The 105,200-nt window shown below is 33.4% G+C and overlaps 3 protein-coding genes across 5 annotated transcripts; all 3 read right to left on the bottom strand.

The window, feature by feature from the left end:
• Nucleotides 1–18,215: 18,215 nt before the first annotated feature.
• Nucleotides 18,216–36,105, bottom strand: LOC134238900 (SH2B adapter protein 1-like). Its single transcript, XM_062721019.1, has 7 exons — nucleotides 35,217–36,105; nucleotides 28,750–28,854; nucleotides 24,599–24,759; nucleotides 22,933–22,982; nucleotides 22,489–22,665; nucleotides 20,129–20,325; nucleotides 18,216–19,536 (listed from the first exon to the last, which is right to left on the bottom strand). Exons 1-7 carry the CDS (start codon nucleotides 36,015–36,017, stop codon nucleotides 19,126–19,128), a joined length of 1,902 nt encoding a protein of 633 aa, XP_062577003.1. The 5' UTR covers nucleotides 36,018–36,105; the 3' UTR covers nucleotides 18,216–19,125.
• Nucleotides 36,106–37,718: 1,613 nt separating this feature from the next.
• Nucleotides 37,719–59,103, bottom strand: LOC134238899 (rab GTPase-binding effector protein 1-like). Of its 3 annotated transcripts, XM_062721015.1 has the most exons (22): nucleotides 58,909–59,103; nucleotides 58,287–58,391; nucleotides 57,865–58,068; nucleotides 57,135–57,261; nucleotides 56,189–56,303; nucleotides 55,750–55,950; nucleotides 55,270–55,405; nucleotides 54,908–55,066; nucleotides 54,417–54,521; nucleotides 53,774–53,815; nucleotides 52,927–52,958; nucleotides 52,412–52,682; nucleotides 52,010–52,134; nucleotides 51,125–51,346; nucleotides 50,732–50,830; nucleotides 50,570–50,608; nucleotides 50,292–50,393; nucleotides 49,609–49,798; nucleotides 45,776–45,942; nucleotides 44,131–44,247; nucleotides 43,034–43,144; nucleotides 37,719–41,677 (listed from the first exon to the last, which is right to left on the bottom strand). In XM_062721015.1, exons 1-22 carry the CDS (start codon nucleotides 58,961–58,963, stop codon nucleotides 41,510–41,512), a joined length of 2,892 nt encoding a protein of 963 aa, XP_062576999.1. In that variant the 5' UTR covers nucleotides 58,964–59,103; the 3' UTR covers nucleotides 37,719–41,509. The 3 variants fall into 3 exon arrangements, with proteins under 3 accessions (XP_062576999.1, XP_062577000.1, XP_062577001.1); XM_062721016.1 differs by lacking the exon at nucleotides 53,774–53,815; XM_062721017.1 differs by lacking the exons at nucleotides 53,774–53,815; nucleotides 54,417–54,521.
• An 8,997-nt stretch (nucleotides 59,104–68,100) lies between these two features.
• LOC134238898 (tRNA (uracil-5-)-methyltransferase homolog A-like) lies at nucleotides 68,101–93,964 on the bottom strand. The gene is made up of 19 exons (XM_062721014.1): nucleotides 93,503–93,964; nucleotides 93,274–93,362; nucleotides 93,061–93,136; nucleotides 92,921–92,978; nucleotides 91,864–91,936; nucleotides 90,845–90,899; nucleotides 90,660–90,754; nucleotides 90,518–90,566; nucleotides 90,339–90,402; nucleotides 90,119–90,225; nucleotides 89,816–89,959; nucleotides 89,201–89,304; nucleotides 86,228–86,276; nucleotides 85,956–86,016; nucleotides 85,732–85,853; nucleotides 85,561–85,636; nucleotides 84,957–85,073; nucleotides 68,756–68,852; nucleotides 68,101–68,254 (listed from the first exon to the last, which is right to left on the bottom strand). The coding sequence occupies exons 1-19, from the start codon at nucleotides 93,902–93,904 to the stop codon at nucleotides 68,122–68,124; spliced, it is 1,971 nt and encodes a 656-aa protein (XP_062576998.1). The 5' UTR covers nucleotides 93,905–93,964; the 3' UTR covers nucleotides 68,101–68,121.
• Nucleotides 93,965–105,200: the final 11,236 nt, after the last annotated feature.

Below are 105,200 nucleotides of genomic sequence, written 5' to 3'. Positions count from 1 at the left end.
ATCGCCACATGCAATAGAGAAAATAACTGATAAACGTATCTGTTGGTGAATTTATTTGTATGTGAAGAATATACTTTACTTTTACCTTAAAATATTCAAATAAAGAAATGTACACAAACCTGTCGCCATCTTCTTTATCCGCCAAAGATGTCAAATGTGACTTCCGGTTCAAGGGAGGTAACTCGAATTCGTTCTTTTCAAGGGCGGATCTATTTTCTCCGAGTAAATTATACAGAAGAGCAAAGAAAGCCACGTATATTATAACTTCTACTGTATATGTTCTTGTTCATATGTTATTTATACAATATACAATAAGATGTAGGTCTTACAAAGTAGAAAATCCAGGAAATTATAAGCTCAACTTACTATATATATAGTAAATCAAAGATCCAAAATTTTTACTGTAGTACGTCAAAGTTCCAAAGTTTTCATTATAGTATATCAAAGTTCTAATCTTTTCTCTGCAGGAAATCAAAGTTCCAAAGTTTTTACAATAGCAAGTCAAAGTTCACAAGTTTTCATTATAGTCAATTAAAGTTCCAAAGTTTTCAACATATAGTTAATCAAAGTTCCGAAGTTCAAGCTTAATGCCCCCGTAAACGAAATTTCGGGAGTATATAGTTTTTGTCGTGTCCGTCTGTCTGTCCGTCTGTCTCTCTGTCTGTCTGTTTGTCCGCAAAAACTTTAATCTTGCCCATAACTTTTGATATAGTCGAGCTATGACTTTCATATTTTCACACATGTACATTCCTTGTGACAAAACCTTTCTTTGGGTACCACCAAATTTGACCTTTTGACCTTGACCTTGGAGTTTGACCCACTTTTACACAAAAATTACAAGCTATTACTTTGGCCATATCTTTTGAACGGTAGATACCACGACTTTAATACAGTGTACTTCATATATATGTATTCTTTGTGACAAGACCTTTCATTGAGTACCAACAATTTTGACCTTTTGACCCTGGAGATTTACTTATGAAAAAACTTTAACCTTGGCAATAACTTTTGAACGGTAAGAGCTAGGGTTTTCATACTTCACATATGTAGTCCTTGAGAGAAGACACCGCTTCATTGTATATCAAGAACTTTTACCCATTGACCTTGATCTTGAAGTTTGACCTACTTTTCAAATACAACCTTGAACATAATTTTTGAAGGGTTAGAACTAGGGTTTTCATACTTCACATATTTAATCCTTGTGACAAGACCTTTCATTTGATATCAAGAACCTTGACCCTTTGACCTTGACCTTGGAGTTTGATCCATTTTTACACAAAAAATCCAAACTTTTACTTTGGTTCTAATTTCTAAATGGTAGATACTAGGAATTTTATATTTCAAATCTCAGTCCTTTGTGGCAAGACCTTCCCTTTGAAACCAACAATTTTGACCTTTTGACCTTGACCTTGGACATTTCCGTACTTACGAAAAAATTTCACTGTGGCCATCACTTTTGAACGGTAAGGCCTAGGGCTTTCATACTTCATTTATGTAATCTTTGTGAGAAGACCTTTCATTGAATACTTAGTATCAACAACTTTAACCCTTTGACCTTGGATTTTGACCTACTTTTTACAAACTTTAACCTTGACCATAACTTTTAAACAATATGGGCTAGAACTTTCTTACTTCACATATGTAATCCTTGTGACAAGACCTTTCTTTGGATATCAACAACTTTGGCCCTTTGACCTTGGAGTTAGACCTACGTTTTACAAACTTTAACCTTGGCCATAAATTTTGAATGGTAAGGGGCAGCCCTTTCATACTTCCATATGTAATCTTTGAGACAAGGCATTCTTTAAGAACCAACAACCTTGACCCTTGACCTTGACCCCGGAGTTTGTCCTATCTTTAAAAAACGTTAACCTCGGTCATAAACTTTGAACAGGTGGTGCTAGGGTTTTATATTTCTCATTTGTATTTCGGTGAAAAGGCCTTACTTCAGGTACCAACGCATTTGATCTGCATTTGAGAAAGTGTGACCTTTGTTATGTTGCCATACTTAGGCATCAGTGTTTCACAAACACATCTTGTTAAGGTATGTCACTCGTCAGCTTTTTAGAAAAGTTCACGCAGATCCTCTTTGTCCAAAACTATTTATTAAAATTGATTTTTTATAACATATTTAAATTCAACAATGTTAATGATTTAACACTCAACGAAAAAAAACTGCCCGAAAAGCTACAAAGAAACAAGATTTATGAGGGACTATTTCTTGTGGTGGAAGGGTATTTAGCAGAAATTCTGAAATCTGCACATTTATTAATTAGGTGTTTTCCCTGTACATACCAAAATTTACCAGCTTGCTTTTAAATATTATTCCAGATTGGAAAAATTGACAAAAACAAATAATAATTGCAATTTCTTACTCAAGAATGCTTACTTGGAAGATACTCGATTGGCCAGTGAAAATAAAAAATGTTGGCAAAGTTGTGTAAAATCAATACAGAAGATGTTGGGTTTTAACTTTGACACAGATTTTAAAACTTTTAGTCCTAAACTTAAAAATTTCTTTGAAAATAAATTTTTTTCTGAACTCCAATCCATTAACAATACTCAATGCGGTAAGCTGTCATTTTATAGTACATTATTCAACTATGATGCTAAGAAACTGGAAATCCAACCATACTTGTGTTTTCCACTTCATTAGAATTTAATTTCTTATCTTTCCAAGTTAAGAATAAGTGCACATAAGTTGTATGTAGAAACAGGTAGATATTGTAATTCTGTCATTCATAGAGAAAATAGATTTTGTTTCCAATGTAAAACTATTGTTGAAGATGAAAAACACTTTTTACTTGATTGTCCCGTGTATAAAAATGTCAGAAAAAAGTATTCAAGGTTACTAGATTTTAATAACTTATCTTGTTTGCTTAATCCACATAACTTTGTAGATCTACGAAACAAATCTGTCTATATATCAGAGACTGTTTTGATATTAGAAACAAGCTTACAATAGTATAATATTTTGTAATACATGTATATGGCTAACAACACATTCCTGTATATAAATATGTGCTTTAGTGCCAATAAAGAATTGAATTGAATTGAAATTGAATATCTTGTAACTTTATCCTCACATACTTTTACTCGGAGAATATTTTCCGTTATGAAATTGCTAGGAATACTTAATGTAGGTCTTAATTCATATTTTTAGAACAAGTTTTACACCTCCCTTCCACAGACACCTGACGTTACTTATTTTTCTTTTAATAAAAAAATATAACGACAAACTAAAAATAAAAATTAGGTAGGGGGTATTTTTTTTTATTAAAAGAAAAATAAGGAACGTCAGGTGCCTGTGCTCCCTTCAACAAACTTTGCCAAAAAATAAAGATATGTCAAATAAGTCTAGATAAAATTTATACCATTTTTCGCCTGAAAATCACATATTTTGTCCAATATTTCAAAATTAACATCACTGACACCAACTTTTTCTTTCATTATTTTAAAGCACTCGATACTTGTGACTGAACAGCACTGAAGTCGTAAAAAGCTTGATTTAATAAAATGCTTTATTGCTTATTTAGTTTTTTAATACCCCAAATATGTTAATTTTAGTGCAGAAAGGTCACACAATAATTTACGCGCATTAATTTGCAAAGATTTCTTCAGTGATAAATATTATTCAAATTATTTTATGTTAGATAAAATTATATTTATTGCCATGATTACATCTGATAAAATATGATAAAGGTTAAAGTAATTTACATAAGAGTTAAAGTTTAAGTGCAAAAAGGTCAACTTAATTGTACCGTAGATCAGTAAGATGCACACTGACCCCTTATCTTCTCTGCTATTATGAGTCACACTATATGAGTACTTATCCAAAATATACTTCTCAAAAAATCCTTGATTTAATAACTTTCACGAGTGACATACCTTAATATAGTAAAGTTTTCACTATAGCAAATCAAAATTCAAAAGTCTTCACTGTAGTAAATCAAAATTCTTAAGTTTTTACTAGTTAATTTTTTGCTATGTGAATCAAAGTTCCAAAGTTTTGTACTTTTATCAAAGTTTCAAACATTTTTTTTCACAAGTTGATCAACTTTTTTATTTTTATAACAATTTTGATATATTTAGCCGTTTTTAGGGGGTGGATACGGGGTTGGTTGAAGCTAGTTTTTGTTGTATCTGAATTTAAATATACAAAATAGTGAATGCAATATTTACATGGCATATATATTTTTTTAAATGTTGAATAAAGTTGATGCATGAAGCACAGGTGTTTGGGGACAGGACCCCCCCCCCCCCCCCGATATAGACCCCCGGGCCTTTTAGACATTTTTCACATAAATTGTATATGGATGACACAGTTGTGATATTATCTTTCCTATCAGAAAATTTGCTTAAACTAACATTTTATAAAACATTCTACCCAACTCTATACATATAAATTTTATATACAGTGAAAACTGTCTAATCCGACACCTGAATAATCCGACATACTGTGATTATCATTAGAATGTAGAGTAGGTTCAATAGACCGTTAGTTTTGGGTAATCTTTCTAATTGTTGGAATAGATCTTATCACAAATATGTTATTGAAAGATAATTTATGAGAAAAAACGGTCGAAAAAGCCCAGGGGTCTATATTAAAGGGGAGGGGGTTCCTATCCTCAAGCACCTGTGGCATGAAGCAGATATTTTGATTATACATGACGCAAATTTTATTTTATAGTGCATATTTTTTTCTCCCTAACATAAGACTTTCGCTAAGTCTGCATATAAGAGATTTAAATAAATATTGCTAATTTATCGGCACACGAGACAACCTTTACATTTAAAATCATTTCTTGGACATTATTCTTTTAGGGGAGGGGACGGGTTTATAAAAAGTTCTATGAAGCATTCGTGAATCTCATTAAATGTAAAGAATGGGAATGATCAATCGGGAATCAAAATCATTATTCCGTGGGTTTAATCGTACATAATCAAAGTTTCAACGTTTTTATTATAGTAAATCAAAGTTCCAAAGTGTTTACTTTGGTACTACAGCTAACTATAAAAAATTATAGTTAGCTATACAGTTAAATATAGTTGACAGTTACTATAATATTCTTTTTTTAGGGACTGGTCTACTTTTCCAAATTGATTTTTCTCCAATATTTATACCGGTATAAACGACGGGAACCATAAAGTTTCACTCTGGGATAAATTTCATAGACTTTGAATTGTTTGACCAAGGTTGAGTTAGACAAAATGTGATGGTAAAAAGGATTTAGAGAAAGGGCACAATAAAACTTAAAATTGCAGCTTGTGGTGGTCCTGGCTCAAAATAACCTTTCGTTTTTCATTAATTGTAATGAATGAATAAACTAGAACATTAAATCAATTGAAAATTGAGACTTATGCAAATGCCTTCAGTTAACAGCAAAAGTTTCGCGTTATAACGCAAAAGTTAACACGTTTATTCGATCAAGAAAGCTTCGCGTTATAACGCGAAATTTGACGCGTTTATTCGAGAAAACTTCGTGTTATAACGCAAAAGTTTCTCGTTTATTCGCGCAAGATTCGCGTTACAAAATAACGCAAAAAAATTAACCCACAAAAAATGAGCTCAGTGGGCTTTCGAACGTATTTCAACGATGTATTGGGAGGGAAGAGGGGGTAGACATATTCTGGAAGCCTAGAACGACCTGCAAAGAATTTTTATCAATCACGCAATCACTGTTGAGAAAGTTATTTCTGCTTTACCAGAAATCACTTCCCAGAAGTCCTGTTCTTTTTTATGACCCGGGAAACGAAGTTTCGGGGGTATATAGTTTTTGTTGTGTCCGTCCGTCTGTCTTTCTGTCTAGTTAGCTGTCTGTTTGTTTATCTGTTTGTCCGCAAAAACTTTAACCTTGCCCATAACTTTTGATTTAGTGGAGCTATCACTTACATATTTCACACATGTATTTCTTTGATAAGACCTTTCTTTGGGTACCACCAAATTTGACCTTTTGACCTTGACCTTGGAGTTTGATTTGATTTGAACAATTTTATTGTAATATAATTAAAAAGGGATTGAGCACAAGTTCTGAAAACTTACAACGCCCTTTCCCTATACATTTAAATTACACATTTATATTGTCACAGTTAAACATGGCGCTATATAAAGCATTCAGTATTTGCAAAAGTAAACATTGCATATAAAAAGTTGAACAAATTCATATATTAACCCAGCAGGCACGCAACGTTGTTTCAACGTTGAAAGGAGGTGGAATATAGGTTGCAACGTTGATCAACTATATTTCAACGTTGTTTCAACGTTGAGGTTTCAACGTTGAATCTTCAACCTTTTTTCAACGTTGAAACAACGTTGAAGCTGCAACATATTTTCAACGTTGAATGTTCCAACGTTGAAACAACGTTGAAGCTGCAACATATTCTCAACGTTTGATGTTCTTTGATATTTCAACGTAGAAAAACGTTGAAGCTTATTTTCAACTCTTATTCAACGTTGAAACAACGTTGAAGATTCAACATGTTTTCAACGTTGAGTATTTTTTGATTATGTAGAGTTAAAACAAGTTTAAGAATGCAAAGTTGACTTTCTCTTGATTTCAACGTTGAAACAACGTGGAAGATGCAACATATTTTCAACTTTAGGAAAGTTAGGAAAAATTAACGTTGATACAACGGGTATAACGAGAATTGAGCACTTTAGTTTTTAAGTTCAAAATATAAAGGTATCTAACCGTGTCTTTAACTTCTAATCCATGCGATATTTCGCAATATACACACAGGTGTTTGCATTGTTAGAAAATATTATATACATAATAATATATATGAAACGCATACATTATAAATTGATTCACTCAAAAGAGTTGTGCCAATAGCTAGTACCATTATAAAATTTTGAATATGAGTTTATATGAAGCATGGCATCTACATTTAACACTTCATTATAATTATGTTTCAAAAAAGGTTATTATTTTTTTTAATGAATTGTGAATGCTATTTTTTGGACATATTTATAAGATATGTTAAATATAAGCTTTTAATAAATAATAACATCTTTATCCAACATCTCACGGTAATTCCATGTTACTATAGAATTAATAAAAATAATTATTCCGAATTAATGTCTTAAAATTAGACTCAAAGACCCGTTACTCTTGCGAGATTATACGTATACAGAGCGAATCTAAGAAGTCTTATTTTATTAGATTGTGCTTTTGTTGTGTGTATTAATTCTATAATCTTTCTTTCCACAAAATATAAAAAATTCAAATAAACTCATAAGAATTTTCACACTGACAATTAACCCCGGTCATAACTTATCCACTCCCCAAAAACGTTCGAGATATCAGATAAGGAGTGCCTCTCGCTTACTTGGTCAGTTTCAGTGTCAGGATAACCTTGTTATGCAATTTTCTTGCTGGGCAAGTATAGCTGTTTGCAGCTTATCTAGGTCAAAATTTGAATTCAACTGATGGACAAGAAGTGCGCGTCTCCTTGCTGTTCATATTTAATGTGTTTTCAAGATATATACACAGGGATTAAGGCTGGAATATCAACTTCTGCTCAGTAAGTGTTATTTCCTTTTCATGAATTTAAGAAATTAAGTTTTTTTTAGTATCTGTTCATCATTTAATTATTGTTTTATAAGTACATGTATATTTGAAATCTGCGTGAAATGCACAACCTTGGTTCTTTTATTATGTGTTTTGTTGATCATGTTGATATTCATTTGGTTATGAAATATAAGATAGTATACTAATATATTATACAATTTAACTATTAAATTGTAGTCCGTCGTAAGATTAAATCAACCAGTGGTGCAGGGAATTGATTGTTTAGTCAGCCTTGATTGCATTGTGAAAATTATACAAAGGAATGCAACATTTTGTAAGTACACTATGTATATGTATGTCTATAACATTTTTCTTTGAATAATTATTTATAAGCATACTCATACGAATTTTAACATGAAGTCAACTATAATTCTTTTAATCATGTTAATTAAATCCAAGTACCGGAATTAATATATTCCTTTGTCTGATTTTTTTTAATCATTCATGTATATTTATTTTTATCGTTTGAAATAACGTGTTACGTACATTTTATTGAACAAATGGCTTTAACATCTTTATTTCTTTTATCAATAGGTTTTTGCTTTAGAGGGTGGATTCTCCTGTTCATTTCTTTCATTCGTGGGACTTAACTATATACGTGATTAAATTCATTTATATGGAATGAGCAAGGTGTTGTCAATGCTAAATGGCTAAGTGCTATTGTAAATCAGAATTTAAAAGACCAGTTCATTCAAAAATGGTCAAATGACATAAATAGTTCTTCCAAAGGCCAGATTTACAGAATTTTTAAAACCAATTTCGGATTTGAAAGCTATATTAAAAATTTACGCCCAAAACAAAGAAAGTGATTGATGAAAATGCGTACCTCAAATCATCATCTACCTTCTGAAACAGGGAGGTGGTGTGGCACCCCATTAAATGATAGAGTATGTTTAGTTTGTAACAATGGAAAGATAGGCGATGAATACCACTACATTTTAGAGTGTACAGCTTTTTCAGAGATAAGAAAAAAATTTTTACACAAAAGTTACTGCACCAGACCAAATGTTGTCAAGTTTTATGAACTCATGGCCAATTCAAATATACAATCTTTACAAAAACTATGTACATTTATTTCAAAAATATTTGAGACTGTCTGTCCTTCTTAGCTGTCCTCCTGGTATTTTCTTTTTGCATATACTTTATTATTACATGTACTATATGTACATCCTCTCTACATGCAGTTGTAAAACATTTATTTACGTATATATATTTATATTAATTATTTATATGTGTGTATATTTATACTAATGTACCTCTGACGACATTATAGACATTGTATATACTTTATGTTCCTCATGTACCATGCTGTATGGTTTGAGCGAATAAACTGATTCTGATTCTGATTCTGATTAAAATCAATGGATCCGCCACTTTGTGGAACTTAGTAGTGTAAGTCAGACACGTACTTTGAAGGACCTGGATGTGATTACTGTGACCCACTTTTCACTAGGAATATGAATTTTGTCAAGCAGTGATTTTTGAGACTCAGTGATTGAATTTGTGTTTGTATTAAAAATACATGTAAAATAAAATTCTCTCACAATCATAATACTGGATTACAACTGATCTAAATATTACGCAACTTGAATAAATTTTTTATTAGAATTTGAAATGTATTTGTTTTTAAAACAATATGTTTAATGAATTCAACGTGATTTCAACCAAATATCAACGTTTGTACAACCGAAAAATTTCAACCAAATCTCAACCTAATTTCAACCAATGTTCACTTTTGTTCAATGTTGATATTTGAAAAGTTGAAGCTTCAACGTTGCCTCAACTTTCATTTGCAACCAAAAATCAACCATATATCAACCAAAAATTCAACCCATTTTCAACGTTTATTCAACGTTGAAACAACGTTATATCTCAACGTTGACTCAACTTTCATATGCAACCAAAATTCAACGTTGATTCAACGTTGAAGTGCAACGTTGATTCAACGTTGAATCAACGTTGAAATGCCTGCTGGGAATATTGGTACAGTATTTAACAAGGAAATCTACCAGAATGCTTAATAAATGTTTGAACAAAAGAAAAGAGACGTTCATTCTCTGCAGCATTCAGTGAATCAACCCCCCATAATAAGACATGTGTATCTAGTATATGGATTTTATCAAACTGTAAAAAATTATGTAAAAATTCATTTCTGGCGTTCGCATAATTTGGACATACGAAAAAATAATGATATGTGTCCTCAACTTTACCTTACGTGCACATGGGACTTGATATTAAATTGCATCTATAAAGGTCGTTATTTAATACACAATTATGTCGTAGTCTGGTTTGAAGAACATTTAGTCATCTGTTACCGTAATCAAAGTAAGAAGGTGGCGCAGATCTAGATTCTTTATTACTAATTTTAGATTTGAATTTGGACATTGACTGTAAATTTCGAGTTTCGAGTGGAATGGAGTTCCATTCGTTAACTAAAGTAGGAATAAACGTAGACTTATAAGTTTGTAATCGACACTTTGGAATATCATAATTTTGAGAATTTCTTGTCGAGTGGACAGATGTGTTACAGCGCATATTTGGAGGCATACTCTAAAACCTGGCCTGGCCCCTTTGGCCTGGCCTGGCCTCTAAGTTGGCCTGGCCTATATTTTGGCCTCTTATTTGGCTTCAAACCAAATTTTGGCCTGGCCTCAAAAGTTGGCCTGGCCTCAAATTTGGCCTCTGTAAAAATGTTTGGCCTCAATTTTGGCCTCACTCAAAAATAATTTCTTTTTCAGAATTTGATTGATTTGATTGATTTTTTTTATTGGTTTCATTTTTTCAAAGATTAAGCAGGTAAATAATATATTTCTGTTGATATGTAAATGTGAACATTAAAATAATAAAATAATAATAAAATAAAAAAAAATAGATAAGATACTTGTTAATTAAAGTTAAACAGGCAGATTTTATAGCTGAAATATCCATTTATCATTATGTGAAATGACATCAGGATCGAACGTCTATTTTCAAAATGGCGCTCGACCATTGGACAGAAAAACGTGATGTTTATGTTTTAGATTTTCATGTTTATTCAATAAATATCAAAGCGTAGGTAAAAATATACATTTTTAAATGTTGTTTTATTCGAAAATCACGAAAATCACGGTCGTTGATCGCGTTAGACAGGTGGTCGTTTAGTACAGGTAGAAGATATAGGGAAAAGCGTTGGGGGGAATTTTTACGGTCACATGTGACAGTGTAGCTGCAATAATGTAGCCCTCTCCGATCTTTTTTTTATCTGATATTTTCTGGAGAGGGCTACAATTCCATCGCATCTCCGTAATGGTGCAATTATATTTTGTTGATACGGGTGATTGGAGGCAAAATAAATTATTTTTACATTAAACTTACTTCTTATAAGACGGAATTTTTATTCACTGTCAACAACATAGCCTGTTAAACTCGAAAACCATGTAAAATAAATCTGTCTTTCCCAGCTGCAATATTCAGCAGCCATGACAGTTCACGCGTGACGTAGTGAGACTTTCGCTTGAAATTTGGAACAACCAAATAAAGCAAATGTCGATGTTTATAAACGATTGTGCTATAATATATTACAAGAACATCGATAAATAAAACCATTTCAAGTGTTACTTTTGCGCAAACAGCGATACGTATGCTTAAAATAAGGGAATTCCTAGTAGATCCGCTCCTATAGAACCTAAATTCTCATTGGCTGTACCAAAATACAATCCATCAAGGTCAGTAAACATGGCGGATAAATTCAAGTTTAGCTGTTGACACACACGAAAAATAACCGATATATGGATCGTTGTGAATATTTTTGGATCGATTTATGTTTTGCATAATTACATATTTGGATTTCAGGTAAGAGATGATAATAAAATAGCCGTTTACTAATAATTTGAGCCGAAATCCGTGCGGGAGTGATCCACTGCCGCATCTGCGCCATTATAGAGATCCTAAGGAGTTGTAGCCCTCTCCCAAAAAAAAAAAAAAAAAAAAAAAAAAAAATCGGAGAGGGCTACATTATTGCAGCTAGTGACAGTGAGTCGCTTAATACAGTGGGTCGCTATGGAAGTTTTGACTGTATTTGGGGTATTAAAAAATTAAATCGGCAATTACACATTTTCTTATATCAAGCTTTTTACGACTTTTTGCTGATCAGTCACAAGTATTAAGTACTTTAAAATAATGAAAGAAAAAGTTGGTCAAAATATGCGAGTTTCAGGCGAAAAATGGTATAAATTTTATCTTGACTTATTTGACATATCTTTATTTTTTGGCAAAGTTTGTTGAAGGAGAGTGTAAAAATTGTTCTAAAAACATAAATTAAGACCTATATAAAATATTCCTAGCAATATCATAACGGAAAATAATCTCCGAGTAAAAGTATGTTAGGCTTAAGTTCCAAGATATTAAATTTAATGAATGTGCGGATTTGCAGAATTATCTGCTAAATATCCTTCCACCACAAGAAATAGTCCCTCATAAATCTTGTTTCTTTGTAGCTTTTTATGCAGGATTTCATTGAATGTTAAAATTAACATTGTTAAATTTGAATATGTTATAAAACTGAATTTTAATAAATAGTTTAGAAGCAAGAGGATCTGTGTGAACTTTTCTAAAATACTGACGGGTGACATACCTTAAGAAAAGTTTAATCTTTGCTTTGTTGCCATACAGGGGCATCAGTGTTTCACAAACACATCTTGTAGTGACGTAGAATTGTTTTTGACAGTGTGGAGGGGCAAACCAGAGAAATAAAAATTAAACTTTCCTGAAAAAAAAACTGACAAACCAAAAAAAAGGGGGGGGGGGGAGGAGGGGCGGGTATGCAAATTCCAATACCTAATTCTTACCTCTATTCGACTAAACTGCAAACAAGTGTGTTTGTGTGTGATGGGGCATCAGCCTTTCATTTCAATGTACATTTTCAAAAGTAACAAGATGTGTTAATGAAACACTGATGCCCCCGTATGGCAGCGTATGGCAAGCGTTGAGTTCTTTCACATTTGTATGCATGTCAAACTTCAAAGGTCAAGGTCAAAAGTGTTGGTACCCAAAAGAAGGTCTTATTACAAAGAATACACCTATGAAATATGAAAACCCTGGTTCTAACTGTTCAAAACTTTAAGTTATGACCAAGGTTAAAGTTTTTATTTTTCTTTTTAAAAAAATGGGACAAACTCTTAGGTCAAGGTCAAAAATATTTACACTAGCTGAAATTCTTGTCACAATAAAAGTACACATGTGAAGTATGAAAGCCCTTGCTCCAACTGTTCAAAAGTTAAGGCCAAGGTTGAAGCGTGGTCTTTTTTTGTTTTTTTTTGTAAAAGTAGGTCAAACTCCAAGGTCAAGTTCAAGAGGTTAAATTTGGTGATATCCAAAGAAAGGCTTTTTCACATGGAATACATCTGTAAACTATGAAATCCATAGTCCCTTCCACTCAATGGTTATGAACTAGGTTAAAGTTGACAACAGACAGACAGAAAAACAGACATACAGGACAAAAACAATATACCCACATACTACACTAACTAGACAGCCATTCCTTATATTTCCATTTCATTGTGAAATAAAATTGTAGATTTAGACTTTAAAAACGTAGACATAGATTTAAATTACACGAGGACAATAGTCCTCGCCCACTGACGTCAAACACAACTTGGCAGCCACACGAGATTTACATGCATATTTAGCCACCTTAGAGTCAGACATAGAGACAGATGTGCACGAGATTTGCATGCATATTAGGCCTCCTTAGCTCCTGACCTATCGACCTGCCTAATTTACATTCCAGTAGAATTATCAAGAAATCAACTCTGCTACTTTCAGAGTCATCACAGAGAAAACAAGAAATCAACTCCGCTAACTTTCAGAGTTATCACAGAGAAAAAAAAATTAGAAATGGAAATATACTAGTATACACTTCGGATAAAGGCACAGTTAGGACGCATCAAAATATATAGGTGAATGAAATGTCAACTGTCGAATTTGATACAAAATGAAAATTTAACCAATTAAATGTTATAATAGATTTATTGATGTCATTTCTCTGTTTGTCTGCAAAAACTTAAATCTAATGGCTTTCATATTCCACGTGTTTGACCCACTTTCACCAAAATATCCAAAGTTTAACCTTGGCCTAACTATTCAACAAGTGGTGATAGGGCTTTCATACTTCACATGTGTATTCATTGTGACAAAACCTTTCAATCAGTATATTTTTGACCTTTTGACCATGAACATCAGTCAGAATTGGTTTAAATGAATTTAATTCATTATAACAAATTAAAGAATTCATTAAAACAAGTTTAATTTGTTTTAACATTTTTTTTAATTTGTTATAACTTATAACAAATTCACAAACTTTGTTATAAACGATAAAATTTGTTAGAACAAATTCAATGAATTGACATATCAAATCAATTTGTTATATCAAATTCAACAATTTACTATTAAAGTATCAAAATCTAAATTATTTTTTGATTGGTCTTAAATGGGCTTCTATTATTTTACAAATATATTTATTTTAAAAATACCAACTTAAAACTTTCTATCATCTCTTAACTGATAAAAATTAGCTCCCCACTGGGTTGAAAATGTCTCCCCAGAGGTTTTTCAGTGACAATTATCCTCCCTTGAAAGAGGATGTAGCCCTTAAAAAAATGACCCCCCTTCTGCCATGGAAGCTCTCTGCCTAGTTTGGTTGAAATTGGCCTGGTAGTTTCTGAGAAGAAATTACCCAGTAAAAGGGAAACGTTTACAGACATAATGACACTGGTCAAAGTAAACTTGAGCTTTCAGCTCATGTGAGCTAAAAAACACTAATTTGAAACTGTTTGCATTAATTTGTTTTCATTTATTGGTACAATAGAAAGTATATCATATTACATATAGAATAGAAATGATGAAGACCAAAACATTGATTAAAACATACAAGCTCTCAAAATTACTTGAATTTTGTTTTTCTCTACGAAAATTTTATATTTTGTTTAACTGTTTACAAGCACCCCTTGATCTTTATGCCATAATTCCATATTGCAATTAAACCTCCTCTCATGCATATAGTACTTGTTTTAAACAACAGAAGTATTTTTTCCTGCCAATAACAGAATGATGTTAAAAATTTTAACAACAATAGCACTCACAATCCAAATGGTCTTCAGAATCAAGAAAAAACAATCAACAGACCATGAAACCTCAAACTCTGCCAATCTGACCTCTCTCTTAAATTGCAGAACACATATAATACTGGCATTCACAGAAATCACCTAACAGTTAACTCCTAGATACAAAATATCTCACTCAAATACTCACAGTATGTAACACAGGTAACTCATACACTGTTTCCTGCACAAAACACACAAATGTAAATTACACAATTAACTCTTATCTTGCATATAAACTCCATGTAACAAATTAAACTCATACAAAGTTTTGTATCTCACATTAAAACACAAATATCCACAAGTACTTGTGAACAGCACCCCCTCCTTTTCCCCATAATTCCACCCTTGGGGTTGTTGGAAATTTATTTCTTCACAAATTATATTTATTACCTCATTTATCTTGTATTTATCTTGTTCACCTGATGAACTTTATTAATAAGTGTAAGAGATATAATTTGCAGAAAAAAAGGGTAAATGGGGGGGGGGGGGGGCTGTTCACAATTATCTATGACAAAAAACATACGACGTGAGAATAAATTTTCATTTCTGTGACTGTAAAATCAATTATTGTTTTTATTTTGCCAAATTAGGTCACCTGTCCAAATTCACAGAAAATTAAAAAAAACAAAACAAAACAAAATATTTCAGTTCTTCATCCAAGTACACATGTCTTAATATAGTTCAAACATAAAAATCAAAAATACTTAGTTTGAATTCTATCTTTAAAACAAAAAGGTATAAAAGGTTTTTTTTTTTTAAAACAAGAGGCCCATGGGCCACATCGCTCACCTGAGCACTAAGGGTAGGAAAAAGTACAAAATGGCTTTTTATTGTAAAGTTTAAATCCAAAAGTGGTCCCATGACCAATCATAGATTTGTTATTTTTTAGAAAATGATTGTTAAAAAATTTGTATATGTCTTTAAAAACTTTGGTCGGCCATTTTGGCCCTGCCCTACCCCTGGGGGTCATGATTTGAAAAAAAATTGAATCTACACTACTTGAGCATGCTTCCATATAAATATGATGAATTATGGCTTTGTCATTCTTAAGAAGATTATTTTTAAAGAATTTTCCTATATATTTCTATGTTAAACTTTGGTCGGCCATTTTTGCCCCGCCCTACCCCCGGGGCTCATGATTTGAACAAACTTGAATCTACACTACCTGAGCATGCTTCCATATAAATATGATGAATTATGGCTTTGTCAAGAAGAAGATTTTTAAAGAACTTTCCTATATATTTCTATGTTAAACTTTGGTCGGCCATTTTGGCCCCGCCCTACCCCCCGGGGTTATGATTTGAACAAACTTGAATCTACACTACCTGAGCATGCTTCCATATAAATATGATGAATTATGGCTTTGTCATTCTTGAGAAGAAGATTTTAAAAAAATTTCCCTTTATTTTTCAATGTTAAACTTTGATCGGCCATTTTGGCCCCGCCCTACCCCCGGGGGTCATGATTTGAACAAACTTGAATCTACACTACCTGAGCATGCTTCCATATAAATATGATGAATTATGGCTTTGTCATTCTTGAGAAGAAGATTTTTAAAGAATTTTCCTATATATTTCTATGTAAAACTTTGGTTGGCAATTTTGGCCCCGCCCTACCCCCGGGGGTCATGATTTGAACAAACTTGAATCTACACTACCTGAGGATGTTTCCCCATAAGTTTCATCTTTCCTGGCACAGTGGTTCTTGAGAAGAAGATTTTTTAAATATGCCACCAAATTTTCTTTAATTCCCAATTATCTCCCCTTGAATGAGGGCATGGCCCTTCATTTGAACAAACCTGAATCCCCTTCACCCAAGGATACTTTGTGGCAAGTTTGGTTGAAATTGGCCCAGCGGTTCTTGAGAAGAAGTCGAAAATGTGAAAAGTTTACAGACAGACGGACAGCTAGACAGACAGACGGACGCCGGACAAAATGTGATCAGAAAAGCTCACTTGAGCTTTCAGCTCAGGTGAGCTAAAAAGGAAAAAAATTATCTTTAAGTAAAACTAACAATATTTTGTTGATAAAAATCATAACTGCAGGTTTCTTGTTTTGAAATATACTATGCTGTTTATGTACATAGATTCCCAAGTTAAACATCAAATATTTTGTTCACTACTTCAAATATTTAGTCACTCTCAGATGAAATGAATCATGAACTGCTTACATAAGCAGGTGATAGAAAATTCTGACAAAACACATTGTTACTGAAACTTATGTTATGAACTTGCACTTTGGAACACATCTAAATCTTTCTTTAAATGCTGCGTATTAATTTTTCAGAAATAGAAAAATTCTCATGTAACTGAACATCTATGTTTCTAGATAGGCTACATCTAAAGACTGATGCTGAGGCAGTAAAATTTCTGTTCACAATTGCAGAAGATTTTGTTTTTATATGGTATTAATGTAATTGTTCCATATACTGTAGATCACTAAATTTTCGCGACACCTAATTTTCACGAGATTGTCATTGACTCTTTGTAAGCGAGACATAATTTTCACGAATAGAGTTTATTCCTCTATAAAAATCGTAACGAAAACTTTTATATGCGAGAATCAAATTTTTCGCGAACGCATTGTCTCGCGTAATCATGCGAAAATAAAGTTCTCGCGAATAAAAAATGATTTACAGTAAATTCTTTTATGGAATTTTTGAATCAAAAGTGTGAAGACCTCATTATAAATTACCCGGTAATCAAGAAATCTTAAAAAAACAAAACAAAAAAAAAACAAACAATAAAACAAAACCAAAAAAAAAACTCTCAAAGAGCTTTCTTCTGGTCATTATCATAACATTACAGATAGAAATAAAAAAATTCAGAAGTCTCTGATAAGACTGTAGCTCTGCTAGTACAAACTGTAATACAGGAATAGAGAATAGCATTTTGAAAGTAATTTAGTACAGATTTTTTTTTTTTAGTAGCCAAAGCAACACCATTCAACAAATATCTTTAAAAAAAAGAGAGATACCACGGTAGGATTAAGGATCTTGATGTAGTCTACTCATGTACCAAGTACCAAAAGTGTAAGACAAGTAACATTTCGGAAGAATTTCACAAATTATCCTACGTTTGAAATGACAAAAACTCTTTTTAAAAAAGTACTTCAATGTTAACAAACACATGTATTACAATATCATGTCATTCCTTTGATTTAATTTTCTAATATTTACATTTCCAATGTCTTTGTCCGAGATAAAATTACCAATTGTAAATGTAATTTATTTCCTCATGAATGTCTTGGCGCGGTTCCAAAAAAAAACCACGTGCAGGGCGGGACAACACCTAGAGAGAAGCAGGCTTGGAGCCCGTGGATTGGCGGAATCAAAGCATGTAAATATAAGGAATAACTGTCAGATTTTTCGAATTCATGAAGATGATCAATGGATTGGCTTGTGTGATAATTTTATGCATAAACGCCTTCGGCGTTTATGCAAATTATCACACAAGCCAATCCATTGATCACTTCATGAATTCGAAAAATAAGACAGTTATTCCTTAAATAACATATAAGAAACGTGAAGTTCAAACTTACAATTCACTTATTACATTCAATATTCTCTACATTATATATGATGATGGTAATAAACAAAGTTGATGAAATTCCCTAAATAAATGAGAAAATTTAGTGACATTTTATGCAACCACATTAGACAATGGGTATTATGCTCTTGTGTGAGTACAATAAGAATGCATGCTTTTCTTTAAGTTCAATGTTTAACATATTTTATACCATCCCTTTTCCAAAAGATGACAAAAATGTCAAATGATTTTTTTAGATAAAAAAAATGTACAAAGCATCCAACCTAGTTCAAAACAACAATAAAAAGATAACCTGTTCTATAATTTCAAATATGAAATAAACTAACAATAAAATACAAAACAAAATGTTTAGAACACTGTTCTCACAATTTTTTTTTATCATAGTCAAATTGTAAATTTTCTAAAATTGTCTCCCCTCTATAAAATCATTTTAAATATAAAATTCAAACTATTTTAATGTACAGTGATAAAAAAATTATTAAAATTTAGAGTGATTTCTAATCCCTTAAAAAAAAATAACAACAAAATAAGTCATAATCCTTTGAGAAGAAAACAAACTAACACATGCATTCTGGAATAGTGAACATTCAGCGAGAATGTACACAACTAAATCAACATTTAACAAAAGTAAGAAAACAAGATATTTTCTAAAGTGATCCTCAACATTATCACATATATTCACTGTAAAAATAGACCTCTGTCAAACAGATGTTAGAACACATCTAACTTGCCCCCACCCCCAATCAGTTGGTGAGGGGACTTCCACAATCAGTGATATTGACTCTGGGCATGACTGATTATTCCTGTGAACATGTAATCATGATTCTCCCTAACTTTGGTTTTTATTGTCGGTCAGTGACTCACTATTTCATACAAAAGAGTACTGGTTTTCCACTGCTCTGTTATGTGACCCCTGACTCTGGGTCTGTTCTCTCATCACGTTTTCTAACGATTCCGTGGTAGCCCTCACTGATCCACTAATCACCACCACCTCGCGCCCGCTTGGATCCACTTGGTTTGACACATTGCCCGGGCTCCTTCCTATGCTGGGATTGGAGCCAAGATGCCCGCCTCTTGCCCGGGGGGACCCTCGTAACATCTGAGGTGTCCTAGGACGCTCCATGGCCACCACGTAATCTGTGAGTGTTACATCAGAGGAGCCACCTGACTCGAGGGGTATAGGGTGGGTGCGGAAATGTTCTAACATGTCAAATATGGACTGGAACCACAAATGCTGAACTCTACACTGGCCGTCATTGTTAATTGTCATCCGTAAATGCTGAGAACAGAAAGGATATTTAATATATAAAATTACAATTTTTCCCTATTAATTTTTACTTTAATTTTACACCAAAGTTTTCCAATTAAAGGCATAGTTCCGAACTATAACCCCATCCTACCTCTAAAACAAAATTTGAAGTTAGAATTCTATTTTCCTGTCAGCTAATCAAAAATTTTTTTTCTGCTGTCATATTTCTCTGATAATGCCCCTCCCTTTCAATACCTATCTCAAAAAGAGCTTGACATTATTTCTTTTTTCCCGTGGTACTAAAATAAATTTTTAAAGAATTAAAATCAAAAGTACGGTGATACAATTAGTAATGTTTATTTAACCCTGCCTCTATCTCTGTGTTTGGCTAGGACTTCAGCAAATGTAAACAAGTAAGATGGCATCATACAATAAAACAATTATTGCCTTTTTCAGTCAATGTGATGATTTAGCCACCCTCGAAGTACAATTTTCACCCTGCCTAACAGATTCGGTGAATATTGTACACCTAAGGTGGCTAAATCATCGTATTGACCTAAAAAACACCAACATTGTATAATATTAACTTTAACATCCTTCCAGAAACAATAGAAAAGTGTACCTTTGCACGTCCCTGGAAGTTGAACGTTAGGACATACTCTCCCTTCCTGGTCTCACTCTGTCTCACGAGGAACACCCCGTGTCCGATATGACCCTGCTGAAGAACGAGATGTGCTGCCTCCAGACGTGACAGAGTCCCATGAAACCAGGGGTACTCCCGTAACATTTGCTCCACATGAGTCTCATCTCTACCTGAGTCTGCAAAAAATGTGAAGCATATTTGATTTCTTTTTCTCTTTTGACATACAATTATGAACAAATGAAATTTTACAATAATAATGCCTTTACAATATTCAATAACATAGCTACAGTAAAACTCATTTAGTACGAACACTGATATTGCGAATTCACGTATATAGCGAAGTCATTTTGGATTCCCAACTAAATGATTTAAATGAATTTCTTATACAGATGTATAACGAATTATGGTTATAGCGAAGTGATTTCATAGGTCCCAGTGACTTCGTTATAACAGAGTTTTACTGTAGTAACAAGTATAATTATTATACCTCTACTGATTTTTCCCTATATAAAAGTAAAGCTGTAAAATGTTAATAATTCCCTAAAAATCTTAGTAAATGGACCAATTCCCCATGCGTTAGTTAAATGAGCTAATCCCTGCTTCAGAAGCTAATTCCCCGGTTATTCCTAATCCTCTAGATTTTACTTTTGTATCGGTCTAATATGTTAATGGACTAATTCCCCTGTGCGTTAGTTCTGAAGCTAATTCCCAGCCATTCGTAATCTTTTTTTGTATCAGTATAATAACAGTTAAAAAAACGCGCCTCCGGAAATAGTCCTGGTCTTGGGGAACTGGAATCTTGCTAACTCCCTCAATGATATACTTTTACTGTATAATAACATAGACAGACCAGAGCCATAGAATAAAATGCAAACTTAAAGTGTTGTTTAAAGATTTTCTCTCTTTCACACAACATTGCAGTTAAAACTGGGCAGAAATTATACATGAAGATCTGAAGCAGTTAAAAATTATAGAATAGAATATATTTTGTCCATTCGAAACTAACACAGGAAAAAAATGTAGTTTCCAAAACATGCAGTATCTCTTACCACAAATACATGTATTTTTTTTAAGCTTGAATGATTCCAACTTAAATGTACATGTATTTGTATATAAATTTGATTTTAGCTAATGTAACTTATACCCTATTTTTCTCAGGTAACTGATATCAACTTTCCTTCTAGGCAGGTCTGTCTGGCAAACAGTTACCTCTATAATATCACAATATACCCTCTATAATCACTTCAACCAACTACCTCTATATTATTATCATAATGGAGTATAACATTACATAGAGAATAATACATACCCTTTTCCATATCACATCCTGTATCAGCCCGAGACACCAATATCAGCCAGAGGGCCGAAGGCCCGAGGGCTGATATTGGTCGAGGGCTGATACAGGATGTGATGTGGAAAAGGGTATGTTTTATTATATTTATTACATACTTAGTAATAAAATACAGAACACATTTAGTTGAGAAGAAAATAAGTAAATAATCATGCATGGACTTCTTACATACATGTACATAGTCTAATGTCTCATACGATTTGGGTTTGTCTCTACTTCTATTTCTATGCACTTGATCCGTAATTTGAAAATATTCTATAGTATTACATGTATTTGTAAATTAAGATTATAACCTTATTTTCAAAAAGTTAAAATTAAGAGAATATGAACCCACCAAAAATTGTGTATGATCACAAGTACTGTTATTGTGGTTTAATTTATTAAGGGTGTGATATTGACGTCACAATAGCCGTATCAGCCCTGCAGGGTTGATATGGATTTGCGGGGCAGCCCTGCATCCATATCAGCCCTACAGGGTTGATACGGCTATTGTGACGTCAGCCATATCACATATGCAAAAAACCTGTATTTATTACTAAGTGTGTAATAAAAAATAGTAAACCCGAGCTGACATGAAACATTTACATCCTATTTCATAATGCAAGTAAAAATATATCAATATTATTGTAACATTCACATATGTTTCAGTTGTGTATATTTCGAGATAGCTTTGTAGAAATGGCTGCTCTGGATCTCTATGGTCATTGCAGAGGAAACTACCTGACTTCACATTCCTCCCTCCATGTTTGTCTTTGCTTAAGAGACCCTAGTCTGTCATTTCCAGTGCATCACATGGTACCAAATGTTAATCGAACAGAAAAAATGCAAGGATCCAGAAAGGGATTTAAAACTTTGGACTTAATAACTCCAGAGTTCCTTTACCAATCAGTAAATAAATCGGTCAGACTCACTTTCAAAATGTTCCAAAAAATCCACTTTTTCTATAGAATATTGACCAAGATGTGATCCACTTCCTGTGTCCACTTACCCAGTTCACTGTGCATTCTGCCTGGGGAGGAGGACATATTGAGAGCCTCAGCAGAGGAAATTCTGGTCTGGATGATGTCACTGTGGGTGCTGATGGGGCGGGGCCGGGGCGGGACGTCAGGGGGTGGGTTACTGCCCAAACTACCCTGAGAGGAGCTACGATGCAAGGCAGCCATTTCTGTAACACAAAGTCAAAAGTGAAATATGGGTGTTTCTTACCATATTAAGGTAATGAAAAAGGGGTAGAAATTTCTGTACAGTTCAACCATATTTGCATTTTTTAACAAACCTATTGTAATTATGCAAGTTTTGGCAACATCTCTAAAGCTAACATGGACAAAAATTTCAACATTCTGTTCTCTACTAACCATAATCTGTTTAACATAGATTCAGTAGTTTCAGGAGATTAAGACAGACCTGCAAGATCATCAGTCTGGTGACTTACCTTTGCGATCAGATACAGTTCCACTGGGTGCAGTCGGAAGTCGTGGTCGCCTGGAAACACAAGAAATTTCACTTATATACCAGCATTACATAAAAACTTTACATGTTATGATCAAAACAAGACAAAACATAAAATGTTCAGAAACTTCTAATTTGCAGAGTAATAGGTTTTTTTTTATCATGAAGATAGTTAGAGACAAAGGTAGAGCTTCTTTTTTTATTCTGCAGTCACATCCTTATAAAGTCAGCACTGGGAATAATTATCAGAATTTTACAAAATAGGATTAATCCAGATATATAAAAATCCCAAACCTCAGGAAATGGTGAACCTTTATGAATATGCTGGAGTAGCTCGCCCTGTGATGTGGGTGAGTATTAATTACTTATGACATTTGTGGAGCCAGCATCAAAGAGAGTTGTAGATTTATTTTCAGAGATATGAATTACAAGATCAATGTCTGGATTCCAGGATTATGTAACAGTGTAATATTCATTAACGATCGCATCATTAGACGCAGCTATACTAGTGACAGGTGTGTAGAGCTTGTACAGATAGGTGTAATATAAAGTAATATGGAAAAACAACTACAAGGGAGTGTAGATTCAGATCTTTGTATGACTGTCATGCTAACAGTTCAAACTTCAGTCCACCTAAAACTGATTGAGAATAACTTTACCAGAAAACTTAAGAAAGGTTACAAAGGAATAGAATTACCCCCTCATAGCCCCTGAATACTAAGACCAAATTGGTTTGTACATCTATATATGCATCCCTCCCCCATATATTTTAAAGTATCTTTGAGACTTCAAAAGTCTAGAAAATGGATGACAAATTTAATTTTGAAACAGATATCAATTTCAAAATTTACAATTAAAATAATTTGCAACATATTTCAAACAAGAAACCAGTCCTTCTCTCCAATTAGAGGCAGCATCACAATGGAGTTTATTATGCAAATCTGTTGGCGAAATTATTGAGTGTAACCAGCTGTACTTGTGCACAGGTTATTTTGGTATTCTCTTTATAATATTTAATGTCATATTTTAACTTTGAAAAGTCTTTTGAAAAAAATAAATTCAAAGAACCACTAAAATAATTTCTAACTTTACTTTACGTGAAGATAATCTACCCAAATTATGTTTAATTGATTCATTTTCCTCTGAGGAATTGGATAATAGACAAGTTTCATTTTCACTTTCTTAAAATTTTGGAAGACTTTTGACACGATTCTAGATGATTTTAATCACTTTACAGGGGGCCTTTATTTCCTGAAAATTGAAAAAGACCTAGGGGGCGCTTATAGGGGTAGTGGCGGTTAATAGGGATTATATGGTAATCATTTGACCTTGACATGCAAGTCTCCTAGACCCAATAAACCATTCTTAAAATTATTTTTTCATCTTTAGTTCACTGTCTTTTAAATTTTTAAACAGCAGTGCATAAACTCCAACAATTTTACAATATTCAGACATCTTAATTCTTTTTTTGACAGCTTGACCATGACCTTTGATCATGTATTCCTTAAATGATTATTTTCCCTGACATATCTTAACTATAATCAATATCAAAGATGAAAAATGAAACGTCTTAATTAAAATGTGGTACAACAAGGTTCACAGAGCATTTCATTGTAGCATGCTGTAGCATTGTAGCATGCTGTTCTTACATTGGTCCCAGGGATTCGTTTAGATCCTCTGTGCGGTGGGGCGGTGATACAGGCTCAGCTGGAGTACTTGGTTGGCTGATACATCCGCCAATCATGGAAAGCCACGCCTTCATGTCCTCATGATTCTGAGCCTCAATCACATACTCACTGGTGCCCTGTCCCTGTCAATAAAGAAAGACTGTGCTAATTAAAAGGAAACTCAGGGATGCATCTCTCAAATAATGAATTGATCAGAAAAATCTACCGGGTACTATAACTAAGGATATTTACATTTACAGATATATTTTCAAAACTGAGAAGAAACCTTATTAATATCAGTGGATGTGTCTTTTTCAAAATGGCAGGATATTAAATGAAGAAAAAAATAAGCAAAAGCAATGGAATGTAAGGGGATAAATAAATGAAATTTTCCTAAAAATGACAATACATTAAGTAGGATCTTCAAACTCACATTCAACTTTCATTGCTAACATTTTAAATAAAACCCTCAATTTTCTGGTAAAGATTTTACTGGCATAAAAAGAAATGATGTTTATTTGTGTTGGCAATGTTAATTGAATTAATTTAATAGAAAAACCCTCCTAAGGTTTCTGGAAGTAGCATCCAGTCCTTTATTTTCTTACAAACTCTAACAATTTTTTTTTATCTCAACTGACATACACCTTTCAAACCAAGATTTTTTTTCTAAAAAAAATGTTTTTGACTGGAGTAACATTGCCATTTAGCATGAACCTTTGAATTAAAATAAAAATTCTTATCTTGTACAAGAACAAATATGCAACCGAAGATCACCTAGCTGATCAAACAAAGATAAAATGTAAAACTTTTTTTTTTTTTTAAAGTGCATGCAAAACTAAAGGGTCTTGTATCATCCCCTCTGCACTTTGATCCTTCTATAGTACAAAAATATTATCAATACAACAGTACCATTTACAACTATGTGCATATTAAAAGTTCATGTAAATACAAGACTGCTATTTTTATTCTAGGTTTTTTTTTTATTTGTACTCTGAATTACCTTTACATCAAGAGACAAGATTTAATTCAGTTTTTGCTATGTGCATTATTCTTAATGATGTATCAAATGACTGTCATATATATGTTAGCTGACTTATTACATGTATTCCTATCTGGATGAGGACACTAGCTCTATACACAGATACAGTTAAACTTGTCTAGTACGAACACTGATATTGCGAATTCACGGGTATAGCAAAGTTATCATGGATCCCTAGCTATATAAATTTCACAAATTCCTTATACAGATATAACAAATTACATATATAGGGAAGTAATTTCATTGGTCCCCATGACTTTGTTATAACTGAGTTTTACTGTAGTTACAAGACTCCCTATAAATTGTTTTATCCACCATGCCAACAGATCTCTGTGATGTACTCTCTCTCCCTCCGCTATCAATGTGAGATATTTAGAAATAATCCGTCAAAAACTCAATGACAGAAAATCCATGATCTCCCCCTCTGTGACCCTTTTACCCTATTTATCTCCCCTCTCTAACCGTTTTACTGAGTATTTCTATCTGATTTCTGGTACATGGTACTTCCCACACAGTTGCCAGAAGGGGTTTTCTGAGCTGGAAATTAATTTTCATAGTCTTACTATATCCGTAAAGCTTAATATCTGGCTGGTTACTGTTAGAACCATACCAATACAGTACAAAAGTTAAAAAATTTCTTGACAAAAAAATCAAAGTAAATCAATTTGTATTGAATGGGATCCTTCAGTACTTAAATCACTATAGAAATAGTATATTGGTACATGCACTAACAATTAAGTATGCATTGATTTTTTTAAAAATAAGAGACTAAAATAAATACCGTATATACTCGCCTATAAGTCGGATTTTTTGGAGTTAATCTCTGGTCCAAAACTACATGTCCAACTTATAGGCGAGCTAGAAAATGAATGGTATTATATGAGATCAGTCCCTCTAATATATTAGTTATTAAATAAAACCGAGTATATACGGTATTTCAGTTTTTTTTTATTTTTATGTAATTAAGGGAGGGTAAGACGGGGGGGGGGGGGGGGGGGGCTCGATCTACTTCCTTAAAAGGTTTCACATTATTTAAATACTAAGAGTCTTGTTTATATTAACAGAATGAAATTCTGTTCTCTTTCTCAGCTAATGAATGAACTGAAATGCATCATCACTTTACATCCAAAAATTAATATTGTAATGATTCATATGGTAGACCTGCTAAATGTATTTTTATATCTATGTAATCAGGTAGTCTTAATATCTAATTCTTGAATGCCTTATCATTACACAACCTTATGCTTCAAAAAATTTAAATGCTGAACAAAGGTGCAGGATATCATTCTCACGCATGTATATGTTGTTTGAATATCAAAAAACTGTTTATGTTCACATGTTTAACAATATTTAAGAAGTTTATCTCTATGAAAAGTCATATCATTTTGTCCTCATTTCAAAGTCCATGTTCTCAGTCCTGATTTTCTAAAACTAGAAATAGGAAGTTTCCCTATAGCAAGATAAAAATCTAAAAACTGTTCTATGAAATTAAATTTTACAGCATCCTATTCAGTGTGTCCATAAGTTCCTGACATGCACTGGGTTACTTCCCTTAATCAGATACTATATATATATATCATGTCTGTGACCAACTGACTGTTACATCATTATTTCATGTATGCAACAACTGTTGCATTTTCCATGGTTTTTTTTATATGCATGACCATTTTAACACTTCCATCTTCCTCCTAATCTGATATTAAAACTAGCAGATATCTCTCAATTTAAAGTACAGTAATGACATCACTTCCTGTTGTCTAGGGGTAACCTTCCTCCCACTTCTAGTTAATGAAGATTACTGTCTCCCAGATCAATACTAACAGACAATCAGAAAGTCAATCCTAGACCTCCCAATCCAGCCAATTAAATCAATAAGAAATATCTCATGACAAAAAGAAAGGGAAAACATTTCACAAATAAGCAGGTATCCCTAAATGTGTTAACAAGATATATACATGTACTATTGAATACAGATAAGAGCAGATGCATGTCTCTCAACAAAATGAGGTTTTTGATTTTTGTGTATTTTTTATTTGGTGATATATGAGCTTATTGACTGTATTGTGAGGATGCTGGTTTTGTTTCTTGTATTTTTACTTCTTCCTTTTATTTGACAGAATCAGTTTGAAATTTGAAATTCTTATAAGAGATTGATGGCTCAATGCAAATTACTGTAGATCACTTAATTTTCGCGACACCTTATTTTCGCGAGATAGTCATTGACTCTTGATTAGCGAGACAAAATTTTCACGAATTGTGGTTATATTGCTCTATATAATCTTAAGGAACACTATTATACGCGAGAATTAAATTTTCGCGCGCATACTCTCTCGCGTAATTACGCGAAAATAAAGTTCTCGCAAATAAAAAGTGATTTACAGTAACTAAGTCTTGATGAATAAAACTGCTATTAAATTTTATTTATAGTAAATATTATTTTTGGAAGGTTACATAATCAAATTTTTGACTATCACAAATCTGATGTTTTAGGATATCCTGGGGAGAGTTCCAGGGATTTATATACCGGTAATAACCAAATATTGACTACCGGTTTCAAATCAACTTGTTTTCATGACTAATAAGGAAAACATAAAGATCTGGTTTTCCCTCCTTCGTAAGGGAGTACACCCTGTGCCTGCAGGTTTATGTAAATAATGGTGATAATTGTTGCTTTTATTTTACATATAAACTAGCTGTCCAATGTGCAGTGTGGTTTGTACCTTTAGAACAAATGTTTGATGTGGTTTGTACCTTAAGAACAAATGTTTGATGTGGTTTGTACCTTAAGAACAAATGTTTGATGTTGTTTGTATCCTTAGATCAAACGTATGTTGTGGTCTGTTCCCTTGGAACAAATGTTTGATGTGGTTTGTACCTTTAGAACAAATGTACAGTGTGGTTTGTATACCTTTAGAACAAATGTTTGGTGTGGTTTGTACCTTTAGAACAAATGTTTGATGTGGTTTGTACCTTTAGAACAAATGTTTGGTGTGGTTTGTACCTTTAGAACAAATGTTTGATGTGGTTTGTACCTTTAGAACAAATGTACAGTGTGGTTTGTACCTTAAGAACAAATGTATGCTGTGGTTTGTACCTTTAGAACAAATGTATGTTGGTGGTTGTCAGGCATCTCCAGTGAAGTTGTTTCCCTTGTTTCAGTGATCAGGAAGCAGAAGAGACCGGCCTTTGGTTTCAGTGACTGTAAAAACAGCAAGAAAAAATATTACAACAGTATTCTGTATATAAGAAAGGTATACCGGTACATGTAATTATATATCAAACTTAGGAAAAGGATCAACTAGTAGAAATATGAAGCTGAAACTATAGGGAGGATCTTATTTAAAGGACTTCACCCCCATCCCCACCCACCCCAAAAGATAAAAAAAATAATTATGTTTGAAAATTTTATTCTACATATTAAGGTTTTAATGAAAGATGTACATGTATTTTTCACAGATTTTTATCTCTGATAAAGAGATATCCTCATTAGAAGAATACAAATATGCCTGCACTTTATTTTGGTTCCTCAAAATATTTCTTAAAATTCATCATATATTTCAACTTCTCTAAGAATACATTTCAGTTTTGATATACAAGAAATATCAAAAGTCCACAAGAGTGTTAGATTTTGAAGTAAGGAAGGAAATAGTGATCATGGTATATGATTGTGGAAGCTTGAATATTTTACAATTAATTTAAAGGTCTTTTTTAAGGATGATAATGCCATGTTAAACCATCTAAACTAAGAATTATGACTCATGAACAAAATATGTTAGTACACAGACTTAGGGATACACTTGATAAGAGACTTAAATATTTTTTGACAGATGAGAACTTGGAGGTAATGTTATCTTGACACAAATGACTCTGCATAATACATAAAAAAAAAATCCTCATAAATGGGTCTTAAAAGCATTTATATCTGAATATTGTTTTTTAATTTCCCTCTTTTTCTGCCCAATGATTGAACATGTTGAAATTCAATTTTTTCAAATCATCAGAAAAATATTGCTCTTTATGTTCTTCTTTTCACTGCCTAAAGTAAAATTATGCATTTTATTTAAATGTGTTATAAAGTATTGATTTTTTAAAATGTTGATTTAGAAAAACCTGCAATTTAAAAATCAATGCTGCAGAAAAGGATACTTAATAATATTAAAATCTGAGAGTCTACAAATACAGACACAGCTAGATTACATACACGCATGGGTATTTCCTCAAAATCCATCAAAATAGTTGTGAAAATACTCATCTAATTTTCAACATTGATCATTTTGTGAAAACAGATTAGTAAATTATTTTTGTACAATTTATCTCTAGAAAATTGATTTGCACAAAATCTTCAACCCATGAATATGTCAAAAAGAAAAAAAAAATTATGTGCAATATAGACTACTGAGCACAAGAAATCCCTTGCAATATTATACAATTATTGCTGCTTTTTGAGGTCAATATGATGCTTTAGCCATCTGAGGAGTACAATATTCACCGAGCCCGAAGGGCGAGGTGAATATTGTACTTCGAAAATGGCTAAATCATTGTATTGACCGAAAAAACAGCAATAATTGTTTTATTATATGAATCACTGATAAAATGACACAGCTCATTACTTGTTGCATTTAATTAAGTCCTAGCCAAATACAAGAGAGAGGCAGAATTAGAATGTACATAAACCTTACCAATCGTATTAATTTGAAGTTGTTTTTTTTTATCAATTTTAGTTGCCATGAAAAAAATATAATGTCAGTCTTTTTTATAGGATAAATTTTGAAAGGAATGCGTATTATCACGGAAAACTGACTGCCAAAAAGTAAAAATTGTGGTTCAGTAAAAGTGTCGGAGGGGGTTTCCTGCATTCCCTCTTACCACACTCACTCGAAAATATATATTCATTTATGTATTGTTCACGTGAAAAAAAAGTCATAGTCGTTTAAATAGCTTTCCAAAACAATTTGTATCAATTTGGAATTTCCCGATCTATTTTTAGATCAATGTAGAGGAAATAAATCCTTGTATTCACCTCAAACGTCACGTGCAGGTCAATACAACGTAGTATTTTTCTAACATAGTTGGATCTCAGCCAATCAGAGAGACAGAAATAATTCAATCATATAACAAGAATAGATATGGGTTACCCCATATCCAAAGATATTCGACTGTTAGATTTAATATGTTTAACAGTGTTTATAATGACGTTAATAAAAAAAACTGCACTGTCTAATTATGGAACTGTTGTAAATTTCGTGAGTCCATAGCATTACGGTCACCCAGTCTCCTAACAAACAGTACACATAGGCCTACATGTACCTGTGTCCGCAAGACCAACATTAGCCTTGGTCTACACACGAGCGATGGAGCTGTCAAACGCATCCAGCGAGCTCGGAGAAACACGTTTTGTTTTGCCGAGAAGTTACGATGGCAGACAAAACTTTTCTTTTCTTAATTAGATCATATAAATACGAATTCTGATTAATAAAAATTATACAATCCCTGTTGAACTATATATAGTTTGTTCTAACATTTGCATCTGCAACAACTTGTGTTTAAAATGGCCGGGTTGGAAAATCAGGACCGGGTCGGAAAATTCTAAACTGAAAACATGGAAAACCTTTTTTGTTTTGAAAATAACTGATATATACTAATGTATTTGTCGCAGAAATTACTAACATTTATATTCAAGTTCTATATAAAATGGCATGCTGAACTTCAACACGAACCCGAATCTCCAACCCAGTTCTCGTTTTGCCACACATACCCTACAGTTTACAAAGTGTACACACGAGCAGGCCAGGGATAGAAAATTCCGTCATTTAATAATACACACACACAGAATGATTAATTTTTTCTTTAAGAACAAATTGTATGATAATTAACGGACTATAAACATGTACTTTATACAATTGTTGATATAGTATTATCAATTCATCGGTGAAAAGATATGAATCGAAGAATGACCTAATTATTCTCTGTTATCATACATGTAAAAAAAAAAAAGGTTGAGGAGGGAGCGAGCGTAGGAATATTGATATTTTTTATTTGCATTTCGGGGGGAAAGTGAGTTTCTACTAATATTTTGACGTTATTTTTGATTTCTTTAATGTTTGACGTTATTTTTGATTTCTTTAATGTATGACATACACAACTTTACTCTTATCATGAACAATAATGTTGTATCTACTTATCATGATGGAATTATTTTGGTCGGACCAATTTGTGTGAGCTGCCGCTGAATACAGTAATATATCTTGCATAAATAGTATGCATTGATCGAATATATTAATAATTTGCACTATTAATATATTGATAGAAGAACATACAGTTATACATATAGTTATTACTGACACTGCTATTCTTATCAGTATGTCATCACTTGATGTTAATATTTTTCTTAATTCTAAGAAATATGTCCATATGTATGCTCATGCATGCATGAAGAAGTATGCCGGCCATTCAGATTGTCCTATATGAATGATTTCAGACTGAGCTGGACACAGAGCCGTTATAAACCTATGTCCAGCTAAGGGTCAGCCTTCAGTCAGCTCTATACAAACGCATGCCATAAACACTTGTTTACAAGGCTCTGTATAAACTGTTTACCCCAGTACAAGGTCACTACGTCAGAGCATGTGTACTGACTTGTTTGTGTATTAGGGGGCCTGTAATTAATGGAGCAGGTTGTCTTGTTTGTGTGTCATCTACAAAGCTCAGGGTCACAGGTCTCTGTTCATCACTGACTGGTTTCCTCCACACCTATAGATGAGCAATGCAGACAGGTAGCAGGATCTCACCAAAAAATGTCTGCTCAGTTTATAGAATTACTGTCAATAGAATGTAATCACTTTGCTTTCCAATATTAGATCTAGAGTTTGTTGAGGACATGGTGCCTATAATGCCTATATGTTCTGAGGACCACTGTGTTGCTGTGCGAGACTGAAGTTGGAGCTGACAGAGACTCATTCAGGGCCTACACAAAAAGTACATTATCTAAAGCCTCAACAAGAAGCCTACAGTAATGGTCCACAAGGGAATTACAATCAACATCAAGCCTACTGTTCATAGATGTAACAGCTGCCATACAATACATCAATGGTATCCAAAGTGCATGTGCACCGATGCAAATTCTCCATTCATTCACAAAAATGTAACCATCCATGCATGGATATACCCATTCACTTTAAGAAAATAAATCTAATGAATTTGCACCACCTCAGTACATCTATGCATGGATACTTGAAAGAGTGCAGAGAAAACAAACAAAATCTTAATTTAAAGAGCCTATTAGCTAGGGTTACCACTCAAGATGTTGTAAGACAAAATTTGAATTGATCTTTTCCGCAAGCTCATTGAATTATCACACAAATTCTGGCCGATTCATGCATAAAAACCACAAGAACATGGAGAAGGTGTTCTGTACTGCACTCCTAGCCTACATCAGATAACCTGGTTTCATGCTTCTATTTGAGTGCATCATTTGCTGGCAATTCAAGCTTGATTCTAAGGAATGCATTAAACAAACCATTACAGATACATGCTCTTAAAGAAAGAGTTCATCACTGTATAACTTTAAAACCTTTTAAGTTAATAAAGGACTTTAACAGTCAATTAATTTTAAACCATAAAAGTTTAATGCAGTAGTCAACAATTTGTGTGAAGAGTCCAAGGAACAGAAGTTACAAGTTGACACGACACAGAAAAAATGAGTTGATTATCTGAATGCAAAGTTAGGGTTGGGTATTGGCTGGGAATTTCGTATAATAGTGATATACTGTGATATTTTTAACTTTATAGTAATATGTAATGTTTTCAAAAACAGTTAAAATGATCTTTTCTTATTTAATTAACTAGCTTCCATTTGTAAGCTGAGTGTCTTCAATAAGTGTGTTATTACAAAATACTCTTGTTGATTTCCAAACAGTTTTGCAACTAAATGCAAAACTAAATGCAAAAACATCTTACCGGGGTACTCTTTGGCATGATTGAAAATGGACTGGACAATCTTAAGTTTTACTTTAAAAACTCCAAATCTAAGCATTTTGCCGGTATATTAGTACTGAAAAAAATGTATCCCAATACAATATTTTTTGTAAAGGAATCACAATATACTGGAATACTGATATAATTACACAGACCTTAACTCAATGTCTACTCTTAACTCCATCAGTATCATCTGGTGTAACTGTATGGATATTGGGAGGTCTCATAACAGAAGTCTGGTACTTAATAAATCAGTTGATAACAGACCAGAAAAGATTACCAGTAGACATTAATTTCTAACTCTACTCTACCCCCTCCTGTCTGTCAATGAGGCTATTATATGACATCGGTGATGTTCTTGTACTAGACATGATGAAAAGCAATATCCAACAAAACCTTCTGAGAAAGAAAGCATGGTTACATGTAACCAGTGAATCTCAGCTCCCTTCAGAGATTGTCAGAAGAACTTGTTCTGACAACATTCCACAAAATAAGCAAAGGAAGAACTTATGTTTTAGCATAGGCTATCACTGCACCTGTGATCTGCCTGTCAATATTAAAGCCATTCAAGGATCAATACCCTGTACAAAACCTTCTATTTAGCATGTTTAGCCAAACTAAAAATTTTTTTTTCATAAAACTTCCCCCTTCTTTAAAAAAAACAAGACAAATGTTTACTTGTTTTTAAGAAAATAAGGTTTTACTGTAGAAATTAAGATATACAAGAGAAATTGATTACAGCCCAAAAGCATAAGATAGTTATTCTGATGGACAGCATAAAAGCATGTCCCTGTGAATTTCCAATACCTGTATGAGAATATCAATGTACTGGGGAGAAAGTGAACAGTGGCAATTATGTAAAATACTGAACTACTTTCAGTTGAACTCTGGGACACCACTGATACTATATCACAATTGGCTGACTGAATCCACGTTAACTGTTTAAAATGTTTCCTTATTATGTATGCAAGGAAGCAAACTTAATTAAAAAAAAATTTAGAGAAGGACTGCAACGTATATTGTGAAATGAACATGACAATTTTTATCTTTAACAACTAAAAAATAAATAGAACCCACCAGTACAAACACATCTATAACAACTACAAAATAATAAGAGGCAACCAGTACTAACAAATTAATGTTGACAAATGCAAACAAGGCATTATCACTTCCTGGTGAAAACTTTTAAGTGTTATCAGATAAAAAGGTGTTCTAAACAGACTGTAATCAACTCCTATAAAAAAAATACATGCTCATATGATGTATAAGGTTGTTGTTCTTGAATCCTCCCAATGAGATGAATGTGATGCAGGAGAACAATCTACTATTATAATGAACATTGCCCTTTTGGTACAAACATCCATGAACCTTGATGAACTAACTGGCCAGATGGTTCACAAAAACATCCAATATCAAAGAAACATTAGTATTATTTGCAAAATACTTTAAGAATAATAAATTATTTTTATATCTATCTAAACAAACATAAAAAGAATCAACTTAAAGAAGAGAATTAATTAATTGCTTCTTACAGAATACATTATTGATACCAAATAAAAATCACCTCCATTTCCACTTGATACAGACCTTTGGAGGTGAGTAGAATTCCAATAGGGAACCTCCGCTGACTTCTTTGAGCACCAGTCTCGTTTTTTCCCATCGTGACTTCCCCTTGGAATCTTCACCTGTCAGAACGTTCACCACACTCTCGCGCTTCACATCACCATGACATTCGGACTTGACATTCGATTTACTCCGCTGACTGTTTTTAAACTTTCTGTGATTCGCTGTTAAATCAACATTATCACCACTGTGTTTACCTGATCGTTTATGTTTACGAAATGAAAATCTACGAAGAAAGCCCTTCTCTTTGGGGGAGTGTTTAGACTTTATATCAGGGGAAGTAACTGATGTGTTGACTGCTGTCACATTGTCAGAATAATCATCCACTATGGGGGTATGGGAACTACCATTGGTGGGAGATCGTGAAGTCTGTGAGGCAAAACTGGATTCTCGTGACAGATTATGATGCTCATTAGATAGTCCTGAAAAGAGGGGGTCACTCCCCTGGAACGTGGACTTGATTTGTGTCTGCGACTCCAAGTAGTAGGAAGTCCTTTTGATCTGCCGCTCAAAATGTTGAAGAAAGTACTCTACAAACTTTCTTGCGTACATAACAGGGTCGCGGGGTACAGATTCTGCGGAAGTGTATTGACTCCTTTGAAAATCGAGGAAGCTGCGGACGAACTGTTCCGAGGCAGTGGTGGCTTGATTTTCACAAAATTCGCACCACCCCACGGCCCGGGAGGAAGAGAAATACCCTCCTAATTCTCCGTTATGGGCGGCCATTAAGATTCGGGTCTCATTTTCGCTGATGACTGAACACATTCATCCACGGATGACTTCATTGTTCATTGTACCTTGTCGGTCTGTAAACACGTAAACCTGCACTGTCTAAAGCGGAAGACAAACATCACAAATATGTTGCGCGAACGTTGTTGCGCAGTCAGATTTTTACTTCCGGGCAAATTTTATGAATGAGTAAAATTTATTTTCCCACAAAAGCATTTCGTAAAAGAAGTTGAATCATACAACACATAAAACTAAATTTAAACAGTTAAAAAAAACACACACAATAAATCAAAGATTTTATCTTAGTTCGCTTGGCTACTTTAGCACTGTTTAGAACATGTAGAACAGCTGTTGAGCAGCTGAATGTCATGAATGTAATTAAGGGACGGATCTTGATTTAGGTTGGGGAATGGGGGTGAATCTCTTTTTACTGTAAAGGCAATAAATTCATTGACACAAAATTTTTAAACATACATTTGAATTGTCCAGAGTAATGATAAATCAGAGGCCCAAGGGCCTAAAAGGTCACATGAAAACAACACTATTATAAAGTCTGGTAATTATAATTAAATCAATTCTACATAAACCAGTGCTATTTACATTCCATAGTTCAGTTCAGTTCAGTTATGGAGTTCCCTCCTATGTATAAGGAGCACCCGAGAAGGTGGTTTTAAAAGACATAAAAATTAAAAAATAAAAGAAATAAAGTGATGAAAAGACAGTTAGTAAAATCTATTCTATGTAGTGCTGTAAAAATAAAGTTAGAGGTGATAGACAAACTAAAAATAAAAAACGAATTTACAGACTATACAGTAGCTTAGGTTATAATGTAAAATTGTTTAGGCCTTAAAAGTATTAAAAAAAAAAAAATAATAATAATAATAATGATAGAACACATTGTTTAACAGATAAAGCAAACAGCAAGATCATTGAGTAAAATTCAGTAAACATTTATATATTCAATTATCTTTGAATCTCAATCATTTGTCATTTTTATATACTTCAACGTAATTATTAAATATATGAGACTCTTTGTATTATTTACATACATGTATTAAAAATTCTTGTATGATTCTTTACCTCAATTTTGCTGTTCTTTACATTAATTTATTGTCAGACCTGATCATAAGAAAATAACAAAGGGGGATAACTTCACTTCTATTTCAGTCCCACATCAACTCCAGTTTCACTGCGTCTTAATGACCAAGGATATCATAACTTTGACAGAAGCAAACTCCCTCATCATAACCTAGCATGCACTATACCTTTTCTGATAAATACTAGTACTCATGTACAGAAAAGATATGTTCAAAGAATAAATTATGCATTTTGACTATATGATTATTTGAGTTCTGAGGCTATTTTCATACATGTTCCTAATATTTCCAATTTTGCTCCGTCATGTATTTGTAATGTTTAACATTTTATTTCCTTAATAAATAATACATATAAATTTATAATTAGAGACCCAATTGTGTATCCCAATGTTTTCTAAAATTTATTGAAATCAAAAACTAGCTTGAACAAGAAGGGGTAAAATTTTATAGATTTTTACACCAATTGAAAGTTAAATTTATTTGCATAAGAAGATAAGTTTAACTCATAGCCTAACAGGTTAGGAGATGAAATTGAATTTATGGTCAAAATTTGCAAGCAATGTAATATGTCAGACACATGCCAGACATTTTCATAACAAACAATTGGCTCAGGTGAGTTACAAAAAAGACAAACAAGAACTTGGTTTCATTTCCACTTTATATTTCACCTTTATAATAATTATAAAACAAGATCAAGTGTTATATAACAGTCAAGTACAATGAAGAGAAGTGTTGAAGCTATTTCCTCTACTTCCAGTAGATTTAAGAATCATCTATACATGTACATGAGTTTCTGTGTGTAAGCCCCAGATGTTCTCTGGGTGCCCTTTAAATGTGACTAGACTGTTTTGTTCTCTCTGCCATAAGACATTAAGTCTACAACGAAGGCTTCCCGAACAAAACCCTTTTTTTTATACAATACTACGCAAGTCCTCAAATGTTCAAAATCCATGAAAAACCTGTTGATTAATTGAAGCATTGTTGATAAATGTGTATGCTAATCACTTTTTACAAAGTGTCATCACTAAGTATAATGAAATTCTTTATGCATTTAAAGAAATCAAGCATGTACATAAAAAAGGTCAAGTAAAGGATTGGACCATGGAAATGATACATGCAAAGGTTACCTTTCAACATTGTTTAAAAGTACATAATTTTAATTATGTAGAGAAATATATGTATATTTCTATGCTTACTGTGTTAACATGTTCTATAACAAACACAAATAACTTCTGACATGTAATTATAACAATATCTTTAAAACCAGAGTAAAGGATATCATAATGAATTTTGTACATGTACAGTTGTGTACATGTATCTATATCATATGCTTATTTAGAATTCTATTTTGGCAGTGATCATAGGTTGGTGACCTGAAGCCTGTTAAAGAGACAGCAAAACATTGATCCTGTTATCATCAACACTTATCTATCATCTCAAACACTATAGGCTACACTGTACGCGTAAGCTATGTGTACTGCGTCACTACAGTAGAACCAAGGTATACAGAATATAATTAATGATAAATCTCCCATCATTTTTCACATTCTACTTATTAAAGACATGATTATAAATTTCAAAATCCTTCAGAAAAAGTAAAAATTTACACATTTTAAACAATTTTAATGATTTTTAAGGATTCAAAACTATTGAAATTTACAAGTCAATAATAGTCACACTGAGAATTGCCCTATAACTACTGCATCACTATCAGATCTGAATAATGTCATTAATTAATATGCATTGATATCACAGCAAATCTAAACAAAACATAACAACAAAATGAATGCATCCTAAGTTATTTGTGTCTGTGTTTACATCAAATAAAATAAATAAAAACATTTCAGTTTCAGTAGACAGTATCTGAATCTGTAGCTTGAAATCTCTTTTGTTTAATCAGGAAAAAAAAAGAAATTATTTCCTGGTAAAACTGACTATATTCTTAGTGTACATATTTTTACTTATCTGTATGTACATGTATTATTTTTTTCTTCTAATAGAAAGATACAAACAGAATTGAAGATGTTGTAACTAAAATAAGAGTACAGACTTGTACATATACTTAAATACATAGGACATAATGACTCCCTCTTGCACACAATAATAACATGATTGAAATTTCATTCATATTTGTCCCCTCAATCAACTCTCCAGCTAAAATTCAAACTCCTACTCTCATATTCACATCAAAATCAGACACACACACACCATAATAAATATTAAACATAGATCTTATGTTCTGTAATCTGTGCTTTTGGTTATCAATCGCTAGGATTTCACCTCTGAGTTTACTGACATCCAAAAATTTATACACAACAAATTCAATGAAAATATGAAGCAGCACTTTACATAAATGAAAGAGCTCTTTAAAGACTATGTTACACTCATAAAACTTTTCTTTACTTTTCTCCCCTTAATCTTTTCTCCTTTGTGCCAATGATTAATATTCCCTACATATTAAAAAGAATTAACAGACCTATATGGGAAAGTTCATAAAATCATTATTCATACCTAGCCATAGCTTCACTTGTACCCAATAGATCCCATCCTTTCCCTTTTATACAATAGATCCCATCCTTTCAGATTTATACAATAGATCCCATCCTTTCAGTTTTATACAATAGATCCCATCTATTCAATTTAATGACGTTCGATCCTGATATTTAAAGTCTTAAACTTTTTTTGCCAAGTATATTTTTAGTTTCTATATACATAGGTTAATTAAAATTCAATTCAAAAAATGGGGGTCAATACGCTTCTTTTGGCGCTACAGTACATTTCATATGACCTTTTTGCACTGAAATTTGTGTCTTTATTAAAATTAAATTTTTAACGTTTTCCCTCCAATATTTTTATCCAATTAAAGCATGAAACAAAATGAACTCTATGTTTGTTTAAAAAAGACACTTAAAAATTGTGACTAAGAAAAAGTTTCAAATTGCTTCAAATAATCAATTATTTGACCTTTCTGCACTAGTAAAAAGTGATTTTTCTGGCATTGAAAATTTAATAAGCAAGAAAATTATTTTAAAGTCTTAAACTTTTTCTGATTTTAAGCAAATAGGTCAAATTTATCTTGAATATTTAGAAAAGAACATCAAAAGTGGGGGTATATGCTGTAAATTTTCAGATATTACTAAAAAAGTGTCAAATTTACATTGAAATTGGTTAAATTTTTTCCCGGATTTTCAGAATATATTTACTATATTTGTCACACTTTGTTGATAGAATTCATAAGAAATAATTTAATAGATATTTCAGAACCAGCATAACCCATTTCACTGCAAAAAACAGCTTTGTGTGCAACCAGGATGGAAAAATAGGAATCCAAAATTAACAGTACTGTTATAGTTCAAAATGGAAAAACTGATCATTTTCGTCTAAAAAACCTTCCGCTACAAAATATAGTCCCTAGTTTAATTCTACTTGAAAGGAATTTAATCGCATTTTTTTGAATATAGTTAAATTGGCACTGTAGAATTCAGATTTAATGTTAGAACTTAAAAATGATGCAGAATTTTATAAATAAAGGACCTGATCAAAACACATGCTCAAAATCGCAGGATCGAACATCCTTAATGCAATAAATCTCATCCTTTCAAACAATTGATATCCTTTCATTTCCATAAATAGATCCTATATCCTTTCACTTCTACTCAGTAGATCCTTTCGCATTTACTCCATACTTTCACTTCTACATAATATATCTCAATCATCCTTTCATATCTACAAGTAGATCCCATACTTAAAGCAATATGAGCTGTAACTTTGATGTCAGAATTGTTTGTTGTAAAATTGTAAATAACTATTTCAATGAGAGAAAAAAATAATGTTAATAAACTTCTGTCGTTCAAAGTTGCGCTGGAAGAACTGTTTGTAAGCTTCCTTTGAATCAAAATTACATAACTGTCCTCCTGTACAATAATGATTTCTTATGTAAATCTGTGTATTGGATTGTATATAGAAGTCTTTCTTTTGCTTTATTTTAGTAAAATTGATCATAAATGTTTAAGTTAAATACAAATTTATCATTTTAACACATTCTAACAGCAAAATAAAATTTTCAAAAATGCAGCTCATATTGCTTTAGACAATCAACCAATACTTTCACTTCTACACAATAATTTCTATCCAAAAGATTCATGACTTCCACTTCTATCCAAAAGATTCATAACTTTCACTTCTATCCAAAAGATCTCATACTTTGCCTTCTACACAACAGACCTATAAATTTTACACCTATACAAAAGATCACATACTTTTACTTCCACACAATGGATCCCCTACTACTTTCACTTCTTCTTCTAAAAATGCAAATAAGCGTTCACTCATAAATGATCATGTAGCTTGCTTGTGGTTGTAGATAAATAATGCAATAACAACAAGGGTATACAATAAACCCCACACAGCCTCAGGGGTAGACCACTCTGTCTAGTCTGGCGTGCTAGGTGGCTCAGTGCTGAAATATGGCATAGCGTCTTTGACAAGGATTGTGTGGCAAATGTCACACACTCTGAACGGTCGGTTACTAGGGCCACTATTCACTGTCTTAGATATACAGTCCGAACAAAAGATTTTACCACAATGCCTGCAGTGATGCTGTAAACAGAAAAGTACAATGTCAATGAAAGAAAAGAAATGCAATCTGTCATCTGTATAAGTATGTAAAGTATAGAAAATGTCACAAAGGTTTATCGTTCTGTACATGTGCAAAGGTTCCTGTAAGGTACTGGGTAGTTGTGGTCTCTATTTACTCTAAAGTCAAAAAAAGATAAAATAGGTGTGTGTCAACAAAGTAACTAAAGTATTTAAATCCATACCTCTTTTTATAAAATATATTTTCTTTTTGTAACCCTAAATGTCTGTTTACTGTATATTTCTTTCTCTTTGTAACACTAAATTCTTTTCTTTACAGTTTGTACTAGGGATGTCAACGAATATTCGAATATTCATTCGATGAGTTGATATTCGAATATAAATTCATGATTCGAATATTCGTTTTTAAATATACAAGTATTAAAAAGAGAGAAAAATTTGGCAAGTTTTATTAGAAATTGAATCAGGTTTGTGCAAAATAAAAAAAACACTCCTCTTGGATTACCTTGAAGGTGTGAAGAGTGTATCAGATTAATTTATTTATTTATTCACTTAATTAGTGGTATAATAGTACCTCCAATACCTACAATCAGCTTGTGTTGTTGTAAGGACACAGTTTTACAGTAAACACACGGACCCTTTGTTTATGTAAATATCGTTAAAATCATTATCAGGAAATTATAATTAGAAAAAAGTAATTGCTTTTAATACTTCACCGTTAGATACATCAGTTGTTCTGCTTAGTATAAGTTTGTAGGAGTTATCGGTGTAGACTTTAGTAAGACGATCAATTGATCTGGAACATACTAATTAAAGAATCTTTGAATTTTCAAAAAACAATCATTACATTTTGGATATAAATTATGTAATATTCAATAATTTTAAAAAAATATTTGCATTGCATTTACCGAACTCTAAACGAGTTTTCATTCCAAAATAATGCCACAAAACCTATACTACTTGACAGGAGAGTGAAAATACATATGCAAGATGTATTTATTTTATCGAATATTCGAATATATTCGAATACTTCTATCGAATATTCGAATATCAATTATTGACAATTTTGACATCCCTAGTTTGTACCTTTATCTTCCTGTTCACAGTATTTCCCGTTCTCTTTGTCACACTAAATGCCTGTTTACAGTATTTACCTTTTTCTTTGTTACACTCAATGCCTGTTCACAGTATTTCCCGTTCTCTTTGTCACACTAAATGCCTGTTTACAGTATTTACCTTTTTCTTTGTTACACTCAATGCCTGTTCACAGTATTTCCCGTTCTCTTTGTCACACTAAATGCCTGTTTACAGTATTTACCTTTTTCTTTGTTACACTCAATGCCTGTTCACAGTATTTACCTTTCTCTTTGTTACACTAAATGCCTGTTTACAGTTTGTACACTCCTCTATATCATCCTCATGCTGCCATCGTACTTCATTCTCCGCTTGACGAATTTTTTCCAGCTGTATCTGTAAATTAATTGCAGTATTCCAGTTCAAGCAATTGTATTGTGTACTCTTTGTTAATCACTGTTGAGTAATGAAAATTATTTTTATTTTGTTTTGACAACATTTTTTTTCATTGGACTTTTGGAAGAAGCACTGACTTTAACAACAAATAAACGACTTTTACATTTGGTTATTATTGGATATAAATGCATATGTTAAGTATGGTACGACAAGTGTATGGTTTGGTAAGTGACTTATATGGTTAGTGTATGGTATGGTTGGTGTATGCTATGGTAAGTGTATGGTAAAGTTAGATTATGGTATAGTAAGTGTATGCTTTGGTAAGTGTATGGTAAAGTTAGGGTATGGTATAGTAAGTGTATGGAATGGCATGTTTAGTGTATGGTATGGTTAGTGTGATAAGTGTATGGTATGGTTAGCAGTATGATAAGTGTATTCTGGGTAAGTGACTTATATGGAAAGTCTTTGGTATGTTAAGTGTATGATATGGTAAGTATATGGTATGTTAAGTGTATGGTATGGTAAGTATATGGTATGATAAGTGTATGATGTGGTAAGTGATAGTATGGTAAGTGTATGCTATGGTAAGTGAATGATAAATGGTATGATAAGTGTATGATCTGGTAAGTGTGTGCTATGGTAAGTGAATGGTATTGTAAGCGATGGCATGGTAAGTGTATGGTTTGTTTAGTGTGTATGGTATGGTTTATGGTATTGTAAGTGTATGCTATGGTAAGTGTATAGTTTGGTAAGTATTATTGTAAGTGTACAGTATATAAAGTAACTTATAAGGTAAGTGTCTAGTATGGTAAGTGTATGATGAGTGTGGTATGGTTAGTGTATGGTATGGTTAGTTTGTATGGTATGGTAACTGCATGGTATGGTAAGCGATTGGATGGTAAGTGTATGGTATGATAAGTGTATGGTTTTGTAAGTTTATGGTTTGGTAAGTGTACGGTACTGTAAGTGTATGGTATGCTCATTACCTGGAGAGACTGGGAGAGTTTGACAAAGTCCCTCTGTACAGCCTCACTGTTATCAAGGTCAATCTGAAGAGACTGAACTTTGGCCTTTTGTTTTTGGAGGTCATTCTCCAACTGTGTCTGAAAAGGAAAACTTTTAATGTTAATATTTTTTTTAATACAATGCAAAGTACACTGATCATATTACTTACCAGTGTCTCCAATCAAACACTGGACTATTGTATATCCAATTCCTGCACAGGGACTTGCTAAATGTTAAGCCTTTAATCTGCCAGTTTAATCAAGCAATTTAACACTTCTGTCAGAGACATGATATCAACTGTATATCATTTCAAGTGCTTTATTTTCCCTATTGTTGGGCTGTCTCTATAACTCTATCATAAACCAGACATCAACCTATTTGTTCGTGGCCTGAATTGCAAAAATTGTTATATTTACCCTAGCATTGGACTGTTCCTCCACTTGTTAGTGGAGTCCAGATACATACATGTTAACCTATTGTGATGAAAAATAGGGAGATTCAGACCTCAAAAGCGGTAGCATTGCGTGTGCGTTGTTTTACGCTTGGATTACCGACATATTTCATGTAATATATACATGTATAGGCCTTAAATGAAACCAACAATAATTAATCTTAAATATCAACTGCAAAGAAGAAGACAGAAGCATCTTAAGTTTGACATAAATTGTACAAATTCAAATATTTTTCATGCTCATCATTTTGCTTAGATTGGCTGTTTAACTTAGCCTTTTGAAGAGTGATCTTTGCCAATATAGCCTAGAAGCAATAAATTTGAATGTTCATTCAGTTGTTAAAGAAAACAAATGATGATATGGTTTAAACTATATCTAAAACAAGTGCTTATCTTTCGTTAAATAAATCAGATTTCCCGCGATGATCGAAAACGAAAGTAGAGATGTGCCCCATGACTTGGTCAATCGAGTGATTTCTATTGACTTTATTGATAAAATAGTGAGCTCCTGTGCTTTTATAGACGATGCCAAACGTTTTCATCTAATTATTAAAAGCTGTATCTCCTTTTTCATGGCAGTGATGTTGACTAAATTTATCGTAACCAATGTAATCACTGGTAATCTTGTGCTGTTGTCATTGTCAAATTTGTGCTTGAAATCTGTGTACACATCGATACAAAAAAAGCGTTTGTATGCTTCTGAGTCAAATCACGCGATATCTAACGAGATTTTATGAGAGTGGCTTCAAAAATGGATACCCAAGCGAACCAAAAATACTTTAGACGCAACTTTTGTAGAAAAGCGGTAGATTTCTGAATTAAATCGGTAGGCGGGAGATGGAGTGAAAAAGCGGTAGACTCCCGCCTAAATCAGTAGAGTTAACATGTACGCCAGATATCAGCTGTTTATTTTTGGCCTGTATTGTTATATTTACCCCAGCATTGGATTGTTCCTCCACTTTTGTTGTAACCAGATATCAGCTGTTTATTTTTGGCCTGTATTGTTATATTTACCCCAGCATTGGACTGTTCCTCCACTTGTTGTTGTAACCAGATATCAGCTGTTTATTTTTGGCCTGTATTGTTATATTTACCCCAGCATTAGACTTTTCCTCCACTTGTTGCCTGAGACCAGATATCAGCTGTTTATTTTTGGCCTGTATTGTTATATTTACCCTAGCATTGGACTGTTCCTCCACTTGTTGTTGTAGACCAGATATCAGCTGTTTATTTTTGGCCTGTATACTCTTCAATGACTGCTCTATCTCCTTGTATTTCCCCTCAAACTCAGCCCTCACAGCTCCCTCCCTCTCTAGCTCTGACTTCAGACTCTCTTGGACAGCTGCAACAAACAATCACATTGAGCATGAAGAATATCAAAGCTGTTAAGTACACCTGACTGGAAGGGAATCCAATAAGACAAAGAATGCCCTCTTATTTTCCAGCACATCTACATACTGTAAATGGGTAGACAGACTTCTCGGCCCAACGACACCTCGGCCCATGCTGGTTGACACCTCGGCCCTGACAGGTCGGCTCAAAATCATTGACACCTCGGCCCATACCGAAGACAGCTCGGCCCAAGGAATAAAATTAATTGAATTTGTTTAAATTAGTTTAATTTTTAATTTAGACTGTATTTTCTTTGGTAATGTTAATGTATGTATAATTAATCACTATACGTTTACCATAGATATACGATAAACAGAGGCAGATAATTTCAGTATTTTCGAACAAACCAAAGAACAACATCGAATTACAATCCATTGATTGGGAGGTACATCTGACAGGTCTATTTATTTATTGACATACTTTGTTGCTTATTACGATGTAACATTATACATTATTGATATATTTATTAGCCATCTTCAAAAAATATTTGGTTGCCCTCTCGGAGTCTCCCGACTGACTGACTAAATTGGTCTACTGCAGTGCATTTTACAGTTGAATTCACTAATAATAATAATGTGTAAACCAACAGGTCTACACAGAAGTTTATGTCCTAGTCTACAAGATGTATTGATTTGTTTATTTTTGATACATATATATTTTACTGTTTAATTTTAAAAACTTATATTTTTTAAAAAATTCAAATCAATTTAAAAAATATCAACAAGAAATTAACGTAATTAACTCCTAATAACCACCATCCCATATGACACGCGCTTGAGACTCTAAAGGATGCGCCGCATCTTCTTGATTGTTTAATGATTAGCACTTAATCAAGTTACAAATGGGTTGTCTTTCTTTAATTACGGTCAATTTGCCGTCTTGAAAGATTGTTTATGTATCAAATTTATTTTCATTTTCATTTCATAAATATATAATAGCATAAATAATAAATATATTTAATCAAAATTATATTTCTGGTTGGGCCGAGGTGTCTTTTATGTGAGCCGAGGTGTCTTCTAATTTGGGCCGAGCCGTCGGAGCCGAGATGTCAATGGGCCGAGGTATCGATGGGCCGAGGAGTCGTTGGGCCGAGCAGTCTGACATTCCTGTAAATGTACCGTATATCAGGTTTTTTCCGCGTGTATCCAATTTCCGCTTTGTTCGCGACGATTTCCGAAACGCGGAAAATAAATCAGCGGAAATTTGATACAAAGTTTTGTTTTTGTAATAGAGTTATCTCTCTTTGCTTATAAAGGTGGACATGTAAGTTACTGTACAGTGCTATGATTATGTATTAGAGTTATCTTTCTTTGCTTATAAGGTGAACAGGTAAGTAAATGTACAGTGAACGGTGTTCAGTTAGTTGTATTCTGTGTGTTTTGTTTCCCTCCTTCATAAAAAAAAAAACCAGTCGTGAATAGTAAGGCAATGCTTTAAGATGTCTATTCTAAGATACATCACTGTAAGTAATAAGAATGTTTCTAACAATGACGAATTTAAAGAAGTCACCGCTGAGGTAGAGAAAGAAATAGAACAGGGCCAATCAACGCCAAAGCGACGGGGAAATTATGGGACGTATTCTCCTAAACAGCGTTTTGAAATTGGTAAATATGCAGCAGAAAACAGCCCTACTGCAGCTGCCAGAAAATTTTCACTTTTATTGGAAAGAAAGTTGAATGAAAGTACCGTTAGGGGTTTCAAAAAGGACTATCTGATCCATGTAAAATCGTCGGTAAAGCGCAAGTTGATTGATACAGACAGTGAGATAGAATCCGAAGTATTGACTCCGAAGAAAAGAGGAAGAAAACTGTTACTTGGTGATGAGCTAGACAATAAAGTGAAGCGTTTTGTTTCTACAATTAGAAAATCTGGCGGGGTCGTCAATACTGCTATAGTGAAAGCCGCTGGACGTGGGGTAGTCCTTTCCATGGATCGCTCTCTTCTACAGGAAAATGGGGGACACATTGAAATTACACGTGCTTGGGCCCTTTCCCTTATGAACCGCATGGACTTAGTAAAACGCAAGGGAACTACATCAAAAAAAGTTCTTAGGGTAGAAAATTTCGAGGATGAGAAATCCAAATTTCTTAAAAAAATTCAAAGTCGTGTCAGAGAGTATGGAATCCCCCCTTCGCTAATCATTAACTGGGATCAGACTGGTCTACATGTGGTCCCAGTATCGCAGTGGACCATGGCTGAAGAGGGCTCAAAGAGGGTAGAAATAGCCGGATCGGAGGACAAATGCCAGATAACAGGTATGTAAGCCTCTTTGTTTATTTAAAAATCAAATTAGTTACGTTCCTTGCTTAAACTGAAGTCTAATTATACCCAATCAATAATTGTTTGAATCTCTGAAAATAATTATCGATAATTATTTTTGCATTACAACTACATTTGCTGGCATGTTCCTTGCTTAAACTGAAGTCTAATTATACCTGATCTATACCGATCAATGATTGTTTGGATCTCTGAAAATAATTATTTTTGCATTACAGCTACATTCGCTGGAACTCTAGATGGGTCATTCCTTCCCTTCCAACTAATTTACCAGGGAAAAACGACGCAATGCCACCCCAAATTCAAGTTTCCAGACGGATTTCACATAACGGAATCGGAAAATCACTGGGCAAACAGTCGGACAATGAATGACTACATTGACAAAATTATTCTTCCCTACATAAATAAAGTGAAAGACGACTTAGATTTGCCACTTGGTCAGCGTGCCCTGGTAATCTTTGACTGTTTTCGCGGGCAGATTACGGAGGAATTCACAGCCAAACTTTCCTCAAATCGACTTATTTACGTCACAATTCCACCAAATTGCACCGATTTGCTTCAACCAATGGACTTAAGCGTTAACAAGAGTGCAAAATCCTTCCTGAAAAACGAATTTGAAAGCTGGTATGCAGCACAGGTATGCAATCAGCTGACTGAATCTGCCGACAGAAACGAGGTGAAGGTCGACCTCTCGCTGACCCGGATGAAGCCATTAGGTGCGAAATGGCTGACAAAGCTGTATGACTATATGAGGACCAAACCCGAAATAGTGAGAAATGGATTTAAGGAAGCAGGGATTTCATCTGTACTTGGAATCGAGTGAAATGATCTTGACAATGAATTGTCAGAAAGTGTTTCATTGTCTAAAATTTTCTATATAAATCAGGAGTTATTCGTTGTGACACTTGTTGGAAATACGTTTCATTGTCTTAAATTTTCATTAAAAATTATTCAAACAGATACTGTTTTTTTCTCATACCTCGTAGGTTTTAAAAGGCAATTGTGAATTATATTTTCGCTATGACTTTGGAATAGTGAAAATTTGATTCGCGTAAATTTGATAAACAGATTTAGGTTCTGATTCGCGGAAAAATCATGACGCGGAAAAAACCTGATATACGGTATTATATTTAGCGTGTACGATATTTAGCGGAAAATTTTTTTTTTTTACATGTTAGCATAGATTTGATTTAGCGTATTTCTTGATGTTCTTATTCATGTATCAATGTTTAATACATTTAGCGATGTACTTGAATTAGCGGAAGTATCTTTCCGCCAAAAGCGCTAAAAAGAATACACCGCCAAATGTAGTACGTTTACAAAAATTCTGCACAGTTACCTAGTTTTTCCTGCAGACTGCCTATTTCCTGATTCAGTGTCTCCTCTAGAGTGTTTTTCTCCTGTTGTTCCGCATGGACCTGCGATTTCAGGAACATATTTTCACTCTTTAGGGAACCCTCGATGTGTTCCTTAGCAACCTTGGCCTGAATGATCTCCTCTCTGTATTTCAGTAACAACAGCTGCAGTTCCTGAAAAACGTGTACAGGTTTAACATCTCTTACTGTCCTTTCTAAATCTCACAGTACATGTATTCAATAAAAACATAGAGAAATTAATCTAGTGCAATGATTGGCTGTCTTTTTACTTATTATTTTGGTTTTTGTGACATATAAATGTTTCATTGTAGTTACTGCAGGTAAGTGTAGAGATAAAAGTGGAATAACAAACAGGATACAGGAAGGCTGTGACATTTTTTTGATGAAGGGAAGTAATGTTCTTAATTCTACACAGTGTAATTCTTTGCACGGTGAGGTGTTTTGGATGAGGTCTAGCTCTATCTGGTTATACAACTACCTTATTATCCACCTGTCATCATAGAATGAAATCTGAGAACCAGTTCAACATTACATCTTATTCATTTTTAAATGATATTGAAATTGTATTCTATTTTAAAATTGAGGTAGAGTCTTAATCATGACTTCTGTCATATATTTAGTTAGAGGGTTGTTGATTGTACGGTACCTCCATGTTGTTAGGCAGGTTGATGTCCTCGTTCTGTAGTTGCTGTGCAAACTTGGAGTGTTTCCCCATCAGAGAATCATTGTCTTCTTGAAGCTTGACAAGCTGACAATCAGAAAATTAAACACATTGTGCTTAATTCTTACTCAAAATAAAGAAGCCTTTTCACACTTGTGCATTTACAGTCTGTTAGCTGATGGATAAAATAGATTTCTTCACAAGTTTTATCATGAATATTTACAGGTTTATATTAATTTGCTTTTCCTTTTTTTCAAACTCACCTCTCTTTGTACAGTTTCCCTGTCTTTGGTTAAAGACTTCTACAAAAATAAACCAATGCCATTATTAGATGCATTATATTTCGACTCAAATACTCATATCATATCGACCCCAATATATTGAGCTATTAAATGAGTATAACTTTATAAATGAGTTCAACTCACCAACATATCCCTGAGTTCGAGTTGAGACTGAGTGTTCTGTTGTCTGACCTCAGTCAGGTATCGCTCACATTCCTGGATTTTTGTGGTTAAACTGGAAATCTGTAAAGCAAGATTTTAATTAAATCTCTCATATTAACATATACACCTTATAATATAGTTTATTTAGCTACATGAAAACGATTTAAAGCTATCTTTTTGACTATTTAGCTACATGATAACTAATTGGAGCTATCTGTTGACTATTTAGCTACATGATAACTAATTGGAGTCATCTGTTGACTATTTAGCTACATGATAACTAATTGGAGCTATCTGTTGACTATTTAGCTATAATAACTAATTAAAGTTGTCTATCTTTTGACTATTTGCCTATAATAATTAATGCCTGTGTACCTGGTTTTGAGCCTCTGTTGCGGAGTTGTTGAGACTATTCTCTAGATCTGTGATGTACTTCTGTTTGTTCTCCAGCGTTTGTAACTCTCTGTTGAGGCGGCGCTCTAGGGACTTGGCCTTGACCTGCTCTTTCTTATAATCGTCCTGTACATTCTGTAGCTGGGCCTCGTAGTTATTACACATATCACACGGTCTCCCTGCCTTCTCCCTCGCCTCAATCAGCTAGATTTCATTAAACATTTTAATTAACATGAAGTTTGTATCTGAGTTCTCTAAAACAGGTTCTGAAATGTTACAGGCATAGTTCTGACACATGTTGTAGTCTTGTTTATCTGGAACTATCATAATGCTACTGTTACTCTATCTGGGGACTTTCAAGCTACAAAAATATGAGCTGCTCTTCTCTGAAGTCTGATGTACAAGTCATGTACAGTCCAATCTACACCTTGCAATAGTTATGTCCCTTTGCAGGGTCAACCAAAAGGTCAAAAGGGAATGCCATGACATCTCTCCTCTTTATGCTACTAAACATTTGGGTGTGCTCCGATATATCCACTGTGTTTAATTTTTTTTCCTTCAGTATATGGGTAGCCCCAGCTTGGGGCAATCATTTTACAAGATGCACATTATTTTTCCAGTCAGATGACAAAGTTATAAACCAGAAAACTACAAAGGCTATGTGAGGATTATATGAGTTTTCCCCAAAGATGGTGGCCAAGGGACATAACTTTTGAAAAGTGTGGATTCAACTATTCGTTAATTCATTGGAGGTTATGATTTATCATTTTATTGAAAAATAAGACAAAAATAGATGATTCCTAATAATCCTCCTTATACAATCATTATTTGCAATGAAAATAAATAGACCCCATACGGGACTTCTACCTGTTTTTGTAAAAGTTCCCACTCCTTTTCGCTGACCATTCTTCTACCCTCTAACGAAATTCGACTGTCTGTTTGTCTGGCAGTAGCCATCAAGTTCTGACGAGCCATTAATTCAGGAGTTGGATCTATTGTAAAAACAGATTTAAAATGCCAACTTAGGCACTTAATAAGGGAAAAAGTTCATTGCAAATAGAAAATTCTTTGATTTTTTAACAACAAGATTTTACAAAGAACATGTTCTTATTGAAGAACATTTATTTTAAAATTGTGGATATATGCTTTACTATATGAATCAAAATCATGAAATTCATTTTCATTATTTTTTAATCTCTATTCTGATGATAGCATTTCATACTAAACCATTCACAACTGACACTATTCAGTATGATTTTTTCTACCTACCAGTAATTGCCCTCTTTTGGGCCTCTGAGAGGTGGGGCATATGAAGGGTTTTGTCAGGACTGATCTGCACCCTCAGCCCCTCCCCTGTGGTGGACTGACCCTCCAGTAGGGTCTCCCCTGACGAGTCCAGGGTATCATTACTGGGGGATTTCCTGATCAGGCCCATGTCTGCGGACAGTAGATTGATGCTGGAGTTTGACCCCTGGGAGAAGGCCTCCGTCTGGTTTTGTAAAGCGTCACTTAAGTCATGGTTCTCTATTGTTTGTAGCTTCTGAAAAATGAGAAAATGCCTCAACTGAAGATAAAAACAATTCCACAAAATAGCTGACAGATGTGTGACATACTCATCATCATCCAAGCCAATTCATAAATTGTAAATACATTTTAGGTGAGCAAGATTTTATTTGCAGTCTAACATTAAAACATAAGACGGATTTAACAAATCTAAATGTTTCTGTCAAACATAAACAAACATTAGTTTTTCTAACTAAGTTTTGTAAATCAATTACTCTTACCTCAGACACTTGCTCCATTTTTCTTAGAGCATCTGAAAAAGTAAAAAATCATATTATTATGTATCAAGTTATCGTCCATTTCCTGGCTACATTTTAAACAAATCGGCCTTTTTGAAAAACTTGTTCTGTCAATATAAAATGGCAAGATTTTTAAACTAAAAGAGTCGTATTAATACTTCATTTGAGGCATATAATATTTCTCTTTGTCACAAACTAAGAATTTCTCTTCTTCCTTTCTGTCACAAAGACCTCTGACATGGTTTACAGATACCACAATTACATGAATATACATAATGTTTTGTACAGTAAATACATGTATAGCATGAAAACTCCCTATATCTGATACAGGCTTATCAACCATAAATAATAACACAATACAACACTGGTACATGTATCTTAAATTAATGGAGTTTTTATTCATACTTAACTTCATGTTTACATACATGTATACCGTGGAATCATTTTAATTCATAGTGGTCAACGTTCATGGGTAACTCAATTTTTTGGTTTGTGAGGATGTAATTACGTACAGAAGATTCAATGAATAAATATGTTGACAAAATAGTTCTTCTTGGGGATGTAAATCTGTGGATAAGGGTGACCCATGAAATCCATGAACATTGGTCCAAGATGAGCATTGACGATTCAACGGTGAACAAATAATTAAGGTTTAAAATTTCAGAAATGAAAATGAAAATATAACATGCAAATGAATTTACATGTAGCTACTACATATAAATTGTCATTAAACAGTTTTTTAAAACTTTCAAAATAGTGTTTGACATGCTAAAACACAGGAAAAAAAGCAGTCAACAAAATGTCATGCGTTTGATGGCATCACACTTACGTCTGTTTAACCGTCGTAAATTATTGATAAGGGCGTCTATAACTATAAAGCAACAGAATACATCAAGAAAAACCAAAATAACTGGGGTCAATACACAAATGATGAGGATGCTTCTTACTGAAACAGTCCTCAATAAATAAAACACACTTAAGCAAAATTACAGGTTGATACCTATATACATAACATCTAGCAGTTCTGAAACTTCATGTTAAATCCAGGAACAAGTAAGAGTATTCAGTCCCAAGCAATATATGCATCTTTTTTGTGCTTGGAACTAAAATTCCAACTTGTTCATACTACTGTGCAATTAAACTAATATTTGAAAACTAATTACCAGATAAAATATCAGATTCAGAATTGAGAATGCAGACATTTGGACAGAATTCTTAACATCTCTATATAAAATAACAAAAATTGAAAAAACTAAGAACTTTGTGGGGAATTCGGGATCTTCATTTGACCACCTACACAGTTTATCATAGTAGAAAACTTTTCCTAATTAAAGAGAAACAAATTCTCACACTCTCGGAGCCTTAAAATATGGTTGATGCTAAATATGCTTTGTGCATTGTTGCATTTTAAGTTTTCCTGTCTCTAAAATCTACAGAAATCTAACAGAGAGAGACATAAGCTCCAGCTATACCTAGTTTACGTTGCTCTTGTTCTTGTTGCTGTTTATTCCGCATTTCCTCCAAATTTTTTACCCTCTTTTCTTGAGCCTCCCTTTTCCTGTCCTTCATTTGGAGCTCTAGAAACACCATGCAAAATCAAATCCAAAGTCATCAAAATGCTTAGGACCCATCATTTCAATAATGAAACATTGTTTTCCATCCTATTAAAGAGCTGTTTAAATAAATTCTATGTGCAAATGTTAGAATAAGTGGTATATTATTTGCTTATACATTGTAAAAATAAACTTCCATCCCTATATTTCAAACCATGCATTAAATTTCAAATCCATGCATTCTTCATTAATTGGTATCAGTGGTAGTAGAATTCTTATACAACTGTTACATTTTTGCATCAATCTTAATAATCCCCCCACCCATGTTTTGGGGAATTTTTAGGTAAAAATATTGGCAAAATGCAATATCTTTGTCACAGTAACAGTGTTGTGGTGATTTAGCACCGTACCTCCTATCTGTCGCTGCTGTTCTACCGTCAATACCGACTCCATCCGGCGGAGGTCCATCATCATCAGTCTCTGAGATTCCAGGAACTGGTCATTGGCCATCTGCCAAGTGTGACGCAGGTCCTCGTGGGATTTCTTCTCATCCTCCAGGATTTTACACACTGCAAGATTCACAATCGGCATAATAAGATTCATATAAAGAATATTCATATAGCATTTTCAATCAGAAAGGGTCACAGAATAAAATTGTTAGGAAAGATTTATAAAGTGTTTGATTTCATAACACATGAATACTTCAGATCTAACGCATTAGAGATAATTAAGATCATTATGTAGCCTTCATTCCGCTGAACCTTTAGCTTACCATCATTGAGGTCCTTCTTCAGTTTGTCTGACTCATCCTCGTAAACTTTCTTCTGCGTGGAGAGTACAGCGACGTACATCTCCAGATCTTTACGTGACGCTTTCTCCGCTTGTAGATATTTCAGCAGTTCCTTTATCTACAATGAATGAAATCTAAATGTTACTCTAACAAAATACAACTAGTAATAAATACAGTCGTACAGTAAAAGATATCAATAAAGAATTCAGAATTCGATTCAGAATCCATATTTACATATTTGTGCATAACAGCAGCATACAATTCCATTCTCAGCTTGATTGTAAATAACAAGTAATGACTAACTATTTTGAAAAGGTTAGAATTACACAAATTATGGTCAATACTTGAACAAATACTAATACATATGGTTAAACTATTGAGATCAGTTCCAAAAATTGTCTAATAATTGAGCATCAATCAGTAGAAATAATTTACAAATGAGTCTCTTGCTTTGACCCTTACCCTTTCCTCTGGATCTTTTGATTGGTCCATTTCAGAGAGTGACTGTGTGTCAGGGGTCATGTTTTTAGCACCGGGTGAGGCCTGAATCCCCTGAAAGTCCCTGACTTTATCCCTGGCCTCCTGAAGCTGTTCCTTGAGAGACTTAATCTCTTCCTCTAGTGGCATTACTACTGACTTCAAAATCTCAGCATCAGCTTGAGCCTGTAACATACTGTACTCTATATTTGTTTAAAGCAATGCCAAAACCTCTCATTTACTTGACAAGTTACTGACTATATCAAGAACATATGAATGTCTGAAAATGACCTTTAAACCTGGAAATCAATAAGGGTCTTCTTCAAGTGAAGGGGAATTTCAATGAGGACATTTAGAGATATGACTACCACAAGACAGGAAATAAATAACATGTTCGGGGTCTCTAAAGTGTTTTTATACTGACCTTCCTCATGTCGTCCTCCAGACTCTCGTGTTCCTGAGCCAGACTAGAACTGGTTCCCACCGAGCCTGGTGCCATCTGCTTCAGTTGCTTAGCAACAGATGATAAAAATCCATCTCTGTAAAAAGATAATTACAGGTATTCATTTCAATAGAAGATTCTCTTATAATTGCTAAAAATATATTTATATAAATGTCATATGTAACTCAGTGACAAACAGTAAATAATTTATGTAGTTAGTGAATTTTGGGCAATAAATAGCATCAAAATACTAGTAATCAATATCTTAAGTACAAGCTATTGCAAGAATATATTAGTATGCATGAAAACCTTTTAGAAGAATTTCTGTAACAGTATAGATAATATAAAAAAAAATATAGAGTGTTTTTACAACTTTCAGAAAAAGGTGAATAAAATGAACATCACATACAATATTTCTAACACAAAAAATACAGAAATTTTATAATGATCTTATTTTTCATGTGTATTTTGTCTCATGAAATTACAACAGTTAAACTAAACTTCTGTGCATTCCTGTATTTCTTTATATAATGTATTAATAGATAGGGGAAAAGAAATATATTTAACACAGTTTTCTCTTGCATGTCCTAGGAAACCAATAATTGTACCCTTTACCATTACATCTGTACAACTGTATACACATGTTATACGTAATATGTAGAAACTTGTTGTGTTATAGTTGATTATCTAATGGCATGCAAAGTTAGTTGTGTGCTATACCTTATTTGTAACTTCTGAAACACTCTGAGAAAGTACATACAAGTATATCAGTACAAAGAAATAAATTAGAACTTGTTAGTACACTGTAAGTTTCTGACCTATTTCTGCATAATTTCCTTACAATTTATGAATGCTCTATAAGTTAAGTAAACATAAGGGTACATTTTATTTTACTTTATAATTATATTTCTTTTTAAGGTATACACACCCATCCTGGTTAAGGCGACTACGTAAATCTCGAACCTCCTCCTCGTACTTTTCACAGAGTTCTTTTAGCTTTCTTTGTTCTTGTTCATATTGCATGGCCGTGGTTGTAGAGGCCTCCGTTCTCACCTCTGTGTAATATAAATTAAAATCACATATCATGATCCACTATAAAACACTTTATACTTTAAAATCAATCATTTTCAAGGGGTCAAATTTTATGGTTTGAGGAAAAAATATAATTATTTTTGTTTTAAGAAAGAAAACATTTTACTATTCATAGTATTTTGTGGGCCAGGGGACATAAATTTCTGGTTCTCTTCACTAAAACAACAAAATTATAAAACTTATTAATTTACAGTAAGCTGTTAATATTCCTTATACTGGTATTCACTTTAGCCAATGCACTGCTGTCAATTTGAAGTATTTAAGATTTTGCATGGAAGCAGTCTTTACAGGTATATACATCATACATGTACTTTTAGTTTACTTTTACCTCTGACATTCATTGGTTTTACAAAACTTTTACAAACAAAACTTTTACAGAAGTAGAAACTGATGTATGATTACCTCTCATTTCAATTTTGATTGGAAACAAACATTGCATTCATTGTCAAATAGCAATGCTTCACTATTAATTTTCATTTCTATTGTTTAATAATAATACAGTTAACCAAAACGTACTTTCAATTTATCTGTAAGTGAAATTCATAGTGCAGTTTTGATTAATTTACCATTGAGAAAAGACTGTAGTGTTTCTATTTCCTCTTTACACTGGCGTCGTATGGCCTCGATCTCGTCCTGCTTGTTGGACTCAGAGTACGCCACCGCTGTTTTGATCCCCTCCAGTTCCCCCCGCAGTCTCTCCAGCTCCTCTGTCACGGACCTCAGCTCAGACTCCGTCTCTTGATGTTTCTCTTTTTCTTTCTGTAGTTCCTCTGTTACATATCAGACAGATTTGTAGTAGAATACATATTCTCAATTGTTGTATGTAGTAGCTCTTACTGTTGGAGGCATTTAATGCTTAAATCTTCATATTGAAATATTTATTTTTCTCACTTAATTTGAAACACTTTATAAATTGAGCAGTCCCTTAAACTTAAAATAAAAAAAATATGAATATGAATTTAATGAAATAGCAAATGAACTGCATTACTTTCTTTTTGTACATAGATCTCTTTAAATTTAGCTCTCTTCTGTCCAAATTCTGCTTCATGTTCCTCAAGGACTTTCACTTTTTCTCTCAATTGGTTAACCTCATCTGTAAATAAAAACAGGTAATAGGTAATAATTGGTATGTATCTTCATAATGAGATAGAAAATATGCTTTTATTTAATAATTTTAATGTTTAAGTAAAACTAAGAAAAAGATATAAAGCTGTATGCATTTGAAGACTTAGTTTAGTAATACGAGATACAGATCTGCTCATTTTACTTCACGACTTTTCATGGAAGCTGGTCATGGAAAACTGACAGAAAGAAAAGAAAGCAAAACATTTATCTCTCTGCATAAAATTTATGTCCTAAAATTAGCCCCATACATGATAGAGCATCCTGCATAAAAGCTAGATCCTTTCCTTGGCGTGCCCTACTATCCCCTGTTTACAAAAACCATATGTGTTCTTATGGTCGGTTATTCATTATCCTATTCAAATACAGTGGCTATATTAACTGTCGATTTAAACGAATGTAAAATTATTCATTCATGCTGACATCGATCGATATTGAATGCCAGCCTCCAGTTACTGACACAGAGATCTGCAACAAACCTTGACTACCTGAGCAAGATGTGGATGCTGTTTCGAGTGGCCCAAACTCTTCGCTGTCGGACATTTTGAAGTTAGATTCGAAAGTGTTCACTTCTTCTCACATGCAATCGTTTTCTGGATGTAAACATTTCCATCACTAATTTACATCACGTCATTTTGCATCTCATCGCCACCTACTTCCGTGGTTAGCTCTCCTTGGTTTGGAGGTAAAATTCTTATAATGAAAAGGTGCGATAACTCCGGACTGTAACTTTAGAAAAGGGGGGGGGGGGGGCTTTGAATACATAAGATGTATATAAAAAGGTTTTACTTTATTCGTATTTAAAATAAAGATTATAAAACTTTATCACATTGTGAAGGACAAAATTTCACATCCCAAGTAATGTCCGTCTTGGTTTCGGAATATTTCAAGATTTTTAAGTAAAATATATATAAATAACATGATACAAAACTTTTGTGAAAAAAAAAACCTCGAACAAAATTGATTCTTTTACCCCAAAACAATATTGTATTCGTAGGATTCGAACCCTGAGCAATACAAATCCAGAATACTTTGAGTTTACCATGTTTACAGGCTTAACCACACGCTACACAGCTCCTGATGACAACTAGATCATTTTTGTGATATGATTTTGACTTAAATCGTTGGACTTCAAGTATTTCTAGAAAAAGATGCGAATTGTTTGTCATTAGAGTGTACTTTGGGTCTTTGCTCCATGTTTTTGTGGACCCAAAATGTATATTTTTATGCAAACTTTTAGGATTAACTTTTTAAAAATGGAGCTAAGACACACTTAGCTGCAGATCTGTAGCTCTCCGGAAAAAAAAAATTGATAGACCGGAGAGCTACAGTGCCATCCATTGAAAAAACTGTATATTTATTGCGCACAAAAAAGTGCGCTCGGTTGTTGATTAATTCTTCCAAATTCTTACCTAAATTGCATAAAATGGAAGATTAAAAAAAATCCTCTCTCCTCTATCAAGTACTTTCGTAGTTGACATCTGAACGAAGCATATTGGACCGAATTCCCTTACCAAACTGATATGTTTGCTGCAGGCCTGCAGCAAGTCTGCTGCAAGCTTGCAGCAAACAAAATTGTTCGCAGGAAGAAAATTTTCTTGTTCGCAGATGATTGCCGCTAGCTGCGATCTTGCGGCAAACATTGCAGCAATTGCTGCAAGCTTGCAGCAAATTCGCAGGAACCCAACATGTTTGCAGGAACATTGCAAGAAACATACACGCCAATTTAATGTTCGCAGCAAGTTCGCAGGAAACTTTTCACAATTCAAATGTTTGCAGGAAGTTCGCAAGAACAGTAAACAAGTCAAATCAGCCAATGAAACGCAGATTGTACTGGGTCAACACAAAACTGGCCATTTTGAAATGTTGGAATTGAAGTTGTACATGTTTCAGTATTTTGGTAGGAATATACATCGATTTGAATGATATTAAAAGTGCCAAACTCTGGATGTAGGTGTTCATTCTATCAATGCTATGTAATTGGTAAGAAATGATTTTGATTTATTTTGATATTTGAAAGAATATTTCTTAAAAGCACGTTTGAGTAACTGGTGTAAATGCTAGGTCAAATCTAAATCTGTTTCTTATGAATTTCAGTCCTCTTTTTGATATCACATATGTATACTTCTTAAAAGTATTAATGGACCCAAATCAGTTAAATGTTATCAAATTAATCAGTAAATGTGTAATCACAAAAATATTCATTAAAAATTATATGTAAAGTTCTTAAAGTTCTGTTCATATAAAAAGCTATCATGCACTTTCACTTTAGAAAGGTATGAAAACTTTGTCTATTAACGTAAAGAGGGCCTATCATAACTTCATAAAACTGCATCTTTTCAGAAACATGTGGTGGATTTTCTCTAGACTTAACAGATTTAGGTCAGGACAAAGGCTTTCTGTGAACTTGCTGCTTGTACAAAGGAATGTGCCAAAACCATAAGGAAATTGTTTGCTGCAAGTTAGCAGCAATGTTTGCTGCAAGCTTGCAGCAATGTTTGCGGCAGGCTTGCAGCAATGTTTGCCGCAAGCTTGCAGCAAGGTTCCCTTATTTGGAAAATCCAATGTTTGCTGCAGACTTGCAGCAAACCTCATTTGCATGGTAAAATGTTTGCAGCAAGCTTGCTGCAGACTTGCCGCTAACTTGCTGCAAACACCAAGGCTTTGTATAGACTGTCATGCTTTCTTTGGCTACATTGCCGCAAGCTTGCAGCAATGTCTGCTGCAAGCTTGCAGCAATGTTTGCTGCAGACTTGCAGCAAATATTTGCAGGAAGGCAATATTTTCGGTAAGGGTTATCTTTGAAACAAAAATGGCAGTATAAATAAGCGAAATGTTCGATGATTACAATATCAGGGCCAGGAGGACTATTAACAACAATTATGAGGAATGTTTTGTTGTGGAAAGAGTCAAAGAGTATGTTAGGAATACATGGTTAGTAATATTTTGAGATTACAGTTTAAAAACATGGAGAAATAAACCGAGAACCGAGCGCACTTTTTTGTGCGCAATAAATATACAGTTTTTTCAATGGGTGGCACTGTAGCTCTCCGGTCTATCAATAATTTTTTTTCGGAGAGCTACAGATCTGCAGCTAAGACACACTCATACATGTATCTTTTTTTAAAGTACGTGAGAAAATGATCCTTTTTGTCATCTTAACTTTAGTGTGTGTATACTTTTTCATAGGCAAATAATTTCAGTCTTTGTGAGATTTTTGTAAAATGTAGTTATTTTACACAAAATATAATTTAACATATTTAATGATTTTACATGAAATATAAAAGAAAATTTTGATGTAATCGAGATTTTATTTACTTTCACTTCAAGTTTGTCGCATTATAGGCATTTCGCCCCCCCCCCCCAATCATCCATCGTTCTTTGTTATTTTTGTGGAGTAAGGAAATAAATCTTTTAAGTTTTTGTTTTAAAAAGATATAACACTGAAACCGATTGAGTAATTTATAGCAAAGTTCTACTCTAGTTTATGAAAATTAATAAACAAATAGAAATATATTTTAAATTTGATTATCCAATAACTTATCATAAAATAAGCCACGGTCCATTACTGCAACATATCTTTTTATTGCTTATAAAAGAACAATAGAATTCACACATTCAGTAAAAAGTCTAACAAATTCGAATGTGGGGAAAACATTGTTTTGGGATATATTTTTCCAGACTTTAAATTCACTGTCGGAAAGGGGTATACTTTTTGAGATTGTTGGGAATTATAATTAAAACTTGGAACATTTTTCTCTGTCCAAGAAAGAGTGAAATAAACTGTGTATGGTGACATACAGTAAACAAGCCTCCTTTGTCTTAAATCACCACCATTTAATATCAATTTTTATATATTGCTATGAAGTGAACGTACGCTATTGACTCCGTGACTTAGTTTCTCTGATTTACAGCCTTATATCAATAGAGACCATGGATCTGGAGATACGATTCCAGTGCTGGGGGATATAAAAAATCACTATCAAAGGTATCAAGGCGAGGGTTTATTACAGAAACTAAAAGTATAAAGATGTACAGACATAAACAAATAAAAATGAATTTCATCAACATGATCAAGTTATAGATCACACACATTCTCTATATATATATGTAGGACTCCAAAGTGCGATGGGACTCCAAAGTCCGATGGTCACGCCAAAGTCCGATGGTCTGCGCCAAACCCCGATGGTCTGACACGCCAAAGTCCGACGGTGCGGAAAACAATTAACGTTTATGACGTCATAGTAGCACTGCGCCCAAACCTCAATGCCGCGACATGCAAAGGTCTTTAGAATAAGTATAAATAAATGCGAAAACTAACCCTTAACTCTCAGGCAGGTGCGAGACTAACGCTCGAAAAGTGTGTATTAACAATAACCTAAATATCTTGAGTTGGGGCAAGACTAACCCTAATCACTCGACTTTGGTGCGAGGACTAACCCTAATTCACTCGGGTTGTGCAATGCAAGGACTAACCCTAATCAATCGAGTGGTGTGCGAGGACTAACCCTTATATCTCTAGATTGATTGATTAATTGTATATTGTTTAACGTCCCTCTCGAGAATTTTTCACTCATATGGAGACGCCACCATTTGCTGGTGGAGAGCTGCAAATTTTGTCCTATGCTCGGCACTTAGGGCCATTAAGCAGAGAGGGATCTTTTTCGTGCCAGCACCTACTGTGACACGGGGCCTCGGTTTATACGGTCTCATCCGAAGGACCGGCCTCCACGTCCCGCAGAATATCTCTAGAAGGTGCAAGTAATAAGCAAAATCAATAATAAAAATTGTGTTCAAGGACGAATTCAGAAATGATTGCTTTTGAATGCAGGACAACGGCGTCAAGGATTGACGTTGGATTATTGTGACGTCATAAACGTTGATTGTTCATCCGCACCATCGGACTTCGGCGTGTCAGACCATCGCACTTTAGCGTCGCGCGTCTCATAGGAAACGAGCCATCGGACTTTGGCGTGGCCATCGGACTTTGGCGCCCGTAAAGACAATGAGCCATCGGGGTTTGGCGCAGACCATCGGGGTTTGGCGAGACCATCGGACTTTGGCGTCACCATCGGACTTTGGAGTCTTACATATATACAATGAAGTACACTCGTACATGTATAATACATTTGGGTCATATTTTAATTAAAGATATAAATTTTATAATACAAAAACAAGCTTTATTCATTGAAAAAAAAATCAAACATAACAAGATGCTCCGCTTGTGTCTTGGTTGTCATAAATGCCGCACAATGTGATCAGGATTAATAGGTCTGACTGTGTTCTTGGCCGCTTTCTTTTCCTTCTTTCTCTTATAACGTTTGGCACAGAACATGACACAAACAACACCTGACACCACCGTAGCCAGCAGAAGGGCGGATCCCACCATCACAGGCACCACGCCTTTATAATTAAAACCTTATGATAATTGATAAATACATAAAATATGCATATCTTTTTTAATTAATTGCAATTGTCTGTATCCACAAAAGAAGAAGTAAAAATTTCCTAACTTACTAACATAAATAATATATAGGTATTAGGTACAAAGTTTAAAGTTTAATTGAACTGAAATATATAGCTGGAGAGAGAGAGAGAGAGAGAGAGAGAGAGAGAGAGAGAGAGAGAGAGAGAGAGAGAATGTTACATTAAAGTTTTGCAATTTAAGAAATTCAAAACTTGCTATAACAATCTTGTTATGGATAGTTTTGAAAATCTTAATTGCAAAACTTTATGTATCAAATCTTCGCTGTGCGAAGGGCCCCATGTCAACACATTGTTTGTATGAATGTTCATATGCGATATTTTATCAAGTCAAAAATATCAACCAGTGAGAATTAATATCATTTCTTTTTCCATCAGTTCAGATGTTTGTTGTAGGGAAATGTTTAAAATTTTAACGTAAGAAATACGTACATGTTTTACTTACCAAAGGGTGAAAGAGGATTTATCTCTTTATTAGCTGAAATATAACAAAACATATCGAAGTTATCCGCAAACTAATTCTTATTTTAAACTAGGAAACAAATTGTTATTAATGCACCAATTTGATGAAGTCATTTCAAACAAGAGGCCCAGGGGCCACATCGCTCACCTGAGCAATTGGCTAGGAAAAATCACACATCAGATCAGAACTGAAAGTTTGCTGAGGGGGGGGGGGGGGGGGGGCTTAAATTTCCCACCCCCCAGGGGGTCATGATTTGAACAAACATGAATCTACAATATCTGAGGATGATTCCCTATAAATATCACTAAGCATGGCTTTAAAGTACTTGAAAACAAGATTTTAAAAGGTTACCCTAGATATTCCTGTGTAAAACTTTTATCGGCCATTTTGGCCCCCTCCTACCCCCGGGGGTCATGATTTGAACAAATATAAATCTACACTACCTGGGGATGATTCTACATGAGTTTCATCTTTCCTGTCTCAATGGTTCTTGAGAAGAAGATTTTTCCTATATATTCCTATGTAAAACTTTGATCAGCCATTTTAGCCCCACCCTACCCCCGGGGGTCATGATTTGAACAAAATTGAATCTACACTACCTGAGGATGATTCCGCATGAGTTTCATCTTTCCTAGTCCAGTGGTTCTTGAGAAGAAGATTTTTAAAGATTTTTCCTATATATTCCTTTGTTAAAACTTTGATCAGCCATTCTGGCCCCACCCTACCCCAGGGGGTCATGATTTGAACAAACTTAAATCTACACTACCTGAAGATGATTCCACATGAGTTTCATCTTTCCTGGTCCAGTGGTTCTTGAGAAGAAGATTTTAAAAGATTTTTCCTATATATTCCTATGTTAAACTTTGATCAGCCATTTTGGCCCCACCCTACCCCTGGGGGTTATGAATTGTACAAACTTGAATCTACACTACCTGAGGATGATTACACATGAGTTTCATCTTTCCTGGCCCAGTGGTTCTTGAGAAGAAGATTTTTTAAAAATGCCATGAATTTTTTTCTAATTCATAATTATCTCCCCTTGGAAAAGGGCGTGGCCCTTCATTTGAACAAACTTGAATCCCCTTTACCCAAGGATACTTTGTAGCAAGTTTGGTTGAAATTGGCCCAGTGGTTCTTGAGAAGAAGATGAAAATGTGAAAAGTTTACAACAACGACAACGCCAACAACGACGACGCCAACAACAACAACGACGCCAACGACGACAGACAACGGACAAATTTTGATCAGAAAAGCTCACTTGAGCCTTTGGCTCAGGTGAGCTAAAAAAGGGAAAAAAGAATCAAAACGATTTTTTTTTCAGAAGTCGAAAAGGAAGGTAAACTTTTGAGTTATTATTAATCATCCATTGCTTGATTCGCTTGTGTGCGTGCTGTCAAGTTTGAAAGCTGGTGTCCACCAATTGGATAATTAATGTAACATTTTCAATATCGAGTTTATATGATTTATATTTATCTCATCTGAAACTGATATACATGTATTTAGAATAAAATGGAAAGGGTACTGTCACCCCCCCCCCCCCAAAAAAAAATTAAAGTCAGAAAATCGATCCCTGAACACTTTGATATCCTATACCTAGATCAATAGAAACTTGTTCAGAAGATGTAACACAAAATACTTTTTCTCATGAATTTTTTTCTCATTGTTCAATATCAAAAGAGCGCAAACTGTAACTTAAATTTTCATTAAAAATGTAGAATTTTCATATCATTCTTTATGATATATTTTCTTTGAAATGAAACTCAAACCCAACTGTTTTAATGCATATTTTTTTTCTTTCTGGTTGAGTGATGAGGTTATTAACGATTTCTATACCTTGGGTGCAATTTTGCGATTCCCGACAGACCTCCGCTTGTCTATAATCGCTCTCCGTCATGTTACAGAGTTTTACAGCACACTCCTCAAATATGGTTTCGGCAGTAACTGTCGACGGACAACACATTCCTGGCAGGCGGTACCTCAATCCCTGCCCACACCCCGAGGAGCACGGTGACCAGGGGGCCCACATTAGGATTTTGCAGTATGACGATACCACACATTTATATCCATCACCAGGAATTGGTACAAAGATTATTAGACCCAAAAGTAAATTCACCCGTTTTTCCATCCTTCACCGAGTATATACTTTTAAGTTTCACTCCAAGATATGGAGTCGATTATTTGAATAAGATAAGAAATGAACCTTTTGATATTTAGTGCATATTCAAGAACAACCAAAGTGAAAAAGATTTATCAAATCTGTTGGAATATATTTTATTATATAATAGTAAATTTATTAATACATGTAACTTCGTTAGACAAGACACTATAGATGTATATTATAGTTTCACTTAAAATTATACATAATATAATAAATATAATTTCTCTCTATAGAATTTCCTGTCAATTCTGAGTTCAGTAGAAAACCCACAATCATCCAGACAATGATTTGCTGATCATACCACGAATAATATATTCAATGCCAACAGAGATCGAGGAAGAATATATGGAGAGACTAACCATTGAGGCCTAACTCTATTAATCGCTGAATTAACAACATCTCAAATATTTGAAACGTTCTCTTTGACTATGCCAAGAATTTATCAGGCATCGGGAGGGAGGGGGTATTCATAAGTTTTCTAAAAGATGTTCAATAAAAGTCTGGTTCCCCCATACTTTTCGTTGTGAAACAAAGGTTATATAACGGTTTATATACATGTAGTGTTTCTTATCGGGCACGCAACATCAAGAGGCCTTCATGCATTTTATCAATTAAAATAAAGTCAAAGTTGATTAAAAGGGCATCTTGAGGTGGAGTTAGGGGGTAATTCCTACTACACTACCTTATTTGACTATACTACAGCAAAATGCGGTGGGGTCTTTAATTCCATGAACATTTCTGATAGTATTAACAGGCGCGTAGCCAGGCGTACGTTTGTACGAACAAACGTCTACATAAATGTTGAAGTTGACAAAAGAGAAAAAGTAAGAGAGAGAGAGAGAGAGGGGGGGGGGGGGCAACTATGTAGGCGTAATTTCCATGATTGCTGCAAATCAATTTGCAAAAAATAAATAATGAAAAAAATACTAAGAAACGATTTACAATAACGATAAAGAATATTACATGAAAATTAACAGAATCATTTTCAGGGGAAAATGCGGAAGTACACTGTATACACCTCTCTGAAATCAAAGCTGATTTTTCGGGTTCGTCATACACTACTTTTACATTTTTAAGTTTTTCTGTATTTTGTACAAAATCATAACATACCTCAAAAATGGCTGCGTAACAAATTTCTAAGGTGCAAGAAAAATGCGATCAGGAGGGTCGAATACGCAAATCAAAATCGTGGAAAACTCACTAGTGCAGGGGTCTAAAGGTCCACATCAAAAGTACCCTGGCTATGCCCCTGGTAAGATTTTGGATAAAAGTGGTGGGGTTGGCAGGACCCCCTGTTACTTAATACTACGTCTGCAAAATTGCTTGAATCAGTTTATACATAGGCATATATCATAATAATATATTTGTTCTTTATCGCTCCTAGGAAATTTCTTAAAATTTTCAATATATAGGCTTTAGTGATGACACCACAATCCACAATTAAAAAATACATGTACTTCATACATATACTATGTGTCAAAGAGCTATCAATCTACAGCGATTCAAATATATTTTGAAATAGATGATTTGAGGACTAAAGGCTTTGTTTAAACTTTAAATAAAAACTCTAAACCATTACAGAATTTATGACTTTTATTAGGTACATGAATCTCTTTCAAACAGTATAACCAGTTCACAATGTTTAGTCTGGGGGAACATGTCTACAGGCACAGCTTTAATCGGCCGGTACGCCTGACCTCGCATCTTCTTAGAGGGTTGACGAACTAAGCTGTAATATAAAAGAAGGGAGTTCACATTTGTTTGATAATATATCATGCAATTCACTACACTGACCAGCATTTTTATTCATATAAATGATTCAAAATTATATGTCTATGCTTAAGGTCAGACGACACGTTCCTCAAATAAATGTTTTGTATCTTTTAGTATTATATAGAAAAATATTCACATTTTTCATTCTCTGTTGATTTCTATATTGTTTTAAAATTCTTTTTAAATATAAGTACACCAAAAAGTGTTTTATAAGCCATTTAGAAGATTACCCATAAGGGTTATATAAGAAATATGACCCTATGATATCTTGGCCAAATGCCTGGTAAGGTACCCTAATTTTTTGTAAGGAAACTTGTTTAATGACCTTAATTTCAATGACAAATTCTTTGGAAAAATTATATATTTTTGAGGAACGTGTCGTCTGACCTTAAGTCTTAAATAAAGGAAAAATTGTATAAGTATGTATCGTGGGTCTGTAATGACAGTGACGACTTACTCTACAAAATTGTTCATGGCTCCTCTGGGATTGCATGACACAAAAACAATTTTCTTCAGAAAAGGGGAATTCCTTAAAGCTCTGATAACTTGAGTGTCTGGAAATAAAATGGATTGTAGGCAACTTAATTAAACTTTACTCCAATTTTATCAATTTTAATGGTAGATAGATGTGTCACATTTCTACATGTATATATACAGTACATACAGGTAAAGAAGAAAGTCAGTTAAAATGAGATATCAATCAAGAGAACTAAACAGCATTGACAAGAGGGGAAATCAATCAAAATCTAAATGAAGAACTAAACTGCATCAGATTGTTGTTTCTGCATGCGTCATCACATAATTATCAAAACTTACCCACATTTCTTTGTCCATGAAATCAAATCCCCACAAACCAATATTTTTTTCCTCAATTCTCAAATATTTGACCCCATGAAAATATTTGATTTTACAGTTAATTTGGATTAACTAATCATTTTTATTTTTTTTAGTTTTTATCAGGAAGATGGAATAATCCATACAGAGTTTTAGAATACATAAACAAAACACAACTACATGTATAAACATTTGGTATGAAATTTGTTGGTCAAAATATGACCCCATTATAGGTTACACTCACAACAAGAGGCCCAGGGGCCACATCGCTCACCTGAGTGAAAGACCTTTACTTGCAAGAATTATGCATGCATGTAGATGTTTGTGAATGTACTTCCTCTTTTTAATCATTTACTGTAATTGGGCTTGATCTAAGCATAAAATTGCTAAGAATGGCTTTCTTTTCAACCGGTGCTTAATGCCTATCTTGTTCATTATCAATTTAGTCATTAAGAGGTCAATCTCAGTATTTCTGCAGAATATAGAACTTGTACTGTCAACTCTGAAGTGTAATATACTTTTATTGAACAAAAACATTTCTCTCCTTTTTTTTTTTTGGGGGGGGGGGGGGGTAACATTAACTATGATAGTTATAATTAAAACAGAAAATGTGAATAAGATTTTACTTTTATTTCTTAACAGAATTCAGCAGATTTGGTGAAAATTTATCTGACAATTAGTAGATACCCGTAATATATAATAAAAACTTAGAGGAACTAATAACAATCAACTATCTAAATTTTATATTACTTCAACTGGCATATATGCACACAGTATCAAATATGCAATAGTGCAACAATTTTGTAACAGAAATGCAAAACTTCCTGACACTAGCAATACAAGTAAACATGCAATTAGATGCTTTGCAAACATTTCAAACATTTGTTTAGAGGAAAGTTCAATACATCAAAGAAATCATTTGAAGATATACAAAATACACTGTATTTATTTTTAAGTTCACTTAGTAGTAAATCTTTCCTATACAAAACGAAAGCGAAAATTGGAAAGATTGCAACTGAAAGTGAATAATTATATAATGGTCAACAGACTCTGACTTTGAATATCAACTTTTATTTTTAAAGAATTTTTAATAAGTAAAACGTTTAATTGGAGTACCTGCAGGAATCAGATAACCTAAACTTGATGGTATTATTCCAAAATGGAATGATTAAGATCTTTTTGCAATCAATAATTTTGATTTTAAAGACTAGTCATGAGAAATTATAGTGATCCACCTTTTTTTTCCTCTCTTTTATAAGAAAAATTGTAATGTTATAAAGAGGTAGGTTTACCTCCCTTTACGGGCTGGCCATTGACCCCCTCTTTCCATACTTACCTGGGTATAATTGTTTAATATATAGTTGATTCTCATTAGATTATAATATAATGGTGGTCACATATTAAATATCTCAATGCTGGAGAGAATTAAATATCAATTTATATGGAGTTAACTAAAATCAGCAATATATACTAGTAACTTAGAATGAGTTGTCAGTTTCTCTCTGATTATGCAGGTTGCTTTTCCTATTCTACACAGGTAACTATAAAGCTAGTAAAGGTAAATGTTCAAAGTCATTTCTGAATGTTTTGAAATACAAAAAAAATACAATAAACTTAAACATTTTAGGACAAAAAAAAAATCAAAAAAGATAAATTATCAAGTCGATTAAAATATTTCAACACAAAGTTTCATATATACAATGAACATTATTTCAAAACAAAATGATGTAAATGATGTATACCCAAAAAAAATAAAATCTCTAACCGAGTTGTGCTCTGAAAATTCGTGTATCAAATTCTAATTCAGCTACAAAGTCACTCTAAACAAAAATCAATAAGTATCCTGGATAGATAATGGCTTTAAATAAAGTGTGTGAACATTTGCATGCAAGTATTTCATTTTGAGGTGCATCTATTGGTTAATTTGTTGACCACCCAGTCTGTTTGAAGCCTTAGCAATTGTGAATTATCTACAATACTGCATGAGGTTGATTATAAAGTAATTACATAAAGACTTGAATTACATGTATGATAAAGAATTTTTACACTGAAAATGTAACATTACATTTGCTCTGGAAAAAATATAAATTCATGCACACTGTAAAAGTTTATTCTCTCAACATACATCAGTATTGTTCTGTATGGACTAGACACATTAAGACATAATATTTCTTTTCAGTAATTTTTTCATGAAAAGATATAATATTCGTTGAATTTACTTCATAAAACTATAGAATACAGTGTTGAACATATATCAAAGATACCAATCACTTGATGCAGGTGTATATTTCTAATACAGCTCTAAAATTATTTAGCAGAACTCATTAATTTCTTTAAATTAAACTTTGTAAACAATTCATGTAATCTCAAAACATTACATTTTAATATATTCAAAATATCAAGTTCATAATACTCATGTATCATTAAAGAAAAGAATGTAAACATAAGGGTGAAACTAACTCACAAACATTAATACAGTATATACATAATTTATAAATATTAACACATAATACAATGATCATCATTTTTTTGACATGAATGATTGTCATTGATGGTAAATGAAATTTCCTTAACATGCAACATTCAATTATTTTGTACATTTATTGTCTGTTGAAAATTATAAACCGAAATAAAAGTGGTAATGAAGGATTCCTGTTTAGTCCAATTGTTTTGTGATCATTAATGAGCATTTTGCAATTTTTTTTAGGCTATTCCATGCATGCATATAAAAAACAGTTTAAAGTATACATATGCCTAAAAACAAACAAAATTTTACATCAAGTAATTGGTGCCTATAAGATACTGTATACAGGGAAATATTCAACCCATTTTATTTTTCCCCCTGTCGTCCATCTTAGAAGTAGACAAATTTAAAACGGGGTAAATTAAAAGAACACAGAATGATTTCTTCAATAAAACTTTGACTTGGGAGAATTTAAAACATTTCAAAATAGTGTGAAAGGGTGAAAATACACTTCCAGGGTGAATATTACCCTGTATACAGTAATCAATGTACCAAATGTCACTAAGTGACACTGGAACATTGGTAGGTGGGAGAGGGGACAAGATGACATATCTCCCCCAAATAAATACTCTTGCGTCCCTTTTATCATACTTATAAAGTATATGTACAGTAAACCATTTTATGGTCAGACCAATATGCCTCAATCACATCAGTTTCACAATGAGGGAAGTTTGTGAAAATCAAATCAAGTTGTGAACCTGAATCATGAGTTACTTTTTGTACAATTTGTGTGCACTTTAAATTCAACTTCATAAAGTTAAGAAATTCTTTGTGACCTGTAAACAAATCAAAATTGAAATCTCCAAGAATTATCAATTTTTTCTCCGTGTCTACAAAAGGTTTTAAGTGCAACATAACTTCACGTTCAAATTCTTTAAAAGAACATGCTGGGAACTTGTATAAAACAACTATCTGCACTTCTCCAAGGTCTCTGAAATTTATTGAAGCTATGATGAATTCAAGCAAAGTGTTGCTGAATTTTGAGATACATGTCATCATATGGTCTTGTTTAACGTATAATGCTGTTCCATGATGAGGACGATTGCTGTTACTTCTCTTTTCATGATTAAACAAAGTCAAGTAACCTTCCATCATGAAATCCTGTTCATCATTGATGGTTAATCTTGATTCTGAAAAACCAATAACATCTGATGCTACAACATTGGGTTCATTTTTAATTTCATCGAAATGTTTGTGAAGAGATCTTGCATTATTAAACATAATTTTTAGTTTGTTCTGCTCTATTTTGTACAATGGAAGATAACACAGTTTTAGAGGTGCTTCCTTCCTCATTCTTTCCATTTCTTCTACAACTTTTTCATCAACAGTTAATGCTTGCTCATTGAAATTCAGAATGTGCAACTTGTCAACAGATCTAACTCTACTAAGAGCTACATAATGAATATGGGGTGTTTTCCTTATCTTTGACTGAGACAAATCTACTACAATTTCATCAACAGTGCAGCCCTGAGCCTTATGAATTGTCTTACCAGCAGCTGGTCTTAAAGGAAACTGTATTCTTTGATATGTAGTTGAATTGAAAACAAAAGATCGCTGACAGTCAAATATTGGTGTCCAATCATCCATAACATCATCATGGAAAAGATGTCTGTATTTCTGTCGAGCAATTCTCCCTACTGCAGTATCTAAAAACTTCACCCACACTATACTTGGCCTTGTTACACCAGGTAATCTGTTTTCAACAAGAAATACAGTACATGATGAACCATTTGTCAAGCCATCAGTAACATCAATATTAACTGTAATGTCATATATCATTCCAATGGCTAGAGTTAGTCTTGTCATGAGGTTTGCAGTTTTGCTTACATCATCTTGATTTTGCAATGATCTGAGTAGTCGTTCTTTCACAGACTTACTGTGGTCTTGGAGGACACTGTCAACAGCTTTTACAATGACTTTTTCACCAGGAAGTTGCTTTATAAGTTTATTGTTATATTCATCTACTTTTGCATTCATTGTGAAAAGATGGGGAGCATTGTGTGGATAATTTGGACTATTTTCAGCAATGATGCACTCGTGAATTATATCCAAGTCCTCAGAAGTCATCACATTGTGACGAAGATGGTTTAAAAGCTGTGCGAATTCTAAATCATCCTTTTGTCGCATTACTTCATCTAACTCAAATAAGGTGAAGTTTTCCCTCCAAAGATTACATGCGAGTGCTTGGGCATTTTGTTTTAAATCCTGAAAAATCCATCCATCCATGATTGGTTTTAGTTGAAAGAAATCTCCAACAGCAATAATACTAATGTCTCCAAAAGGCCTCTTCAAACCAGTTAAAAGCTGAAGTCTATTGTTGATGAATTCCAACTTTGCATTGCCAACCATTGAAATTTCATCTATGATGACAACTGACAAATTTCTGTATTTAGTTCTAAATGTGTTCAGTTCATCACAATGCATGTTTTGCTGCCTCTGGTTAATTTTCTGATGAAATGCAGAAGCAATTGTTTGACCACCAATGTTAAATGCAGCTTTACCAGTGTATGCACAAAGAAGAATTCGTATATCGTCTGGATTTTCTCCCTCTTTAGCACATAAATACCGATGTAAAGCTTGATAAAGAGCTCTGATTAACACTGACTTCCCAACGCCTGCACCTCCTGAGAGATATGCATGAATAGGTTCCTGTTTACATTTGATCCAATGCATAACATGATTGAAGAATTCACGTTGCTTCAAATTCAGACTGGCTACAAGCTTTAAATAATCATCATCAGGTAATCTAACAGAACTCTGCTCACTCAGTTGTCTTGTTGATGGAATTCCAACATCATTTCCGATATCATACTCTCTCTGTTCAATTGGCCTTTCAGGATTAAAGTGAACAAATTTTTCGGAGTCAACATTTCCTTCATATTCATCTTCTGCCTCAGTTTGTTGAGCACCAGGAGCTAATTCATCATATGCTTCTGTCAAATCATCTTGCGCCATCTGTTCTGCCTGCTCAAGCGCATCAGCATTGTGTTCATACTGTTTAATTTTCTGAGTTAAGAAAAATTTCTTCTGGTTAAAAGACTGCTCAAAGCTCTGCTGTCCACACAGAAGATCAGAACTTTCATTTCGCCATGGAGTGAACAGCATTAGTTTTTCTCTATAGTAATTTTCTGGGTCTGTCTTTAAACTAAAGCGCACGTATCTTAAAACTCTTGGCGTTTTTCTGCGCTTGATTTTGATTCCATTTTTCAACACAACTAATGTGCTGTCATCATTAAATTCACTTTCAGTATCGGATCCACTGTCTTCATTTTCTGACTGGTGCATCTCATCATCATTGTTTTCCTTTTCAGACAACTCGGTTATATTTTCTTTTGGGAAAACTACATCTATCTGTGAGACATAGTCAGCTAAACACCAGTTTTCAAGTTGTTTTGGACGTTTTGCATATCTTTTGACTATGTTACTGCATTCTATGTCTGTGGAGTTGGCATTCAACTTTTCAAGTTCTGAATCAGGTTTCACAAGTATTACACGGTCATCAGCTGGAGATGTGTTTATAAACATTACATCTCTTGATGCTTTTGTAAGTGGCATTTGCAAAACCAAATATGCTGCTTCTTGTGCTCCAACTTCAACACTGTTGAGAAATTGATTTCCAATGTGTCTAACTTGTCTCTTAATGTCAAGATTGCCCTCTCTTGCTTCTTTTGCAGCTCTACTCAGAAGATCACTCATACCCCTTTGGGATTTACTTATGTATGAGACAATGTACATTGCACAGGCATATGGGTCCAAGACATACTGAATGTCAATATTAGCTGCCCATGCATGAAGAAGGGTACTGTTGTAAGAATTCACTCTAAGGTCATAGGGTTTGCGCTTTAGAAATACTTTGGGTCCTCTCAAGGAACTTCTGATGCATTTGATATAATCATCTTCAGATAGCTGTACTACATCCTGCAAGAACTCTTGAAAAGTGAAGCTTACATCACATCCATTTTTAAATTCATTCATTTTGTCCTGCATAGCTTTATACATCTTCTTGTATTTCTCAACTTCACTGTCCAAAGGTTCTAATATCATTGTAGTTTGGAGTGGTGGAAGTGGAAATCCAAATCTACAAACAGCCTTTCCTCTTTTTTTGCATGTTTGAGAATGTTTATGCACCTGTAATTCTAGCATCTTGTCTTCTGTATTTCTTTCACATTTTAAGTAGCTATCAACAAATGCAACAATTTCCTTGTTATCATTTTCCAAGTATTTTGGAGCATTTTCAATCCAAACAATCATGTGAACATGTGGTGATCCTCTTTGTTGAAATTCAACCCTATAAAAGAAGTCCTGTACCTTGCCAATAGGCGCATTTTCAATCCAAACAATCATGTGAACATGTGGTGATCCTCTTTGTTGAAATTCAACCCTATAAAAGAAGTCCTGTACCTTGCCAATAGGATGATGATCACTCTTAATCACAGTATTCAAAAAAGTCCTAAAACGATGATCAAAGTACCTTGTACATGTAATTGGATCTTTTTGAACTAACTTTGATTTTTCAGTCCAAGTCATGCTCTCAATTTCTGAATCTGTGTACTGTCTGTCATCATTTAAAACTCCTAGTGCCCTTATCAGGTCATTCCATCGTGTATCTGCAGCAGAAAAGGACATAAACCAAGTTGGTAGACCAAGCTGTCGTATCATTGCAAAAACATCTTTCTTCCTTGTTTCAAGATATGGCGGCGAATTTCTCAACTGTTTGAATACATAAAATCCCTCATTGTGTCTAACAATGTTGTTAATTTGATCAGGATTTCTTATTTCATTTGCAGTTAAGATTTTCCCCTTTGTTTTGCACTTTCTAAGAGCTAAATTGCATTTGTCTGTTACCTGTTTTAGTTGAATTTTTTTCAATTTGAAAAATAAGTTTGGTACAGACTGTGCAGCACGTCTATCAACACTTCGTAATTCCCACTTGGCAATATCAGCATATGAAACAGGTACCTGACGCTGATTGTTTTCTACTCTTCCTTTACCACAAAATATTGTTGGAAATGACAAATACTCAGCCATCTGATCTTGATACAAACTAAGTGGACGTTGTCCCTCTCCTGGAGCAAATGTGAAGACCTGATTCATATCATACGAGTCACTGTCTAGTAGTGTATCACAATTTCCATCCTTACCGCTACTATCAACTTCACAGAATTCATCAGAGTCTGATTCATCTGATTCATCATGCATTGTTGAACCTTGATTAGTATGACCCTCAATAAACTCTCTCATTAATTCGTTTGCTGAATTGGTAACTTCATGGAACCAGTTGTCATCTATGTTTATGTTTGAATTCTGATAATGTTCACTGTTTTTCATTAACCAATGTAAAGCAATCAAAACCTTTGTAGGTCGGATATTTTCATGACAATAAGAGTGCTGAAAAGATAGTTTTCGTTTTAACTTCACAGGTATTGTGATATTTTCATCAAGTCTCCTTGGAAGACTATTGATTGTTGGTTGTATGTCAACTGGCACATTTACAACATTTCCTTTTACAGAATACTGCCCACCTCTTGGTAATTCTCTTATCTGCATGAAAGGAATTCTTAAGGATACAAGCCTTTCTTCCAATGGTAACAAATTTAATTCACTTGGTTTTTGTACCCATGTCATTCCATTTGCAAAAGAGAGTTTTGGAGTTTGACTTCCTTTTAAGCTTGAATTGCAAGTGCTGCATATCCATTCCTGCCCATTTACAGACTTTGTATTAGTAAGATACTTTCTTTTGATTTCAGCATCCAACAAAACATTATCGACATTTGAAACACTTTCACGAAACCATGTCTGTTGGCAACATGTGCATACAAACACAGGACCCAATCTTACATTGTTGTGAAAATTGTCAACACACTCCTCTGCATCAATTCCAAATTTACTTTTTCTGTATCTGTGTTTTTCAGTTCTAATATAGTCCAAATTCTCCCGTGAGTGTGCTTTTGATTGTTTTGCAGCAATATTTTCTGATGTTCTATATTCTTCATTTTTTCTTTTTTCTTTCTTCTTTAATCTCTCTTTTTCTAACAGGTTAGGATTACGTCTCATTTCCTTTTTCTTCGTTAAATCTCTCATTTGCTCATCATGCCTGTATTTTTCTTCTTGCCTTTTAAATCTCTTACTGTCTCTTTCCTTGTCTTTAAACTCTGGATCTTGTCTCTTGTTTCTCATACTGTCTCTTTCCTTGTCTTTAAACTCTTGATTTTTTCTCTTGTTTCTCTTGCTGTCTGTTTCCTTTCCTTTATACTCTGAATCTTGCCGTTTGTTTCTCATACTATCTCTTTCCTTGTCTTTAAACTCTAGATCTTGTCGCTTGTTTCTCATACTGTCTCTTTCCTTGTCTTTAAACTCTGGATCTTGGCGCTTGTTTCTCATACTGTCTCTTTCCTTGTCTTTAAACTCTGGATCTTGTCTTTTGTTTCTCTTGCTGTCCCTTTCTCTTCCTTTAAACTCTGGATCTTGTCGCTTGTCTCTCTTACTCTGTCTTTCTTTTCCTTTATACTCTGCATCTTGTCGCTTATTTCTCATACTGTCCCTTTCCTTGTCTTTAAACTCTGGATTTTGTCTCTTGTTTCTCTTGCTGTCTCTTTCTTTTCCTTTATACTCTGAATCTTGTCTTTTGTTTCTCTTACTGTCCCTTTCCTTGTCTTTAAACTCTTGTTCTTTTCTCTTGTTTCTCATACCGTCTCTTTCCTTGTTTTTAAAATCTGGATCTTGTCTCTTGTTTCTCTTACTGTCTCTCTCTTTTCCTTTATACTCTGAATCTTGTCTTTTGGTTCTCTTACTGTCCCTTTCCTTGTTTTTAAACTCTGGATCCTGTCTTCTGTTTCTCATATATTCTTTCATGTAATCCTTTTTATCTTTCTTTATGTCTGTTGTTTTTAAGTGACCATTATTACTACCAACAAATTGTTTGTTTGTGAATGCAGTTGTTGTTGACTGATCTAATCTACAATATTGATGTACACTTTGATTATTGCTTGGGAAGCTATGAATAAGTGTACGAAAGGCAACAGGCATCACTTCAAATTCAGTTGCAAATTCAATGTGCATACTTTCATACATTGCATACAGAAACCCTAACAAATCATTTAAGCAGCAACTGTGTCTCATCAAAGACTTTCCATCACAATCAGACAAACCATTTTCCCCATGTGAATGCGAGTCAAAAAAATAAAAATCATTGTCTGAAGCTTTGTACAGTGCTGAACATATCGAGCCAATCATTATTAATACATATCTAGATAATCCCAATGCCTGTTGCAGACATTCATGTAGAGTCTGAACTTGATTTCTGTTATCATCTGTAACTAATAAGCCAAACAATGTATCAAACTTATCAACCATGTGGTGATTTTCACCAGAATCAATATGAATTGGTAATTCATCAAACATCAGTAATCTACTTTTCAGTTTTCCAGCACTCTGAAGATTCTTCACAACTGTGTTGTACAAATTATCTCCCTTGAGCAGAGTCTGGTCTAAAAAGGAACTAGTGAATGAAAAATTTTCATATGAATTTAACAACATCATGAGTGAATTGCATGTACACTGATTACCTCTTGAAAATGATGAAAACCTCATGCTTCCCTGATGAAAAGACCCAAACACCAGATTATCTGAATTCTGATGCATACAATCACCTTGCAGTGCATGTGTTGTTTCATTTGGAATATTGTTCATTGTAAATTGAGTAATATTCTGAGTTGTAATCTGAGAGAAATTCTGAGTAAGCAACTGAGATGAATTCTGAGTAAAAATCTGAGAGAAATTCTTCAAAGTGGTCTCAGGGAGAGCCGCAGAGACCACTGTCACAGGGGTGGTAGAGATCACCCCTGCCGGTACAGATGTCATAGGTGTTAGGACGTGGCCTACACCCAGAGGCACAGATGGTTGGACGAGGCCAACATCTGTGGGGCACTTATCACCCACATCTGCCTTACAAGATTTCGTCTTCTTCACAGCAGCTTTCTTCCAGCTCTTCTTCCTAGGCATTCTCTGATCTACAAAAATACAAGAATATTATAATCTATACTATCTAAGATTGGTTAGAGTATCCTATACTAGATACATACATATATTCTCAAATTATTAATGCTGCCATCAGTGACTTTCAAAATTACATGAAAAACATATGCCAACCTCCATTCAAAGAGGGTGCTTTGGACAGGTTGGATGACACCGTATAAACCGAGGTTCTGTGTCGCAGTAGGCGTTGGCATGAAAAAGATCTCTCAATGGCCCCAACTGCCGAGTATAGGACAAAATTTGCAGCTCTCCACCAGAAAGTGGTGGCATCTTCATACAAGTGAAAAATTCTTGAGAGGGACGTTTAACAATATACAATCATTTAAAGAGGGATGCAAGTTACATGTAATTCATAAACCATTTTCACATAAAACTTACCTTTAAGATGTGTCACACATTTCCAGAAATTATATGTACCATATAAACTGTAAATTTATCCAACATATACTAGCAAACAGTTTTGATGTAATCATCCAAATTACACACATGTACCTAACTATTGTGTTATTTCATAAAATTTGAAGGTTTTTTTTTTGGTTTGAATTTTTACCAAAAAAAGCTCTACTGTTATAACAGTTTAACAATATATATATATATCTATATATAACAATACTTATAACAATGACACTTGGATTTCATTAAAGTTACTGCTTCTTAAAAGTGCATCATAACTCAATATCAAAGTCATGACAAAGATTATCATATTGCATAATCGCACACCAAAAAAGTCTTGTCACAAGTAATGCAAAATGACGTGAAAAAATATTTTAGTACAGATATTGTCAATTAAACAAGAAATTGACATTGGATTTATACAGAAATGAATCCCACCATATGGTAAGCGCCCAGGGGCAACAAAGTTAAAAAGCATATTTATAGCATGTAGGTCACAGTCACAAGGTCATTGTCATTTGAAAGAACTTGATTAGTGAAGTATGCATACCAAATATAAAGTCTCTATCTCTCATGGTTCAAAAGTTATGGTGAAGGTTCAAATGAGCTATATTTAGCATATAGTCAAGGTGAAAAGGCCATTGACTTTTGTATCAAATATATAGTCTTTATCTGTCTTTGTTCAAAAATTATGCCGAAGGTTAAAGTTTGCTGACAAAAAAGCTATATTTAGAGTATAGGTCATAGTCAAGGTCACATAGTCATTTAAAAGAGCTTCATCAGTGGTGTATGCATACCAAATATAAAGAGCGAAGGTTCAAGTTTGCAGGAAAAAACTATTTTTAGCATATAGGTCAGAGTCAATGTCACAAGGTCATTGACCTTGGTGTCATTTAAAAGAAGTTTAATAGTGGAGTATGCATGTCAAATATGAAGTCTCTTTCATTCATGGTTCAAAAGTTATGACATAGGTTAAAGTTTGCAGACAAACAAATAAACAGACAGGACAAAAACAATATATGCCTCAGATCTTTCAATCAGGGTGCATAAAAATATGCATTGAACACAAATTATGTACTTATTCTTTCAGCGACCTTTAACTTGCCCAAAAGACCTTGAGTTAAATTTATGACACACATTCAGGTCATAAGCAATCTTTGAAATAGTGTAAAAAATGGAACTTGCCAAGTTTATCCATGAGAAAAATATGGACTTGACCCTGATGAATGTTTTGTTTCAGTGACCTTGAACTTAACAAATGACCTTTGGTCATGGTAATGACACACCCTCAGGCCACAAGCAATCGAGTAAAATAGGAACTCACCAAGTTTATCTATAATAAAGATATGGACTGGACACAAATTATGAATTTTTCTTTTATCGACCTTAAACTTGCTCTGATTTTGAACAAAAATGTATTCCACCATTAAGCATGCCACAGAGAAGATAATGTGAAAATTTCAAGCATCTGTGAAAATGTGACAAAAATGTTACCATATATCCCTATTAAGGTTCATAAACCCTCTGCTCATTCATATAAAATGTAACTTGTACCTTTAAGTTAATGGTTTTCCAAAAGAAATGTGTTTTATAAGTAAAATACAAACGGTTATGACATAGCTTGCGGGGCAAAATTCACTTCAACTTGGCAAATTTATTAAAGATTAGTAAAGACAAGATCACCCGTGGTTTTCTGATGATGGATGGGCCAGTAAATTTTAGAGGTCCAGGGGTCTGACTGGAAAGATAGTTTGAGAAGTTTTCCTGAAGATTGTGTAAGATTACTTAGATAAGTTCAACAGAGAATATAGGTCCCATTTGGTTCGGCAATGAAACATTTTAAAAAAACTGTTAATGCTAAGAAAACCATATTACTTTACAAATTAATACGTGAACACTGTCAAGAATGATCACCAGTTCAAGGTAAATAATGGTGGAAACAATATTAAGGCACTGAATGGAAGCTAAATTTTGGTTTGAAATTTTAAGGAGGCTGGGTGGTCGAGGCCATTTTTAGACCATTTTGATCTCCTTTAGAAGAAGAGCTCTATATAATTATAAAGATATGATAAAATGATTAAGGTTTAAGGTGGCTCATTACATCCACAGTTTATTTTAGATTTCATTACAGCACCACTTATAATGTAGATGTCAAATATCCAGAACGAGGTATTGATATCATAAATATTTTTTACAGAATTTTTTATCTATTGTCTAATTTTAGTGAAATGTTTTATTTAAAGTTTATTATTACCAGAATTTGAGAACTTTCAGTGTCAAATGATGGGCATCTTCTTCAGACAAGTACACACTGTCACAGTGAAAATACCTCATTAAAACCTACTATTAATTTTATTAAAAAAAAATAATTTTCTCCCAAAAAACAATATATGTCATTATCTTTTTAATCTGTGCACAAAACATTAAGAAAATGAGTTCTGAAGAGACAAGGCATGTATTTCAATGAATTACATGTGACAAATTGAATGAAGAATGTCTAAACGAAATAAAAATTCCAATTTAAAAAATATTTGGTATAAAAAGTCCACTTTCAAGAGTTATCTTTCCTAATTAGCCAAGACTCAAAACACTAAGGAACGTTTGACATCTAAAATTCAGAACAAAGCTTAAAATTCTCAGAGTATATATTTAAATCAATAAAGCAAACATATAAATTAACATCAACACAGTAAATAATGCAAAGAAAAAAAAGTGTTTTTTAATTTCAATATGGTTGTAGATTTCAACTCTAAATTCCTCCATACAAACATGTCATTTATAGAGCTCACTGCATGCATCGCTATGAAATTGCACAATACATGTACTTGTTTGTCGAAGATTTGGCTGTTGTTTTCTTTTGTTGAATTGTTTCTGCTTAAAAGCAATTCTTCTTGGACTATGCATAATGTATCTGTTACTTTGTTTTCACTGTTTATAGCACCGCATGTTTTATCTATTTTTAAAGCATTTTAAAAGGTCAGGGTCATATGATAGAGGTGCCTGTATAATTCGTCCCCAGAGGAAAATGGTCGAAACAATAGAGGTTTTATTTTTTTGTGTAGTACATCATCAAAAAGTGGTGTAATGACTTATGAGCTTCCTTAAAAATTAAAATTTATGAAATTTTTCTTTGCCAAATGATATTTGACAGCTTAAGATACCATATTCCAAAATTTAAGTTATATCTGGTGGTTAATAAAAAAATACTAGTACTTTGTTGACCACCTAGCCTCCTTAAGAAAAAAATTTTTCACAACCACCTTAGAAATATTTTTGAGATTACTAATTTTTCAACATATGTAGTATATAAGTATAATTATAAATGTTTAAATAAAAAAGAACTAGGCTATTTGTTCATCTTCATTTTATGTAGTTGATTTAGACTCCTGATTATATAACACATAAAACATTACAATAATAATTAACAACATGAACATCTATATTATCCTTTTATTCTACTGGTATCTCTTTTTTTTAGTTACATTTTACTATACTTTATTTTAGCAAATTGCCAGGAACCTGTAGTAATATTCCTCTACACCATCGACACAAAATCACATGCAAATATGTTTGATATATGTAGGAGTTTCCTTTCTGCAAACTTTTATAAACGAGTTGTACTACTTCTTTTACTGACAATGAGTCATCCGCATCCTTAAATATCAAACCGGTTCTGAAACGAATAGTGGAACTTTTTATTAATCTTTTTACACTCGTAAAATGTAGCAGTGACTTGTTCTCCGTGTGATTTTTCTCCGAAACTTTATAAACTGCGCAGTATTTTGTTGCGCCGAAACACTCTGCAATAACTGAATAAGACTGTATGAATAAATATACTAAAGGCTGTGATTAATCAGATAAATTTAACTCTTTTCAAACCTTACATAATGAAACTATCAATCAGCAATGATCAATGAGTATTTTTCTTTACGTTCCGCGTTTCTACAAAAAATCTTCCAGAGTATACTCCACATCAAGTATGGCTGCGCCTCGTTTTCAGATATTGGTACACCGCGCCCGATCGAAAAAAAAAATAAACAAACTCAGTCCTCTGTTGATTTTATTTCTGACGTACACAAACTATATAAAATTGATTCTGCATTCAATAATGCAGAATCACTCACTACCTGAGGGTGCTTCAATGTAACTATAACCAATAATTGCTTTGCTGTTCTTGAAAAGAATTTTTTAAAAAGATTTTTCCTTTCTATTTCTATGTTAAACTTTGATCCCCCATTGTGACCCCACTCTACTCCTGGGGTTCATGATTTGAACAAACTTGAATCTACACTATCTGAGGATGCTTCCACATGAGTTTCATGTTTCCTGGCCCAGCGGTTCTTGAGAAGAAGATTTTTTTTAAAATGCCATTAATTTTTAACAAATTCATGATTATCTCCCCTTTGAAGAGGGCGTGACACTTCATTTGAACAAACTTGAATCCCCTTTACCCAAGGATACTTTGTAGCAAGTTTGGTTGAAATTGGTCCAGTGGTTCTTGAGGAGAAGATGAAAATGTGAAAAGTTTACGACGACAACGACGCCAACGACGACAACAACAACGACAACGACAGACGACGGACAAATTTTGATCAGAAAAGCTCACTTGAGCCTTCGGCTCAGGTGAGCTAATAAGGTTATTATAATGAGCATAAAATTTTCAAAATGCTGTCTTAAAAGTTTGTTGAAATCTCTGTGTCATCAACTTATTTTTCAGCAGCCTGTCTTGGTTATAAAAGTTGATTATTTTTCAGAGCATGTTCTTGATTATCCAATAAGTTGGGAGACACAAACACAAGTGATGGTGGATACTGTTATATAGATAAGGAGAACTGATAATGGAAAACCTTGTTATACAGTTAATCATACTAACGTAAGCCTGCTCTGGGTGGGTCTACGATGGCTACCACATCTTCTGAGGTGATGGACTTCATGGTCTGTGTGATGATATCCTCCGCTTTACAGCAGTGGTACGTAGCATTAGTAATGTCTGAAATCACAAGATCACAAAGCTGCATGATTGTCTCTGAATTCTTTGAAATCTGACATGATATGGTATACAATAAATAGTGCAAACTAAATTTCAAGAGAAATTCTAAAATGAACATTTATGAAGAAAAATAATCAATTACCGTATAGCGGGGTTTTTTGGTGGGTGTAAAATTTGGCGTTTTGCCCGCTCAAAGGTATGCCAATAATTTTGGCGTAATTTATTTTAGTGGACGTAGGGTTTTAGGTCTTTGCAGATGAACACTAAGAAGAGTACTGACTATTTTAACGGTTAAAATTTTAGTGGACTATCATCAAAATGCCAAAATTAGCACCCCGCTAAAATTACCAGCTATACAGTACTTTATATATGTTACAGTAAATATGTGTAATCAGGAATTTCATGTATTTCCTGAATTTTAGAAAATACATGAAATTCCTGATTTTACATATTTACTGTAACATATACATGTGGGTCTGAAATTTACCATTAATCTGTGCATTTCTCTTGGCATTTTCTATTGCCTCTGGACACAACTCTATCCCTATTACTCTGGATACTCTCTAAAAATAAAAATGCATTTTATAGGTAACTCTTTTCTATGTTCATTATCTTGTTTTAGCCTTTTAAGTGAAGATCTATGATAGTTTCTATGTACCTTGGCCAAGGTCAGACCAATGGTTCCCGTCCCACAACAGATGTCAAGAACAGTGGTTGCCTTGGTAACTCCACACCACTCAGCGATCTGTTCATATAAGACTTCTGCTCCTGGTGTATTAACTAAAAAAATATTTTGTTAATCTACATTTACTCAGTACAGAGTGATTCAATTTACAATATATACAACTGATTGAAATGACTTTACAAAGTAGTTCAATTTACCCTGGAAAAAGGCATCTGGAGAAATTTCAAACTTCATGCCTAGGAGGGTCTCCTCTATATTCTGTAAAATGCATCAAAACCGGAAAATTCAGAAATGTGTATTTTGTCAATGGCTGTGTCAATTCACTTCAATCTTTATGAAATATTCTCAAAAGTCAGAAAAATCTATTCAACTTAATCTACATAATTACATAAATGATGATTTAATGAACAGTTTAGAACACTTGACCATATATATAAAATAAATGGAGAGATATAGGTGATTAACGTACAGTTTTACCCAACACGTGTCTGTATGGCTCATTGGTGTTCCCTGTCATTCTGTTCAATAGAAATGTATAAGGGCTATTCCAGAAAAAAATATATGGGAGGGTTAGAAGGCACTTCATATATTTTTGTATGGGTAATGGGGACTGGAGCAATTAAATTTGCATGGGTGGTTGTCCTCATCCGTTATATTTTTAGATGGGTGGTTGCACTTCTTTATTTAAAAAAAAAAACTCTCGTCCTAAACAGTTGTAAAATGTATTTAACATTTAACCGATACTTACAATGAATTCATTTAACGTAGGTCGCGGGTTTGCAGGGCCTTTAAAAGTGTCCGAAAACATACCAGGAAAATTAGCTATATTATTTCTCTATCTTTGATTTCCATTCTCTGAAAATTTTATAAAATTCATCTGCACTGTTTTTGTGTAGTTGAATTCCAAAGATGTCATTGTTGTAGTAACATTTTCGACATTATCTATTGAATTGTATAGGAAAAACGTCGATTTTGGCTCATTTTCAGGCAAGGTTTTGATTTTAAAAAATATCAATAACTTTTAAATCGTGCAGACGAATTTGTTTATCCTTTGGTATTTAAAAATAGAAATGATTTAAAATAAATCAATGTGAAAAAATTAATATGTCTTCGGGTTTATTTTCTCGTAATTTAATTGTAGATAATTGCTTTTATACTGAAAATGTAGCATTTTTAAGAACAACGTCATAAAATATCGCGGCGTCACGCTTGACGTCGTGAATATCGATCTGATATACAGAGCAGAAAAAACAAATTATACTCATGTTAAAAAAAAAAAAAGAAGGAAATTCACGTCTATCTGCATTCAAATGACCAACATCATAATAATTCAATAAACGGATAAAACAATTATTAGACATGTTTCTCTTTACGTCTAATATTAGTGAAAATGTGTTGATATCTTACCGTTTCTTCTCTTTTTGTTTTGTTTTCTTCATGCGGGGATTCTCGCCGGAATTAGTAAAATAAAAGTGGCCTTGTATACCCCTCTGGAAATGGCAGACCCCCCCTTCCGTTGAAATAGTAGATCTGTGATAAGTTTGTCGGAAAAGTCGTATATGTATAGAATAATTTAGAAGTCAAGGACTAACACCCAAAACACCCCCCTGCCCCCGAAATATGTTTTTTTACGTTTTTATATATACGAGGGTTGTTCGAAAAGTACCTTTTTTATGTAACGTCATATGCTATCCAAAATTTATTTATTCAATGCATTTTTTAAAATATGGAATTGAAATTTTAAACCTATTCATTCTTTAATTTTGCTCTTTGCCCGAGATTACAGCACATGTACCGTTTCATAATTGAGTTCGACTTTACATCGGCAAACAGAGTTTTGACGCTGTTTACAGAGATAAAAGAAAACATACACATGCATGCCATATATGGTTGTGTAGATAAATCATCGTAGAAGGCAATGGTAATAAACAGTTTGTTGGTGCATTTCCTCTGAAATTGTAAATGAGTGTGTTTCTGAGGAGGGGGTACTGAGTGTAGTTCCCTGTGTTATAATTACAATAAAGGTTAAAATTTATCTCCGAAACAAGTGCATGTGCTCTCAGAATAGACCTGAGAAGATGCGATTGATAACACATAATGAAACGCTATCTAATACTTTCAGTGTTGGTCATTCGAATCGAAATAAGCCTTCATTATTTTTGATAACTTCAGTATGTTCTATGAATACTGTTACACAAAACTACCAATTTCAACGAGTTATATAGCTAGATAATGTACTGATTTTTTCATTTCTCATCGTGATGTCATAATCAGATGTGCACAAGAAAGTCGCTCAAATCATATAAATTGCGTACCCCGTTTTGACGACGTCAGCAAACCCGCGACCTACGTTAAAATGAATTAAAAAATATATATTTCAGAAACAATAGCCTGTAGTTTTTAGGTGGGATTTAGACTTGTTTTTTTTCTTCACATTTCCACTAAATAGATAATGCCCTACATAACTTAAGTGCATCCCCCCAACCCCTCAAAAAAAAAAAACAAAAACAAAAAACCCAGAATTTTTTGTTGTGAAGAAGGTTTACACAATTCACAAAATATATTTTAATTATTATAGGAATATCATTTCTACTAGTGCATGTTAACATGTATTAGTTTTACTCGAACTTTACAGATTTACAGTCAAGCATCAGAACAGATAAATACAAATCATTATTTATAGGGCTTTCAGTGGTATGTATGAAAGACCTAAAGGGGTACATTTTTTAACCTATAGGCTATAGGAACTCTGTGATCTATTTAAAAAAAAAGAACTTTGGACTTGAACTAAAAAATTTTAGTTGATTGTAAAGTCTTACAAAACTTTTGCTTCCGTTAAAATTTATTTGCATAAAAATATCTTTCTAAATTCTTTTCAAAAAGATTAAATCATTTTCAAAGTAATGAAAAAAAGAAAGTTTTGTGCATAATATTTAAATTTTCATTATATATTTATTAAGTTTTCTCTTTTTTAACAAGGCCCTGGTTTGGATAGATCCCAAAAGCGAACACTCAATTCAAATCTCATGAAGTGCAAATGCCAAATGCTAGAAAAAAGTACTGGTACATAAAATTTCATTTTTATTTCGATAACTTGGAACACAATTCTTAAAAAAAAATATCTTAAATTTAGATGGGTGGTCGTATCAAAATCATTTTTATTTTGATGGGTGGTGGGGGAGATAGCAATTAAAAATGTATGGGTGGTGGGGTAAAAATAAAAGTGCCTTCAACCCCCCCTCCCCCCCCTACATTTTTTTCTGGAAAAGCCCTAATTTTATACTATAAAATGTAAAACAGAGCTAGAAAAAGAGACTATGTGTCTATGTGGCAGCTTAGCCAAAAGCGTTTTAATCATCCTCTACTTATGCTTATATTAAAATGGCATCATTACTGTCCTGACATCAGACACAATAAATATAACCCCTCCCCCATGACTTACCTGTCAGAATACACCCTGAAATACATACAGGTGACACCACTAGTCTTCCCCTCCCCAGAAGAAAAGTATTCTCGTAGTCTCTCTTCCTCTTTCCTAATGTCTCCCTGTACAAAGAAATGAAAATGACATTGTTACTTGCTGTCTTGTTGCCCTTACACATAGACAATGACTTGAGTACTGTATGTGTACTTATTATAACATGCTTCATATTTAAGTGACTTTTGTGTGGATAAGGGTGCACTAATTTATGAATACTAGTAAGAATTCATGTATAAAATTAATACAATATACCGTGAGGACGTATGTAGCACTAATTCATGATTACACAAACAACCCAATACCTAGTGAATGTGATAAATTTTAAATATGTCAATTTATGTACACGTACAGTATTCTGCAGTGGATAAAATGAATATAAAATAAGAATGCCTTTTTTTATCAAAAAAAAATATTCCACCTATACATGATAAACTAACAGCATACACTCTACCTTTCAAATCCAATACATGTAGGTAGATGCTACAACCCTTGCACTCCTATGAACTCTCTAAATGTTAATTATAACCACATTCATCATAATATTGTTCTCTCAACTTAACACTGTCAGTATCTTACAGGTGATAGTTGCTGTGGATGGAAGTCCCCGATGGCCATGACGTCAGACCGAGTCGTCCGTACGGTCAACATTCTCCAGTGTCCAGCATGTGTCTCAGGGTTGTACGCACCATAAGGTCCACTTCTGATGAAGGTCTGGAAACTCTACATAGATATCTAATTAATTTAGTATCAGTCATTTCACAATTTAAAATCCATTTTACACAACATATGAAAACCTATTCTTTATTACTCTGTCAGAGAATGTCAATTAATTGCCTAGTTAAAAAAACATGTCAGACAAAAACATTACCAGTATATTACCTTGACAACAGTTTTCATGGCCTCCGGTATGTTGGTAAGACAGTGTGGCTCCCCGACAGAACTAGTTCCATCTTTATACTGGCCGAAGCGGAACCCTACTGTATTATCTGTCAATAAGAAAGTCAGGTAATGTAAATTAGCGGAATCAGAAGGAAAGAGGTAATCTAATCCTTAGTTTACAGCAGACACTACCAGTGTACAGGTATGACACACAACATACCATTTTTGTCCATGTCCTGTCCTATGGTAAACTCACACTTGTTTCGATACCCTTGCTGAATGGGCTGAGAAGAAACAATACACATTCATTTCTATAACTGATCATTTATTTTCAGGTGTGTTCATCACCAAAATCTTTATATGATTTTACAATGAGATGAAAAGTACACATCTACTTACCGATGGCTTGATTCGCTGTATTTCACAACAGTGACCCTCATATTTCATCCTGTATAATGAAGTTCACATGTATAAATCTTTACCCTCTAAGTAAAGTAAAAGTACCCCCAATCATTTTATGCCTTTATTCAATGGACAATACCTCTGCTCTGTTAACCAGTCCCTAAGGTCCACATTGCTTTTGAAGATCTGATTAGCATAGGTCTTCATCATCTTCTCAATTTCTTCTGATTTTAACTGAAAATGTATAAACACTGTGATTAAAAGAGGATATTTTTTCTATAAATGAAACAAAACAATGTTGGGTAGACAAGATAAGTGGTTTACCAATAGCTGCTTGTCATACGGCATATCCCACAGAGGACTCACAGCTTTCTTTAATCTACAATGAACAAGACAGCAATACTTGAATAAAAAATCCCTTTTGAAGGTACACCAACTGAAGATGCCTCTGAACAGTGTATAAAAGCAATGAATCATTATTTTTTGCAAGATATAGTCTCATAACTGCAAGGGTGTGTGCTAACAAATCAAGTAACATGCATTAGAAGGGCTGTGTATTGAGCAAAAAATTTCGATACGATACAATATTTTTAAAAGCGATATGCAATATATTGGATTCTAAAACAAGTCCATCAAAAAATCTAAATTTATATAATGCATGAATTTCATAAAAATTCAGTGTTCTTTAAAATATCCATTTCAAAGTTCTTGTCTCATTGACAATACAAATAACACTTCAAACTAAAATTTTTAATGACTGTAAAATCAACACGTTAAAAAAATTGTCTATGTATTTTGTAATAATTCTAAAAACTGTGTTATTTCCTTAATAATTATATGATTATTGATCAGTTTTCATTAAAAAAAAATGAAATATAATCTTTGTGATTGAAATTCTCATCTTTTTAACAGAAATAGAAGATAAAGTGCTTGTCTGATATGTATTGGAAGTTATTTTTTGATACGATATGATTCTTCAATATTGATACGTATCGATTTATATCGATATATTGACACAGCCCTATGCATTAGCGTGTTATGAAAATACATTTGCACGTAACTTATTATTCTTTGCGTAAGCTACAGTTCATGGAACAGCTAACTTAACAGCTTCCGGTAATTGTGAGCATGATTTTTGATTTTCGCTTATGACGTTTCACTTCCTCGGCATTCATCGATTGTGACGTCAAACTTAAACGCATGCTTTAACCTTTTAGCACCCTGTCCGTGTTATGGTGTTTTGAAAGCAATAGATTTCCACTCACTTTATATGCAAAAAAACATATAAAATGTAAATATAATGTAACAGGGACTATGTTTCCACTTGTGAGCTGCTGACCTACCTATCCTCTGGAGATAAATTTTCATCTTCATTGTCAGCCATTGGGCGGGATCTCTTTTCTGAAGGTTCACCATCTATAACATTTACCAAAAATAATTAAATCCATACCTACATGTAGTAAGACATTGACCAATCTTTTTACCTGGAATAGAATTATACTTTGATGAGTAAAATTAGTTTGTTTAAATTATTGTGAAGCTTGTTTGGAATAGTCTCAAGCTAAGGTTTAGAGTCCACATATAAATCTCTCCTGCTAATTAAGGCCAAAAAAAAATAATTGTTTCTCAGGCCAAAAAATTCAAAATTCAATGCAGCAGGCAATTTTTTTTTTTTTTTTTTTAGCAGGTTTTACACCTTTTTAAAGCCATTTGTTCAATAAAATGATAATATTTACTAATTATTCCTAAATTTTATTCTCTGAAAATAGTTTAATATGTATTCAACTTAAAATAATGTTATTCCAAACATTTATTTAAAAGTTATTTTATAAAAAAAACTGTGAATTTACAAGAAATATATTGGTTTTCTAATAAAAACGTCTTAGCATTTATGAAAGGGGAATAACTCTGTTTTCTTTTTCAACTTGGAAAAATAGAAAATTGAGGTATTTCCCTTTCATTATGTCAATAAAATTGATCGATGTGGCCATTTTTGAACTGATGGGGCGGTGCCTGAGAAACTATTGTTTAATTTTTTTTGGCCTAATGGTGCTTGATCACATAAAGTGAGCTAATCTTGAATAATTACAATTCTTTGCTGTGACATCCTGCTCAGTCAATGAGAAAATATTTCCATCACAATTAAAATCACTGATTGACATCCACAGTTAACAATAAAGTGCAATTGGGTATTGAAAGGTCCCATCAACCATATTTTCCAATATACTCGCATTACCGGTAGTCAATATTTTAATGTGCTAAAAATATTCTCTTAACATTTAACCACAGCCAGATTAAGAGAGGATCTTATATTCTTGACATGGGTTGCCATGATACTTCTTTGGGTGTCTATGCATGTTATTGTTTACTAAACAGAGATGTATGCTCAAGCTATCTTACCTCTTTGACCACCAGCTCTTCGTTTTGTCAATAACGGATCCGCAGTAGCACTGGCTTTCTGTAACAGAAATATGGAACATAAATTAAACTGATTTTTTATTTTCTAAGTTCCAAGAGAGAAAGAGAGAGAGAGAGATTACCTTTGCTGTTAACTTTTTGTCTCGCCACACATGTCCATGGATTTTGGCAATTGCTGACTCTCTCTCTTCCTCATTTCTAAAAGAAAGTTGAATTTATCAAAACATTATAAAAATATAGTTTTTGGCCAACTCAAAGAAAATGAAAACCATATAAATGTAATTATATGAGCTAGTTCTTTATCAAATAATGATCTCTCTATCACACATACTTACCTAAATGTTACAAAGGCAAATGTGGCTCTGGGAATGGATTTAATTTTTACTGGTTTTATATCAAGTTTAGCCAGCCTCTTCTTCAATTCCTAAATAAAGGGGGAAATTGACTTATTTATAGCACATGTATGTAGCTATGATAAAGTTTTGTTTCAGTATTTAGTAGAACAAGATTATCATAGTACTTTAATCCAGTAATGTTTCATTGACAATTTATGAATTATTTTACCTTAAATCCAAAACGAGGCAAGTTACAAATTTCTATTTTGAAAATCTCTGATGTGAATTCCTCTCGCCTGGTGTAGCCATAAGGATCCTTAACACTCCCAGTTCCTTCCGTGTCCTCCTGTCCAGCTCCCTCTGTTTCCTCCTGCCCAGTTCCTTCTGTGTCCTTCTGCCCTGTGCCTTCCATGTCCTCCTGCCCAGCTCCTTCTGTTTCTTCCTCCTGCTGATCTCCCTCTGTGTCATCCTGCCCAAGCTTGCCTTTTGTTTCCTCCTCCCCCTCTAAGACACTGTCTTTCTCCTCCTCTGCTGTATTATTTACCTTGTCTTGATCCACATTTTCCACCTGGTCCATCTCCACTCCATATTTGGATTCCTCCAAATTAATTTGTTTAACACCTTCTGACATGATTGCTGCTTTTTTCTTTAAATCAACTGTTTCCTTTCTTGCTGTGAAAGAGATTTTTGATTGTGGTACTTAAATTTCTTTTTTTTTTTTTTTAAAAAAGTCTATTTGTACATTTTGGACCCTCTGATCCTTACCAAGCTATATCTTTTAATATGGTTCAGAAAGAAAAAAAGCAAGAGGAAATTTAAACCATAGCATGGTTTAAAAACTTTTGTCCAAAAAAAAAAAGAAGATTTGATCAGCAGGTATTAGCAGCATCTCACGTACACCACCTGGTTCAGGTGGGAGACTACACCTTGTTTATTGAACAGGTAAAGGAAATTATAGGGGTAAATAAATAGAACACTGATTCCAATAAAACATTATGAAAGAAAGAAATTACAAACATGTTTAATTTGTCTACGCTTAGTCATTTGCACCAAGATATTGCCATTTAAAATCTGCTGTTGAGCAAATTTTTTCTTGAAGACACAGTCTGAATACATGACTTAATTAATCTTTTTCGAGCTCTAATCATCATTAAACTGAGGAAGCGTTTTAGCCATCCATGATATGCCTACAAATTCAATCATCTTCATTGAAAATTTAGTCTCTGAATGGGAATGCTCATGCTATTTTTGGCGAAATGAAGGTATTGACATTTAATCACAAAATAATTAGCAACCTTATAAAAGATAGAGCATTCACCACTATAGAAGGAAATGTAAAATACATGTATAAAATTGTTATTTAATAATATTTTTAAAAATTTGATAGTGATTACTTAGAAAATAAGAGGAAACTATATATTTCAACCAATTAAACTGGTAAGTCAAGATTCTTTAATTCTTGTGAGGAATATTTTTCTGTAGGAAAAGAATTACAGGCTCGGATTTATTGCTGGATTGTCCTGAAATGTTTGAAATGGGTGAGATATAATCTGGTGATATAGAAATCATACCGGGAACTAGGGGTTTCACAATACATGCTAATATAGGGTATACCACAATGCCAAAAAAAATTATGCTGTCAAAATGTAATTAAAATTTAATGAATGATGAGCTAAGGAAGTACATGCATGCAGCCTGCAAAGAACTTTATTACATCAAAATACTAACCTCTTTTGTTAGATCGTAAAACTTGATGCATTGCAACCATTAGATTGAATGTTTTATCATTAAAATGATAATGTCCTACAGACCCCGTTTAACTGTGGTGAGAGCTTGCCCTGAGACACTGTTTGATTATTCTAACTATGCAAACATCTGTCATATTTGTGAGACTTAATGCTCCCAAGAAATACGTTAATCTAAGAAAAGTTGATTTAGTGGGCGATATAGCTGGCTTCAGGTACGTAAATAAGGGTATGAAGGTAATTTTACAGTGTTCATGCTATGTTGCTAAATCTAGTCATTGTACAAGACCTGTTGAGTAATTTTTGACAATGTATAATGCTAGTGAGGTAATTCTGTATCTTGCTGGTCTGAAAAAATTAAGATGGATCAGGATGACCAGAGAGTTACTGTGCCATACCATTGAACATGTGTATATAAAAAGTGTGCTGTTTCTTAATTGATTTATTTCTCTATTTATTTATACTGCCATATCAAAATGTTACTAAAAGTGTGTTCCTAGCTAATTCTTTTACGACTAACTTCGTCAAAAAAAAAAAAGCAACATTGTCTATTAATACTGCCATATTTGGTGGCAAAATAATTTGGTCCGATGTGTTTTGCAATTGTGTTTAACTTGTACATGTATAGTTTTGTTGTGGAAGTAGTAAAAGAATATATTATACTTTCATGTAAATTGGTTGAATCTGATTTGTGGAGGAAACATTTAAAAAACACTATCACATGCGGAATAATGAAGCCACGCCCTCCAGCGTTGCAGCTGCCAACATTGCTTGTAGATGGGTGATATTAAAAAAGATGTTGACTGCGCAGAATTTATGCATGCAAGGTTCACTGTAATATGTATTTGTATAAAACATTCAGTATAATATTGGCTGCACCTCTGTTGACAATGTTTTTTTTTTTGGGGGGGGGTGAAAATTTTCAACGTGTGACACTCAACCACATGCAATATCTATATAATGTTAGAAACCCACGGTTAGGCCATAATAAAAATATTCCTAGATTCTCATCCCCGCCCGCCCCGATTTTATACCACCGCCTCAATTTTTTTTATTTCTGTTTTTCTTCGTCTTGGGATCGGTATTCATCTACCCATTCTACTTTCGTTTTAAATCCCGCGAAAGTCGACATGATTTTGACAGCTGAAAAGATGGTAATTGCTGTAATACATGTACATGCGTATATATTTTAAACAAGGTTCATTGGTTGAAAAAGATATATTACGAAAAATAATCAAGAATCAGCGCACTTTCTGTGCACAATAAATATACACTTTTTTCAATGGGTCGCACTGTAGATCTCTGTTCATCCACTCCATTTTTTGTCATACCAGCGAGCTACGGATCTGCAGCTAGGTTAATCTTAAACGTGTTTGAGGGAGTACACCCATGGGTACTGGAAGTTGATCTAAATACTGTGTATGTGCCTGTCCTTTTCTTTTGTTTAAATATGAAACTTCCAGTGCGCAAGTCACCATGGGTAAAGAAATTGTTTATCAAAATAAAATAAAGCAACATAACATTTTACTTACTTTTTAATCCTTTGCAAAATGATAATGAAAATGAGCAAAAAATTGCGTGGAGTCAACAACGGAAACATGTGCACGTACATAATATCCAAAATCTGTATTCATCGACAAAAATTGAATAATTCCGGATTTACTTATTGGTGGACACTAAAAGTAAAAATAAGCATCTTACCTTTGTTTACATAGATTCTAACTCTTAACGTTTAATTTTATGTTGTGATAATAGATTATTGCTCTTGTGGTTCCACTGTAACAAATCACAGGCACCTGAAAATGGATGGTGTATACCCCCTCCCCCTCCTTCCCCTAGCTTCTGAGGAAAAAAAAATGATTTCCTAGTATATCATTCTTATATTTCGATATCTGATATCATTTTCCGCTTTTGTTAAGATTTAGAGATTGGCCTACACGGTATATAAAAGTATTTTTACACCATCCATTCTTCAGGTGCCTGTGGTCAAATTTTCCTAATATCATGATATTCAGGCGCGGATCCAGGAATTAAAGTTAGAGGGGGCGCCAAAAGTAGGCAAGGGGTCTGGGGGCCGCCTTGAGGCCCCCAGTGAGTCCAGGGCAGAGCTCTGGTGGGGGTCCAGGGGGCGAAGCCCCGGAAGCTCCTGGATTCTAGAGATTTTGTAGGGTAAAAATGAGGTCTGCCAAGTATACATATTTACATTTTCCAGACGAAAGTGTGATTTACGTAAATTTTGACAATTTTAGGGGGTGGCGCGCGCCGGGTGCGCCCCCCCCCCTTAAATCCGCCACTGATATTACATAATTATATGTATTTCTGAAAAATTAAGCAACGCTTCATGCTTCAAATTATTTTCCACCTGAATGTAATATATATGGATGTAACCAGGGTATGTATATAGGTCCCTGATGTAACGTGCAGTATTACAATTTAATACAAATCAGGAGCAGAGAAAACACGGACCTCTTAAACATCAGAGCTGGGATGAGTTGCCTCGGAGGAGTGAACATCCCCTGCCCGGTCACACCCGCCGCGTGCTCTGTTGCAACCACTATTGAAATAACGACCACTATTGAAATAATTATATCAATAGTGGTTGAGAGTGCATTTCAATAACAAACATAGTTAGTAACCGCTATTGAAATACGACCACTATTGAAATAATTATATCAATAGTGGTTGAGAGTGTATTTCAATAGCAAGCATAGTTAGTAACCACTATTGAAATACAACCACTATTGAAATAATTATATCAATAGTGGTTGAAAGTGCATTTTTTTTGCAAACATAATTAGTAACCACTATTGAAATACAACCACTATTGAAATAATTATATCAATAGTGGTTGAGAGTGCATTTCAATAGCATACATAGTTAGTAACCACTATTGAAATACAACTACTATTGAAATAATTATATCAATAGTAGTTAAGAGTGTATTTCAATAACAAACATAGGTAATAACCACTATTGAAATACGTCCACTATTGAAATAATTATTTCAATAGTGGGTGAGATTCATTTCAATAACAAACATAGGTTGCAACCACCATTGAAATAATGTTCACTTTTGAAATAAAGATTTTAATATGGATTAAATTATGGTTTTAGTTTTGAAATATTATCAGCAACTATCAAAATAGTTATTTAAATCACTTTTGAAATTATTATTCCATTAACTATCTAAATCTTCATTTAAGGACAGATGATACAAACAAAATATTGATGCCTGGATTGGTATGTATTTTTTGGTCTGATTTCATTGAAAATGATACAAATAATAAATTTCTAGAATATAAAGAAATTGTGAACCTTCTTTGATGTTCAAAATTCTGCCTCACTAAAACCATCTTTATTAATTTATACACTTTAATTATTAATCTATATATTTTTCACCCCAAATCCAATTTTTGTGAAAGTTTGGATAAAAAATTAAAAAAATGGCGGTGAAACTTTTCTTTCAATACTGGTCGTATTTCAATAGTGGTTAAAACCTATGGTTATCATATTGAAATGCACTCTTTCCACTATCAAATAATTATTTCAATAGTGCTCGTAGTTCAATAGTGGTTGAAACCTGTGGTTATTATAGTGAAATGCATTCTCACCCACCATTGAAATAATTATTTCAATAGTGGTCGTATTTCAATAGTGGTTACTAATCTCTGTTATTGAAATGCACTCTCAACCACTATTGATATAATTATTTCAATAGCGGTCGTATTTCAATAGTGATAATTAACTATGTTTGTTATTGAAATGCACTCTATTCCACCATTGAAATAATTATTTCAATAGTGGTCGTATTTCAATAGTGGTTACTAACTATGTTTGCTATTGAAATGCACTCTCAACCACTACTGATATAATTATTTCAATAGTGGTCGTATTTCAATAGTGGTTACTAACTATGTTTGCTATTGAAATTCAGTCTCAACCACTATTGATATAATTATTTCAATAGTGGTTACTAACTATGTTTTCTATTGAAATGCACTCTTAACCACTATTGATATAATTATTTCAATAGTGGTTGCAACAGTGCTCCTTGTCATGATCGGGAAATAAATGAAAAATCCATCGTCAATTCAGTGTATTAATAATGGACTAACAATTCCTATGAATAACGTCAGTCAGCATTTGACTCAATGATAAATTGTATTTCTGACAAGGTCATTGTATCGACCATAGAACTTACGAAATGATGACTTTATATGAGATAACTGATATTCTTGTTTCATCAACTTGCTTGATAATAACTTACCTCGTTTTAGAAATTGTTCATACATAAGGCATACAGCATGCATGCTCTTGCGTATCGAATCAAGTGAGAGATGTAAACCTAGTATGCAGGTGAAATAGATATATTGCTGCATAAGTAAGGGAAGTTGTTGATTGAAAACTTAAAGTCATTACGTTTATCATAAAGCTTTGCTGTTCGATTCCCATTAACTTCGTTTTCTAGCAAAATATCCTAATACATGTGTGAAACAGATGTGTCAGACTCTGGGGTACTTGTATCTTTTATTTCAAGCTCACCGGGGCATATCGTATAGACATAAAAGGAAAGGAAATAACCAATGTTAATTGACAATACTGTACGTCGTCGATATATCTAATTGTCGAATTGAAGGCAATGTTCAGCAAGTGTTTTCTTAATTCTTTTCACGTATAACCTTTTGAACAAATTTTGCTCATATGAATGCAAAAATAGGTTGCTAATTACGGGGGGCAATTTTTACCCATGGGGATTCCAATGAGTTGGAAGACCTGGTCTCCAAAAACCACATAGATAAATTGTCAATCAGAGACCCATGGCAAGCATCTTTTTAATTTCAACTTCACAGTACTTGTGTGCATAATCAGAATGTTTTTAACAAAATAATTTTGCAAATGAACTACGACAAGGTTAGTTAATTTAAGAATTCCATTGAAAAAGCAGCTGTCAATGATGTCAAAAAGCCAGGAATTTAATTTATTGTGGTGAATGGTTGTATATATTAACAAGAAAAGAAAGTTTTTATCTTGTTGATATTGTTAAAATTTCGTGCCACTAAATACAGGAGAAAACGTCACATCTTTTAATAAATCAAAATTGGGCAGATACATGTATTTCACTTTGTGTGAATCGCAATGGAAATCATTTGTTTAGTTACCTTTTATCAGTACTAAAAGTACAAAACTACAATGGTTACAATATAGGATTAACCATCATACATCAACTACTGTTCCTGTTTAAATTGGGGATGAAAGTCAGTAAAATGTGCAGTTTCTGTAATTCAGCTGAAGAGACAATTTGTCATAAACTGTGGAAATGTCCCATTGTTCATGATCTCATCAATTTATTTTTTGAATTTTGTCAGACATGGGAAAGTGTTATTTCTATAAAAAGAAATCAGTGTTCTTTTATTTTGGGATTAGATCTTGATTCAAGCTGTAAGAATTTGTACAATAAATACCTGATTCTTAAATCCGACATATACAAATTGAAAAAGCGGCGTCTTAATGAAAAATTATCAATCCATGAACTACGTATATAGATATCAAAACTCAACTCTAAACTTTGAAATATTAAGCTAACAAAACTGTAAACTTGAAGATTTTTATATAAAGATTGGGAAATTTGGTATTTGCATGATTTAGAACCGCCAACTGTGATCAAATAAAGGCGTGTAAAGACAAGGTAGTTTCCTCATTTGTTAATAAGCAGCATCTTTCCCCCTTCCTCGCTCTTTTCACCTCTCAATCAGCAATCAGATTTTTGTATACTAGTATTTACATTGTATGTTTTATGTAGCAACTGCTGATTTTTTGCTCTTTATTGTACATGCATATGTGAAATTTAACAGAAAAAAATTATGTTGTTGATATGTAGTAAAATTTTGTGATTTCAAAATTTCCAAAAGTTCATTGGCATTGAAATATCCACATCTGATTAAACAACTTCTTGAATATATTGTTGCACAGTTTTCTTGGCGTTTTTCATTCACTACTGTTAATATTTTATTGAGGAGTAAAGAAAGAGGCTTGGTAAAACATTTACTGGAAACTATGTATCTTTGTTTGTAAGAATTTTAAAAAAAGTTTCGGAATCCAATATAGATATAGTAATTCAAATTTTATTTTGGTTGTTGGGAATGTTTATATTATTCAAAACTGACCTATGGTTTTGAAGAATTTCCTTCTTAGAAAAGGAGCTATGGGTATAAGTTAGATTACCACTTGTAGAATTAAATCACAATTCCTCTAAATTACACTTTAAATAATGAGCCTTATTCAAATGAAGACAATGTTAATGTTGTTACCTGCTTTGTCAGAAGGGACTAATACATATTAATCGTGTAAACTACCTCAATAATCTTTTTTCACTCCTGAATTATTGAATAATTGCAGTAGGATATCTGGTATTTATTTTGCCCCCCCCCCTCCTCCAATCGCTTAAAGCGAGATTATAACACACGTCTGATGCATTTAATCCTTTCTAACAAAGTGTCAAGGTCTTGTTTTTCATGTCTTGTCCATTGCCTTGTGTAATCTTTCACAGAATCGAATTCAATAATATAAACTTTTATCGAATCAATATATAAATTAAAAAAATGTTTACAGATATATATGGCACGCCAAATTCACAAAAACGATCTAAACATAGTTTCACAGTCGATAAACTAGGTTTATCGGTTGTAAACTAGAGTTTACGGTCTGTAAACTATAGTTAACAACGTTAATCTATACTTAACATCTGTAAACCATAGTTAACATGATAATCTATGTTTCAGAACCGTAAACTATACTTAACACTGAAAACAATCATTTGCAATTGCGAAACATAGATTATCTGATAAATACAGTTTCACGATTTGTAAACTATGGTTTACAACTCTAAACTATAGTTAACGATCTGATAAATATAGTTTCACGATTTGTGAAACTATGATTAACAATTCGTAACTATAGTTCACGATTGTAAATTATAGTTTACAGACGAGAATCTATGTTTATCAACAAAATCTATTGTTAACGTTTTATTACGGACAGATATGGCAAGCCAAATTCACAAAAATGAGATAAACCTAGTTTCACATTTGATAAACTAGGTTTATCAACTGTAAACTATAGTTTACAAACCGTAAACTATAGTTAACGATTCGTTAAGTATAGTTTTCATCTGTAAAACTATATTTAACGGTTGTTAACTATAGTTTACGAATGATAATCTAAGTTTATCTGTCTGTAATAAGCGTTAACAATAGATTTTGTTGATAAACATAGATTCACATTTGTAAACTATAGTTTACAATCGTAAACTATAGTTAAGAGTTGTTAATCATAGTTTCACAAATCGTGAAACTATATTTATCAGATCGTTAACTATAGTTAACGGTTTGTAAACTATAGTTTACAAATCGTGAAACTGTATTTATCAGATAATCTCTGTTTTGCAATCGCAAATGATAGTTTTCGGTGTTAAGTATAGTTTACGGTTGTGAAACATAGATTATTGCGTTAACTATAGTTTACAGATGTAAAATATAGATTAACGTTGTTAACTATAGTTTACAGTCCTTAAACTATAGTTTACAACCGATAAACCTAGTTTATCGATTGTGAAACTATGATTTGTTCATTTTTGTGAATTTGGCGTGCCATAGACAGATAAACTTAGATTAGCATTCGTAAACTATGATTAACAACCGTTAAATATAGTTTTACAGATGAAAACTGTAGTTTTACAGATGAAAACTATAGTTAACGAATTGTTAACTATAGTTCACGGTTTGTAAACTATAGTTTATAGTCGATAAACCTAGTTTATTAACTGTGAAACTATGATTAGCTCATTTTTGTGAATTTGGCTTGCCATAGATATATATTTAAATGTTGAATTGAAGGCCATGACAATACAATTCTTCTTTTCATGTAGAAGCTTCTGAATGCATTCGGCTGCATATGAATACAAAAGTAGGTTTTCCTATAACGAATTACAATTGGTATCCATCAGAATTTCGGCAGCTTGTTGGAATACGATCTCGGATAAAAAGAAGATATTTTGCATCAAAAACTCAAGCATCATTTTACTACCAAATTCGTGGGACTTGGGTTTAAATTAAAATGCTTTTAACAAAATAATTTTTCAAATGATCAATGACAAAGTAAATTTACGAGATTCATTTTCTCTGATTTAAAAATTTCTGAACTTCAATAAAGGTGAAATGGTGTCAATTGTCTCCGTTAAAGTCATTATTTTGTAAGTTCTATGGTAGAGACAATGACCTTGTAAGCAAATATACTCTATCAATAAGTCTAAGGCGAATGGTCGTTTGTCATATTACTAGTTATTTAAACATTAAATTGTCTACGGTTTTTTTTGTTATTTCCTAATCATAGCAAGAAGTACACGACGGGTGTTGATAGGTCGACAGGGGATATCCACTCCTCCATGACACCTGATCCCATCTCTGATGTTTTAGAGGTACGAGTTTGCTGTTTGCTCTGCTTCTAATTTGTATTGCTTTGGCGAACTTTTAAGCTTGTGTTGCATACTTTTCGTTATCTCCATATTTAATTGCATAAAGTGTTGAAATTCGTATGGATTCATGTCATTGATTTTGGCACTAAATTTCATGATTTCAAATATTTTCCTTGGTTCCTCTGAATTTTAAGTATCAACATCTTTTTTTCATCACTTTTCATCACTTTAAAGCACTCCTAAATTTGTCTTTCCGTTGTGACAGTTCTAGTGCAGAGCAAAGAAAGAGGCTTGGTAGATAATGTATAGAAATCAACTATGTATTTATAAAGATTAGGAATCCAGTATAGGTATGGTAATAGAAATTCATTCTGATTGTTGGAGATATTTAAAATATGTAAAACTAACAAAACTAACATAATTATGATTTTTTATGAAACAATCCCCCCTTCCAATTAAACAATGGAAGCACGCGACTCTGGTGGAAAAGCAGTGAATACAGAATTTTAATTAACATAATGCCTGGTAAAATCCATTTTGATGTTACCAGACGGTTAAGTTAAACATTTTTTTTTGGTAATTTAAAATTTAAGGAACAAACGCGGCCTTCAACTCGACATTTATAGATATATCGACGACATACTGTCAATTGTTATTTCAATTTGTACGATACGATATATCCTGGCGAGCTTGACATAAGAGACTGACACAACTGTTTCATATTTAGATATCTTACTTGAAAAAGACGTTAATGGTTATTTAACAACCAATTTCTATAACAGATGTGATGACTTTAACTTTTCAATCGTCAACTTCCCTTACTAATTCAGGAATATACCTTCCTCACCCGCATAAAGTATTTATATATCTCAGATGATTCGACACGCAAGAGCATACTCTACGTATGTACAATTTCTAAAACGAGGTAAATTATTAACTAACAAGTTGATGAAACAAGAATATCAGCAGTATCATTTAAAGTCATTTCGTAAGTTCTATGGTCGATACAATGATTTGTCAGCAAATACAATTTATCATTGTGTCATATGCTGACTGACGTTTTTCATACTAGTTGTTAGTCCATTAATTATACACTGAATTGTCGATGGATTTTTATTTCCCGATCATGACAAGGAGCACACGGCGGGTGTGACTGGTCGGCAGGGGATGCTCACTTCTCCATGGCGACTGATGCTTTTTGATGTCCATGTTTTTGCTCTGCTCCTATTTTGTTTTGTTTAATAGACCTTTGAGTTTGAATAAGGTTCGTTATCTCCATATATTTCACGATTCTGTTTTGTAATAATTATAATCAGAGTCCCTAGTCTTTATTCTGGTGTCAGTGTCAAAGAATACATCTATTAACTTTTCGTTACCTTTTCAGTAGACCATTTTAAACTTTCAAAGGGAAAGAGTAAGTTTGGGGCAAATAAGATGAAGACCTTACTGTTTCTATTCCTAAGTTGTAACGAATCAAAAGAGACATCGTGTATAATACTTTTATTTGTAAGACGATGTCCCTGGCTTTGTCTACGTCTCTGTGCTTCGTTTAAGAGTTCCATTACATTCACATTGCTCATTACGATAATGTGGACTTGAAAAAGTTTCACAACTCTATCGAAATTATTATTTCTACCATATAGAAGTGTCATGCATAGACTATAGGCACATTGAAGAAGAATGTTCAAAGATGTCTGGAGATATTCCCGGCG

Source organism: Saccostrea cucullata, unplaced genomic scaffold (assembly GCF_032062105.1).
Source record: "Saccostrea cucullata isolate Sc308-1 unplaced genomic scaffold, CSIRO_AGI_Scuc_v1 ctg383, whole genome shotgun sequence".
NCBI classification, from domain to species: domain Eukaryota; kingdom Metazoa; phylum Mollusca; class Bivalvia; order Ostreida; family Ostreidae; genus Saccostrea; species Saccostrea cuccullata.
This window is presented reverse-complemented; position numbering and strand designations above follow the sequence as displayed.

Coding starts and splice junctions, on each gene's coding strand:
- LOC134238900 (XM_062721019.1), bottom strand. CDS start 36,017: ATGTGTTCAGTCATCAGCGAAAATGAGACCCGAATCTTAATGGCCGCC. Junction 28,855..35,216: donor AATTCTACTCACCTCCAAAG/GTCTGTATCAAG, acceptor CTGTTTTTACAG/TCACTGAAACCAAAGGCCGG. Junction 24,760..28,749: donor AACATACATTTGTTCTAAAG/GTACAAACCACA, acceptor CTTTATTGACAG/GGACAGGGCACCAGTGAGTA.
- LOC134238899 (XM_062721015.1), bottom strand. CDS start 58,963: ATGTCCGACAGCGAAGAGTTTGGGCCACTCGAAACAGCATCCACATCT. Junction 55,406..55,749: donor CAAAAGATCCAGAGGAAAGG/GTAAGGGTCAAA, acceptor CATTCATTGTAG/ATAAAGGAACTGCTGAAATA. Junction 52,959..53,773: donor TTTACGACGGTTAAACAGAC/GTAAGTGTGATG, acceptor TTACTTTTTCAG/ATGCTCTAAGAAAAATGGAG.
- LOC134238898 (XM_062721014.1), bottom strand. CDS start 93,904: ATGTCAGAAGGTGTTAAACAAATTAATTTGGAGGAATCCAAATATGGA. Junction 89,960..90,118: donor CCATGAAAACTGTTGTCAAG/GTAATATACTGG, acceptor ATATCTATGTAG/AGTTTCCAGACCTTCATCAG. Junction 68,853..84,956: donor CCCACCCAGAGCAGGCTTAC/GTTAGTATGATT, acceptor TTTTATTTCCAG/ACACTCAAGTTATCAGAGCT.